Below are 144,179 nucleotides of genomic sequence, written 5' to 3'. Positions count from 1 at the left end.
AGATTCATTTTTATTTCTCTCCCCTTCTCCAACCCCCCAGTTGTCTGCTTTCTGTGTCCATTCGCTGTGTGCTCTTCTGTGTCTGCTTGTATTCTTGTCAGAGGCACCTGGAATCTGTGCCTCTTTTTGTTGCGTCATCTTGCTGCGTCAGCTCTCCGTGTGTGCGGCGCCACTCCTGGGCAGGCTGCACTTTTTTGGCCCTGGGTGGCTCTCCTTACAGGGCACACTCCTTGCATGTGGGGTGCCCCTACATGGGGACAACCCTGCGTGGCATGGCATTCCTTTCACACATCAGCACTGCGCGAGGGCCAGCTCATTACACGGGTCAGGAGGCCCTGGGTTTGAACCTTAGACCGCCCATGTGGTAGGAGGATGCCCTATCCATTGGGCCAAATCCACATCCCCCTATTATTTTTTATATCTGCAAGGTGATAATATTCCCCTTTATTCTTTATTTTATTTATTTGCATTGTATCTCTCTTTTTTGTGTATTATTGATATTTTCAAAGAAGCAATTTTTGTTTTGTTGATTATAGAATTGTTTTCAAGATTAAAAATACTCTAGCTAGCTCCATATTTACTAAAGGTAATGTTCAATGAACATTAGTGACTTTTCTTCCCTTCAATGGCTCTTTCCTCTACAACTTTGTTATGGGTAGGTGGGAAGGACAGAGATTAGGTAAAAGATTACCAAAAGTAAGGATACTGGGAAAAGTAAAATAAGACTTTTTCTTTAGTTGGCTACCAGTTCGTGAAGGTACTTCATTGCATGAGTGACTTGGGGATTTGGCACCTTTTGGGAGTCTTCCCAACTTCTCCCTTATATTAGTAGGGTCTTCCAAACTTGGCTGAGTAAGAGTATATGGGAATAAAGATTCTGTGCCCCACTCCAGATCCCTAGGTAGAAACCTGGAGATCTGTGCTTTAACAAGATCCCCAGGGATACTAGTCAGTGCCCAAGTGTAGAAAACTGATTCTACATCTTCATTTCTTTCCCAGAAAGACTAAAAAACCTCAAAGTTGAACAATAAAAGATAGAATGTAGTTGTCTCGACTCTTGGGGTTGAAATGATGCTAAATAATTTAGTGGGAAATTTACTCAAGAATGTAAAATGGACTGCTAAAGATCTATTGTATTGAGCTGAGCACAGGAAAGGTAAGGACTTGCTTGAGCTATTTTTAGTCAAATACTGTAGATATATGGGAGATGAAACTTCAGATTTCCTAGCCAAGACCAGGTCGTATGGCTGTACCTAATGTTGTTTTAAAGCAAAAGGAAAAATGCAGTAGAATTTCTTAAATTAGTCTTTGTGCCCAGAGTTATATTCAAATTAGTTGCTTAGAACCATATATCTTTTAGGAACTGTAGTAAGGTGTTAAAATGGTTAAGAGACTCTCAGATACTTAGAGAATATTTAAACATTTATTTAACGTAATAGGGAGGGGCTATAGCTCAGCAGTTGAGCACCTGCTTCCCAAGTATGAGGTCCTGGGTTCAGTTCCTGATGCCTCCTAAAAACAAACAAGTAAACAAATGAAAAAAAAACAATTCAGGGGAGCTTGATGTGGTTCAGTGGTTGAGCACCAGCTTCTCACATATGAGGTCCCAGGTTCAATACCTGGCCCTGGTACCTAAAATAATAAAATAATAAAACAAAATAATAAAAGCAGGAGAACAGGTAAAACAAATCTAGCTTAAGTTTTGGGAACTGAGGGTCATGGGGGAAGGAAGGAAGAAGGCACAAAGAGGTGAGAAAAATAACAAAGGGAAAGTGAGTTTTCCCATCTTTCCTGAGTGCTGGGTCTACGATAGAGAACATTTTGAAATTCTGCAGGATGTTTTTGCATTGTTACTGGTCTTTTCTTCATCCCTTTGCTCTGGCCTCTAGTTCCCTCAGAGTACACCACAAGTAGGCGGGCCCCCGCCCAATCAAAGCTCTCCTCTCCTTGGTAAACAAAATCCCTGCTCCTCTAGCACAGTACAAAACTCTCAGCTAGTTTTTGGAAGAAAGCCATCTACTTGATCTCATTTACAGCTTTTACCTTCCCAAAACCTTGTTTTAAGGAGGCCGTCACCCCAAATAGAAACATACAACTTAGGCAAATTAGGCAATAAAAAAGTTAAAGAACAACAACAACAAAAACCAGGCTACAGGCAGACATGTCAGGGCCTCCAACTTTGTCCTGCTTTTCAGGTAACTTGAGGGGTACCAAGGACAACTATTTTTAGGATCTATGGTTATTTGAAATGTGAAATTGTCTGTCAAGTCCTAAATTTTACATACAGTTCCATTCTTTTAATTGGGCATCATTTAAAATTCTCAAGTCAAAAAAAAAGTCTCAGTAATACCCAGTTTTGAGTAATTCACAAGTTAAAGAGAGACTGACCCAGATCGTTTATCTAAAGTAAGTTTTGTCACAGTGTCTTCATTACACCAAGGAAAAACTGGGATCAGAATACAGATCCACAGTGATTTTAATGTTTTGCTCTTTTTATGTTTACATAATTTCAGACCTATAGAAAAGCTGTAAGAGTGGTACAGAAAATTCCCATATACCCTTCACCAACATCCCCCCCAAATTAAATTTTCCCATATTTGGTGTATCTCTCACACAGTTTCCCCCTGAATCCTTTGAGCATAACGTTTGGAAATGATGCCTTTTCACCACTGAATCCTTCAGTGCCCCCCAGTGATCAGGATCCATTCGGCCAGCTGAGTTAGCATCTGCACCCTCAGAGGCACACAGGATAGAGTCATAACACCCCTCTCCTTGGGCTTTCAGAGGAACGTTAGACTCAAGCCTCTATTGGCTGACACATCTGGTCAGGAATGGAGAGCAGCTTCCCTCAGCCCCTGAAACAAGAGAGTAAGTATCGTCCAGGCTGTCAGGGCCTGTGCCTTTGAATTCTTTTTTGACTTCAAGGCTCCTCCAGGATTAAAGAACTACAATTCCCCTCCAGCTTTAGCTGCTGACCTAATTTAGCTGAACACATCCTATTAAATATTTATTAAATATCAATTCGTAGAAGCATTATAGCCAAGGGGTACACAATGGTCATGCCCACTGGGCAGGTTTCCAGTTAATCAGTGAGCACGGTTCTGAACTGGGAGGGTAGCTTATGCTCTGAAATGAACAAGGGCAACATGAGCTTGACTATTTGGAAAAATGATTCTACAGAATAGTATGACATATAAAAAGATGAGCTAAGAAACAGAATCAGAAACATCATAAATGCATTTCTTTTTCCAATGACTTTTCCCTATGTTCATTTTCTTGAACACCACCAGCAGATCAAGGTGTTGTGGAGTCTGAAGCTTATACAATTTGGGGATTTCTTATTAATAAAATAAAACATAAATTATGAATATAAAAACAGTGCAAAGGTAAACACTAACTTAAAATAAGAATATAAAACTCAGCAAATAAAAAATTTGAAAAGTAGACAATTATCACAAATGCAATAAAAATACATAGTAGTTTTATTAAGTAACTGGTATACCTCTATAATGCTTTTTCCTACATTTTTAGCTGTATGCTCTCTTCATATGATGATTTTGTGATACTGTAGTAGAATTTGAGAGAGGTTCAATTATTTGCGTATAGAAGGGCCAGGACTCAGGAATGATTTTGAGAAGGAAAAATGGTTTATTGGCGGCTGGCTGGACTTGGGAGCTTGCTGTTGCAAACCCGAGCCCCAAACAAGATTTTCGAGTTTCTTTTATACAGAGAGGAAAGGTTAAATGGTCCTTTTGTTTCAGTTCTCAATAGGCTTGAATTAGCATATATATCTTCCACATCCTAGGTAAGCTTTTAGCATGGACTTCATAAATTCTAGATAAGCTTTTATCACATTTGGTTTGCATTTCCCCTGAATATTCAAAGTCTGTAGAGTTTGCATTGATAAACTGTTTCCTGGGACTGGAGTCGCTGCCATCGTCACCCAGGGCAGGACTGCAGCCTCTTATCATCCCACACCCACAAGTCACGGACAGCTTAGGTTATCTCTTAAGAGACAAAGAGCCTCCCACCCATAGCCCACATCAATACCATTTTCTACATAGTGAACAAAAGATAATTCCATCTTCTTTCTAGAACAATTGGATAAAATTTATAGCAGGAAAAAACACAAAAATAACTCCTTTATTCCGAATAGAGCCCGCAGGAGAGGTGGGAGGTGGGGCTCTCCTCGTACAATCTCTCCATTTTTGATGTCCAAGTTCTGTGGGTTGTCTATTGAAGAAAAGGAAAATAAATGGGGAAAAAAAGTGCCTCCCCTTTTTCACTTGTGTAACCAGGCGCCCTCCCAGGGTGGGCCGGGATGGGGGAGCATTTTACAGCAGGTGCCCTTGTGGGAGGATTTGGAAGGCCCTTTTTTTTTTTAACAGTTTATGAAACCCCTTTTTAATTTAAAAAAATATTTTAATTAGAGAAATTGTAGGCTACAGAAATATCATGTAAAACAGTGTTCCCATATTACTCCTCCATTATTAATACTTTGCTTTCGTGTACTACCTTTGTTAAAATTGATGAAAGAGTATTGTAATTCCTGTGTTAACATAGTCCACGGTTTACATTACGGTGATTCTTGCCCCACAATATGCCACGCTATTATTTTTTAGCAGTTTTATTGAGATATATTCACGTGCCATGCAATCCATCCAAAGTGTACAATCAATGGCTTTCAGTATAAACACGGTGCTGTGCATTCATCACCATGAAAAATTTTAGAACAATTCTTTAGCAGTCACCTCTCAATCCCTCTATCCTTCCCCAGCCCTATATAACCTCTAATCTAATTCCATCTTTGTAGATTGATTTATATTTACTTTTTATAGAAATTAAAATTTAAAAATTAAAAAAATAAGGAACCAGGTAATAGAATTAGGTGAGGCTCTGCCTTAGAAATCTTTACTGAACATTGACTCAGAAAGCCTTGGGTAACTTTATCTCTTCTAACACCACAAACTAAGTTTGAATGCAAAAGGGCAAGAACATTTTCATTGTCAAAAAAACAAATCTAAAAATAAGTAAAATCATATAAGAATGGGTGATAAACATGCTGACTACCTTGGTGTCAATTTATAGGTTAACTTTGTGAAGATGTAAGAACCAGATGAAGGAGCAAAGGCTATCTTAAAAAATAAAGACTAGAAATACAAATGCCATCAAAATGTAGACTCTTCTCAAACCAAAAAAAAATTCATACCCAAGGCTGTGCCTATTTAGAAGGAAAACACATTCATTTGGCTTTTGTGGTTTGGGGAAATAGCTGCCAGAAAGGTGGTGGAAGCCACCGTGGAACATTCCTGGACAATCCATTGAAGGCGTGGGGAGCTCACCATGCAGGCAGTTCCTACTCCGTAATAATCAAAATAGCAACATGACCACAAATAAGTCAAAGCCTGAAACATTTTTTTTTTCCCACCAATTCAAACACTCCTGCTTCTATCAAATGGCTCCAGGAATCCCGCCTCCTCCACAAAGCCTTTTGCTGTCGAAACAGTGGCAACTTCCTTTGAACTCTTCTCTGCATATACAAACACACAATTCCCACAGTTCCCTTACCACTCCATTAAATGCACTTGCTCTCTGACTGGAACATAATGCAAATCCTTTTAGGGTGCATTTGTTCAACGATTTCTGCTTTGGCTACATAGCCTTAATATCCCACAGGCCCTTCTAACTTAATGTAAGTTCCACATTAATTTACAAAGCATTTTGCTGACCAAGGTCTCATATACAGAAAAACAAATATTTATCATTAATGCGTTATGATGAGAGTAGGGATAATAGGCCGTTTTAGAGAAAATAAGGATAAAATACTAGTAAGCAGAGCAAACCATTTTTGAGTTGTGTATGCCTCCCCTTTATCCCCAGTTACCTCGTCCTCATCCTGACTCTCCTCCCCCTCCTTGTTAGACACCCGAGTTCAGTCACACTCCAAGCCGCCTTCGGTTCTCTCTGTATGAAATATTCCTCTTGTCACCTCACCTCTAGTTTTTTTTTCCCTCTGAATTATGAAATACTTCATACATACATAAGACTACATAAAATATAAATGCTTACTTCTAAAGAAGAATAAAATGAATTAATTGTGCACCCTTCTTGAGAGATAGAATGTAACCTCGGACAGTTACAATCTCGGATGACCTTTCCCAATTATATCCCCATCCTTCCACATTCCCATGTAACCTCTCTCCTGACTTTTGGGTTAATCTTGAATTGTGATATTCTTTAGCCTTTTATTACCTATGATTTATTTCTAAAAATACATAGTTTATAAAAATATATAATTTTTAAAAGCAAAGTAGCAATCTCAAACTTAAAAGTGTAAGAAAAGACCAGTCTTTCCACTGATGGATGACTTTTTCCAGGAGTAAATAAGCTGAAGAGACTCTCCATCATAGTATGATTTCAATTTCCCTGGGAATTTACAAATCTTTTATAGGGAAGTCAGTGCAAATGAGACTGGGAAGGTGGGCCTCCCACAACCAGAGCATCTGACAAGTCTGTGGTTTGTGAACCTAGAGTTGGAAGCCTAGAAGCAATAGGATTAGAAAGAGTGGATAGCTCTGTCTTATCTGCTTCTAAATTCACCAAGCCCACTTCTGACTACCAAGAGTCCATGAAAGGAGATCACTGCCTTTTATCCCACCCAAAGAATAAATTCCAGATTACTGATGAGAAGCTGAAGGACAGTCAACCTGGCTAATTCTTAGTTGTCCTTCAAGTAGAGCTTAGGATAATATTTTCCAGCAAAACTTCTCTGATGTCCACACACCCAATGTGTGTCAAGGGTCATTCCTTTAACACCTTTTGCACCCTGTGCCAGCTGGAATCATCTGTTCAGTTGTTCCATTTCCTCACTGTCTTAGTTTCCTGGAGTTGCTGTGACAAAGAACCACAAATTGGGTGGCTTAAAACAAGAGGAATGTATTGTTTCACAGTTCTGGAGGCTAGAAGACTGAAGTCAAGGTGTCATTTGAACCATGCTGCCTCTAGGTGTGTGGGGAAGAACCTGTCCCGCCTCTCTTCTGTACGCTGGTGGTGGTCAGCAATCCATGGTATTCTCTGCCTCAGTTGTCAGACGGTGTACTTCTCTTTGGCTCTCTCCAGAACTGTGTCCAAAGTTGCTTTTTTTATAAGGACACCAGTCATATTGGATTAAGGACACTTTGTCCACTATGACCTCTTTTTAACTCTCTTTCCATATACAACTACCCTATTCCTGAATAAGGTCACATTCTGTGGTACTAGGGATTAGAATATCAACGTATCTTTTTCAGGGGGACACAATTCACTCTTTAATACTCAGACTATAAGTTGGTTGAGGTAATAGATTATATCTTATTGATTTAATAAATTCTCTGATGTTTGCTTTAATTTAAATATGTGCACAAACTTCATTAAAGTGAAATAACAAGATTTTAAAATCATAAGGCAGAATATGTGGTCTTGTTACCCTAGACTTATTTAGAAATGAGGACTTTTGAGTATTTTTCTGCTAAAGTACTTCTCAGAATTCTCCTTGTATTGTGGCTTCAGACAGATCATATCTCATGCAGATATTTCTATTTTTGTGTCATTTACACAAGTAAGGAGAATTATTTAGTGATGCATATGCAATAAATGTGCTGTAGAAAAATGCAATTTTGGGGGCCTAAAACCAAACCCAAATCATTAAATATGATTTAACCATCTCATTTTCCTTTTCATAACACACCTAGAATTTGTTTTTACCTTTACAATTAGGAGGTTGACTGTGTGAAAAAACTGTCAATTCCTCCCCTCCAACCTTTTAAAAGGAAACTTATACTACATCTAGACTTTCTAGATTTAAAGAGGTTGCTGATGTATAATAAAGTAGAGTTACAAAAATCACTTATCTTGTAACACCCATTGTATTAGTCAGTCAAAGGGGTACTGATATAAAATACCAGAAATTGGTTGGTTTTTATAAAGGGTATTTATTTGGGGTAAAAGCTTATGTTACCAGGCCATACAGCTTAAGTTACTTTCCTCACAAAGTCTGTCGCCACATGTTGGAGCAAGATGGCTGCTGATGTCTGCCAGGGTTCAGGCTTCTGGGTTCCTCTCTACCGGGAGCTCATTTCTCTCTGGGCTCAGCTGCTGTGTTTTCTCCACAAGGTCAGCTGTATACTATGGGACTTTCTAAACTTTGTCTTGCTCTACAAGGCCAGCTGTAGACTATCAGACAACCAGCTCTGTCTCTCTCCCTGGGGCTCGATTCTCTCTGGGCTCAGCTGCTCTGCTCCTCTGTGTGCTTACTTCCTGGGCTCCAGCTCAGAATTCCACTCTCCCTTTTCTGGTGCAGTTTTACTTTGAGTCCCTGCCCACCAAGGGGCCATGGACTCACTGTCCTACTGATACGGCCCAATCAAGGCCTTAATCATTATTTAATCAAGTAAAAGGAAAACCTCTGAATCTAATACCTTCTAATATGCCCACAGGAAAAGACCAGTTTACAAACATAATCCAATATTTATTTTTTGGAATTCATCAATAATATCAAACTGCTACACCTAACTTTTAAAAAATATTTTAAAAAATCATAGAAAAGAAATGTCTGCTGGAAAAGACTTTGAGATGGAATTTAGACTGCCTCTGGAAGCAACACTGGGAGTGATACACATCCACCCTTGTTCTGTGAATTAGAGAGCATGGAGCAGAAAGCTGAGAAGAAGAGAAGAAGATTGTATGACAGACTGGTCATATTCAGAAGATATTTTCATATTATAACCACTGTTCTGTGAGTGTATTTTATTCCTCTCTACTTTCCATATAGTTAACAATACTAATTGCTTTTTTGAAATATCTCCTCTTCCTAGAGATCTGAAGTGACTGACATATGTTAAAAGTAGAGGTAGTAGGGAAGCAGATGTGGCTCAAGTGATTGGCTCCCATCTACCATTTGAGAGGTCCTGGCTTCAATTCCTGGGGCCTCCTGGTGAAGGCAAGCTGGCCTGCCCAGTGAGCTGGTCCATGCAGGAGTGCTAGTCCACTCAGAAGTGCTAGCCCATGGGCAGGCTGGCCTGAGCAGAGAGTTGGCATAGCAAAATGATGTAACAAAAAGAGACACAGAGGAGAGACAATAAGAGACACAGCAGACCAGGGAGCTGAGGTGGCACAAGAGATTGAGTGCCTCTCTCCCACTCTGGAAGGTCCCAGGATCAGTTCCTGGTGCCACTTAAAGAGAAGACAAGCAGACACAGAAGAACACACAGCGGATGGATACAGACAGCAGACAGCAAGTGCAAAAACAATGGGAGGTGGGGGTGGGGGAGGAAATAAACAAATCTTTAAAAAATAAAGTAATGCTTTCATCAAAAAAAAAAAGTAGAGGTAGTAAAAAATACATTTGTACATATCTCTTTGTTAAAATTCATACAAACTAAAGTGGGGTTTTGGGAATGGCCAATCCATTTCTCTGAGCAGTACACATTTTGTGCTCTGGTCTGGGGGAAGAGGGTGAAGGAAGTGTAAAGGTCTTACCCATGGCTAAGACTGGCCGTCGTCCCTACGTTCGTGCACTTGGCTTTACTTGGCTTTGTCCAAACACGTCCTGATTTACAAGGTCTCGTCTTCCAGATAATAAAGAGGTTGCCAGTGTATGACAACAATAGAGTTAGTAAGCTAAAACATTTTTTACATTTTGTGTTAAAATTCCTAGGAAAGGTTGTCTTCTGAAAAATTTAGCGTTATAGTCCCCAGGATGGGGAAGAGGGATAAAAGGAAAGGGTTCTAGACCAGAATGTTCATATTTAGATTTGAATGTGGTTATATGTGGGCAGTTTATTCAAGACTGCTCTGTATATAGTGGACAAACTAAATCTTTATTTGAAATACCTAGTCTGTCTAGATGTTCAGAAATGCCTGATGTTAAAATATTACTTTGTAAATACCATTTTCCTTAAATTCATAGGAAATACTGGTTTTTGGGAACAAGTATTGTTATATCATCTCTGTGAGCAGCATTCTACTGTCTATATACTCATTCAGTGGGTGGCAAGCAGTCACAAAAAGTAATCACTGACAAACTTAAGTCCTTATTTGAGAAAACATACCTAGTCCTTCCAGATGCTTAGAAGTAAACAACATGTTAAAAGCGGAGAGTAAAAATAAACACCTTAAACCTTTGTCTTGTTAATATGTAGGAATGGCTGTTTGGGGAGTGGAATTGTTAAACTGGGGGCCTTGGAGCAGTAGCTGCTGGGGTGGTGGTGGGGCAGGGCAGGAAGTGCAGAAGGAAGGGCTCTTTGCCCAGAGGTGTTAGGCAATTTCAGATTGTCTGAACACTGTTCTACATAGGCACTTTAGTTATTGCTGTGTATTAAAGGACAAGTCCTAATGTCCAAAGTATGTTTAAAATAGAGGTCCTTCTATACAGATCCTTGTATTCGTTTTAGGAAGAACTGTCTTCTGGGAGTGACCTTTCTTCATCCCACCTCTTAGAGCTGGATGTATTGCTGTACTTAGTCATTGAAATGATGGAAGAGGAAGAAGAGCAGGGGAAAAGGGATGGGCTCTTTGCTAGTATTTCTATATCTAGAAGGCAGATTTACATTACAACCATAATTTCATGTGTGCATATTTTTTTGTAAAATATCTGTGCTTATGGCACATAAGATTCTTTATTTCACACCTGAGCATTTTAGATATTTTAAGGTGATGATGTATGATAAAAAGTAGAGCTAATGAACTAAGTTATAAAAAAATTTTTAATTAATAAAACAGAGCATCTTTCCTGTGGTATCACTAAACCCCCTCTGAGCAGTACACACCAGGACTCGTTTCATTAAATTGGCTGCAGAGGGGCAGAAGGACGTGAAGGGGAGGGGGTATATTCAGATGTGCTCATATTTCCATTTCAGTGCTAACCATCGATGTGTGCATCTCTTGACTGTACCACAGGAAAACATTGTTAAATAATTCAATGGAAACATACCTTCTTGCTAATATTTCAATATAGATCTGATAATGAATTCTCTTAAAAGTATTGTACTGGTACTCTATTGCTTTATGTTTCATTTTAAATTGAGCATTAAGGAAATGCAGTATTTGTAACTCTGCCAATATCTATAGAGCCCTGTTGTCAGTTTGTCTTTTATGAATTTTTTGTCCCCAAGAAAGGCAGGAATACAATTCCCTGGGGAATTGGGGTCACAGATAGAATTAAGTTTACTGATCAGCAGACCTTAAAATAGAGAAATTATCTTGGATTCTGATCGTGTTCAGTGTAATCATCATAAGAGCCCTTAAAAGTAGAAGAGGGGGGGCCAAAAAGTTACAAGTGTCAGAAAGAGATTTGAAGATGCTAAGCCAGTAGTTTTGAAGATGGAAGAATAGGGCCACAAGCCAAGGAATGCAAGTGGCCTCTATAAGCCAGTAAAGGCAAGGAAAGGGATTCTCCTCTAGTGCCTCCAGAAGGAATACAGACCTCTGGACACCTGGATTTTAGCCCAGACCTCCAAAACTGCAAGATAATATTTTACTGTTATCTAAGCCACTAAATTTGTATAAATTTGTTAGAGCAGCAAAAGAAAACAGATATTACAAATGTTTTCCCATTTTGTTATGTACAGAACCTTACCAAAGCTATGAAAATTCCCCTTATGATTCCAGCTTTTTAAATGCATTCAACATATTTCTTCTACTTTCAACTTCAGTGAAAGAGAGAAAATTTGCTTAAGAACACAGTTGGTCTATTGGTCTATTTTGCACCTACAACTGTTCTAATAAAACACAAACACACACATATAGTTGGTCTAGTTTGGTTTCAAATAGTTTTTTACTCTGTTTTAGGAAATGTTTTTGAAAAACAGGTATTCCCTCTTCTATTTCATCTTCTTTAACTCCTCTCTTGCCTTCTTATATTTTCCTAACTTTCCCTTAGAAGTAGCTGACTTTGAGGAAGTTGTATAGAGGAGGAAGTGGCATGGCTAGGGGCTGGGGAAGATGGTGGCATGGTCAGGAGCCAAGAAGGCTGATAGCATAGTGAGTCAATTGGTGACATACAAGGGGCTGGGAAATAATATATTGAAGATAATGAACCCAGGTTTCTCACTGCCAGAGAAGGGGTTTATAAGATGGAAATGAAGAAGGCTAAAGTAGTGGTAAAGTAGCAATTGAGATTAGACAGATGATAGATACAGACAGAAATAAAGATGTGTATTTAGAAATATGGATTCTATAGATATATAAACAAATCTTTGTCTATTGTAAAGTATAAAGAGATCTCCAGAAAGCTAAATGATGCTCAACTCTCAAGTTCTGATGAAGGGAAGGCCCAAATTCTGCCCTTCCATTATTTTTATTTATGTCTTGGAGCATTATGCTGATGGGCTGAATCCTATGAAAACTCTAACAAAATTCAGATGCAGCTCAACAACAGATTAGATTGACTCGGTTCCCAACTTGAGTAGTTTGACAGAAGGAGCATGTCTTTTGTTATAGGTAAATGTTAATTATTTCAATATTCAGGATAAAACAAAAATAGCAAATAGACGAAGAAGCAGAGAAATAATATCCATAGCCAATAGAAGCAAACAGATAAAGGGCACAGATGTTGGAAATAACACACAAGAACTTTAAAAAAGCTACAAAAAATATGTGGAAAGGATGGACAACATGAGTGAACTGGGAACTTTAGCAGAAGAAAGGAAACTTTAAAAAGATACAGGATAGTGGATGTGGCTCTAGCAGTTGAGTACCTGCCTCCCACACGGGAGGTTCCAGGTTCAGTTCTGATGCCTCCTAAAGAAGACAAATAAACAACGAGCAAAAACAAACATGCAGAAAGCAGACGTGACTTAAGCAGTTGAGTGCCTGCCTCTACATGGGAGGTCCTGGGTTCAGTTCTCAGTGCCTCCTAAAGGAAAAACTGACAACAAGCAGACAACTAGCAAAAAAGAAGAAACCAATGAGCAGACAACAAGCAAAACCAACAAGTACAAAAAACAAGCAAAGACAAGCAAGGGAGCAGATGAGGCTTAAGCAGTTGAATACCCACCTCCCATATAGGAGGCCCTGGACTTTGTTCCTGGTGCCTCCTAAAGAAGACAAACTTACAGCAAGCATACAAAGAGTAAAAACAATGGGCAGACAATAAGCAAAAACAAACAAGCAGGGAGTGGATGTGGCTCAAGCAGTTCAGTGCCTGCCTCCCACCTGCAAGTTCCTGGGTTTGATTCCTGGTGACTCCTAAAGGAAAAATAAAAATAAAAAAAAAATCCAAATAGAAATGCTAAAAATACAAAATTCAGTATCTAAAATGAATAATTCATTTGACAGACTTAACAGCAGAATGGATACAGGAAAAAAAAGGAGTAAAAAAAAAATCATTGAGGGTGTGGAAGATTTCAACAATATTATCAATCAATTTGACTTAATATTTGTAGAACTCTACATCATTTTCAAGAATACATGGAACATTTACCAAGATTGAGCACAGGTTATGAAATGTAGGGGTTGAAGTCATACAGAATATGGACCTAATCACAAAAGAATTAAACTAGATTTGAATAATAAGATGATATTTAGAATATCTCCGAATATTTAGAAATTAAGCAACACACTTCTAAAGAACCCATGAGTCAAAAAAGAAATCACAAGGGAAATGGGAAAATAATTTGAACTTAGTGATAATGAAAACAACACATTACAATTTGTGGAAAGCATCTACAGTCTACTTAGAAGGAGATTTATATAGATTAAAATACCTAAATTACAAAAATAAAGGTTTATTTAAGCGTCCACCTTAAAAAGCTTAAAAAAGAACACATTAGGGAAGTGAATTTGGCTAACTGATGGAGCATCTGCCTACCATGTGAGAGGCCCAGTGTTCAAAGCCAGGGTCTCCTGACCCGGGTTGTGAGCTGACCCACGCGTAGTGCTGATGCGCGCAAGGAATGCTGTGCCATCCAAGAGTGTCCTCCTTGTAGGGGAGCCCCATGTGCAAGGAGCACGCCCCCTCAAGGAAAGCCACCCTGCGTGAAAAAAGCACAGTCTGCTTGGGAGTGGCGCCTCACATACAGGGAGAGCTGACACAGCAAGATGACACAACAAAATGAGACACAGATTCCTGGAGCTGCTGAAAGGAATGCAAGTGGACACAGAAGAACACACAGTGAATGGACACAGAGAGCAGACAGTGGAAGGAGGGGACAGGGGAGAGAAACATAGGAGAGAAAGAGAGAGAGAATGAACACACTAAAGCCAAAGTAAGTAGAAGAAAGGAAATTATTTTTTAACTGAGTAGAAATCCATGAAATACAAAACACACTCACAATAGAAAAAATAAAGTCAATGTTGTTTCTTTTAAAAAATTAATAAATGGATAAACATTTAGCAACTCTAATTAAATGACAGAAAAACAAAAAAAACAAATGATTAATATCAGGCATATAAGAAGCATATTCCTAACAATTCTACAGACACAAAATGTTTGATAATGGGATATTCTAGATAAATTTATATCAAGATATTTGCAATTTAAATAAAAATCCCTTGAAAATACAATTTATAATATTGATGGAGGAATAATAACTGTGATATTTCACTAGCTCTTAAATAAAACCCTCCCATTTAATTTTAAACTAAAACTAAAACAAAACAAAATAGGTCCAGATAGTTTCACTGTTAAATCCTATCATGCAAGGAAGAAATAATGTTTATGTTTCAAAAAGACTCAGAAAATAGAGGCAGTGGAAACATTTCCCGTATAGTTTTATGAAGTCAGCATAACCCTGAAAACAAAATCTGACAAAGTTATTACAAGGAAATTCCAAACTGATATCCTTTGTGAACCTAAACACAAAAATCCCAAACAAAATAGAGGCAAAATTAAACCCATCAAAATATACAGAGGGTAATACATTATGACCAAGTTTGGTTAATGCAAGTATGCTCGATTAGTTTAACAAATGAAAAGCAATGCAAATCGCCACATGAACAGAATAAAGGGGGGGAAATGATATGCTGAGCTCAACAGATGAAGAAAACATGTTTGACAAAGTTCAACACTCATTCATGATAAATCTCTCATAAAACTAGGAACACCATTGAGAAAATAAGCCAGTAAGCTGCAGACTGGGAGAAAATATTTATGATACACATGTCTAAAAAAGGACTTTTATTCAGATCTTCTACAAATCAATAATTTAAAAAACAAGCTACCCAATACGAATGCACAAAAGACAAACACTTTTCAAAAAAAAAGGACAAAAAAAGTATATATATGACTGCCTAGTAAGCACATGAAAAGATGTACAACATTACTCATCAGAGAAATGAAAATTCAAACCACAATAAGATATTATTTTACACCCACTAGAAGGCTTCAAATGGAAAAAGACTGAAAATGTTGGCAAGGACGAGGAGCCACTGGGAACTCTTCATACATTGCTGGTGGGAATGTAAAATATTAGAACCACCTTAGAAAACTATTTGGCAGTATCATATAAAGTTAGACATACATTAAATCTATGAATCCATTCCTAGGTATCTACCTAAGAGAAGTGAAAACATATATTCACAAAAAGACTTGTGTATGATTATTCATAGCAGCTTTGTTCAAAAGAGCCAAAAACTTAAAATAACTCAAATACCCATCATTTAAATAATGGATAAACCAATTGTGGCATATCCATACATGGACTGTGTTTGTTTTATAGTTTAAAGGAAAAGGTAGGGAGGCAAGAATGCAAATTGTGTTGTCTGCAAATCCTAGAATTTATACTAAAATGGACTCGTTTTCTTTCCTGAATAACATCTAAACTCCTCTCCTCTACTTAGAGAATTTCCTCCCACCATAGAAGCCCCAAAGCCTTGCTTTCCTAGACTCCCTGCTAGACTCCCTTGCCCCCAGGGCAGGGACATATGAATAGGCTCAGTCAATTGCAACCAGTCTTGTTATTGACTTGGGAGCTAGTGAGAAAACAATCAGGCAGTGGAGAATTCATTCTGGCAGCAAAAGTCGTAGTAACTTCGAGGATCCAGTCATAACTATAGCAGGGGGGCAATCCAGTAGCCAATGTCAGCAGTAGGCAATGCCAATGCCCATGGAATGAGAAGTGCAAGCCATTCATCCGGTGTTGGTGGTAGCAGAAATGGTAGCACAACTCAGAGTTCTGCAGCACAATTTTAGCTTCAGAGCTGCCTGCCTCACTTTTATTCAGCCCTTTTGCCAGTGTTACAAATGATTCTGCAAACTATTCTATAGCCTTTCAACAAATTCCTTTTTCCACTTAAATCAGCCAGAGTTAATTTCTTCTGCTGGCAATAAGAATTCTGATAGAAAAAGAAAACAATAACAGAATAACAGAAATAATGCTCCTCCCAGTTAACCAGGTATTTACAAACCAGTAAAAGTTATTTAGTCTTTTTCTTGATTTTTTTCATAAATGTAACTCTTTTAGCACCCCTGAATTCCACCCATGCATTCAAAGAAAAGTATTTTTCAAAATTAATGTCATACTTTAAAAGGGAAGAAATTTTCAAAAGATCCACTGGAAAAAGAATTGGATTTCTCCCATAATAATTTACACAGTGATGACTAAGATTCTAATGGAATACCTTAAAATTAAAGGAATTTTAAAATAAAAACAAATATTCTCATAGCTACCATTCAAGGGAACATTCTGTGATTGATGTACTACCCAAAGATATAGAGAAGATGCTGTCATCTTCTCTGTCACTCCAAAAGCCTAAGGAATGCCTGAACATACTACCTTGCCTTATGAATTGTAAATTGGTCAGTCATCAGTTTTCTAAGCCCCCTTTAAATCTATTCAAAATTCCCACCTGCACAAACTCTATGGGTAATTAATTCTATTGCTACTACTTGCTATATGAATTAGTACTTTTATCTTTGAAGTTTCATTGTTTTAGTATTATAGGGTATAGTTAATAAATCTATGTTCTCTGTAGCATAGCATTTGGGAAAAAAAATGTATAGACTCAAATTTTTCCTATCAAGATTTTTAAAAATCATTTGGACAAGAGAGCAGAGTTAATCATACTCTTCAATTCTTGGACTGCTGTTTTCATCAATCCAATAAAATCCCTTCTTTTTTGGCCATTTTTCTTTTTATCTTCTATTCCTATGCCCATACTCCTTTCCCAGTTGGTATCCATTTAGCATTTAATATAAGCATCCTTAAAAAAACAGTTGTTTTATGAAGATATACTGAATTTAAATAAATTATAATGTGCTATGAATACCATTGTTTCTTACCTGGTGTTTATATAGCTGACATTTTAGTGCAGACAAGAAGACAAGTTCACACATAAAATAAGTGGTAAATATAATAAAGGAAATAAACAAAGTAATCAGACTACTTTATAAAGGGTGGTCTCTTCTGAGAATGTTACTTGAGCTGAGAACAGAAGCACAAAAAAGATTACAGTTATGAAGAACATCTAGACAAAGAAAACATAGGCTCTGAAGCAAGAACAAGTTTGACACACGAGACAAGTAAAAGAGGCAACTACTCTACCTGGAACATATTAAGCCAGAGAAAAGTGGTCCTAGATGAGAGAGAAGTAGGTAGAGACTGGGAGATGTCAGGTCTTGTATGCTATGGCATACAAATCATGTAAGACTTTTTGTAGGGACAACTGTAAGCGATTGGAAGATTACAAGCAGGGGAGCAATGTGTTTTGTTTTTTTTTAAAGATTTATTTATTTATTTATTTCTCTCCCCTTCCCTCCCCACCAGGGTTGTCTGTTCTCTGTGTCTATTTTGCTGCATCTTCTTTGTCCGCTTCTGTTGTTGTCAGTGGCACGGGAATCTGTGTTTCTTTTGGTTGCGCCATCTTGTTGTGTCAGCTCTCCGTGTGTGCAGCACCATTCCTGGGCAGGCTGCACTTTCTTTCATGCTGGGCGGCTCTCCTTATGGGGCACACTCCTTGCGCACAGGGCTCCTCTACGTGGGGGACACCCCTGCGTGGCAGGGCACTCCTTGTGCACATCAGCACTGCGCATGGGCCAGCTCCACACGGGTCAAGGAGGACCGGAGTTTGAACCGCGGACCTCCCATGTGGTAGACGGACGCCCTAACCACTGCGCCAAGTCTGCCACCCAATGTGTTTTTATTTAAAAAGTTAACTCTAGTTCTTGTAAGAAAAACCAACTAGAGGAGTAGAAAAACAAAACAAAACAAATCAGAGAAATTGGTTATGAGACATCTTAGTCCATGTGATAGATGATGATGGTTTGGAGACTTGTAGTGTCACAGAAGCTCAAAGAAGAGAGTTCAAAATGTTTTTAAAAATTAGGCTGTGGTCAACTATTTCAAGTGCTGCTTAGTTTAAATAAATGAGGACAGAAAAATGAGCAGATAGACTGAAGGTCATTGAAGAATAAATGGAGGTTTCTTGTAAAGAATATCAGATTGAACATTCATTTTCTTCTTCTCTCTCCCAAAATTCCATGGAAATAACTGTGAAGAAAATTGGAAAAAAAGCATCATGCACTTACAAAGAGAAAGAGCAGGAGAGGTTCAATGACAAATTTTTGGAGCCTGAAAGCAGATAGACCAGTAGGTAGCATCAACAGAATGCTGGATAATCCAAAACTAGCAGAGTGGAGAAAGCAAAACTGCAATCCATTTTTACTACAAGCCAACCAAAGACTCAGGAACTGGGAGTATCAGCTATTTGTGGAAGTAAAGGAGGAGGTGGAGTTGGAAGAGGAGGATTATGAAAAAATCTATTTAAAAATCAGTTATACTCCAAGACCCTCTCCCACAACCAAACTGAAACCTAGAGGTTTACACACTGGAGAGTGTAAAACAGAGGCCCTCTGAAACAGGGGGCACCAAGCATGTTTGAGAACACGAGTATTATATTAAAAAGAAAGGGTTTAAAAATGATCACATCCCCAGCCCTGTTCTCCCAATGGCAGCCAGGCTCGTACCCTCCAAGAAGGAGACCAGAAGATTCTTCTCTCAGGATCTAACCAGTCCAGCACAATGGCCCCAACGAGGTCAGTGTACACGGAAGACCAAAATCAAAAGCCCTCCCCACAATAGAGAACTTTCCACTGAGCAATTGAGGATACCCTGTTAAATTAAAAATGGTCAGATGTTTGAGGAAAGCATCTATTATGAAATGCAGAGAGTAAAATAAATAGGAAAAATAGGCTATGCAAGAAGAAAACATTTTAAAAACCTTCATTAATATACTTAGAAATAAGAAAGAAGCCATGCATAAAATAATAGGATACTATAAAAGAAGCATCAGAGAACAAAAATGTGCTCTTGGAAATTATAAATGATAAAAATAAAAATATTTCAATATAAGTCTTAGAAAAATGCATCAAAAATATGTCCTAGAAAATAGAATAGGCAAAGACATGGAATATGGGTGGGAAAAGCTGCCCCCCCAATATATTACACAATCAATATACTGGGAATCCCATTTAATATGATTTCCAAAAAGACAATTGAGAATACAAGAGAGAGAAAATCAGGAAATATTTGGACAACTTCTCAGCATTTAAAGGCATGAATACATAGATCAAAAGCAAAACAAAATGTGTAATAATACATCACTGTGAACTATCAGGACATTAAGACAAATGGAAGACCTGTAAGATTTGAGATGAGAAAACCCATAATCACTAACAAAAGACCAAGAATCAAAAAGACATTCAACTTTGTTGTACTGGGGTCTAGAAGAAAATGGAGGAATGTCCATTGAAGTGTTAAAAATACTAAGGAAAAGATTTCCAACCAAGAAATCCATACTTGGCTAATCTATCAATTAAGTATTAGGATATAATTTCAAATATGAAAGTCTCAAAATACATATGCATCTTGAAACTTTTATCATAGTTACTGTATGATGTATTCTCCAAATGAGGAAGTAAACTAAGAAAGAGGAAGACATAAAATCCAGACTTGGCCTAATGGATAGGGCGCCCGTCTACCACATGTGAGGTCCGTGGTTCAAACCCCGGGCCGCCTTGACCCGGGTGGAGCTGGTCCATGCACAGTGCTGATGCGCGCAAGGAGTGCCCTGCCACGCAGGGGTGTCCCCCGTATAGGGGAGTCCCATGCGCAAGGAGTGCGCCCTGTAAGGAGAGCCGCCCAGTGCAAAAGAAAGTGCAGCCTGCCTAAGAATGGCACCGCCCACATGGAGAGCTGACATCAACAAGATGATGCAACAAAAAGAAACACAGCTTCCCGTGCCACTGACAACAGAAGTGGATACAGAAGAAGACGCAGCAAATAGACACAGAGAACAGACAACTGGGGCGGGGGAGGGGGGGGGGGGGAGGGTAGAGAAATAAATAAATAAATCCTTTAAAAAAAACAAGAAACAAGAAACCTAACAAAAGAGAGAGATGTAGAAGAATAGCTACAGAATGAAAGTAGAAGTATTATCCCAGAATGACAACTGCTTGGATGCAGGCATGGAAGATACAAATATTTCAGTTTATCCAGGATTTGGGATTGCCAGATAAGCACAACAGAGAAAACGATAAATGGATGGAGAGTGGAAGAGAACTATTAAACGATAATATTAAAAGCATTCTGGATAAGAGGGAAAAGTGCAGACTAAAGAAGAGGGATAGTGAATAAGCAGTAAGATGAATGGTTTGTAGGTCTCAAACAGGTAGGAAAAGGTTGCAGGGAAGGAGAATTAGTATAAATGAGCTAGAAGGATAGGAGGTGGTGGTCAGAGAGTTTATGAGCCATCCAGGTAGCAGAGAAAAAATGATGACTAGTGATGACAAGGAAGTGTTGGTTGAGGGTAGTAAATCATCATTGGAAATGAGGTTGTCAAGGACTGAAAGCCCAGGTTGTTGGAGTTATCTGAATGGATACTGAAGTCACCTTTGAGGATGACAGAAGAGGTGGAAAGAAAGAAAATAAACCAAGAACTAAAGCATCCAATTGGGGGGAAATACCTGTAGATTCGGTCACAGCAGCAAGAAGGGTAAAGGCTAATACATCCAGATGTCAGGAGGGTCAAATAACCCGGGATATTTCTGAAGAAAGAGCATACCTATTTCAAATCCTAACCTTGAAGCACAAGAGGAATGACAGAAAACAAAAACAAAACAATTGCCTTCACTGAAACAGTAAAGGGTATCCTTAGGAGTTGTCCAATTTCAGTTAAGGCACAACACTGAATAGACTTTCAGAGACAAGGTGGTTCATATGAGGGCATTTTCTTTTCAGAATAGGAACAGAGGCTGGCAGAATAGATAAGTAGGCATGGGGAGTAGATCAAGTTGGGGATATATGGGGGTGTAAGGGCTCAAAGGGGACTGCCATGGCAGTAACGGATGACACAGAAGCATTGACTTCCAGTGGTGCTTGAAATAATCAGGGACGTGAAGCATGATGGAAGTCACTGTGGTGGTCTCAGAGACTCCTGAGCAACTTGTTCAATGAGTGGTCTTTCTCTGAAATAGCAGCCTTGGCATCACCTGAGTGCTTGTAAGAAACACAGACTCTCAGGCTCTTACCTAGACTGAATTAATCAGAATCTGCATTTTAATAAGATCCCCACATGTGAACAATAACATTTGAGAAGATTTCTCCTAGTTACAAGACCTCTAAAATATGAGGACATTGTTCTCGCCTACAGCTCACCAGGAGCTGTTTCATGGGACTGTTTCTCTCCATAATATCATTGTTATGATACCTCATTGATGACCACATTATAAGACTGTAAACTTCTGAACACAGGGGTTATTTTGGGTATCATTAGATTCCTAAAATACAAATGATATTTGCTAAATATTGTTGAAAACTAGAGTGCAATAGTGTCTCTTTATGCATACAGAAAAAAACTCTTCAGTGCAATTGGGCTAATGGTTGATGATTTTGGAAAATGTAGTTAAAGTAAAAAGCCACAAAAAGATATATAACAAATATTCTAAGTTAAAAATATTTTACATTGGAAGTAGATGTGACTCAACCAGTTGGATGCCTGCCTACCACATGAGAGGTCCTGGGTTCGGGTTCCAGTGCCTCCTAAAGAAGACAAGCATCCACCTGCATCCGCAGCAAAGAGCTAGATGTCCGCACCTGCCACAACGCACTAGACGCTGCACCTGCCACGATAAGCAGATGCCTAAAAGAGCAGAAGCCACAAGCCAGCAGACACTGCAGCCCATGGGGAGCAGATGTGGCTCAGGCCATTGAGCACTTGCCTCCCATGTGAAGGTCCCAGATTTAGTTCCCAGTGCCTCCTGGAAAAGGAAACAAGCCGACAGACAAGAGAAACATCTAGGAGAGGAGGGTATAAATTTTTAAAAAATCTTTAAAGAAATATTTTACACAATTTTATATATATAATTCCCTTACAAATATTCCTTTGTAGGGTTAAAGGCTTTTCTTTGAATATGAGCGGGGTAATGAGAGTTCTGTAACATCTTTCCTGCATAAACCATACCAAAAAGTTCATTGTCTTAAGATTAATAGTATTACTTGTTTTAAAACAAATTTTGAAACAATTAAAGTGCAAAATCTTTACAAAGTTTTGCTTTCCCTGTTATAGTTTTCACCCACACAGCTTAGCAGCATTTTTTAAAAATGACTTGATTATTTTCTAGTCTTTCTTAACCATTCAACCTTGTTTTCTCAGAAATAGTAGTTCCCTATCTTTTTGCCCTTACATGATGGTTTACACAATATTTAATTAAATTGTCAGTTAACAGTAAGGCCACCTATCAGGCAATACAGTAGTGACTTAACAAATGCTCATCATCATTGGTTGTAATAGAATATAATTTTAGTGTGTTGCTTTTTTCTTTTTTTTTTTTTTTAAAGACTTATTCATTTATTTTTCCCCCACCCTCATTGTTTTTGCACTCACTGAGTGCTTTCTGTGTCCATTTGCTGTGTGTCCTTCTGTGTCTGCTTGTCTTCTCTTTAGGCAGCACCAGAAACTGATTCTGGCATCTTTGGGAGTGGGAGAGAGGCGCCACCTCAGCTCCCTGGTCTGCTGCGTCTCTTATTCTCTCTCCTCTGTGCCTCTTTTTGTTGTGTCATCTTGCTGCACCAGCTCTCCTGCATGGGCCAGCACTCCTGCACAGGCCAGCACTCCGTGTGGACCAGCTCTTCACTCGGGCCAGTTTGCCTTCACCAGGAGGCCCCGGAAATCAAACCCTGACCTCCTATGTGGTGGACAAGAGCCCAATCACTTGAGCCACATCTGCTTCCCTTATTTTTGTTCTACAGTCAGTTTTGAGGACATCTCAGTCTTCAGGGAGCCTGCCCATCAGGTGGACCACAGCTGGTTTGGTGATGTAGCTTATTAACCTGTAGTTCTTAGGACTTGGTCCTATGGAGTGAAGCCAACATGCTGGTCCTTCTGCATAACTGGACTACTTGCCATGACAGCTCCAAATTGGGCCAAGAGTTCTACAATTTCACACTTGAGTTCATTCAAATCTTTCAGGTAGATAGCAGCCAGCATCCATAAATAAGTCCTTGTTAGCACTGTTCCAAAACTCAGACTTTTAAAGGATACTACCCACCCCCAAAAGCCAATTCTAAATGAAATTAGTATAAGCAACAGCTTGAGGCTCCCAAATCAGGTAAGAGGGACTGTCTTTTTGGACACACTTAGCTATAATAAAATCAACCTCATCTTTGGTAGGATTGTGACATAACAAGGCAGGACAGATACACAGAGGACAAGAGGACACTTGGGTTTTTTTTTGGGTTTTTGTTTGGGTTTTTTGTTGTTGTTCTTTTAACATGTTTTTCATGAGTTCCTTATAAAATATTTTTAAGGAATTGTTGGGGTTTTATAGAGTTAAAATGGCTCTAAGACCAATATTTTTCTCCTCAATGTTCATGTCCAGAGTAACAATTTGAGAAACTGTACATGTAAATGGACACAAGTGATTATTTCACAATGCAAATTAGTATTAGCTACATAATAGAGAAATATCTTATTAAGGAAAAATCAAATATGAATAGTGAGCTGTCGTCTGCATCATAAAATATAACATTGTTATCACATTTATCATGTTATTTCAGAATTATTTGTTTTTCTGTCTTCCTATGATACATAAGCTCAAGGGTAAAGACAAGTCTTATACTGGCCGTCATAACTCCTGGCACAAAGTTATGCACACAATAAATGTTAGGAGAATTGAAGTAAGAGTTAGCATAGTAATCAAGCTTTGCAAGCTTTTTAATGCAAGCTCAAAGTTACAAACAATGAGAAGATGTGGCCATTACTCAAAATATGCTTTCTTTTGTACAATTGAGTCTCTACCAGGTTTAAAATATGAAACCAATAAGATGTTGTAGTATTATGCTAAAATAATATTTCTACTACAGAATAAGAATATAAGAAATCCATATATAAAGTGTTCCAAAAGGAAAAAAGTATTAAATATCCTAAGTAAGCATTACATTAAAAAAAAGTAATGCTTAGTTATCAGATGTCCAAGGCAAGTTACCAGAAACTGGTACACAATCTGCTAAGTATCCATCATAGAATGTTCTCCATTGCCCATTTTTTATGCCATTACTGTCAAACATTTGCGTTTTTCTTAAGAATTAACTGATGGCTCTACAAATAAGAGCCACTTAGATATTCAGTAAATAAAATTCATTTCCCCCACCTATTATCAATTACATATTTTATCCAAAAGAGAAAATAACATAATCAAATGATTAAAATTGTCTTTAGGATTTTTATTGTGTTTTCCACATAGATAGAAATAAGATTGTTGTTGTTTTGTTTTTTTATGAAAAAAAGGCATTACAAAGACAATCAATAAATGAATCAGTAACAAATGAAATTTAGATTTAAATGAGAAAAATATTCTGCACTTGAAATTCAATTTCACAAACATTCAAGATTAGTAAATTATGTGGGTTTTTTTTTAGGGAAAAAACACTAACAGAAAGGAAAAAACTTTTCAACAGATAGTAATTTATAGTTTTTTTTAAAAAACTGCTTTTGGGAAAACACACAGTTTAATTATTTAAGAAAAGCCATTCAAGGAAGACTTAAGTGTTTTAAGTGACATAGGTGTTGGACTAAAAAATATTTCAAATTTGCCAAGAAATTGAAGTGTTAAAAATACTCTTCTTATTCATTAAATTTTACGTTTAAGGAAATACTTGCCAGAGAAGTAAACAAAAGACACAAAAAAAGTTCACCTGCATTTTTAAATAATAAATTTTAGATCTATAAAAATTTCCTGGTTTGTAAACAAAGGTCAATACTTGACCTTCATTGATCCATTTCAATGTAATGTAAAAAATATAGTATCAAATCTTTCTTCTTTTCCCCCAAAAACTAGGGGAAATATTATGAATTGTGTGTGAATATGCATATCCTTAAGTCTATAAAACACACAAACATCACTTTCTTCAGCAAAGTATTTTCATCATACTGTAAACATCTCTTTCCCTACACATGGACATTTCAAAATAGTCTTTGGTATTACTAGTTATTGTGCTTTGAAACAGAAATTTAAAGGATTTCTGTAGAAGTGCTATGTAGACATTTTAAGATATAAATAAGAAAAATGCACTTGGAATAAGTTACAATTAGCTGCATTTGCATAATTTTCAAAAACTACAGTGTATGCCTAGTCACAGTTTTATGAGAAAGAATATCTCCTTTTTTAAATCCTTAATTTTAAGGAACACTTAATCATTTTGGCTAAAAATCCATTTTTGAAGTAGATCTGATGGATTACATGACACTAAGCTTGGATGCTCTCCATTTGCTGAAAGGCACATTTTTAAGAGTGGATTGTATAGAAGTTGATCCTAGAATAAAAGGAAAAACACAACAGACATTAAGTTTTAAGACTCAAAGCTAACAGAAAAACAGAAAAAGTACCCTATGGTTTGATTGAAGTTACAAGGAGACTTGCATACCACACGTACAACATTCTTAACTTTAAATCTTTCTAAGATCAACTATGATAGAAATTTTCAGTGGCTTCTGTTGTAAAGAATACCATTTATGCCACTACAGTTCAGGTAGCACAATGTATTTCATAAATGGAGAGAGCACTGCAGAGTAAACTCTGAATCAGGGTTTCAAACAAACATTCCATGAGTAAGTGATAAACTCTTATAAAATCCTATTTCATAAAAGTCAGTCTAATAGTGTTCTAGCATTGCACAAATGTTCATGCAAGAATCGCTGTTTCAGCTAAGTCTTAAAATGTATTTTTTAAAAAAGAAGAGATCTGCCATTTTATTCTCTCTCAATTTTAGATTCGTGAAAAAGTACCAAAACTTTTTGGGGAAGAAAGATCACTTAGGTGAAAAAAATGATGTTTTTTTCTCTGCCAGGTACAAAACGTTATCATTGTAAGACAAATAAGAAACCCTAAAAAGTAAAAAACGTACAACTACCACTAATAATACATGGAAGTATTGATCTGCATTAACCATGCTTCTGTCAAGCAACTTTACAGTTTTGTTCCTCAGTGTATTTAATTCATAGACGTACATAATAACATACATAATAACAAAGTGAACAAAGGCAAAGGAATTCTGATGGGTAGTACTAATATACTAGTGTTTCACAGATTTTCCCCAATAAGCAATTAGAACTAAACAAAATAATTACATAAAGGAGTGAATTAATGGCACTGAGGTACCTTTCTAATCTCCCAAATCTGCTCTCCAATGGTGACGGTCTTGTGACCTCTGTAGGAACACACCTTCAGCTGAACTGGACCTTGAGCAGCATGAAGACACAGCTCCTTCTGGATGTTATGCCGAATTTCATGCTGCGTAGAGTATTCAAAGTACTATGGAAGAAAGAGTGCTGTTATTGACAAAAGCATACTCTATACTCAGTTGGACAATAATGGTCTGATAAAAAAATAAATCAGCCACTCACTGAATAACCAAGTCAATTCTCCTTCAACAAAATAATGAAAATAGTTACCAGAAACATAAACTGAGCTTTTATGATAGCAGGCACTATGACCTTCCTTCAGTCTTTCACCAACAGGTAGTGACTTAATGAAGAAGGTATTATCTTCCTTCCCATATTAAAAATTGGAAGTTATCAGGTAGTCTGGAGGCTGGGGCAGGCACTTGAGAGAAATGGACCTGGAAAGTTCTAGCAACGCTAATGGTCTCTTCTTTCCAGAGGTGTTCCTCCTTCCTTATCCATCTCAATTAATGACATTTTCATCTAACTAAAAGCAATGGGGTCCTCCGAATGGGGACCTGTAAAACAGGTGTCCTACCCCATAGGATTATGAAGATCAATGAGTTAACATATGTAAAACATTGGCATATGGCAAGCACACAGTAAATTTTAGCTATTATTTTAGCCATTATACTAGCTATTATTACTATTGTTGATGCTTCCTTATACATATCCAATAATTAATCCCTTAGTCCTACTTATTTTTTTGAAATGTTATCACCTGTAGCAGTTTGAAATGGTTATGAATTCCAAAAACAGATATTGGATTATTCTTATAACCTGATCTGTACCTGGGCATGATTGAGTTATGATTAGGGCTTAGATTAGAGTTATAAAAGGCATGGCAAAGAACAGAGTTGAGGGTTTCTGATATTGGAGTTTTGATGTTGGAGTTTGATGCTGAAGACTTAAGCTGGAGCCCTGGGAAGTCAGCATGCAGAGGAACCCCCAGGGAACCCCCAGCTTCCCCAAGGGAACCTTGAACCCAGAGAAAAGCAAGCCCCAGGAACATAGGAACCCAGGAAGCCTGAACCCTCACAGACGTCGGCAGCCATCTTGCTCCAAATAGACTTTGGTGAGGGAAGTAACTTATGCTTTATGGCCTGGTATCTGTAAGGTTCTACCCCGTATAAATACCCTTTATAAAAACCGACCAATTTATGGTATTTTGCATCAGCACCCCTTTGGCTGAGCAATACAGAATTTGGTACCAAGGAGTGGGGAAGTGCTTTTGCCATTATCAAAATGCTGGAATGGTTTTATAAATGGGTAAGGGCTATTTTTTTGGAGGAATTGTGAGATGCTTGATGGAAAAGGCCTAGGATTCTTTGAAGAGGATGTTGATAGCAATATGGATGCTAAAGAGACTTTTTATGATGCCTTAAAAGTAAATGATGAAACTATTATTGGAAACTGGAGGAAAGGCGATCTGTGTTTTAAAGTTGCAGAGAACTTAGCAAGATTAACTCCTGGTGTTTTATAGAAGGCAGAACTTGAAAGTGGTGAGCCTGGGCATTTAGCTGAAGAAATTTCCAAAGTAAATCCAGAGAATGTGGCTTGGCTTCTGCTTGCAACTTATAGCAAAATGCTAGATGAGTGAGATAAGCTGAGAACTGAATTGTTGGACACAAAGAAAACAGAAACTGATTCTGAAAATTCCAACCCTCTGGAAATCAGGGTACCAGATGAAAGTGCCCAACTGGAGGACTTCACTAAACTTGGAACTTGTAAATCAGGAGGGACGATGCAGTTATGTCAGAAAGACTTGTGGAAAGTCTTACTGTTTGATAGCTTGGACCCCTGCTTCCTGCATGCTAAACCAAACAGATTTTTTGAGAGAGCTGCATGGACAAAACCACTGTCAGTCTGGAATAAAAAGGATATGGAAAGGAGAGATTGAAGGAGAAACAGCTTTAAGAGGAAAACCATGGAAGCTGAGATTTGGAATTCGGACATCACATTGGGCCCAGAGAGGAACCCCACCCATATGTACAGAGAAGGTGAGTTTGCCCTAGCACTTGAAGAGGGTGGATGTTCTTTTCCAATGTTCTGGGAGAGTTTTGCTCTCCCAGGGTACAGAGAGGGTGGGGTGCATCTGAGGTCTGAGAGGGGTGGACCTGTCCCCCATGGATTAGGGAAGGCCAGGTGTTCAACTCATTGCTCTGAGAGAGTTGAGCCTGTATGCCAAAGTTAGGAGGAATGTTGTCATCACATCACTGTTCTAGGGGGATTAAGACTAACCCAAATATTGGGTAAGGTGTGGCAATCACTCTTGGAGGGAAAGGTCTGGAGCTTGGATGACACCTAGATGCTTGATGGGGATACAACCAAGAAAATGGCTGTTGGGCAAGCCAGTGGAAAGGGTGGGTCCCCATATGGCCCCAAGGAGAAGAAACTGTCTTCTTAAGAATGACTCTCAGGCTTTGAAATCATGGAGGATGTCTTGCAGGTTTATTGAACTGTAGAGGACCTGTGACTCATGTTTGCCTCCCAATTTCTCCTTATTGTAATGAAAATGTTTATCCTATGTCTGTCCATTTGTATACTGGAAACAGGTAAATTGTTTTGTAAATTTCAGAGGTGTATAGCAGACAGGACTTTGCCCCAAGACAAATTGTATTTCTTTAAATTGATTGTGATATGATTTAATACTTTCATTGTTACTGATTTAGGTTTGTTTGAATATTATACTGTCCTTTTGGAATTCAGAGGGTGGAGTGTAGCAGTTTGATATGGTTATGGATTCCAAAAATAGCTATTGGATTATGTTTGTAATCTGATCTGTACCTGGGCACGACTGAGTTATGATTAGGGCTTGGAGTCCCTACCCCTTGGTGGGTGGGGACTCACAGATAAAAGGCATGGCAAAGAACAGAATTGAGGGTTTCTGATACTGGAGTTTTGATGTTGGAGTTTGATGCTGAAGACTTAAGCTGGAGCCTTGGGAAGTCAGAATGCAGAGGAAAGAGAAGCTAGCCCCAGGAAGGCAACTTTGAACCCAGAGAAAAGCAAGCCCCAGGAACGTAGGAAGCCAGGAAGCCTAAACCCTCACAGACGTTGGCAGCCACCTTGCTCCAAATAGACTTTGGTAAGGGAAGTAACTTATGCTTTATAGCCTGGTATCTGTAAGCTCCTACCTCAAATAAATACCCTTTGTAAAGACAAACCAATCTCTGGTATTTTGTATCAGCACCCCTTTGGCTGACTAATACACCACCCATTCATACTTCTATATTCTCACTTCTCTATTTCAGAGCCTCAGTATCTCTACTGCAGTACCTCTAGCTACTTTCGATTTTTGCTCCTATAATCCATGATCCACCCTGCTGCCAGAGTTAATCTTTTATAACATGATTTGATCCCCTATCTACCAGGCTTAAATGAATCCTGTTGCTAAGATAAAGTCCAATCCTCCTCAATTGGCACAGGAAATCTTCCATTTTCAATTTTCTATCAACCATTGCCTTGAAAATATACTATGCTCCTTCTACACTATTCTACCAACATAGAACACATGCTCTTCTGTGCTCTGCCTATAACACCTCTTCTGACTTTTCTGCCTGGCTAACTTCTTTTGATCCTTCAAGAGCAAGCTCAAATATTACCTTCCTTCGTCAGCTTTGTCTGAGTTTTGGCACTATTAGAACTGTGTGTATAGCTTAGCAGGCTTCCCCAAATCAGCTAGACCAAATCAGGCAGTGTACCTAGTAATAACATTCATTATAAATCAAATATTTCATAATGTTGTCATTCTAAAAACAAAACAAATTACGATAATATATTTTTAATAATTAATTAATTAGTATTAGCACTAATATTTATCGAATCTTTATTATGTACCAGGCAGAGCTTGTGCTGAACTCCTTACATGAATTAGATCTGACACTCCACAAACATAAGCTGAACAGACAGAGCTATGTATCTTAAGTTCCCTTGGTCTTAGTCTCATAATTCAACTCCTCCCACAAATACATAATTAGTCATTTTTATGCCTGGCAGTTCTTTTGATGGAGACATTGAAAGAAAATGGATTTAGATCATGAAAACAGCATTCCATCTACACTGCTCTAGGAAAGATAAAACACAGTATCACAAAAATTATTAGAAAGGCTGACTAGGATTTTACTTCACTCAAAAAAATTATAAAATGGAAATCAGGAATAGAAAATAGTTGAAAAACATAGGTAACAAAGACGAGTATATAATTAAGCTGGCTGAGAAAGCTGGAGAGACTTGTAACTTAGAACCAAGAAAAATACCCTGGAAGAGAAAATGGATGAAGAAAAGCAGCAAGTGTCACAAAACCATAATGACTGCATTGTACCAGTGTATAGGTCAATTTTGTCAAATAATCTTAATATGCATTTTTCCTGCTACAGTGGAGTTTTACATTATAAAATATTTTCTGATCAGAACAGTAGACGGGAACACGAGGAACAGATCAAGTTAGAAAAAGCTCAGCACTTGAAACTACAATTTGCAAGGGAGGTTAAATGCAGCATTTGATTAGGGAAGAAAAGCTGGAGTGATCTTCTGAAAACATAAACCAGACAACATTATTCTGTTCAAAACCCTCCAACAGCTCTCTTGTACTAAGAATTGAATCCAGGTGCCTCAGTAGGGCCTGCAAAGCCCAGGACGACCAGGCCCCGTGCCATTGCCTCTGACCTCATTCCTATCCCTCTGTCTGACTACTCTGCTCCAGCCACACTGGCTTTCTGCTGGCTCCAGGTACCTGCCACTGGGCCTCTACGCTAGCCATTCCCTCCACCACGATGCTCCTCCTGGGCCATGGCTACTCTCCCAAATCATACAAGCCTCTACTCTAAGGTCATATTGGCAGATATTTCTTCCAAAACTTCAGAATATATCCCACCCTCCCAGTGTACACACATACACATGCACAAATATATAGACACATGCATACATAAATATTTATCTCCATCCCACTTCAGAAGTGTGCCTTGACTATCCAAGGGTAGATTCTTTTTGCAGCTCCAGCTTCATAGTTTCCGCACCATCTACCCTGAGTAGATTCATTGGTTTGGGTGAGTAAGGCTTAGAACTAGATTAAGACAGAGCCAAGGACATTGATGTTCATAGCAGCATTATTCACGATTGCCAAAAGGTGTAAACAACCCAGGTACTCATCAAGTGATGAACGGATAAACAAATTGTGGTACATACACACAATGAAATATTATGAAGTGGTAGGAAGAAATGAAGTTGTGAACTTCAGATGAACCTGGAGGACATTATGTTGAGTGAGGCAAGCCAGTCACAAAAGGACAAATGCTGTATGATTGTACTGTTATGAATTAAATATACTGTGTAAACTCAATGGAGTTAATAATTAGAATATAGGTCACCAGAAAATAGGAGGGTAGAGAACAGAAAACTGAGGGCTAATCTGTATAGAATTGGTAAAAAGGTTGTTTGTAAATCTTTGGAAATGAATAGAAATGGTGTTTGTAACTAGCAGTGGTGTTGCATGGGTATGACTGGTTGAAAGGCAAAGTCCTGTATATTACTAGAAGGAAAGCTAAAAACAACATGGAACTCTATAAGATAATAAAACCTCATGTAAAACATGAATATGGAGGATATTGCATACATAAGGCTGTTTTTACAAAATATAAATGCAAATAATCTAGAGAGAGGGAAAAAGAACAGCAGCTATGTATGGCAGGCGAGGCACAGAGAGATTGAGAGGTGATGAGTTTTGTTTACTATTATTATTATTAGAATAATGAAAGTGCTCTGGGAAAGACTAGGGTAATAAATGCACAAATATGTGATTACACCAAATACCATTGATTACATTCTATGGATGTATTTATGCTTTATTAATATGTCACAACAAAATTGATTTGTTAAAAAAGAAAGAGGATAGGACCAATGATGTCCTAAAACTGACATCATCAAAGTTCCATCCTATATTCTGAAAATCCTATTTGGACTCTAGTACACCAAAATACCTGCAGCTCCCAGGAAAGACATACCACACTTCTCTTTAGTACACCTTTCTTCCCACTCTTCTCATTATGTTCTCATTCCCCATCAGTCACCATACAAATTTCTACTTATCTTTTTTTAAAAAACATTTTCAAGTGCCATCTTCTCCAAAAAAGGTATGGTCCCCCAGGTAATGCAGATACCCTCCTCCATACGCCTTAGACACTCTGAATACTTTATCCCAGACCTCATTATACTGACTGTAACTTCTGGTTTTGAAAGATAGATTTCCTGAAAGAGTTAAGACCTAAACTGCTAGAACCCAGGACAATACCCGGCATACATGAGTCACTCACTGAATTTGTTGAATGAACAAAAGAGGAAAAAAGTCTACTCCTTGCATGAGTTCATTTGCAAAAGACAAGGAAAGGAGGTTAAAAACCTAATATTTAATATTTTAATATGTTTTCTACCTATTGTAGGACAAATACAACTTTGGCATTCTAGTCCTAATTGGGAAAATAGTAAAGGGTGATAACAAAGAGGGGAATCTTCAACCAAGGAATATCAAAAACATGCCTCTAGGGGAGTGGATCTAACTCAGAGGTTGAGTGCCTGCTTCCCATGTATGAGGTCCTGGGTTCAATCCCCAGTAGCTGCTTTAAAACACACACACACACACAAAACATGCCTCTAAAACATACTATTGTGACCCACAAAAACAACTTATAATTCTGCTCTTTTGGTATTAACATTTGATATAATTTGCTATTAAATCCAGTTAAATATGGCCTTTATATGTAATCTTGCAAAGTCACCACACCAAGAGTTAGAGAAACATTAAAGAATTGCATAGATGATCTCAAGTTTTATTTCAAATGTCATTATTATTTTCTCATTTGCCTTTTCTACTGAGTGGGCAAGCAACTTCAAATTGTTTTCAGAGTCAGAGTGCAAACCAAAATGCTCTACAGCTTCAATATTAATTATCAAACTTAGCCTATAAACATTTCCACATACAAGTTTACCTGCATATAAAATTAATTAGGATGAAAAATATGCAACAGCTTCCTTGTGTATATAAGTGCTAAAGAGAAAGGAGGATTTTTTAAAACTTTTTTAAAACTGAAGTTTATCATTCATACATGAACATTCATAAAGAGTAAGTGTATAGTAAAAGTTGTGAACTTACAAAGCAAACTTTTCATCGTACAGGGCTGACGTACATTACCCCACCACCAACACCTTGCATTGTTGTGAAACAATTGTTACAAACTACAAAAGAGCATTGTCAAAACGTTACTACTAACTATAGCTAATATCTTACATTTGGTGTATTTTGAAAAGGGAGGATTTTTAATGCAGCCCTTACCTGGTTTCCACCAAGTCCATGACATGTATACATAATCAATGGCTTGCCTCCTTGATTATTTTCTCCAACGTCCAGACATAGATTCTGGCCAAGGCTTTTAATCTAAAGAAAAGTTTTCAAATTGGAAGACATTTTTTAAAGTCTATAAACTTGGTAGTTTTTCAATTAATTTCAGGAAGTAGTGTTAATAATAAGAGCAAAGTAAAATCTCAAAAGCAATAAGGCAGGAAATATTTCAACAATTTCCTCTGGACCAAATAAATTGTGGCAAGGAACTTGCCAAGCAAAAGAGAACAGGAAAATACTCACGTATCCAGATATAACAGGACTAAGGTCTGGCACATATACTTCTGGATAAATAGTGTTCAGATACCATGTAAAATTTTTACATTGAAGGCGGTGCTTGATTTCAAATCTTTTTGAAAGATCACCAAACGATTTCTGAAGAAAAATGAGATGTGAAGGGGATACATAATCAAACATATGCTGGTAAATTACTTCAAATGCTACTCTTTATATTTAATTTAGGTCTTAAAAAAAAAATCTGGACGGAAATGCAAGGTACAATTTAATTGCATTCACCATTCATTCAGCCAATAGTATGCCTGCTTGCTCATTTCTGGCTTCATAAAGAGCCAAGTACCACTACAGAATTGACATGGTGTTATTTTATTCCTTATTTGTGCTGAAAGTTCCCGCATGGGACAAAGATCTCTAGTGAAATGCTATGGCAAAGGAATGGCAGTGGGTGCACAGAAATGTATCTGTAAAGTGAGGTATGAGATAGTAGGTATAGAACATTACATCAAGATTCTGCAGAGCTTTTTATCTATGACAGGTCAATAACAATAACAGTACCATACAGCTGAGAACACCGATCACTTCCTCAGTTCACAGCCATGCTGTGAGATACACAGGGCATGGACTTCATCTCTCCAGAGAAGGAAGGAGAGAGAAGGAATCTGTTGGCATAAACTCCATATTGGGCAACTTGCCAACCACCCTGTGAAGTGGCAGCCCCATTTTACAGTCTCAAAGGAGCTTTGTGTAGGTGAAACCTGCAGTGAGTAGTGGAACCATAACTAAAAAGAAAAAAAAAGACTTGATATTCCTGGTCCCTTCTCACGTCAAACTGTGGCACTCTCTCTGATCCCACGTACAAAAAAACGCTTAGCACCTTGACCTAGGTATTAATCACAAATCCTACAATCAGTAAAAAGCTGTTTCACCTAATCCTATTTTCTCTGTGTAAAATAACAGACCAAGGCAGCTTTGAAAACCAAATAAATATCTTCTATACTAAAAAGGTAACATCAATTAGAATGCCTAAGTTTGTTTAAAGCAATTTAATTTTTCCTTTAAAAAAGAGGGAAAGCTGACATTAATAAGTTATATATGTTTAAAAAAACAGTTAAAATTAGAAACCCTGCTTCAAATTTTTCTGTACTGTACTTGAAGAGACCCAAAATAGGCAAAAGAACAGGGGAAGTTGGTGTGGATTTCTCTGTAATTTGATTATTTAGCTCTAACTTACTTGTTTAACAATTTTTGCTGCATCTGTGTTTCTCCTATAAAATATTTCCTTGTATTCATCCATCCAGACTTCTGCAAGGCGAACTTGGTTGCGAGCAATCACCTGAGTACCTTTTGGGAAGGTATGAGGACTTCTGCTGCGAAAAACATGTCCAACAACAGAGCAAGGCATAATCTCCAACTGCCCACCACATTGCCATACCTGATAATTAATGATATTTGTTTAAATTTACAGTATTTTAGAAAAATCAAAAGGTTGCTTTTAAGTTCACCTTTAAGATTTTAATAAAAACAAGATGTAGAAAAGAGACTAATTACAAATTGTAGTTGTTCCCTGCAAGATCAACTTGGATTCCTAAATATAAAGAACTATTTTATTAAATTGCACAAACACTAGAAACAATGGAAGCACATTTTTAGAAAAGAAGTTAACAAAACAGTAATTTCAGATCTCTTACAAAAATGAATTCTAAAATTGCCATTTTTTTTAATGATTATGCAAGGGCTCTAATGTGAAAGGAAGACCAAAATATTATTCAACTTAGGGTCACTTAACTTGAACAACAGGGTCTTTCTTCTATGGCCTATATTAGCAGTCTGGAGAGACTCAAGTCTACTTACCCTTGCATATTCAATTTTAAAATCAAGAAAGCAATTTCAAATAGGCATTATTACTAAAGTATAATCTAGTAAACTTGTGAAATGGTTGGTCACTATAAAAAATGCCTACCTATTTAGAATTAAGGGTATCAAAAAAGCTTATTTGCATTGACTTTAAATAAAATGGTAAATCATAAAATCAGACCTTTTATTCAAATATCTTGATAATCAGACTTTCCATAAATAATCACTAGGCAAAAAATCTGAACCGGGGACCTCCCATGTGGTAGACGGACGCCCTAACCACTGGGCCAAGTCCGTTTCCCATAACCTCTTTTAAACAAATGAGAAAAGTTGGTATATGCTCACTTTAGAAAAACTGTTTTTGAGATACAATATGTGCTAGGTATTGGAAATATCAAAATGAAAAAAACAAGAGCTTTGCCTTTAAGGAGTTCAAACTTAACTAAGATTATCACTCAAAAGTATACGATGAAATCAGAACCAAAATTGAAATCTTTTAACTCCTAATTCAGTACTTTTTCCTCCATACTCCAGCCTAAGGGATAAAAAATGAAGTATAAAGTCATTGCAGAAAATGAACTCATGGAATCAAATAAATGAGGTACTTGTGGAAACCATCCAAAGTCTTTGCTTTGTTTCTCATATTAGCTTTTAATATTACAGGGGAAAAAAAACAGCTCACTTAATCCAAAGAGTTAAGTCCAATGTCCTGTAAAATTATACATAAATGTTTTTCCATTATGACTTCCTTGATAATCAACTCATTTCCTGATGCAATAGATTTAGTTATATTTATCTTGGCTGGAATTCAGTAGCTACAAGTGCATTAATTGGTGTTACTGCTTGGGAACAGGAGTTTAACTGATTCCTCTTTTTATGTTAGCAATTATAAACAAATACATTAAGTTATATTTTGAACGGAAATACTCTTATTCCAAAATTCTCAGCAATTAAATTCTAGAAAGCACAAAATGTAAAGACTGCTCAGATACATAATAATCTGTATCAACAAATCAGAACACAATACATCCCATTGTTTAAAAATGAGTGCTATATTTAATCTTCATAAACTTACTCTGAAAGACATTTCTATATTTTCACCTCCCCAGATTTCCATTTCTTCATCATAAGTTCCAATATATTCAAAATATTCTTTTGATATGGAAAAAAGACCTCCTGCAAAAGTGGGTGTTCTGAAAAATAATCCATTGTCAAATTTTATTACAAAAAAACTAAGATAAAATGGCATATTTTAAGAGCAATTGAATCAAAGTCACAAACAAGAGACACCACAATTTCAAAGTTTTCTGTAAATCAATAAAATTATGTTTTATTCCTTAAGTTTTGGGGAAAAAATACAAACATACTTTAAGCATCCTCTCTTAACAAAGCATACTTATTAAGAGTCTTGTCTTAAACAAGCTTAAATATTCTTATGTAATGATTATGAGGAAGACATAAGAACTCAGTTCTACTTCTTGCTCAGTCACATCATGTGTAAGTATATAAATAGAGGACTTTTCTATTCCTTACATATAGAATGTGTATGTTCTTGGTTTCTTTAGCATGAATTACCTGAGAGCAAGTGCTGTAAAATCAAAGAGTAAATGCGTCTTTAAATAATCAAACTGTATGGTATAAATTTAAGACTTTGAGAGCAATCATCTTACTTAATTGGGTAGGTTTCATCTTTCCTTCTTTGCTTCTCATGATCAGGAAGTGATTCCCAACCAAATGAAAGGCTCCAGTCAAAGTTTCCACGGTTATGGTTACTTCCATAAGGAGAAGGTTTGTTGAATTCAAAACTATTAAGATCTATTGACGCAATATCTGGACTCACGACAGCAGTGTAGTTCTCAGCTATTCTAGCCAGCAAGGGTTCTAACCAACCATAGAAACATTCACCTAGATGGAACACAAATTTAATCAATGCAAAGAAGAAAACTGAGGGATTTTTCCAATTTGGGGGGAGTGGGAATGTTTACAAAGAAATAATAACAACAAAGTCATCTGTATTTTGAACATTTATATGAGAGAGATTTTTTGTGTGTGTGGGCATGTGTGTGTGACTGATGAGAGTGGAATGAAAGAGGCAAAGCAAGATTCAGTACATATTGGGGAAATTAACCTACAAATGATGATTTAATTCTTTAGGACGTAAACAAAAGCGATATTGCTGTAGGATTCAGATGATGTATTCCTCCTTAAAATGAGCCATAAATCAAAGGTAATTTTGTGCTAGAAAATACCACCATACCCAAAAGGTGTTCCAATTTATTAAACTTGACTCCTTGAGTAAGATACAGTGACTGAAACTTTCATTTTTCTGACATTGTAGGAGAAAATAAGTCAATGAGTCAGAATATTCTGATTTTAGCAGCTGGAGAAGGAGCACTCAAGGTTGTCCAAGCCCAAATGGGAAGGAATGATGACCAAAGAGCCCTGAGGACGGTCTCAACACTGGTCACAGGCCAGGCTGTCCGACATAACACATGAGTTCAGATGATGCCCCATGTGTACTGGAATATAATCTGGGCTCCCTGCTGAGCAGAGTTGGGAAGTCAAGATCCAGAAGGAGCATTAACCATCAGCAGGAGGGAAAGGATGCCCAGTCTGAAATTTTGGAACAGAAGTAGGTATACTGAGGAATGGACAATTTCCCTTTTTAAAAAACAAAAACAAAAAAACTTATTTCAACCTCAAAAAATAAAATAGACAGAAGGCAGCTTAACAAATTAGGGACGCATTACTTTTTAAAAACTTGTCCAGACACATATTTCCCTTTGAAACACATCTCTTGAATTACCTTGAGATTTTTACTTTTTAAATGCCTACTATTAAGACAGTACTTGATGTGAGGACTCTACATTACTCAAGCAAATCCAAAGCCCTTCTATAACATTAGTGTATGTTCAACCCAGCTGTTGGTTAAACATAATCTCCTAATGCTTGGTCAAATGAAAGCTAAACATTCATACAAAGAATAAAACCCACTAAACTAATAGCTCAAGGGACTAAGAAATATTTTACTAGTATCTAACATGTACACTGATCCCTGAGAAAACTTTTTAAAAGGATTAACACTGAAAATACTTTGGAATACAAAAAAAAAAAAAATCCAACAGCATTAAAAACAAACAAAAACAGACAAGGTTTATGAAGATGGCAGAAGTAGCTGGGAGGGAGCACCCTAATTGGCATAAGAGTGAGTCCACACATCTTTGGAAAAAAGAAACATAAAAATTAAAATATCAGTAGTGGGGCTAAAGTTTAATGGTAGACTTGATTACATTTAAACAAACAGAACTTTCATGAGTTTTAAAGTGTAGGAATTAGAATGAGGAATTAGATTTTTTTTTTTTTTTTGACAAAATGACCAACTGTAAAAAAAAAAAAAAGGCAGAGGTAATGTGCTCTGGAAGCTGGTCACTGGAGAACATTAAAGTTGAGGCATCTTAATACAAATGAGGTAAAGCTCTGTTTAAGTGAAAGGAAGTTCAAATGCAGAGGTGTCATCTGCTGGGCTATCATTGCTACAATCAGCAGGTGAAGATGATATGCAAGAAAATGCAATTATTCATTTAAAGAAAATGTTTCTTTACCTTTTAAATTAGAGGGGGAGGGAAAGTGTTACAACCCTGCCTGTGTGTACATACTTACAGTGAGCATCTAAAAACGTGAGCGTTTCGGCAGTTGCTACTGTTGCTCCTAGCAACCGTGCAGTGATCAGCCCTTTTCTTTCTTTTTGTCTGACTATTTTTACTATAGAAAATTGTTTTACATATTCCTCTAGTTTGCCATGTAAGTACTCTGCAAGGAGAAAAAAAAATCAGTATTAACTCTCCCTAAATTTACTTTCATATTTAAGGTATGAAAGGTGATGAAGAGATCACAGGGCAATACTTCCTGTACATTTATAATCTTAACGGTTCCGGAAGTTCTTCCATTAAGGTGAAGATGGTTTATTTAACTCTTTACTGGAAAAACAGGCTATATATGTGACTCTTTTCCTCTAAACCACTGTAACACATAACATGCTTATCCGCTATCCTTCATATCACTGAATATGATGTATTTGGGGGTAAGAGGAGCTTTAAAAGGAGTGGACCCCAGAAGTTAACAAGACTCATTTAGAGGGCTGAGGAGATTGACTAAGGAGGTGAAAGAAACTGAATTTGGCCAAAAGAGTCATCAAATTAAAAAATTTTTGTATTTAAAGCTGTAAATCAGTTTTAAAAAAGTGTCAAAAATCAAAAGGATTCCTGATATTTAGGCTGTGATCAAATAACTTAAGACTAAAATGTTGAGAGAGAAAGGTAGGCAGGATAATCACATTCTGAATGTTTGGAGACTTCTGACGCAGAATTTTCCAGTAAAAGTATAAAAGAAAAAAGGAACATGTAAATCAGGAATGAAGTTAAAATGGTCAGAATTTAGTAATGACTGTGTAATTTAAGAGTCAATATTCCAAGTTGGATGAGATACATAATAAGTAAATATTGAGAGAATAGGTACAAGAAAAACACATTAATCGACTCAATCAAGTGATGTTCATATTTTAAAATAACTCCTCAAACCTGTTTTTTCACCTTCAAATCCTTGCTTCCTTGTTGAATACATAATCCGTATTCTTTGAAATAGTTTTCCTGGGCCCATATCACAACCTCGAAAAGATTTGGGAATACTGAGAATGCCAATAAGTCCCTGGGGTGGAAGTTTGCTTCTGCCAGGTTTCAGAGGCAAATGCAATTAATTTTGTTTTTCTCTGGTTATATAGGCTTTTTCCCTTCTCCAAAGGTACTGATAAGAGAGTTGCTTATTTAAAGCTTAAACATTCACAGAGGTGGTGAGAGTCCAGGAACAACTATTGTGGAAAAATAAATCTCCCTACATCTCTTGTCGCAGAATAATAAACTTTTTTTTTAAACACCTGCAAGTGCCTCAGAAATAATTCTCTGAAATAAAAGCAGGATTGTAATTTTTCTGAAAAATAATAGAATATTTTCTGCTTTAAGAGACTTGTAAAACAGAAACATTTTAAAGGGTTTAATGAGGGTTGGATTTTTTTAAAAAGCGTCACTACAGATTCCTTCAATAAACCCTCCTACTCTTTAAAGTTAGGAAATGTCTTTACCCGCAGCTTTTGAACTTCCTATAATATTAATCTGCCTCTAAATTTAGCCTCCATCCACACCCCTCTGGGAGGTTAAGAGCAGAAAGCTCTGAAATCAGGCCTCCTGAGTTCAATTTACAGTACCATTACTTTTATATGAACCTGGGGCCAGTGATTTTACCTTTTTGTACTATAGTTTCTTTATCTACAGGATAGGGAAAATAAAGTTTATCCTAATGCAGGACTGTGGAAGGATAAATTGAGAGGTGACTATACCAAAGAAGCCTTGAAGACAGGTCTTTGCATATACCTATGCTCAGGGAACACTGGTTATCTTTTATTTTGTAATCATTGGGATTGAACTACCTCACTGTTGTTTGAAGATCCACATTTTTATGCTTCTCCCTAACTAAGCAATGGAAATCAGGGACCAGGGTTTCTACTTCACAGGTTCCCTTACTTCAACTATGGACACATTTTCCACAGTGGGAACTCATTAGATCACTCTTTGACTGATCCAATAAGACAAATTATGCTCCCATGCAAAGAGAGTTCTCACCATGAAAACTGTTCCAGTTCCATTGCTGATTATCACAAAGAATTATTATGAAAATATTCAAACCCTTTCCAAAAGGTCCTACTACCCAAGTATCCAAAGGTATAAGTAAGAAAATAACATAAGCACAAGGATATGCACTGCAGTATCACATACAGAAACACTGCCAACTTAAACACTTAAAAAAAAAAAAAAAGAGACTGTGAGGTGGGACAAAGTGAATGGTTAAGTAAAATGCATCTAGTCCATCACTGTCATTACAAATGAAGATGAAGATACGAAGGTAAAAGAAATGACCTAATAACAATGCTATATGTGAAAAGGACAAGATTTCAAAGCTGGATTTCTGACATGGATATACTTAAACAAACATTACATATTTATTTAGACAGTGATTAGGAGAGAAAATAGAAATGTTAAAATTGAAACAGGAAGATTATGGATGGATATTACTTTTCATTCTGAGTTTCTGGAATCTTATAATTTCATTTGTATAACTAAATAATAGAAGTTACCTTCAACTGAAGGCTTATTAGAAGTAGCCTTACCATGCCATGAGAGAAAAGTTTCAAGAAATCAAAGAGGAAGAGATTTTTAAGAAAAGTTGTGGGTTTTTTTTAAGCACATAAAAGGCATGGAGAATTTACTCAGATGTCACTTAAAACTCCATGAACTGTGGTCCAAATAGAGAGAGATGAAAAAATCCATAGCAGAGTCAAGCAGTAAATAAATCAGTTGTTACAATGATGTGGTGAAGTAACCTGGGTAAGAGTCAAATCTGAGATCTGTAGTGTGTGCCTGGAACCCAGGTAGCTTCTACAGTAAAGCCTCCCCATTTGGACGAGACATTTCACATCCAGGTCAAAAACCTCTAGTGATAAGCAAACTTATTCAACCTAGATGTTCATTTAACTTAAGACTATAACCTCAATTCTCTCAGGATGTTTTAATTTAGAACCATGAGAGTGTTTATAATTGTATGTAGAGATGATGAAATTAACCATATTAATAGTAATATGATTTATTCACTTATTGTTTTTTGAAATATGGATACAACCTATAAAATGGAAATGCATAAAATAATTTGACTAATGGCATACAATATTGGAATATTCAAAAGAACCAAAATAAAATGGAATATGGTGAGGTGACTCTTTAGAGATTTAAAGTACTCATTTATATCATTTACATTAATTCATTTAATCTTCTGAATAACTCTAGGATTTATGTACTATTTTTGTATTTCCTCAAATCTAAGATGTGCAACTGAATCCTTATACTCAATTGTTCAGTTGGCTGTCATTTTCTTTTTCTTTCTAGTGGTTTCTAAACTAATGATATATCTTTTAATAGATTTGATGAGATGTAGCTTTATCCCTATTTTACAGATAAAGAAACTGAGACAGAGAGGTTAAGTACCTTTCCCAAGTTATACAGCTAGTTGGGACAAGAACTGGGATGCAAACCATGATAGCCTGGGTCAAGGCTCAAACCTGTGCTCTTAAATAATCTGCTGTACAACAGAAGTCTCACACTGAGAATCATAAAGTTATGAATAATAGCTTTATATACATTTTGTACCCCCAAAATATTTGAATATGGACATGCCTGAAACACCAACCATAGCAACCAGCGAAGCTGTTACATACAGTCTCTGAGATGGCATGCAGAGAGCAATTGAACCAAACAGACTTTGGAAAACACCACACGGATTTACTCAGGAAACAATCTAAGTTGCATGTGCTTCTTACCATCTACACTAGCATCATCCACTAAAATGATTTCCTTCAGCAGTATGGCCGGTGAAGAATAGAGCACACTGTGGACAGTTCTAAGCAGCGTAGACCATGCTTCATTATGAAACACTATTATGACACTGGTGGTAGGCAGGGAAGGGCAGCGCTTAAATTTTTGTTCAATACATCTAGAGGAAGTCAAAGAATTAGAGGAACAATTATGAATTTTATTATTTTCTCAGCTATACCATTAGTAAAATTATCATTATTTAACTTTTATCGCCTTGGGGATGATAGTGGATAATTCCTTTGTATGTGAGAGATCTTAGCATGATATAAATGTAAATAGATTAAAGTCAATATTTTAAAAGCAGACCACTCATGCAAAAATCATGTCCATTTATATGAGTGACATGTCATTATAAAATGCTATTGTGTAAGTGTTCTCAATAATATAATTTTAAATATAAATAACACTTTAAATAAATAAAAATATCCTATAAGTGAGACATATAAAAATGACAAATACTTATAATTTCCCAAACTAAAAAAACAAGTTTTTCTCCCTGCAGAAATCGTCCATTTTTCTTATTCCAGCCTTAAAAGTTTTGCAAATTTATTAAATTAATATTCATCTTTGTACAGATTATAAATTATATATTTTCTTAAGTATATGTAATGTTTTCCAGGTTTATTTAACCTATTTAATCTATACATAAAACAAAAGGAGAAAAAACAGTTTACCATAAAATTTATTTTCTTAAGATTTTCATTCATTCAGCAAATACTTAATAAGTACTTACCATTTGCCCAGTGCTCTATTAAAGATTTTTGCCAAAATAATACAATATACTGTTTAATTATATATGACCTTGCATTTAAAATTCTCCTTTAAAAAAACATATTTAGCAATTTAAATAAAATATCTAAATCCATGTCAACTTTCACAAATAAGCATTTTGAAAGTCATAGAATGAAAAAGCAATAAACTAAAACAAGTTAAATTCTCTGTTCCTGTCTGCTGACGATGCAAAATAACCAAAATTGTAAGCTACTGTCAGTATGTGAAATGTTGATGGGCACAGGGAGAGATCCTAAGTAGTTCTTGACTGACTACAATTATTATCTGTTAGCTAAAAACTTTATACACATCTTGATCTTCAACTCATTTGTATAAAAATGTCTTCCTCAATGAAAATAACCTTCATCTTAACCATTAGGATATGGATGGGTCTTTGAGACCAGAGATGACCACAGCTCCTAACCCCCTCAATTGTTGTGAGGAACAAATGCTATAACATCTAGAACACTCAAGTCACACAGAGGGAACGTGGGTCAAATAAAATACATGTGTTCAATGGAAATGATAAACAAAGGAAGCAACTCTGTCTTCAAGTTCACTTGAAAGCCATTAACGGTTGTACACGTTTAGATAACGGACTATGAAATCCTCCCACACAGTCAACAGGCACTATAAATAGAGTGTGTGTGAATGATCAAACAGTGCTGCTCAAACCCAAAGATAAGGAAGTGAATCATTCACTCACGGAGCTAAGCACCCAGCACACTTCAGTTGCAGAACCAGGGCTAGTGGGGAAACCATCTCACCCCATGTGAGAATAAGGGCCAGGGAAAGCCACCCTAAAAAAGATAGACTACAAACTCTCTAATTACTTTTATGACAATATCTCATAGGAATGGGTTTCAGATCCTTTCTAGAAGGTCTTTAGTGTGGAATATTTGGAGTGATAAAAATAGAATAGAGAGATTGAGAGGTGAAGAATTTTCTTGTTTTTTATTATTACTGAAATAATGAAAATGCTCTAATTATGATTGAAGTGATGAATGCACAACTATGTGATTATAACAAATATCATTGACTGTGGTATTTTGGATGAACTGTATGCTTTATTAATATGTATCAATAAAACTGACTTGTTACAAAATTTTTAAAAAAGAGATAATTATTGCTGTATGGGTATTGGAAGGTGTGAACAGCCTTGAGTAGCAAAGGAGAGGGTGATTGTAAATGAAAGCATGTTTGCTCGCTAGTGTCGTCATGATTTCAAAGTGTGATATAAATACATGGTCAGAAGCAAATCACATTCTTCCTCACTAGTAGAGTAAAGCAAATTATTTATATTAAATTGAATTTAGGATAAACTACCAATTAAAAATAAAGTCCAAACACAAACTATTTATATATACACTTGACTCGTAATTACAAAGGAACAAATAACTAAATATACGCTTGCATTTTTTAGACATAAAGGTTTATAAACCAACATAATTACAAGTAAAAACTATGAAAAAGCACAATAATTTTTTTAAGGAAAAAATAAAGGAACCTTATAATTTGTTGTTTCACAATGTAAGCATTTTGGGCATGGAGTGGAATTTGGGGATTAAAAAAATATTTTTTTGGCTACATTTATTTGCTGTGCAATTAATTACAATATTAAACAAGAAGTACAAAAAAGTTTTGAAGATTTAAAGTACAAAACTTCACACTAATACAGTGTTATCACCCTTATCTTACCAGGCTTTCCCTCAATTTAAGGTAGGGTTTATTTGCTTAACTGATAACTACTATTATCAGATAAAAGTGTCACAAATATCATTAATGCAAAAGTTAATAAAATTCCACATATTATTTGGTAAACCCCATTTGTTTTGAGACAATTAACATGTTAAACTTACGCTTTAAAATTGTTTCACATGTTTTTTAAAAATAGTGCAATTAAATAACTTTATGAAGTATTATCATATTTCTCATTAAACCTTTTGAACACATTGGCATACAGAAACAAGTTTAAATGATCAGTCTCATTACCATCTGGCTTTTGGAGAAACTAGATCTATATTTCTAGCAGGCATAGAAAAGATAAATTCTTCAGAAAACTTATTATTTGCAGATATTGGTTAAATTCAATGTAAAAAACAAAACCTATTAAATCTTTAACTCTACAAAGTTCTAAGTCACACAGTTCTATCCAAAAAAATGTTCTTAATGTGCTTAGTTGTTTTTCAGTTAGTTAACAATTAATATTATTGAAAATTATTGTAGCTTCTCAGTGCTATATGGGAAAAGAAGTCCATCTTGATCTGATACTGTCATGCCAAAGAATAAAAATCATGATTCTTGGGGAGTCAGTGTAGCTCAGTGGTTGAGGGCCTGCTTTACACATATGAGGTCCTAGGTTCAATCACCAGAACCTCCTAAAACAATTAAAATTAAAATAAAAAATATTTTTAAAAAATAAAAATTTTTAAAAATCATGCTTCTTGATTTGTGATATTGATTGCTTTCCATCAAGACTTCTCCCCAAATTAGTAAAGTGCAATACTGCATTTAATCTATTAGCATAAAAGAGGAATTACACTGTCGCCTGATATAAGAACTAGAATATTTTACATTCATTTGTTTCTTTTCATTCATCTAAAAAGGATGAGCAACTTAACCTTGGATCACACAGATTAGAATAAAGAGACATCTAACCTACAAAACTTCAATACTGAAGGACCCATTTTGTTGCAGCAGGTATTCATGATTATAAATCTAACCAACAATAACAAAACCTGAGGGAAGCAGTAGACCTGAATTACAAAAGTCCTCTCTTCCGGTTCCCTGTCAAATGCAATTCTGTTATAACTAGAAAGCAAAATACGCAGGCTTTGTTTGCTTATAATTTCCCTATAATAGAACCTAAAAAGTCCATAGATGATTTGAAACTGTTAAATTCATTTTAGCCATTTCAGTTCAAATAGATCAATGGAACATCACCTCACAGATAACAAAATGGTTAACTAAGAACAAAGAGCACAACAGAATCTGTGGAGAAATAATCAAAATACTGCATACTTGAAACAAATACGTAAACAAAGTGACTCTTAACAAAAAGGAATGCTGGCCTCCCAATAGCTAATGAGATCTTAAATTTCAACAAAACTCTAGAGAAAGAATAATAGTTGAAATAGTAATTATAGCTGTTTTCTCCTCTGAAAGTAAGTTTGCAAAACATAGCATTCTAACATAATTATAGCACTGAAAGTAGCCATAAAGTCTGTGACTTAGTTGATAAACCCAAAAAAATATTGTTTTCTAATTGTTCCAAAATCTTGACACTTACCTTAGCATTTCTATTCTATAGCAATACAAACAGCAACAACTCCTCCACCTCCTACAATTCTCAGAACTGCCCAATATTTCCTCCTTAATAGAAAATAAAACTAAACCATTCAAAAATAAACTATTTCCTTGTGGTTATATAGAGGTCAGATTAGAATCCAGTTTTCTAATTTCAAAGAAAATAATTTCCCACATCTGCACTGCCTCACCAAGAAGAGATATAGATAAACAGCCTCAAAAGTCATAAACAAAAAATTAATTAATTAAAGAGGTATGTGCTGAGTTTTCTCAACAGGGTGGCTGAAGAACAAGCAACTTCCTTAGCTAATGCCTCTCCCCTGAAAAACCTGGTGATTCAGTAAAACATCAATATTCTTCCACATACTCAGGAGGTCGAGTGTCTGGTCCAAGATCTCGGTGTAAAGAAATCCTGTCACTGGCGAAAGCATTAAAACAGTGTTTTGCTTCCCCGCGTTCTTTTTCCTTTTGCTCTTCAGCACTTAAATTGGTTGGATTGAACGCTCTACCAGAAGCACCAGGTGCATTGGCATCCTGAGGTGGGCGGTCAAGAATGGGTTTCAGTTCTGCTGCTGTGTAATATCCTTGTAAACAGGGTCTCTCACCAGCATCAATGTTTTGCCTGACAGGTGCTCCTATCTGCATTTTTGGCATTGCATCTTTAATATTGTTTACCGCTTCGAGCATTAAATCCAACATATTGTTTTTATTTTTCATGTTTCTTTCCATCCTTGATTCCTCTTTGGAATATTGAAGACTTACTTCTCTTTGCATTAAAATCAAAAATATTATAAAGAAAAAAATCACTGCACCAAGTTTCCAGAACTTTTTATGATAGTGTCTTTTAAGATGCAATTTTACTAGTCGCCTTAGGTGAGCCATTCTGACATTAAAAATTTGTTACTGGAGAAATAGTAGTTGCGGTTTCCTCTGTTGCTTATATTTTTTACCATAGATTTGCTGGCAAGAAGGTTTCTTTAATTGGTAATACCTATAAACAGAGATGACAGATTACATTAATAACTATTCATTCAACAAACAACTGAACAGAAGCTATACACAAGAAAACAATGATGTCTTGCCCTCAAGGAAATTACACTTTTGAAAGAACACAACTGCTATAATTAACTACAATCTGTTGAGGTTGTAAAACATTAGGGGTTTCTCCCCAATAACAAAAACAAAATAAATGCTTTGTTAGTTCTGGCTAATATCTGCTATATGAAATGCATAAAATTATTTTTTGTAAATATACTTTGAATTTTCAGGAAAAAAAGGTTACCTTAAATTGTGATAGCAAAGGGGCCAAAGGACTTCATTAAACCAATTAAAAAGAAAGAGGGTATCCATAAGATACCAAGAGCATACTGAAAGCACTACTGTACTGCATTAATCTAAAATAGTCGCCTCCATTATCTGTAGTTTGCCCTCAACCTATTAACAGCTAATCTGACAAACCAATTAAGAATTATAAAGAAACTTCACCAACATGTAAACAAGGCATTCTCCCAGAAACCGAGCTGAAGCTATGCCTTACCTAATAGTATTTGCAAATCCTGACAGAGCCCATAAAGGCAAGGAACCCATGAGCGGCTGATGTGTTATATAATGGCTATTTTCATATCACAAAAATAAAAATTTGATAGCAAAAAGAAAATGGCATTAAGCTTTACTTGAAGTATCTGTAAGATAGAGATCATTGAGCTATAAAAGCAGTATTTGGTTTGATGAAGTACTGCTTGCCGTTGACCTTAAAAACAGATCAGAGGGAAGTGGATGTGGCTAAAGTGATTGGGCTTCTGCCTACCATGTGGGAGGGCCTAGGCTCAATCCCTGGAGCTTCCTGGTTAAAAAGAAAAGTGTGCCCGCGCTGTAAGTCAAGTTACCACACAGGTGAGTCATGCAGCAAGATGATGACGCAACAAAAGAGAGATGAAGGGGACAGTCGAGGACAGGCACAACAGAAACCTGGAACTGAGGTGGTGCAAGTGACAGGGAGCCTCTCTCTACATCAGAGTTCCCCAGGATTGAATCCCGGCTGAATCTTAGAGGAGAAAAATGAGGAGAGAAGACAAAAAGAGAAATTGATACGGAAGATCACACAGCAAATGGACATAGACAGCAAAAACAGCAGGGTGGGGGAGAGGAGGAAGAGGAAAAAAAACAGAATGGAGTGGACAAAGTTCAAATGGTTGAGTGCCTGCTTCCCATGTATGAGGTCCCAAGTTCAATATCCAGTACCTCCTTTAAAAAAACAGCAAAAAGCTTACTAAACCCTATTTTGGGTCACTAGAGCAAAAGAAATAAAAAGAGGACATTGATACAGCCTGAATTACATTGAAGGTTGATTTTCTTCATGATGCCTTTTGAAAAAAGATAATATGAAGGAGTTTCAGAACACAATTACATATCATCTACTTTTATAGGCAGTCAAGTAATTTGCAGGATAAAGGGGAGGGGAAAAAAAGCCTAAAAGGAAAATGTCATTTATAGAAGCAAAAATTAATTTTGATACTTTGACCCTCCCCCAAGGACTGACCAGAGGCTGTAGCAGCATGATTTACAGGATGAGATCCTCAGCTTTGCCCATGCCCCCAGTGATGGATGTTAATGTGTTTGAGGACCAGTGATATAATAATCCTACATGCTCATCAGCAGAAATATGAGGCTGTCATGCTGAAGGAACACACCTGCCACAACCTCAAGTCTGCCTACTATTTTGTGACCACAGTGCACAAGGTGACCTACTGCTTGGTGGCACCTTCTTGAAAAGGGTTGTTTCAGGTAAAGTAGTTATTAGAAATCCTATGTTATGATGTGTCCTCTGATAACCAGTGTCTGATCATGGGTTCCAAGACCAGTGCCTGAGTTCATGGCACATTTCTGACAGTGAAACCCAAAAGGCCAGTCATGCCCTGTACTCCCTAGCCTCCACATTGACTTATTTGCTGAATTCAGCTACCTCTACCACGCCCATTCTACTCATCTCTCTAGATTACTTTTAATAGTCTCCTAATTGTCTCCAGCCTCCATCTGGTTTCCTCACTTCCCCCAAAAAAATCCATATTCTGCACAGTTTTAAGAATAATAATTCCAAATCTCAGTTCTGATTAGGTCATCACCCTGCTTAAAATTCTAAGCTACATGAACAAATAAAAGCAGAACTCTAATATTTAGTCCTCTATTCTATTTCTAATTGGATGCTCCATTTTCTTTTCAGTATGAAACGAACACTTTGGCTCCAAAAGATACCTCAATCATGATATATACTACCTACGAAAGTGACAGTTTCCAGGATTTCTGACCTTTTGTTGCTTTATGAATTACATGTAAAGATTAAAATGATCTATTAACATTTTTTTCTTTGTCTGATGGCTTACTATGAAGCACTGCAGAACCACAAAATTTTGTGTAGTTTTTTGCATTTCATGTCTTGCACTGGGCAGCAGCTACAAAAATGAAAGACAACCCTTACTTTCAAGGAGCAGAGACAAGTATGAGATCAGACAAGTCAACAGGAAACCACAAAGCAGTGTGGTACGTACTATTGCAGGAGATTATGAAAACAATATGGACGGTAAGAAGAAAAATCAGGGAAAATTTCCCAGGTAATTTAAAGATAAGTAATTTTTAGGCAAGTGGACAAGAGGGAGACAAAAGAGAGAATGGCACAGGCCAAGGTATAAAGCAGAATATGGCAGAAGTAGAAAGCATAGGTGTGGAATGGCAGGAGAGTAGGCTAGAAGGTCAGTTGAAGCCCAGTTCACAACAGACCCTATACATCTTCCAGGGATTTGAGAATTTATTAATTTTATCCTAAATGCACGAAATGGAAAGAAATGAATGATTCTAAAGAAGAAAGGCTCATAATCAAATTTGTACTTTAGAAAGATCACAGGTTCCTCCACACCAGTAAAGATGATGGTTACTAAAGAAACGAGGGGAGCTGGAAGGATGGAGAAGACTGATTCAAAAGAGTCCAGAAAGTGAAATCAAACAATGGGGTGGGGCTTTATGAGAAAAAGGGAGGAATTTGAAATGGAAAGGTAAAGTGATGACATTAATAAAGGCAGGGAACACAGGAAAAGCACAGATTTGGGACAGAAATTGGGGAGATCATTTGGTTAATTTTGGACAAAACAAATTTGAGATGCTGGTGGGACTTCAAAGACAAATTCCAATGGGCAAAAAGATAATGGAACTGAAACTCAGAAAAGTTCTCTGCTAGAGATGAAACTTGGGAGCAGTTTTGGGGTACAGAAGATTTCCTACACAGGGTATAATTTGAAGAGGCCAGAGAAATACCTACATTTAAGGGGTAGGAGGGGAAAGGAGAGACTGGAAAGACCAGGGGAATAAGAAAACATGACAAAGGAGAAAGAAAGGAAAAGAGAGTCAAAGAAAAGTATCCATGTCAGGTTCAGAAGAGAACAGGGTCCCCTGGACTGTAGTTAGAAGTTTCTTGATGACTTTTATAAGAGCAATGCTGTTGATAAAATATGGGTGAAAGTCAGATTATTATGGATTGAGAAGTAAATCAGAGGTAAGAAAAGGGAGATGTTACTGGAGACCAAGGGTTTCCCCAACCATTTTCTACTGTCAAATAAATTATGGAAATGGTAGAATAAACAAAGTTAACCAGGTTTCTTTACTGCAGGACCTCTTGTTAACAACCATTTTCAATCTTGATGAGCATCAAATAACCCATGATTACCAAAATTATTTTACCACAGAAACATGTGTCCACATCTTTGTGTATGCGCACGTGATATGTGTATATATAATCCATTGATATCTTCAAAGTGGAGAAAAATTTTGGAAATGCTACACAGACTAATCTTTTAAGAAGCTTGGCTATATATAATGGAGAAAGTGAGGGCTGTAGAAAGACACAGGGTTAAAGGAGAACATTTTCTTAAATTATATGAACATATTTATATATTGTGATAGACTAAACATGGCCACAAATTCTCTTCCCTGCTGAGGAGTGGGGGCATCTATTTTCCCTCCCCTTGAAACTTGGCCAGCCTATGACTGCACTGACCAATAAAGCTCAGTAGAAATGATGCTGTGCCATGTCTTCACTTGGTTCTTAAGGGATGGGCAGTTTCTGCCCTGATCTCTGAGAGTCCTGAGCTGCCATGGACAAGTTTGCACATGGTAGCTTCTATTTTCTCTGAAGCAGGCTTTACAATCGGAATTTTATCCTTGACAGTTGGCTGGCTTTAGAAGTAATAAGACTCACTGAACTTGACCCGGTGGCTTTAGTGCAAAACCAGTAGTGACATTTGGTAGGGCTGTAGTCAGACCCCCAAGATCCAAGAGTTTAGGATCCAGGGCAATTTCAGACCAATGAAACAACCACCTGATCTAAGAGATTCCAGAACATGATAATGAGCAACATGCTGGGGTCTCAGAGGACAGTGGTCACCAACCTATGAATTAAGACGCTTGCCACAGTGTAACAATAAATAGCTCTAAATCCACCTGTGTTCACTCTCCCTTCTGCCCTTGAGAGAGTCACCAAATAATTCCCCCTCTTCAATGCTATCTAGTAATACTAGATTCTTCAAGAGCCAGGCATATGCAAGATTAGGTATTTGAGAAGGATTAAGCTATTAATAATACCTAAGTCTCCTTAAGATATTTTAACAGAACATAGAACAAGAAAGTACCCAGAGTAAGTCCAGAGTAGGAGGGAGATGATGCAACAGGATTCTTCTGCATTACTGGGGATCTTCTCAAAATATTTGTCATAAAAAATATTTTTAGGCAGGGTGGGAATGGGAAAGAAGGATACAATAATGAAGCAGGGGCAAGAGTGGGGTTTTTTTGTTTTGTTTTGTTTTGTTTTGCAGGAATAAGTTATATATAAGAGGGTTCTTCATCAATAGGGCAGTAATCTTATCATTGTGTGTATTTATCTAAGGGGTCACTCAATACATAGGTTTACTTTAGGATGCCTCCAATCAGGGAACCTCATGAAGGCCATGCATAACATCTCCTTTATTCATGATTAGTTTTCTAACACCACAATTATGGTGACATAATGGGACCCTAATAAATGTTTATTGACTTGAAAATTGGGAGAGAGAGGTCCAAGATTTCATTTATTGTTTGAAATAACAATAAAGAAAATAGTTAACTTTTTTGTTAAATGTTGATTAGGTCCCTGGTACTATAACACAAATTCTTACTTAGCATTCCAAAAACCTTGAGAAGTACTATATTCTTTCCATTTTACTGACAAAGACATTGACAGTTAAATTGATTAAGTGGCTTGTCTACAGTCCTTCATCTTAGGGGCAGATTCACGTCTGATATAAAAATTCTGTGCTTTTAACTGAAAGTATCTGAAATAAGGTCTTTAAGAGTCAAAAATTCATACCCTAAATGTAAGGGGATCAGAAAAACAGCCTGGGTTGTCTCTGGGTCCCAATTCCTTCTTCAAAACTGTTGGGGCCAGAAGTGTTGTGGAATTAGGATTTTTTTTTTTTTTTTGACTTGTAGGAAGGTATATAACATGATGCCTCCAGGATAGAGACCTCATAATCAAATCCATTAAATTTCTACAGTGAAGAAATGAATATACAGATCCAGTAGGATTAGGAAACAAAAAACTACAAAGAGCCTCACATCACTTCAGGGAATTCTGTAGACAAATGAGTTGTGTTTTTAAAACTGTTTACATAACATTTTCCTTGGAAATAAAAAGATTGAAGATGATATTGTGGATCCTAACGATAGAATAACAGATTTAGAACTTTTAGTGGCAGAGTCTAGAGGCAGGAAGATGATGCTTGCTCTTCCTAGACTACTTCTAAAGAGAGAAGTCTTCTGTTCACTTGAAGATCCCAACATTATATGCCCAGGGTGTTTCATAAGACTTTTCTGTCCTTTTAAGCTAATGTGTGATATCAGTCTTCCATAACTGCTAAGTGACACCTGGAATTAAGCATCTCCATCAGTGGTCCTCAAGTTCAGATACACATTAGCGGAGTACTCTTAAAAAACATAGTGCCTTAAACTCCCACCTCTAGAGAGAGAAATTAAATTGGTCTAGGGGTCGAGGCCCAAGCACTGTTTTTGTTTCTGCTGTTTTAAGCCCTCCAGATAATGCTAATGGGCAGCCAGCATTAATAACAACTGTTCTAGATGAGAAGACTTCAGGCAAATCAAAATGAATTCCTGATAAGGAAAGGGCTGTGTTATCTAAGAACCAACCACATTATTAATTGCTAACACCTAAAAGGTGGATTTTTCCAAATAGATTCTTGCTATCAATTGAGCAGAAGTTACATGAACCCAGAGAGATAAATAAAAATACAAATCAAGAATGACCCGAAGTTCCCTGAAAAGACTGAGAAATTAAAGATGCTATTATCATGGTTGCCCCATCCAGGTGGAAAAGTGCCTCTGCAGAAATGTTAGCTGTTTGTTTAACTTACATATTCAACTGAAGCAATTTTCTAAAGTACTGAAAAAAAGAACTTTGTAACTGCAAGTGAAAGTAGCATTTAATAAAAGCAGGGTGGTTCTTCCATTTCCTGTTTCTATATTTGCAACAATGAACCTCTCTACATTACATAGATTTAAGGTCTGGTGTCAGCTGAATTTAACTGGCACAAAGCCTAATTGGTATCTGAGACTTATTTGTAAGTGAGTTAAATGTAACTACACTAAGCAAGGAAGTACACAATTACATCCCCAAATCCTAGTACATGTTGTAAATTAAGAAGAGTACACTATTGTGAATTAATATTCATTGGATCTTTTCCATGGACTATCATCTGGACTTCTTAATTGAATTTTTAAAACCTTGCCCTGGAAACAAACCCTTAAGGACTTTGGCAGAAAATTTTTAAGTGGCCCTCATCTGCTGATGAAAGTGTTAAGAGACTGGAGGAGTGGTGGGAAGTAATTTCTGTTTACATTTTTTGAAGGAATCTAATTTCACGGTAATTTGCTGCTATAGTTTGTTAGTTCTGATTATGTTTAAGTCCATGTTCATTTCCATGCCAGCAATTCCTCTGTGCAGGAAGCGATTTGAGGATGCATGACAAAGATATGCAAACATATATGCAAAGCAAACTGCATTGCATCAATCATGTGCAGAGGAGACAGTAGCAGACATACCTCAAAGAGCCAAGCTAAAGGCAAGGTAAAGTTGCTCTAGGCAGCTAGAAAATACCACTGGTGGAAAACTAACTCATGCCAACTGTCATAAAGCAGAATGGCCTTTGAACAAAATGAGACAAACAGCCAAGACTGACAGATTTGACCAACACCAACTGCGCGTCACAGGTTTCAACAAGGAGACGTCTGCAGTGCTCAGACATACAACTTCTCCCTTACAGCCGGTCAGATAAACATCTGCCAACATTATCTTTGATGTATGAAAGGCTGTAGACAGGATCTTGATTTGTGGGCTGGCCAACTCTATTACAGTCTGGAGCAAACAAGTAGTTATGGAGCTGCATTACATCAGGGGATCACAAACTAAGGGGCTCACTTATGTGCTCCTGCTATTCTGCATCTGTGAAGAAATTTCACATCGCATGTGAAAGACACACAGCAAATATTTATGGTACACTAAAGAGTAGAGGAATTTTGAGGAGCGATTCATGTGTTTCCACAGACTACTCACTTAACTGATATTTCTCCCAAGCAGAGGCACGGCATTTTAAAAGATTTATCCATTTAACTATTTACCTGGTAAACAGTTACTGGATTTTGCATTAGTCAGAAGACAGAAACCAAATACTGATTTGAACAAGGAAAATGTAATATAAATAATTATTAAGAGGGAATTAGAAACAGGCAATTGGCTAGTGAGTGTTAAAGAGAATTCTAAAGAATACAGCAGCACCAGATAGAAGAAGCAACCACTATTCCTAGAGCTAAGCTCCCAAGAATGAGCCCTTCCTTTCTCCTCACCAGGGCTGAGATCCAGATCTTGCTGGACAGGGCATAACCTGGCTCCTGGGTGGTGGAGATCACTGGGTGCTCACTTGCTGGAGCGGTTGTTCACAGGGAGGTATTGAGTTGCTAGGTACTAGGTGCTGATGGAACCTGGCGCTGGAGAGGCAGTTCTCTGCAAGTCTACTCCACTTTCATGTGTGGTTCAGGCCAAGAAGGCTCTGGGCTGGCTGCCAGTTCTGTGGGGCTCTTAGTTTGCATGCGTGTGGGGCTCAGGAGACTATGGGGAGCAGTGACCTCAGCTAGTGTGAAGGTCCATGCTGCTGTCCATGGCTTCCACATATGTGACAAGATGGAAAATGTGCAGGAGGTAGGAGAAGGGGGGGGTGCCAACTCTCTGGAAAAAGCTGTGCCCTGAAGGAACCTAGCACTGATCAAAGAGAGAACAGTTATCTGCCGAAGAAGGCACAGATATCCTTCAAAATAGAGGTCTATGTTGTGACTCTCCTATTGGGGCTGGCCAGAGGCTCCATACAGCATCCCTATAAACCATGACCCTTGGAGAATAATTGGATTTATCATTAAAATCAGGATGCCAATCTTAAAAGTCTACAAAGGAGAACAACTAAAGGTATTCTCAAGGATGCAGGGCATCCCCTCACTAAAGTATATATACATATTTTTAGGAGGTACCAGGGATTGAACCCAGGACCTCAGACACTGGAAGCAGGTGCTCAACCACTGAGCGACACCCGCTCCCACTCACTGAAGTATTTTTAATTCCTTAGTGAAAGGAGTGTCTTATGAAACTTCTCATGGAATACAGCTGGAGGGTGGGCATGCAAGTTGCACACAATAAGTGCAGTCAAACATTTCTTCATTGAAGGATTCCAAAGTCTCAAAATTTCTGTTGCAATTTTATTCATTCTCCCTTTAGACCACAGAATATTGTGGAATGAGTGGAGGGGAGAAGAGGAGAGGGAGCTAAGATTGTTTCTCAATTCCTAATATTTTGCATTTAAGTTTCTACTGCTGTATTCGTAACTCATTTAGCAGTATTAATACTCCTCCTCCAGCTCTCAACTTCCATTACTCTCTAGAAAAAGTGTCAGCAAACTTTCTATAAAGGGTCAGATGGTACAGATTTTTAGGTTTGTGGCTCACGTAGTTTCTATTGCAACTATGCAACTCTGATATAGGACAAACACAAAGCCACAGACAATACAGAAATGGATGGGCATAGCTTTGTTCCAATAAAACTTTATTTAAAAAAGGAAGTAGTAGACCAAATTTGACCCAAGGGATGTAGTTTGACAAATCCTGATCTGGAAATCTACAGGGACTTCAATCTCAACATTTAAAAATCTCCCCTACTTGCACTGTCTCTATTACCTGTCACCTCCCCAAATTAAAAAAAAAAAAAATCCCTGCATTACCCACTCCTTTGGATTAAGGTATGAAAAGCTCCCTTTAATATTCAAGTTTCAGCTGGAAATAAACCAGTGTCAGCCTAAACTTTAATTCTTTGAACAGCTGCCCTAAACTAGGGCAATCTTCCTCAGTTCCATACTTAGACAATTACTTTACAGTGAGGCTTTGCAGCATATGTTGAAAGCTAAACTACACATAGGAAAGGGAAGGGTACCTTAATTCTGTGAGATTTATACTAAATTGTTTAGGCAAAGGGGAGAGGCCCTGAAGAATTTTAAGCAGATGATGACCTATCAGAACTAAAATTTGGAAAGATTATTCTTGAAGTTGTGCCGAATATGGATTTTGGGGGGGAGTGAGGAAACCAGATAGGAAGCTGGAAGCAGTGAGAATACTATTAAAAATAATCCATATAGATGAGTAGAAAGGATGTGGAGTTTTGGAAAGAGATTTAGGAGTCAGAGGTAGCTGAAGTCAGCAAACAAACCAATGTGGAGGCTGGGGAGTTGGCTAAGTTTTGATTGGCATTAAGGACAGGTTTAGATTTGTTGAGAAGGACAAGCCAAAGGATTGCTCTCTCTGTTCTGGAACTAAAAGGATGGGGCAGTAGGCCAGTGAATACTAAAGAGGGTGATAACAGATGGGAAAGTATATAAGAGGGAGGCTAAAGTAACAATGGAAATAAGCCATACCCAGTTCAAAAAATGGGTCTACCTGAAAAAACAAAGGCTATCATAACAAAGAACCCAAATAAAACAAGGAAAACAATAAATAATTTGCATTAGAAATTCTGTTTGCATTACTACTTGTCTGAAAATGGACCCAGTTTTACTTGCTCTGCCCTCAGGTATTTATTGCCAAGTTTTCTCCACTTTCACCTTTATCCCATTTGACTTAGAATCATCAAACTTGAAAGGTCTCACACTATTATATTCTCTTTCAACAGATCAGTCAGATGTGATAACAACTTTCAGGAATTAATTCCACCTATCTATTAGTACACAAGTGAAACAACATAAAATATTGTTTTAATATTAAGGGTTTAAATCAACATACTGCTCTAGCACTAGGGAACTAGTTAAATAGATTATGATACCATCATGTAATGCAGAATAAAAAACAAAGAAGCTACTTGAGATGCTGAAATGAAATGAATTCCAAAATGTAGTTAATGAAAAAAAAGACCAAGATTTACTTGCATTTTAAAAACTGGGAAAATATATACATATTTCTTTTACTTAAGTAAATGGTAGCAGTGGATTCCTCCACAGAAGAAATTGGTGTCAGAAGCAATGGTGAAAGGTAAATATGATTTACCATATTACTTTTTAAAAATTTTAACATGTGAATAAATACAAAAAATAATAATATAATAAGAAAGGAAATAAAATGTAAAGATAGAATAACGATTTTCAGACATGTAATAACAGAAATTTCTTAATTTCATGCACTACTTCTCAAGTAGCAACTGGAAGACATGGTTTAGTCAAATAAAGAATTAAATAAGAAAAAGTAATACTATCTAAGAATAGGGACTCTATCTGAGATTGATCAGTAAATAAAATACTTCCAAAAATGAAAACCCCAGGACCTGATGGCTTCAGAGGGGAATTTTACCAAACATTCCAAGAAGAATTAACACCAATCCTGCTCAAACACTTTGAAAAATTAAAAAAGAGTAAACAATCTCTAAGTCATTCTATAGGGCCATCATCACCCTTTTCCCAAAGTCAGATAAAGATACTACAAGAAAAGAAAATTACAAGTCAATTTCTCCTATGAATATAGATGCAAAAACCCTCAACAAAATACTAACAAACTGAACCCAACAGTATATTAAAAGAATTATATACCATGAACAAGTGTGATTTATCCCATGTATACAAGGGTGGTTCAACATAAGAAAATCAATTAATACAATCCACCACATTAACAGAATGATGGAAAAAACCACATGCTTATCTCAATTGATGCAGAAAAGGTGAGTGACAAAATCTAGCACCCCTTCATGACAAAAACACTTGAAACACTAGGAATATGAAAAAAATTTCCCCAACATGATAAAGGCACATATGAAAAACCCACTGCTAATATCATGCTCAGGAGTGAAAAACAGAACACTTTCCCTTTAAGGTCAGGAAAAAGACAGGGATGTCCACTGTCACCACTGTTATTAAACATTATCCTAGAGGTTCTTGGCAGAGTAATTAGGCAAGAAAAAAATAAAAAGGCATCCCAACTGGAAAGGAAGAAGTAAAATTTTCCCTATCCTGGGGGGGAAAAAAACCACAACAAAGCTCCTAGAACTAATAAATGAATCCAGCAAAGTAGCAGGGTACAAAGTCAACACCCCAATATCAGGAGTGTTTCTACACACTAGTAATGAACAACCAGAAGAAATCAATTAAAAAATGTACAATAGCAACTAAAAGAATCAAATATCTAAGAAAAGATCTAACCAAGGTTATGAAGGATTTGGCTAAAAGAAAACAGAGAAGACCTAAATAAATGGAAAGACATTCCATGTTCACAAACCGGAAAATTAAACAACAATAAGTTGTCAATACTACCCAAAGAGATTTACAGGTTCAACATAATCCCAATCAAAATTCCAACAAATTTTTTTGCAAAAATGGAAAAGCCAATCATCAAATTTATATGCAGGACTTTCAGAAAGATGGTGGACTAGAGAGACACTCTCTTTTCCTCCAGGACAGGCTGAAACAGCCTAAAAAGCTATCTTCTAAGGTTTAGGACAGTAGGCGAAGGCTGGATACTGCCCAGAGGAGGGACAAAAGATGGAAATCATGACAACAGAAGTATGAGTTGAAACCATCCTCCACACTAAAGGCACTTCAGAATTCTCAGGTCTCTGGGCCTGCCACTACAGACAAAGGGGGCTCCAGGGATCTACCACCCATGAAAGGGGAGAGAGAGGGACACAACAAAAGGGTGACTCAGCTTCTGTGTGACTCAGCATAAATTTGATCTGCTGGATCCTACCAGCTCTTTCAGGCCGAGTGGGACCACACAGTGGTTTGCCTGGAAGCCTGCAAAGGACTGGAAAAATCCAACCTTGGCAATCTCCCTCTCTTCTAGCCAGGAATGATTGTTGAGGACACCCCAAGAAAGGGGAGAAAGAGGGACACAGCATGAGGTTGACTCAGCATTTGACTCACAAATTTGGTCTATTGTGTGCCAGGAACCCTTCCAGATCCGGTGGGACCTTGGGAGACAGCAAGGGGCTAAAGATTTATGACCCTCCCGATCTCCTACTTTACGAACCTGGACTGATTGTTGAGGACTCAAAAGGTAGTGAATATATTTCCTAGTCAGGAAAAGGGAGGGAGCTGCCAGAGAAGGCTGGAGAACTGTCTCAGAGAAAGTCTGAATTACAAGGCTCCTAGTTTCCAGACAGGAAGTTCTATCACATTGATCCAGTCTGTGTTGCAATTAATACACTCCAACCAGGCATTGAACTAAGAGCTGCCAAAGAGCACCATCTGCTGGCAGATCAAGGAAGTGCATTCAAAAAAATTAAAAGAAAGAAAGGTGTTTTCTGGCCTCAAACAGACTCCCTCCCTAGTCTCTACTGAAATCCTGAATAGAAAAGTAACAGTTCATGGGAATGAAAGACACAATAGATGAGATCAAAAACACATTAGAGGTATACAACAGAAGACTCGAAATGATAGAAGACTAAGAGATACTGACGACAGAACAGTTAACTGAAGATAGAAAAGAACAGAGACAGAAAAGAATGGAAAAAACTGAGCAGGGGCTCAGAGAGTCGAATGACAACAAAAAAGCAACAACATATGTGTCATGGGAGTTCCATAAGGAGAAGAGAAGGGAAAAAGGCAGAAAGAGTATTTGAGGAAATAACAGTGGAAAATTTCCTAACTCTCATAAAAGAAATGAACTTATGTGTCCAAGAGACACACCAATCAGAATAAAGCTGAATAGGCCTACTCCGAGAAACATACTATTCAGAATATCAAATGTCAAAGATAAAAGAGAAAATTCTCGGTATAGCAAACCATCATGTACAAGGGATATCCAAGAGGATTTGGCACAGATTTCTCTTCAAAAAGCATGGAGATGAGAAGACAGTGGTATGATACAATTAAGATACTGAAAGAGAAAAACTGCCAGCCAAGAATTCTTTACCGAGCAAAATGTCCTTCAAATATGAAGGTGAGTATTAAATATTCACAAACAAACAGAAACTAAGAAAGTTTGCAAAAAAAAAAAAAAAATACACCTTTGCAGGAAATACTAAAGGAAGCCTTAGAACCTGAAAGAAAAAGACAGGAGAGAGAGGTTGGGAGGAGCATATAGAAGAAAGAATAGCAGAAACACTAAGCAAAAGAGAAAAAGACAGACAAAAATATGATATGATATATGAAAACCAAAGAATAAAATGGTAGAAGTAAATAGTGCATTTACAGTAATATCAATGAATGTGAATGGATTGAACTCCCCAATCAAAACACAGGCTATCAGAATGGATAAAAAAACATGAACCATCCATATGCTGCTTACAAGAAATTCACCTTAGACCCAAAGATACAAAATGGCTGAAAATGAAAGGTTGTAAAAAGATACTCCATGCAAATAGTAACCAAAAAAGAGCAGGGGTAACTATACTAATATCAGACAAAACAGACTTTAAATGCAAAAAAGTTATGAGATACAGAAGGCCATTATATAACAATCCACCAGGATGATATAACAATCATAAATATCTATACACCTACCAGATTGCCCCAAAATACAGGAGACAAACCCTTGGAAAACTGAAAGGAGAAATAGATATCTCCATAATAATAATTGGAGACTTCAACACCCCACTCAAATCATTACATAGAACAACTAGGCAGAAGATTAACAAGGAAACAGAGAACTTGAACAATATGATACATAAATTAGATCTAACAGACATACACAGAATACTCCATCCAAATTCAGCAGGTTATACATTCTTCTCAAGTGCCTATGGATCTTTCTCCAGGATAGATCACATGTTAGGGCACAATGCAGCTCTCAATAAATATAAGGGAAGTGGATGTGAGTCAAGTGAAAGAGCTTCTACCATATGGGAAGACCTGGGTTCGATCCCTGGGGCCTCCTTTTGAAAAAGAAGAGAAAGCATGCCCACGCAGCAAGCCAGTGTCCACGTGGTGAACACGAGTGTCCATGTGGTGATCCAGTGCCCACAAAAGTACCTGCGAGGTGAGCCAGTGCCTGCACAAGTGAGCACACAGCAAGATGATGATGCAACAAAAAGAGAGACAAGGGGAGAGTCAAGGGAAACACAGCAGAAACCAGGAACTGAGGTGGCACAATTGACAAGGAACCTCTCTACACATCAGGAACCTCCAGGATCGTATCCTGGCGAATCCTAGAGGAGAGAAAATGAGAAGACAACATAGACAGCAGAAACAGCAGGATGGGAGGAGGGGAAGGGGGAAAATAAATAAATCTTTAAAAAATAAAAATAAATATAAAAAGACTGAATTTATACAAAGCACGTTCTCATATCATAACGGAATGAAACGGGAAACCAATAACAGACAGGGAAAAAGTAAATTCACAATGTGTAGAGGCTGAACAACACGCTCCTAAATAATCAATGACTCAAAGAAGAAATTGCAAGTGAAATCAGTAAATACATTGAGACAAATGAAAATGAGACCACAACTTATCAAAACTTATGGGATACAGTGAAGGCAGTCTCGATTAAATGTCTATATTAAAAAAGAAGAGCTAAACTCCAAGATTTAACTGAACAACTAGAGAAACTTGACAAACAGCAGCAAACCAATCCCAAAGCAAGTAGAAGGAAAGAAATAATAAAGATTTGAGCAGAAATAAATGAAATTGAGGAAAAAAAAAAACAATAGGGAAAATCAACAAAATCAAAAGCTGATTCTTTGAGAAGATCAATAAAATTGACAAACCTCTAGCAAAACTAACAAAGAAAAAAAGAGAGAAGATGCAAATAAATACCATCAGAAATGAAAGGGGGGAAGTTACAACTGCCCCCACTAAAATAAAAAGGAAACGTAAGAGGGTATTATGAGAAACTGTATGCCAACAAACTACACAACCTAGATGAAATGGAAAAATTCCTAGAAATGCACTACCAACCTACATTGACGCTACAAGAAATGTAAGAACTTAATAAACCAATCACATTTAAAGAGACTGAATCATCATCAAAAATCTCCCAGCAAAGAAAAGTCCAGGACCAGATAACTTCACAGGTGAATTCTACCAAGCATTTCAAAAATAATTAACACCAATTCTGTTTAAACCTTCCAAAAAATTGAAGAGGGAAAATCACCCAACACATTTTATGAAGCCAACATCACCCTAATACCAAAGCCAGATAAAGACCCTACAAGAAAAGAAAATTACAGATCAATCTCTCTAATGAACATAGATACAAAAATTCTCAACAAAATACTTGCAAATTAAATCTAACAGCATATGAAAAAACTTATACATCATGACCAAGTAGAATTTATTCCCGGTACGCAAGGCTGGGTTAGCATAAGAAAATCAATCAACCTAATACACCACATTAACAAATTGAAGGAAAAAAAACACATGATAATCTCAATCAACACAGAAAAGGCATTTGACAAACTCCAGCATCCTTTTTTTGGTAAAAAACACTTCAAAAGATAGGAATAGAAGAAAAATTCCTCAATATGATAAATGGCATATATGAAAAACCCACAGCCAACAACACACTCAATGGGGAAAAGTTGAAAGATTTCCCTCTAAGATCAGGAACAAGACAAGGATGCCCACTGTCACCAGTCATTCAGTATTATACTAGAAGTTCTAGGTAGGGCAATTACACAAGAAAAAAAAAAATTAAAGACATCCAAAGAAGAAGTAAAACTCTCAGTGTTTGCAGATATGATGTGATCCTGTACTCAGAAAATTCTGAAGTATCCATGACAAACCTACTTGAGCTAATAATAATAATAATAAATGAGTTCAGCAAAGTGGCAGGATACAAGATCAACACACAAAAATCAGTAATGTTTTCGTACACTAGTACTGAACACTCTGAGGAAGAAATCGGGGGAAATTCCATTTACAATAGCAACAAAAAGACTCAAATACCCAGGAATTAATTTAATCAAAAAAGTATAAGACCTATATGCAGAAAACTATAAAACAATGCTGAAAGAAATTTTAAAAGACCTAAACAAATGGAAAGACATTCTCTGTTCATGGATTGGAAGAATAAATGTCATGAAGATGTCAATCTTACCCAAACTGACTCATAGGTCCCAACAGCTTAAAGAATCAGAAAAGGTAATTACCAAAATTATTTAGAAGGGAAAGTGCACCTGAATAGCCAAAACCATTCTAAAAAAGAAGAGGGAGTGTGAGGAATTTCACTGCCTGACCTTGAAACATATTATAAAGCTACAATGGTCAAAATAGCATGGTACTGGCATAAAGACAGGCATATTGATCAATGGAATAGAACTGAGAATCCAGAAATAAACCTTCACCTATACAGTCAACTGGTTTTTGACAAACCTACTAAGGTAATGTTAAGGGAACAGAACAGTCTCTTCAACAAATGGGACAATTGGAGATCTAAAACCAATAGAATGAAAGAGGACCCTCTCTCACTCCCTATGCAAGAATGAACTCAAAATGGATCAAAGGCCTAAATATAAAAGCCAGGACCATGAAACTACTAGAAGGAAATGTAAGGACACATCTTTAAGACCTTGTAATAGGTGATGGTTTCTTGGACCTTACACCCAACGTATGTGCAAGAAAAGAAATAGATAAATGATCTCAAAATTAAGCACCTTTGTACCTCCCAGGACTTTGTCAAAAGGGTAAAAAGGCAGCCAACTCTATAGGAGTAAATATTTGGGAATCACATATCTGATAAGGGCTTAATATCCAGGATATATAAAGAGATGTTACAACTCGATAATAAAAAGACAAATGACCCAATTAAAAAATGGGCAAAAGACTTAAAAGAGACATTTGTCCAAAGAAGAAATACAAATGGCAAAAAAAACACATGAAGAAATGCTCAACATCACTAAAGGCTAGGGAAATGGAAATCAAAAACTACAATGAGATATCTTTTCATACCTATCAGAATGGCCACTATTAAAAAGACAGAGAACTACAAGTGTTGGAGATGATGTGGAGAGATAGGAACACTTACTCACTTTTGGTGGGAATGCAGAAAGGTATAGCCACTGTGGAGGACCGTGTGGCAGTTCCTAAAGAAGTTGAATGTAGACTTGCCAAGTGATCCTGCAAGACCACTACTGGGTATAAGCCCAGAAGAACTGAGAGCAGGGACCCAAACAGACATCTGCACACCAATGTTCACAGTGGCATTATTCACGATTGCCAAAATTTGGAAACAAACAAGTATCCATCAATGGTTAATGGATAACCAAACTGGATCAAAGACCAATATATAAAAGCCAGAACTATCAAACTCCTAGAAGAAAACATAGGGAACCATCTTCAGGATCTTGTGTTAGTCAATAGTTTCTTAGACTTTACACCCAAAGCACAAACAACAAAAGAAAAAAAATTGATAAATGGGACCTTATCAAAATTAAATCCTTTTTTGCCTCAAAAGAACTTTATCATGAAAGTAAAATAATAATCTACAAAATGGGAGAAAATATTTGGGAACCACATATCTAATAAGGACTTAATAACCAGAATCTATTAAAATTCTACAATTCAATAAAGTAAACAATCCAGTTAAAAAATGGGCAAATGACTTTAATAGACAGTTCTCCAAAGATGATATACAGGGAAGTAGATGTGGCTCAAGCATTTGGGCTCCCATCTACCGTATAGGAGGTCCAGGGTTCAATTCCCAGGGCCTCCTGGTGAAGGCAAGCTGGCCCACACATTAGTGCTGGCCCCCACTGGAGTACTGGCCTGCATGGAGTGCTGGCCCATGCAGAGATCTGGTGCAGCAAGATGACACAACAAAGAGAGACAAAAGTAGAGACAATAAGAGACACAACAGACCAGGGAGCTGAAGTGCCACAAGAAATTGGGCATCTTTCTCCCCCTATGGAAGTTCCCAGGGCAGCCTACAGAGAAGACAAGCAGACACAGAAGAACACACAGTGAATGGACAAAGAAAGCAGACACAGCACAAAACAGAAATGGGGGTGGGGTGACAAATCTTTTTTTTTTAAAAAAGAGGATAAACAAATAGCCAGAAAGCACTTACAAAGATACTCAAAATCACTAGGCATCATGGAAATGCAAATCAAAACACCATTTAGAATGGCTACTAGTAAAAAACAAAACAAAAACGAAAGGAAAACAAAATCACAAGTGTTGGAGAGGACGTGGAGAAATAGGAACACTCATTTATTGCTGGTGAGAATGTAAAATGGTGCAGTCACTGTAGAAGACAGTTTGGCAGTTCATCAGAAAATTAAGTATATAATTACCATATGACCTAGCAATCCCACTTCTGGTACATATCCAAAAGAACTAAAAGCAGGGACTTGAACAGATACACACAGGGATGTTCATAGTGGCATTATTAACAAATGCCAAAAGACAGAAGCAACCCAAGTGTCCACCAATCAATGAATAGATAAACAAAATGTGATATATACAAACAATGGAATGTCATTCGGCATTAAAAAAGGAATGAAATTCTGGTACATGCAAAAACATGGATGAAATCTGAAGACATGTTGTGTGAAACAAGCCAGACACAAAAGGACATATATTGTATGATCTCACTGATATGAAATAATTAGAAAAGCTAACTCAGGGTCAGAATCTGTAATGTAGGTTACCAGGTAAGGGTAGAGAATATGGAGCTAAGGCTGAAAATGTACAGAGTTTCTCTTTGGAGCAATGGAAAAGTTTTGGTAGAGGATGGTGTTTGTAGCACAACACTGTGGATATAATTAAGAGTACTGAATTATATATTTGAATGTGGTTAAAAGGGGAAATTTTTGTTTACATATGTTACTAAAATGAATTTTTTAAAATTCCATGGACTATAAACTAAGCCATGGACTACAGTTAATAGCATAATTACTAAAAGCTTTCTTCAACTATAACGAATGTATCACACCAATGCAAAGTATCAATGATAGGCTAGTTTATGGGAATCCTGTATTTTACACATGATTGTGCTGTAAAGTCACAACTTTTCTAGTAAAAATAATAAAGGTAGTCTCAAACAATTGCTACTGGAACAGGCCTAGAAAGAAACAGTCTAAATTGGAGCAAGAAGACAGGTAATTCCAGGAAAGGACAGATAACTATGATATGCATGTCTATACATAAAATTATACTGAGAAGGTGGAGTACAGAGAAGTAGAAATTGATACATGGGGCAAAGTAAGCACTTTTTTCCTTAAATGGGTTAATTAGTAATTCCAGGATAAACAAAACATTCCACAAGTAAGGACTCACACTCATAGTACACCTGCTTGGCTCAGTAGTGAACAATATTTACATATCTTAATAAATAAATACTAAATAAATGCTGAAATGCACAATAAAGAATGTGAGATTATACTGGGAGTTTGAGAAAGGGAGAAGGGGGTACATGTATGGAAGAGCTAAATCTTCATCTACTATAAAGAGAAATGAGCAGATAAAGGCAAGAATTGATACTTTAAGAAATAGTGGTATGTTATTTTAAAAGGTAAATAAAGGAAAAATAAGTAATAGAAGTGAAGGTGGTTGTTTTCAGGCAGCAAGACTAGGGCAGTTGGGGGAGAGGAGCAGGGCTGACTGGATTTTTTATTACTGCTGTTGAAAGCCTTTTCGTAGTGCTATTTAATTTTATTTATGGGAACTAGGTTAAGAGCACAGGATTTGGAATCAGGCAGCTTGAAAATGAATCTTGGATTAGACATTTCACTAGGTTCATAGACAGAGGCAGTTACTTAATCTCTCAGCTTTCCTATATCTAAAATAGGGATAAAAAATACCTCATAGGATTGTCTTAAGGAATAGATAAGCTAATTCATGTAAATTGCTTAAATTATGTCTGGCCCTAAAGTGCTCAATAGTGAAATAACAAACACTAACATATATGACAATAAATATAAACTTCTAATATTTAGCAAAATATAAAGGCACTAATAACTATATAAAATCTAATTTTTAAGTATGTAAAATACTACATACCTAAAATGTTTATACTAGTTATGGGGTTGGGGGAAGACAGATGATGCCTAGAAATCTTTTGCCTTGTTTTTGACTTATCAAATTAAATTATATTCTTAAAGTTTAAGTAAAAGCTGCCTCTCATAGCTGCTCATAAATTGTATTATACTCGGTTAAGGAATACTTATAAACAGAAGCTGCAAGGCATTTCAAGCACAAAGTTAATTTTCACTTGCAAATGGTAAAACCAAGAACTTGGAACAAAACCAAAAGGCACAAAAATAACATGGAATTGAAAGGAGTGAGATGGAAATAACAGCAATCCAAATGAAATAGACTTATTAAGTACAGTGAAACAATTTTCCTACTCCCTAGTTTCTGAGGTTGCTTCTGATAAAAAGCAGATTTACTTATAGTGCCTACCCAAAGCCTCTCCCCTTCCTGGGCCAGAAGATCCCAAGAACTGATGTGTCTTTAAATTACTACTGTTACGTATTTTACAGGCAGCATTGGCTGTGCCTGCTATGTAATCCTCATGGATACATGGGGGATAATCAACTATGCTAAAAAAAAAATTCTTGAAATTCATCAGTTATATGATTTCATTTTGTAACTCCCCACATAGGTCATCGCATAGGATTATTAGAATGCATGAAACGTCCACCTAGTTTATAGTCACAGGAATTGATATTTCTCACCAAACTAAATCTAAACTGAATCTAAAGAAAATGAGAGAAACAATAGATGAACACAAACAGAATATCCAAAGAGAAGTAGAAATTATGAAAAGGAGCAAAACCGAGTTGAAGACCACAGAAACAAAAATTTAAAATTCCCTCATGGATTTCAATAGCATACTGGAGCTGGCAGAAGAAATAACTAGGGAAACTGAATATAAGACAAATTAAATAATCCAGACTGGGGAGCAACAAGAGAAAAGAAAGAAGAAAAAATGAATAGAGCCTGAGGAAGCTGTGGGATACCACCAAACATACCAATATATGTGGAAGGCCCAGAAGGTAAAGAGAGAAAGGGACAGAGAGAATATCCAAAGAAATAATAGCTGAAAACTTCCCAAATTTAAGGAAAGGCATGATTATTCACATCTAAGATGTTCAATGAACTTCACACAGAATAAACCCAAATAGATCCAGGCCATGCCATGTTATAATCAAATTGTCGAATGTCAAAAGATGAGAGGGAACGGATGTGACTCAGGCAGTTGGGTACTCACCTCCCATATGGGAGGTCCTGGTTTTTGTTCCCGGTGCCTGATAGAGAAGATGAGCAGACAGATGAGTCACTGGGGGGGGGGGGGTGTTATTAAAAAATAATACATACAAACATACATACATACATAAAAGGTAAGGAGAGTATTCTGAAAGCCCCAAGAGAGAAGCAATGTGTCATATATGAGGGAGCCTCAATAAGATTAAATGCCGGTGCCTCATCAGAAACCACAGACGGCAGGAGGCAGTAGGGTGACTTATTTTAAATGCTGAAAGCAAGTATCTTCCAACCAAGAATTCTGCATCTGGCAAAGCTGTCTTTCAAAAATGAGGGAGGTTTTAAGACATTCTCAGATAAACAAAAGCTTGAGAAACTTCAATGCCAGTAACCTGGCCCTACAAGAAATGCAAGAAGAGGGTTCTACAGATTGAAAGGAAACAACAATAGACAACTGACTAAAACCACATGAAAAAATAAAGATTTCTAGTGAAGATAATGGCATGGACAAAAATGCAAACATACATACTATTTTATTTTTATAACGCTACTTCTTATTTTCTACAGGATCTAAAAGACAAAGGAATAAAATGTAATGATAAATCAACAGTTTCAGACTTATAATGTGTAAATAAGTAATTAGTGACAAGAATTGCATAAAGGTGTGGGGACAGAAGGCGATAGGACCATAGTTTGTGATTACTATTGAAGTTAAGTAGATAGCAAAGCAAACTAGATTTTTATAGATTTAGGATGTTAAACTCCATGGTTACTATAAAGAAAATACTGAAGAATATGCACACTCATAGAGACAGAAATTAGAGTACAGGTTGTCAGGGGGAATGGGAAGTTAATGCACAATGGGTGCAAAGTTTCTTTCAGGGAGATGAGAAGGTTATAGCAGTAGAAGGTGGTGAGGGTACTTTAATATTTTGAATGTGATTAATTCCATTGAATGAGTGGTTGAGATGGGAGGGTTTATGTTTTACATATGTTCCCACAATTTAAAAAAAATAAAAGAGTGAGCAAGATAATGACAATTAAACAATAAATGATCCTGGATGGGATCTAGCAAGGACAAGAAAAGGCTCAAAGGGACATTGGGACATATGAGAAAATTGGATATAGACTATAAACTTTGTATCAGTGTTAAATTTCTTAGGATATTTACAAGGCAGCATTAAGTGTTCAAGGAGCATGATGTATACAACACACACTCAAGCGTTCAGAAAATTGACAGACAGACACACAGACAAAAAGATGGATAGAATGATATGGCAAATGTAGCAAAAGTTAAAATTTGTGGACCTGGGTATCAGGGACAGAGGGTAGGGATATGTTGGAATTCTTTGTACGAAGTTTGTGTTATTTTTGTAACTGTCCCGTAAACTGAAATTATTTCAAAACCAAAAAGTTTAAAAAGAAGATAAGAGTAAGGTATCTCAGCAGTGGGCGAGTACAATTTTTTTTAAAGAGGCACATAGGAAAAAAACAATGAAGTCTTTGCTGGAATATAAAATTCTGGTTTATGGCGTATAACCCAGAGTTAAGTAAGGGTTAGATCCTGTGGAACCATTTTAAGGGTTGTGGCGTTTATCCTACAAGCTAGGAAATAAAAGGATTTTAAGAGTAGTTCAGGTTTACATTTTAAAAGTGCCCATTGCCTCAGGGGATTGGCTGAATATGGATTTGAGGATGAGAAGAACTTCAGCTAGGATATGAAGGTAGGAGGCAGCTGCAGCATCCCAGGCAAAAGCCGATGAGACCCTTGACTAAGGCTACAGAAATGGGAGAAGAATTTGAAAAGAAAAAAAAAATAGGTGTAAAATAGTAAGAGGACTCAGTGACCTGATAATCCTGGAGGCTAAGAAAAGAGTAAAAAAATGACTTCTGGATTTCTGCATGACACCTGGATAGTGTTACAGTTCCAATAATATCTTTTCCACAACTCCGGGGGTCCAGGTATGTTTCAAAATTCAGAACCGTTTGGATTTTCAAAAGGTGACATGGTTCACATACCCTATATTGCAAGCACCTCCAGCAGGGCCTGAGGCAATATCATATAATCAAGCACATGACTCTTTCTGTGAGGTGACACATCAATAATCCCAACAAAGGTAAGAGACAGTAGCTCCCTGACAGTTCACTTAGGTTGTTGGGGATTGAATCATGTCCCCCACAAAAGGCATGCTCAGGTCTCTACCCTGGTCCTGTGTGTGTGAACCCATTTGTAGATAGGACCTTTGAAGATGTGATTAGTTAATGTGCACCCAAATTGAATGAGGGTGGTCTTAATCCATCATGACTGGTCTTTATAAGCAAAGGAAATTATACACAGAAAGAGAAGCCACAAGCAGCAGCCAGAAGGCGGAGTCACGCTCCCAGAAGAGAAAGGAGAAAACACAGCTATGTGCTTTGCCATAAGAGGGAGAAGCCAAACAATGACAAAGACTGTCAGCCAGCCAGAAGATACGAGCCCCAGGAGGAGGCAAGCCCCTAGTCTCAAAAACATTGAACCAATAAAGTCATCTTGCTAAGCCAAGCCCTTGTGTGGCATTTGTTTCAGCAGCTGAGAAACTAAAACAGTTATTGGTACTGGAAAGTGGGATGCTGCTATTGCAAATACCTAAAAATGGAGAAGTGGCTTTGGAAATGCGTAATGGTAGAGGCTAGAAGACCTGCAAAGGCTCAAGAATGAGAGCCTAGAGGAAGTCTGTATTGTCTTAGAGAATACATAATTCATCACAAACAGAAGGTAGGTAGAAATATGGATTTTACAGGTACTTCCCATGAAGCCTTAAAGGAAATGATGAATGTGTCATTGGAATTGGAAGAAAGGTGGTCCTTGTTATAAAGTGGTAGAGAACTTGGTGAAACTGAGTTCTGATGTTGGATAGAAGACAGACTTACAAGCATGAACTTGGATATTTAGCTGATGAGATTTCCAAGCTAAGCAAGGAAGGTCCAGCCTGGTTTCACCCTGCAGCTTATACTGAAATGACAGTGGAAAGAGACCAATTGAGGATTGGACTGCTAAGTACAAGAAAACCAGCATGTAACAATTTGGAAATTTCCTGGCCCATCCATATGGCGTGCTCTGAGACTAGGGCCAGAAGTGGCTCTATTACAGGGCCCCCTGAGCTTCTGGGAAGTGAGTCCCCACAGAATAGGCCCCATGTGAGGGTTAACTAACCAATCTTTTGCTAAAGAGAGTATGGCTAAACATGATCCAGTCAGCCACTTCAGGGGAAGTCAGGATTGGAAAATGCAGTTATCCAAGAAGGATCTGTGGAAAGTTCTACTGTCTGATGGTTTGGATCCACTCAAACTGCACGCAAAGCCAACAAGGTTCTTGCAGAGATTATATGAGCAGAACCACTGCCAGCCTGAACTGGAAGAGATGGAGAAAGTACAAATTAAAGGAAGAATGACTTCAAGGGCAACTCCACCAGGCCTGGAGGACAAACTATCCCAGCTGCAGATGACTCTTGAACTTGAAATCTAATGATGTTTACCCTGCTGTTTTCCTTCTGATTTCTCTCTTCTAAAATGGAAATGTTTACCCTATGCCTGTCCAAACATTGTATACTGGAATCAAAAAAAAAAAAAAAAAAAGTTGATTTCTAGGATTTACAGGCCCACCAGACAGAAGAATTTTGCCCTAGGTTGGACAACACCTATAAGACCTGGTACTTAGCATTTTACTGAAATGTCTTAAGGCTTTTAGGATGGCGTGATGGAATGAACACATTTTGCATGAGGGAAGAACATGTCTTTTGGGGGCCCAGAGGGAGTCTAGAGGATTCAACTATCTCCCACAAAAGACATGTTCAGGTTCCAACCCCTGGTCCTATGTATAAACTTATTTGTAAATAGGTGCTTTGAAGATATTATTAGTTAAGGTGTACCCAAACTGAATGAGGGCAGGTCTTCATCCAATCTGGCTGAAGTCCTTATAAGCAAAGGAAATTGCATACACAAAGAGAAGCATATGGAGCAGCCAGGATCTGGAAGTCAATGGAATCTGGAAAAGAAAGAAGATACCACCATTTCCGTTGCCATGTGACAGAAAAGCCAAGGAACCCCAAAGATTGCCAGCCAGCCATAAGTCAGCAACCCCAGAAGGAAGCAAGCCTTCTATCCTCTGAAACTGTGAAACAATAAATTCCTATTGTTAAGTCAACCCACTGCATGATATTTGCTTTAGCAGCAAAGAAAATAAAGTACAGGTGTTCCTTCAAATGAGTTTAAGTCAAGTTTTGTTAACAAACGAGTTACCAAAAGTTTGATTTTCAGAAGTTTTTGGACTTTGGAATTGTGAATAAGAAATGGGGAAGCTATACTAATATCTGATGATAGAACACAAGAAGTGAAGCAAATTTTTTGAGTTTTTGTTGTTTGCTTGTTTTTTGTTTTTTTTTAACATGATGAAGGTTCTGGTTTAAACAGCATAATCTCAGGAGTTAATCATATTGTAAAATGCCCTGCAAGTAATGGAATAGTTGAACAAACTAGTTGGGACCATTTGAAATGGAAACAATTATAGGAAAAATGTACACTGGTGCAAATAATTTCTATTTAGTGCCAAAAAATAAGCCCAACTCAGAGAATAACTTGAAGAGGTTTCATCTAGTTGTCAACAGCCAAATTCAGAGTGCCAACTGCTTTTCCTTTGCCATGAATTAATGTATGTTGGTGTCTTGCCATTGCTGAAGCTGACTTGAATTAAACATTGCCATTGACAGTACATGAATTGTCTTTAAATTGCCCAAATTACATAAAACTCATTATTGTGATATTAACAAGATGAATAATTGGACTGGTAATTGAAAATTCTTCTCAATCAGCTTTTTACATCCACAAAAGATCTGTCATTCCTAATGTATTATTTTTTTTTGCAATTTATGGACCAGAGAAGTGAATGGGTCGGAAAATGATTCAGGTATTTATCATTTTCCAAAAAATTAATAGAGTAATATTGTCTTTAGGAGAAAAAACTCTTTCCACCAGGAATGTGAGGGCAAGTTAAAACTGAAAGGCTTAATCGTCCAATCAGAGCTCTAAGACTGCATTCCTACAGGTTTGCTTCCAGGTCTGACACAAATGTGTAAGTGCTCCGGCTTTGGGTGAGGAATGAGCACTAAAACCCTTCTTGAGGAAGGCTTCTGACAGGCCAGAAGCCCTGTCGAGTGTGAACAGGATTATGCCTCTCCCAGGATATTGGCACCAGCCCACAAAGGTGGTTTCTCAGTTTTCTCAGTTGTTCTCAAGGTCTCTGTCAAAAAGTTCCAGACTATCAGAGACCATTCTATCTCTGATGTTTCTACCACCAGAGAAGCACCAAGAGAAACCACACATTTTACTCTGCGCTTTCTCTGGAAGATCTGAAAGGGCTGTATTAATCACTTTGGGTTTGGGGAAGTCAAACTACAGATGTTTCCTAATAATTTTCACATTTTCCCTACTTTTTCAGCAAAAAAGGAAGAAAAATATATACTTTTGAAAATAATGTTATGGCAACTATTTACGACATAGCTTATTTTGATATTCTGAAAGTTTATGTGTGAATTCATATCTCCTGAATTATAAAGAATTAAATTACTGGCTATTATTATTCTTTTGCAATGCAAGTCTTTAAGAAGTACTCAACGTTCATTATTGGCATTGACTGAATCTTTCAATCTGGTCTTTTTTGGAGAGATGGGGCATGATTCTTACAACTCCTCTTTTATACCTATTTCATAATAAGGAAGAAAAATGTAAAATGTTAACAGAATACAAATCAAATAATAAATTGGGCTATATTTTCTTTAATGATCTTTTTTTCAGATTTCCCCTAGCACTATAACTCAGACATAAAACTTACAGCTCAGAGCTAAACTGGACAAAATTCTTTTTATCTCTCAACCTTGCACTTGATAATTGTTTTCATCAAAATCCTCTCAAGACAACCTTACTAGTTTTTTCCTGACCCTAAACACACTACACCAGGGGTTCCTAACTAGGGGTCCATGGACCCCCAAGGGGTCTGTGGAAAGATTTCAGGGGGTTCATGAGCAAGAACTGAAAAAATTCAACTTATAATCTTTATTTTCTCTGACCTCTGAAATCTAGCATTTCCTTCCCTAACGTATGCAATAAATTACAGTAGCATTCATTTCATTACACATTACAGTTGTTGCATATCTTGAAAAATCGCTTAGGCTCATCCATACTTCAAAGTTACGGTAGTTGTTAGACCCAACGCTTCTTAAGTGTCATAAAACCACCTGCCGCTACATTCTGAGAAGCGGTACATGGTTTTCACCTGACTGGCAAAGGTGGTCCGTGGAACAAAAAATGTTAAGAACCCCTGCACTACAGCATGCCGAGAACCCATTCAAAGTACACTAAAGTACAAGAAGGTTGCATGCAGTTTCTAATATTTGAGAAATTTAATCTAGCACCAAGGCCCTAGAGTCTCATGCTCTCCAACAAATGTTTAATTTAGTTTGCAATATGATTTTATGAAAAAAGAACAGTTTGTACGTGGTTGTGTGTGTGCACACCACAGTAAGTTGATAGAAAAGTCAGTCTTAAAAAAAAAAAAAGTAAATCCAATAGACCTATTTTTGAATGATAGAACCCAGTCCATTAGTGGTCAAAAAATCAATCTGGTGTGCTATACCAATTTTAAAAAATAAAATAAAGAACATTCATGTACCAAGGTTAAGTACTGGTTTATGAAAATTGCTTCATTTACACACACTAGAGTACACTGACTTGAGGCAGAGAATGAATTTCTTACTGAGGAATGTAGTAAAAAAAAAAAAAAGGCCTAAAAACTTTGGTGTTGAAGAAGTAAGATATGCTTGCCAACCAACAAATGGATGGATGACCCTGGGATTATGCTTCATAAAATATACTTTAAACCATTACAATAAAAGATCAGAAGACTAAATTACATTATCTATGTTGATTTAAAAAATTAACTATGCCTCTGAAAGTTAGAAAGGATTAAAATTATCAATCCATGTGGCATCTTCAATGTACATGTGATCCACAGTGGATCATTGACATCTGGACCAGCAAAAATCAGGGTAAATCAAAGCTGCACAAATAGTTCACTATTCTGCAACTGGACGGGCCTTACAATCCATATAAAAGAAAAAAAGACAAACCTATTATGAGAGAATGTAGGTGGCGAAAGGTAAAGAGAGCCGTGATACAAGGCACTGCAATAATAAAGCCTCCCTACCACTAAATTCTGGGTGAACTGAAGTTAAAATCCCTCCCTCAATTTCAGTTTATCACGAACTGCATAAGTCAATTGGGTCTGCTAGGTGAGAAGGAATACTCAGAATGCAAGCGCTACAGAAGATTCCTAAAATTTTTTTTGCCTTCATTACCTTAATCTAGGGAAGTATTAATTTTCCTGTTTTACAGAAAGATTGAGGTACATTGCTACACTAGATAATGAGAACACATTACATTTCTCACTAAAGGTAAGATAGTCTAATAACATCTAGCCCAATAATCAATAAAGATTAAATTAATATCCGAACTCAGAGCAACACCTACATCTAAGTTTAAAATAGTGTTTAGCACATTTAGTTCTCTATTTGGATTCAGGATTAAGAGGATAATCAAGGCTCTGTTGAAAAAAGCAGGAAGGCACTGGTTGAAAATATCTTTTTTAATTACGTCCTATAATTTTATGGTGGATTTTTAAAAAATTATTGCACCTCTTAAACTAAATATGTTGCCTGGAGCATTTTAAACTAAATGTGCAACTTAAAACATTAAAAAATAGCAAAGAGAATTAAACCAATCTAGGGAATGGGACTGCCATTTAGTATTAGAAATTCCTATGCAAAAGTGCTGGTTAATGAAATATAAAAAGATGCTAGGCACAAACAAACGTCTCTGAATGTTTAAACTAACCTGTATGCTAGACTTAAGATATTACAAGTAAAAAGTTAAAAAAAAATCTAATCGTGGAATATGACTCCTGTTATTTTAGCCACAAACTTAAAGAAAAAAGTATACAGTAAAGGGAAGAAACAGATTTTCCCACAATAGATATTGTCAAATTAAAAGGCAAAATATTTCTGATTTTTAAGTATAATTTATGTTTAAATGAATGTCTTCATTATGTAATATAACTACTATACCAAGTTATGTTAGTTTAATAACGTTTTCTTAAAATAGAAAAATTGGTGTCTAGATGGGGTTGTAAATACAGAAATAGTTCTTTGAAGAATTAGAGAGAAGGAAATAAAAGACTAAGTCAAGCACCAGTTTCACCCTTGATGCTTAGGCTTAGACAAGCCTAATTAGTCAGGGAAAAGAATTTGGGCCTGGCACACCCAGGTTCAGACGTGGCAAGATCCTGAAACAAAGTTTGTTTTTTTTTTTTTTTCCCGAGCCTTTGAGTCATATGCCACAAGCTAACCGGAGCCATCATATACAGGTCTTTAAGTCAACAGGTCCTTTCAACGAAATGGAGTGCGGTTGGTGCGTGACAGTTGGATTTTCTTCTGTCATGAAGAAAATAACTCCTCGGGTCAAACCGGAAAGTGGGCGCAGCTCTGGCTTGGGGAGTGCACCCGGAAAAGTGTAGGGCAGAGAGAGGGATGTCCGCGTCCCGACCACAGGGCGCTTTCCAAACCACTCGGAAACCATTGAAATGGCTCGAGCGGCCGCGGTTTCCAGCCTCGGACCGTCTGGGGTACGGCTGGGAAAGTTGCCTGGCGGCGCCTGCCCTGCCCTGCCGCGGTTTGGCTCCGCGGCCGCGGGCTGGGAGGCGACCGGCAACCTGCTGGCCGCCGGGGCAACGCGGCCGCCCCCTCTGCGACCCGCGCAGACCCCGGCCCGCGCCGTCCGCACTGGGCCGGGTCGGGATCTTCGGGCACCTCCCTGCAGGGACCGCCCGGGACCGCCGTGGGCAAGAGGGGAGCCGAGGCTCCCCGAGGGGCGCCACTCTCCCAGGACCCTGGACGCCCCTCCCGGCGTCCCCCGAGGGGCAACTGGGACGCAGCCCCCGAGACGTCCCAACCGGCGCCGGGACCCCAGCCCTCTCGCCCACACGTGGCCTGCGCGGCCGTCCCACCTGCCGCCCCGCTGCCGCCCGCGGGCCCGGCCCGGCGCCCGTCCGCCGGCTTACCTGGAGCCCCCGGGAGCAGGGCGGCCAGCGGGACGCGCGGGCGCTGCGCTCGGCCCCGCGCCAGGTGCGGCGGCGGCGGCGGCTCGGCTTGCTGTCGCTACAGTTGCCGCTCGGCCGAGAGCCTCCTCCGCCTCTGCCTCCCGCCGGCCCGCGGGGCCTCCCGCGTTGCCAGGCGAGGCCGAACCCGGGCTCCGCTTCCTCCCGGAGTCTCCCAGGTGAGCTCCAGCCTGCGACGTCGGCAGGGGCGAGGCCCCCGCCCCGCGCCTGCGCGCCGGCCTCCTGACGCGCCCAAGCCCTACCTGAGCGCCCCAGGTGAGCGCCGAGGACCGCGCGAGCCCGCCGGGCAGGCGCAGCCGCCGCGGGGCTGCTCCTCCTGCGCAGCGCCCGAGGCCGGCTCACCGCCCGAGCCGAGCCTCCCGGCGGGGCTACGATTAGGGAATCCTGCGCTGACCTGGTGACAGCGGTCACCCTGTAACCAGGGCGCACAGGTCAGGGTCCTTGGAGTGCCTGAAACGCTGGAAGTCCCCCCCCACACTTCTTCCCTTGCCCTTCAGTTCTCAAAAATGAAGGGGCGCGCTGGCCCGAGACCCGCGAGCTCAGTGCCTCGGAAGACCCTTCATAACGGCAGCAAGTGTAGGCTCCTGTGGTTTCCTTGGGCAGGGTTCAGCGGTTTGTCACAGTTAGGTTCGTGAGCTGGGGGTGAGCTTCCTTCCCGTGTCTTGATTTCATCACTCGACTCACTTCAGCGCTGCTAGTGGTTTCCGTTTCTGCACGCGGGGGCTCTGGTAGGAGTGCCTCACGTCCAAAGGAGGAGCCTCCTTCTTCCGAAGAGCTTCTGGTATTTGGCAGAGCCGCGACAATTTGAGGTGCACCTCCCCTTCCTGGGTTGCTATCGAAAGGCAAATCGGTTCCCAGATGAGATGGAAAGCGCCTCTCTGATAATAGAGAGGAACCCCCTGTCCTTGTTCAGAAAGAGATTTTGGTTTCCTGGGGGAGGGTTAGCTTCTGTGTAGGTTTGTTTAAACGCTCATCATCTATTCTGGAAGGTGAGAACACAGACACTAGGAAAGTGATGGGTTTTGCTGTGGTTTTTAAAAAGACAAATATGTTTTTAAACAGTTTTTTTTTCCTTTTGTGATATCTACAGCTTTTTGTTTCAGCCTTCCTTCTTCTGCTTTGACAAACACTGATACACCTGAAATTAGCACTTAAAATGGCCTTTATATCTCCCAATGAACTCCTCCTCTCTTTGGTTCTACCTGGAATGAGCAATGGAATATAAATAGAAAAATAGATGAAAACCTTTCACTTGTGTGTTTACTTACATGATGGTAGAATTTTCTATAAAATTTAGTAGTGATTTCTCCTGCGTTTTGACACTCTCATGGTACTTATTTCTTAGGGTCGGTGAATTCTCTTTACTGCAGTACCACACCACCTATGAATTGGGTCTGAAACTTTGTTAGTTGTTTGTGTGTTTATTTTTGTATATTGTGGTTACTTTGCAAGCATCAAAGAACTTTTAAGTGTATGTGTCATTTTGTTATCATTAACTTCAAGGAATTTTTAAGCTCCCCTTCTTGCTCCAGAAGTTCTGGATATCCATATGGACATTATCATGCTAACTTAGTAATGTGTGTCCTTAGGTTCAGAGTTGAAAACACTAACTCCCTAAACTCCCTTTTCTTGGAGCTTCTGCAACTTTCTTTGCTGTTTTGCCTCTAAAAGTTTAGAGTGTTAATCTGGGGAATTTGGAAGAAATCCTAGATGTATAACTGAGAAGTCTGTATCCCTTTTCTTGTATTACCTGTTTCTGAATGAGGCAGTAGCCAAAAATTGTTAGAGTTTTGGTGTTCCACCAGTTGAAGAGCAACAAATTTCATTGACAATCAGGACAGAGCAAATGGATACAGAAGAGCAATCTGCAATCCAAGGACTGAGGTGCATTGACAGGAAGACTGGTAAGTTAAATAGGACTGAAAAGAGAAGCTAGGGGAAGAGATATAAAAGCAGAGAGTGAGCAAATAGGACAAAAATGCTGTATGCAGAGCAAGTAAGGGACAGAGAAAATATAAAAATGATCAAGAGTTCCTAAATATTGACTGTTGGTCTTCAGTAGAGTCAGATCATTTGAACAACGAAAGCACTATTGCTGAGTTTCACATACCTACCGTTCTGAAAGCAAAGTCTTAAAATTAATGACAGCTTTTTGACTGTACGACATAATTAAATGCTGCAGGCCCAGAAAAAAATATTAAAATACTGAAATATTTAACGTCCTAAATCTAATCACCTGGAGGGTTTTATACAAGTACCATCCTATTTAAAGTTATGAAATAAAAAATTTTCTTTACTGAGTGAAAATTAGTATTTCTTCTAAAACCCAGGAAACTTAGTGTGCGCTTGTTTCTCAGAAACAAACCTATTTTAATAGCACATGTTCAGCATATGTGGCAGTTAAGATAGAAAACTGAACAGCAGATTTTACAAAAGAAGAGAGATAAACATTTCTCTCTCTCTCTCTCTTTCTCTCTCTCTCCCCCTCCATATATACTGCAGATGAATGGGCATAAAATGCTCAGTGATATAGATTTGAAATGATGGTCACTTTTATAATTTCTGTTAATATATAAATAAATGCCAAAAACAGTACCTGGCACTTAGTTGGTACCTAATAAATATTTGTTAAATATATGAATTGCTCGATCAAATGTTATTTAATAATTAATACGCATAGTATCTTGAGGAAATTACAAGTCCAAAGAATGGTTTAATCAAACAGTATGGAAAACTACTTGGGACAAATAAGAGTAATGAAGAGTGAATCTAAAGGACAGGGTTCTAATAACAATAGCTACCACTTATCTCATACCTTTGTTTCATAAGGTACTATACAAAGCACATTACACTTCAATGTTACTTTACCTTTCTGAGCGTAAATTTTCTCTTCCACAAAATAAACTAGTGGCACAAGTTGATCTTCAACTTCCTTTACACTCTAAATCATGTAAACTCCATGCCAAAGGAATTGCCATGCAAAACAAACAAACAAAACTCTTCTAGAAATAGTAATAATGGGAAACAAAGAAGAAGAAATTTAAATTACTTAAATGAAATCACATTTGTAATTCATAAAAATATAAATAATGCATAATGCATCAAGTGAAATTGTTTACATTCACTAAGCCCAATTTTAAACATTTTTAGTTTTTTTGTTGTTTAATTGTTGGCTACTCAGGGCCTACTAACCTTAGTTTAAACATACTGCCTGATTTACCTTGTAAAAACAATTTTGCCTTATATGAGAACTGGAATCTTGAGGCAGGATCTCAAAGTTAAACTGAGAGATTTGGCTCAAAGACTAAACAGATTGAAACAATTTCTACCAAAAGAAGTAAAAAAAAAAAATTGAAAGGCTATTGATTCAAAAGGAAAAAAGTGCTGGTGTCATCTTGAACAACCACAAATATGTGACTATTTTTATATGATGTAGCCTAATCCTGCGTTGTTTTTAAAATTATTACAAGAGTTAAAGCAGTGAAAACATTGATAGATTATTTTAGCATGAATTTCTTTGGGAAATTGTCTTGTATGTGAATTGCTTATGAGTTTTTCCCCTGCAGAATATCATTAGAACAACCATCTGGGATTTTCAAAGAGGTATGAATTTCTGTGAAGGCACTTATTGACTACATTTCAACTAAGTTCATTTAAGAACTTAGTCTTGTTAATTTTCTGTCTTTAATGCTTGGCACATAGTAGGTGCTCAATAAATATTTGATGAAATGGATTGAGTAGAGTGCTGAGTTTCAAGCTTTTAAGCATTAGCATAAAAGCAAAAAGAGATGCCATGCTGAGTCAGACTAATATTCGATCGAGCTAGCTTGAAATTCTGGCAGAGGCATCAAAGGGTATTTTTTGCGGGAAAATATGATGATAGTCATGCTCAGTGTTGACCTCAGAAATGTGCTCCAGGTATCCTGACTTTTTTCTTGAATTGATCTCTCTTTTTCAGTAAAATTATTTTTTTTCTTCTTACAAAGCATTTACAACAAAATCAGAAAATACAGACAAGCTAAAAAAGAAACAATTTTATTAAGATACCCATAATTCCCCAGATTGGAATGAATCAGTGCTAACTACCATACCCTTTTGTCTATTGCATACATTTTCAGACTTTTTTTATTTAAAAAGTTGGAGGAGTGGGAGAGGAGATGAGAAAAGACACACACATATATGTTTCAAAAAATAAAAATTATATCATTTCTATGACTTGTTATGTAACCAATGTTTCCACTTAATACATCTTTCCATGTCAGTTTATCTCATTTTTACAGTATTATTTAAGATGGCTACATGGTATCATTTTTATGACTGTATTTAATCAGTCACTTATTGTTGGACAATGAAGACTCCTTCCAAATTTTGCTATTATGAACAATGCTTCGATGATCAGAATCTACCTTCATCTCTTGGAACATTTATAGAAATTTGTTTGCTTTCTTTATTAGAGATGTTATGGGTTTAAAGAATAATCATGCATAAAATACTGGATTCCCATATACCACCCTATTATTAACAACTTGCATTGGAACGTTTGCTACAATTGAGGATAACAATTTTTGTGATTGTACTGTTAACTATAGTCCATGGCTTAACTTAGGGTTCACTGTGTAGTGTGGTTCCATGGATTTTTAAAAATTTTTTATTCTATTATCATATACACAACCTAACAGTTCTCCATATATATATGTTTCCTTATTGTTAGTTACATTCACAACGTTGTGCTACCATCACCACCATCCATTACTAAAACATTTCCATCATTCCAAATACAAACCCTGTACTTTTTATTTTTATTTTTTTGAGCTATCAGGGACTAGAAATTGAACCTAGGACCTTGTCTGTGGGAAGCTGGCACTCAACCACTGAGACACATTGGTTTCCCTGAGTTGGTTTTATCATTTGTTTTACTTGTTTGATTTTTTTTTTGTCAGGGAGCACCAGGAACCGATTCCAGGACCTCCCATGTGTGAAGCAGGTGCTCAACTGCTTGAGCCACATCTGTTCCCACGAACCCTGTACATTAAAGCCTTAACTACCCATTCCCTGTCTCCACCCCAGCTCCTTGTAACCTATATTCCAGATTCTCACTCAATGAGTTTGCTTATTCTAATTATTTCAAATCAGTGAAATTATACAATATTTGTCTTTTTGTGTCTGTCTTACTTCACTTAACATGGTGTCTTCCAGTTTCATCCATGTTGTCACATGTATCAGGACTTTATTTTTTTTGTAGCTGAATAATATCCCATTAAATGTATAAATCACATTTTTTTTTCTTTCATTCATTGGTTAATGGACAATTGTGTTGCTTCCATCTTTGGCAATTGTGAAAGATGCCCCTTGAACATCAGTGTGCTTATCTGTTCAAGTTCCTTCTTTCAGTTCTTTGGGGTATAAACCTAGTAGTGGGATTGCTGAATCATATAGTAGTTCTATATTTAGCTTTCTGATGAACTGCCAAATTGTCTTCTACAGTGGTCACACCATTTTACCTTGCCACCACCAATGAACAAGCGTTCCTATTTCTCCACATCCTCCCCAACACCTGTTATTTTCTGTTTCTTTAATAACAGCCATTCTAATAGCTGTGAAATGTATCTCATTGTTCATTTTCACCCAGGAAGTAAATGCAGACCATCTCAAAAGTGCCCTTGGGAGTGGATCAGGAAAATGCACCAAGAGCATCTTCCATGGCTCCTCAAAGCTCAACTTTCTTGGCTTAGCAAATGCAGCCCTTCAACTAAGTATCCCCTACAGTCCCAAGGAAGCATAGCATCTTTAAGTCTCTTCCTCTGCATCCTTTGTCTGGGGTCAGTTGAAATAATGGCCACTCCCAGTGCCGTGCCTCCAGTGACTCACAGTGCTAATTAAAGCTGCGATCAGTGCTCTGCTGTGCCCACCCCTGGTCTTCGGGAAGAGGATTTTTATGACCCTGTCACAAGCGAACTAGGCAGGGGCTAGACCCCATGGCTGCCTGCCACAAGAGTGGGGGATGGGCACTAGTAGCTACCATACAGAAAGAGCAATTTGCTGTTCTTTACTGTAATTTATCAGCCTCTTCCTCCCACTCTTCCCTGGATGTTGTACACTGTTCTTCTGGCCTGCAGCATTTCAAAATAGTGTTTTCAGGCAGTTCCTGTCTGTTTAATAGTTGTTATAGTGAGCAGACTGATTCCTGGAGCTGTCTGTTCCACCATCTCCCAACAATACAATCCTCCCTCTCCTGACTTTTTTTTTCATTCATTTAAAAAAAAATTATTGAAGTATATCATTCACACATGGACATAAATAATAAGTGTATAGTAAAAGTTGTGAATTTACTAAGCAAACATGTATAACATCATACAAGGCTCCCATACATCACCCCACCACCAATATCTAACTGGCTTTTAATAAGCACCATATCAGTCCTTCAAGATCCTAAGACATGTCCATATCATGAGGCATCATATCATAGAGACAAATAGAAAACACTTTAAAAAGTTATTTTCTATTAATAAGACTATTAATTATAGTTACCAGAGTTTAATGTAAAAGATGCTCATTATCAAAATCATATAACTTAGAAATATGCAAGTGTAATGCCCAAATATTGTAGAAATGCCAGATCCCTTACTTTGCCCTAATCATCCCACGCTCATCTGACATGATCTCCTTTACCTGTCAAAACCCTGTCCAGCCCTAATCCCATGTGGGATGTCCTCTGAAGGTCTAGGTAGAGTCTCCAGGGATGCATCTTCCCCAAGGCCCAGGCAATGTGCCTTCACTCCAAGCAGGGTATAAGAAGCAGAAGAACTAAACTAGGACAATGTACACTTCATTCCCACTGCTGACTCCACACAGCTTTGAAATAACTACTTAAATTTTGTAGTGAAGACTGTAGCTTTCCTCAAATTTCAGTGTGTATTTGCTTCACAGAAAGATGATATCCATCAGGGCCTCTAATAGCCTAAACAGTGCTTTGTGTGAATTAGAAAATATGGCCACTGGGCAGAGCCAGTCCCACGAGCACTCAGCTTGGCAAGTAGATGATTCCTTACTCACAGTAGCTGCAGATCCACTCCAGGGCATTCAGTGGGCTGAATGGAACATAGGCTGATCTCAGCCCACTTGCCCTTTGGTAGGAATCCTTCACACAGGGCACAATCTAGTGTCCAGTCAGGTATCACCCCATCTTTTGTAGGCTAGCCGTGATGAGATTTATTTTGCTTCCGATTACCACCAAGATGAAAAAATGAAAACATTGCCCTTCCCTACAATTTTTCTCTTGGACATAGTGGTGGATGATAAAACATGGCTACGAACTCCATTCACCGCAGTCAGTGTCCCCTTTTGCAAAGTGACTTAGCTTTTCCATCAAGAAGTGCAGTCTGTTTCTTCACTCTTTGAATCTGGAGAGGCTGTGCAACTTCCTTTAACCAAAAGAATATGTTGGAAGTGATGTTATGTAACTTCCAAGGCTAAGCCTCAAGAGGGTTTTCACCTCTGCTTTCATTCTCTTGGGAATCTGCCCCAGGACCACCCTGCCATGAAGTCTGGCATGAAAGACCTGATGTAGGGAGAGGCCCAGCTGTCCCAGATGTTCCTCCTGAGTTCAGATACTGGCCAACCTTATGAGTGAGTCCAGGCAATACCAGCAGAAAAACCATCTGGTCAACCCAGAGAATGATGAGAAATATTCATTTGTTGTTTTAAGCCACTAAATTTTGGGGGAGATTTTTATGCTGCAAGAGGTAACTAATTTAAAAGTTTAACTATTTCATCTAAATTTGATCTCTCAACAAGAACATAAGCACTTTTACCTTTGTGCACCATTTGTACACCCCCTATTCACACAGGGAAATACTTTTTTGACATGTAAAAGCTTGGCTTTATCGAATTTCAAAAGTCTAAACCTTAAAGGACTCTGTAAAAAATATATGCCATAAACTATACATTTTAAAGAATATGTGATTGATCTGAGCCAGTTTCTACTCCTGTCCCAAATCTGTATAAAATTTATCCAGACTAAAGAAAGAGAAGCGAGTATGAAGGAGTGGAAAACACTGGCAGTATGTCTGAGAAGAAGCTCTATACTTCTCACTATCCAGGGTGGCCATATTGCACAAGTAAATGGGCCACTATTCCATAGAATAAGACTCATAGCACTGTGACCTTACCTTGTCTTCTTACAAATGTGCCTCACTCTAGGGTGAGGAGAGTGAGAGCAATTTTAAAAACCTCACTGAAAGGGGAATCTATGAGCAAAAGAGGAATTGAGGTCATAGATCTTACCCTAGAGAGCATTAAGACCTTGGGGTGGGAAGCAGATGTGGCTCAAGCAATTGAGCTCCTGCCTATCACATGGAAAGTTCTGGATTCAATTCCCCAGTGCCTCCTGGAGAAGATGAGCAAGACATTGAACTGGCACGATGGGCAGGCACAGCAAGCTGACACAAGAAGATGAGACACAAAGAAGAAAGACAACAAGAGACATAATAAAGCAGGGAGTTGAGGTGGCTCAAGCAATTGAGTGCCTCTCTCCCACGTGGGAGGTCCCAGATTCGGTTTCCTGTGCCTCCCAAAGAGAAGAGAAGCAGACACAGAGAGTACACAGTGAATGCGCACAGAGAACAGACAGCACAAAACAACGAAGGGCAGGGAGAATAAATAAATAAAATAAATCTTAAAAAAAAAAAACACTTCAGGGGTTTCCTTGCCCAATTAGGAACAGAAATCACTTATAAATGAAAGTCTTAAGGTATACAGACCTTGGACTCTCCCACAGCACCCTCATGTCCCTCAGGGAGACTCAGACAGCAAAAAAAAAAAAGTTTTCCAATGAAGATGGAAATGCTTTATATCCACATATTTTTGTAAGTTAAGTTCTATTGGAAGAGACACACCCATTTGCTAACCTGCTGTCTATGGGTGCTTTGTTGCTACAATGGCAGAGTTGAGTAGTTATGAAAGAGAGGCCCTTAACCGAAAAAAATGTTTGCTAATACTTATTTTACACAAAGCACAGAGAACTGAGAAAATGTAAACCTTGTGTAGATAACACAAAACAACAATAGACAGCATAAGCCATGATGAAAAGGAAAGGTGAGGGAACAAATATGACTCAAGCAATTGAGCACCCACCTCCCACATGGGAGGTCCTGGGTTTGGTTTCCAGTGCCTCCTAAAGAAGACAAAAAATGAGCAGACATCAAGCAAAAAATAAGCGGACAAGAAACAAAAACAAACGAGCAGGGAGTGGATGTGGATCAAGCAAATAAGTCTCCCCGCCCCCTACCCCATACCTTGGCACTAGGGAGGCCCTATGGAATGTAGAAGCATCTCTAGTGAAGTAGAGGAAGTCTCTGGCTTTACTGAGATTTCGTGTCTACCACCTGGAGGAATAAGCATCTGTAAGAGAAACTAACCTTAGATGTATAGATGTTGAAAAATAGTTTTACATTAAATTTCCGCAGTGATAAGACAAAATAGGCACAAAAGAAATGTATATTGAATGTTCAGCTTCAGTGGGTTTTTCTTTGTCCTCTGAACTTACAAAACTGGATGACAGCATTGCCGTCTCATATAGGAAGCATGCTACTCACAACCAAGAATTATTCATACTTTAGTTCATTTAGTCTCCACAAAACTCCTGTGCAATCTTTCAGTTGAGGAACTGAGCCTCAGAGAAGCTTTATGACAAGCTCAATGTACACAGCTAGTAAGCAGTAGGTGAAAGTAGAAGGTGAAAGTTGGTCTCTCAGACCACAAAGTCATGCTCTGTAAACCACATTATAGATCTTATAAAATAATTTTTCCTCTAATCCAAGAATGAGTGATTTATCATCTTTAGCTTGATTACATACATTCATTGACAATTTCTACTTCCCTAGTCTCTATTCCATTCATACAGTGATAACATATGGAAAAGATGAGCAACAGAAGGTTTTGTTTTCACATTTAATTTTACGATATCTTCAAATATAAAACCAAAAATCTTAATTTTGTTTCATATAGCAATTCTTTTAAGTAAAAGATGCTATGGAACAGGATGTCATTCCAAAAAGCAAACACACTGATTTCTATACTCAAAACAGTGAGGATCACAAGAGTTCTCTACATTACTTGGGGGTGGGGAGAAGGAGACACAAAACTACAAAACTATCTCAATGCAGTGCTCCATTTAACAATAGTAACATAGTTTGTTCATTTGGCTGCTTTTAAGTATAACTTTAATGAAGATTCCAAATAATGGATTATTGCAATTTTGGCATAATTGTACAGGAACTGGGTATGTGATATTTAAAAGCATAAAACAAAATGTCCCAAAGTAATGTTTTATAATGTTTAATAGTATAACTAGAAATTATACACTTAAATTATAACTAGAAAAATATAAATAAAATGCCTGCAAATAGATATTTTGATATAAAATCAGGATTTCTTATTTTTAAGTAACATAAACTTTAGTTGAGAGTAAAATATACTTGCAAAGACTTTTGACAAATGATTCTTAAGTAAATAAATTTCTTGATAGAAACAAAAATGTGAATTGTGAAGGCACAATAATGCTCATTAATATAAAAAATGGAATTGTGAGTTTGTCACTTTTATGGCATTGTAGCACATATAAACACACTAAATTTATGGAAATGCGAAGCTGGATTGTACTTACAGAAGCATTAATATATAATACTATTCAGTGAAAGGTTAGACAAATATAAGAAAAGCATCCTCATATGTAAATATATTTAAAAATACCTCAGTGAGAGAGTTTTCAAAATAGCTTTTCACTTCCAAAGATCGTTAAACACAAAAGACCTGGGACAGACTGTCACGTTTTTTGCAATGGAATTTGACCTTTTGAAGCATCACAGGCTTAGTGAACTGGACTGACCAGTTCTGCCTTCTTATCATTGCTTTTTCCAAACAGCCAATGAAGCACTGCCATAATCTCATAGAATTCAGGAAATAAAGTCCCGGACCACATATAACCGGTCCACATATAAGTGAATGACTTATGAAGGATTAAATGACTGTATTACTTTTGAAATATTGTACTTAAATAAATTAATGGGAAGTGGATGTGGCTCAAGTTGAGCGCCTGCTTCCCACATGGGAGGTCCCTGGTTTGTTCCCTGGTGCTTCCTAAAAAAAAATAACACACAAGCACAACAACAAGCAAACAAATAGAAAAACCAACTCAGGGCAGTCAATGTGGCTTAGTGGTTGAGTGCTGGCTTCCCACATATGAGATCCCAGTTTCAATCCCTGGTCCAGGTAACTAAAAAAAATAAAACAAGTAATAATGGCAATGGAGTATGTTGTACCCTTTGTTTTTTATTGCTTTTCTCTCTCTTTTTTTTTTTTTTTGCCAAGCATTGATTTTTTTTTTGCCAACAAATGATTCAAAAGAATACTTTTTAAATACATGCAAAGTATACATAATCATGATGCAATAAACAGATGTGTACCTACCACCTACTTCAAGAAAAAGAACAGTACCTTTGAAATCCCTGTGAGACCTCCCTTTCCTCCTGTTTCCGAATTTTGTGTTTACCATTCCCTGGCTTTTCGTTAGAATTTTCCCACGTTCATTTTCTTGTATACCTAAACAAAATACTAGTACATTATGTACATGAGATTTACCCATGTTGTTGCATGTTACTGTAATTAATTACTTTTCATGATGTATTATGTTTATTCATTGTGCTCTTGATGAACGTTTGAAAAAATCTTCAGATATGTGTTCCTGTTAAAGAGAGATTACAGCATTGCTACTAAGAACATGCCTACTGGTATATGTGAAAGAGCTGCTCTTGGATAAATACATAGGAGTGAAATTGTTGTGGTATAACCAATTTACCAGATAGTGTCCAGCTGGTTTTCAAAGTGGTTATATAATACATCGTTACGGCTTTAATGGCATGCTCCTTTTACTAAACTATTATATATAAAATATATATACATATATTTTTACTCCTTGTCTGAATATAATTTTCCATACTAGAAATCTAAATAACAGTATTATTCCTGCTTTTTCAAAGAACCAAGAATTATGAAAGATGTGGTAAATTGAGAATTTTTGCCATGTGTTGCCAGGAAACAGAATATTAAGGAAAAAATGGGAAGAATGTTTTAGTTGTGTCTTGACACATGGAAGAACAAATGTATTTATCTTCCACTTGCCTTCTACCTTGTTGATGTCTTCATTTCTAGAACTGAAATAAGCATTCACTCCATTCTCGATCTTGGTTTTTGGTCTTGTAAAGAAGGCCTAGGGCTGCTTATTGACCTTCAAAATAATGTATTATGCAAGGAACCAATTTCAGGGATGGGGACAAAGTCAAACTTCTTCAGCTATAACTCCAAAACTCATCAGAATGGGAACATTGGAAAAGATTTCAGTGTTTTTTTTCCTTCAAAAATTTCGTATGCATTTTTTTTCTTGTAACAATTCTCCATTTTAAGTTGAAGAGAGTTTGTTAACTGCCCACCTGGATATATTTCAAATGCTCTGAAATTTTAGAATTCACCTTACTAAAATCCTCCAGGTACAATACAACCAGAATCACATACTTCTCATTTATACCTAAGGTTTCTTTCATCAGTGCAGGCCCATAAAAGTGTGTGGTTCTTTAAAAGGAACATTTTGTAAAATGCCAAAAATGGGTTTTTTTTGCCCCTTTATATTAATATCCTCCTTTTCAAAGCTTCCCAGTATCATACACACTCCAAATTATTTAAATTAGAATTAGAATCAATATGCTTTATAAATAATAAATGGGGCGGCGGACTTGGCCCAGTGGTTAGGGCATCCGTCTACCACATGGGAGGTCTGCGGTTCAAACCCCGGGCCTCCTTGATCCATGTGGAGCTGGCCCATGCGCAGTGCTGATGCAGGCAAGAATGCCCTTCCACGCAGGGGTGTCCCCATGTAGGGGAGCCCCATGAGCAAGGAGTGCTCCCCGTAAGGAGAGCCACCCAGTGCGAAACAAAGTGCAGCCTGCCCAGGAATGGTGCCGCACACACTGACACACACACACTGACACAACAAGATGATGCAACAAAAAGAGACACAGATTCCCGTGCTGCTGACAACAACAGAAGGGGACAAAGAAGACGCAGCAAATAGACAGAGAGAACAGACAACCCTGGAGGCGGGGGGGGGGGGGGGGGGGAGCGGGGGGGCGGAAGAGGAACCAGAGGAATTTATAGGCAAATATTGTCATTGGTCTAAAGAGGAATATATAGGACATTAAATACTATGATAAGGACCATAGGACATTAAATACTATGATAAGGACCAAATCACAGGTCTCTATTGACAAATTTAAACTGATAATTGCAGGAATTTTCTGAGAGTTCCAAGCAAAGAAGCTCTGAGCACTATACTATTTGACTATTGCTAATAGCTTCCCCCTTTCTTTTACTGATGAAATGATATTTTCTGTGATCCAATATTGTAGGTTATCATAGCAAGAACATCAACCATAAAAATACAAACACTTAAACTGAAATAGCAATGATAATGATACTAATAGTGAATACCAATGAATGCTTATTGTATGCTAAGCATTTGACCTCTCATTTAATTTGCAGGAAACCCCTCTGAGGTAGGTATTATGTTATGATCATGTTACAGATAAGGAAACAGAGGCTTAGAAGATAATGTAAATTACCCAAAGTGTTCTGGATTAAGTAGGATTTTGTTGTTGTTATTTCTTTATTAGAGAAGTTGTGGGTTTACAGAACAATTATGTATAAAATACAGAGTTCCCATATACCAGCCCTCCACCAAAACCTTGCATTGGTATAGAACATTTTTTACAATTGATGAGACACATTTTTATAATTGTACTATTAATCCATGGATTTTTTAGAAGACTGTGTTCTGTTACTATATAGAAAATCTAATATTTTCCTCTTTTTTAAAAAAGATTTATTTTATTTTATTCCCACCACCCATCTTGCTGCTAGTGTTTGCTCTCTTTGTCCATTTGCTGCACGTTCTTCTGTGTCTGCTTGTATTTTCTTCTTGTCTTCTCTTTAGGAGTCACTGGGAACTGACCCTGGGAACTTCCAGCATGGTAGAGGGTCACTCAATCACTTGAGCCACCTCAGCTCCCTGGTTTTTTGTGTCTCTCATTGTCTTTCCTCTGTGTCTCTTTTTTGTTGCATCATCTTGCTGCATCAGTTCTCCATGGACCAGCTCTCTGCACAGGCCAGCTCACCTTTCACCAGAAGACCCTGAGAACTGAACCCAGGACCTCCCATATGGTAGATGGGAGGCCAATAGCTTGAGCCACATCCACTTCCCTAACATTTCCTCTTAATCATACTCAGATATATATTTCGGTGCTATTAATTGCATTCACAATGTTGTGCTAATATCTCTGTCATCTACTACCAAAATATTTCCTTCATTCCACATAGGAACCCTACACATTTTAAGCCTTGTCTTCCATTCCCTATCAGCTCTGCAGCCCCTGGGAACCTATATTCTAGATTCTCACTCTAAGAGTTTGCTTATTCTACTTGTTTCAAATCAGAGAAATCATACACAGCTTGTCCTTTTGTGTCTCATTTTATTCAACAAGATGTCTTCCAGATTCATCTATGTTGTCTCATGTATCAGGATTTTATCCTTTTTTACAGCTGAATAATACCCCACTGGAAATATAAACCATATTTTATTCATCCATTCTTTGGTTGAGGTACACTTGTATTGCTTCTTTCTTTAGGCAATTGTGAATAATGCCCCTATGAACATCGATGTGCACATCTATTCAAGTTCCTGCTTTCAATTCTTTGAGCTATATACCAGTAGTAGGATTGCTGAATCTTATGATAGTTCTATATTTGGCTTTCTGAGGAACTGTCAAACTGTCTTCCACAGCAGCTGCACCATTTTACATTGTCACCTGCAATGAACGAGTGTTCCTATTCCTCCAAATCCTCTCCAACACCTGTTATTTTCTGTTTTTTTTTTTTAATAGCAGCCATTACAATGGCTGTGAAATGTATCTAATAATAGTTTTGATTTGCATTTCCCTGATGGCTGATGATGTTGAACATCTTTTAATGTGCTTTTTGGCCACTTGGATATCTTCTTTGGAGAGATGTCTATTCAAGACTTTTGTCCATTTTTTAATTGGGTTGTTTGGGTTTTGTTGTTAAGTTGAAAGATTTCTTTATATATTCTGGATATTAATCCATTATCAGATATGTGGTTTTCAAATCTTTTCTCTCATTTTTTAGGTTGTCATTTTAATTTTATGATAAAACTATTTAAGGAACAAAAGTTTTTAATTATGATGAGGTTCCATTTATCTGTTTTGTTTTTTTTTCTTTTGTTGCTTGTGCATTGATTGTAAAGTCTAAGTAACCACTGCCTAACACAAAGTCCTGAAGATGCTTCCTTATATTTTCTTCTAGGAGTTTGATAGTTCTAGCTCTTACATTTAGATCTTTGATCCATTTAGAGTTGATTTTTGTTTATGGTATGATGTAGAGTTCCTCCTTCATTTGTGTGTGTGCAAATGGAGATCCAGTTTTACCAGCACCATTTGTTGAAGAGACTATGCTTTCCCAATTGAGTGGCCTTTGCTCCCATGTAAAAAATCAGTTGGCCATAAATGTGAAAGTTGATTTCTGAGCTCTCAATTCTATCTTATTGATCAATATGTCTATCCTGTGCCTGCCTGTACCATGCTGTTTTGATTACTGTGGCTTTGTAGTAAGTGTTAAGATCAGGAACAGTGAGTCCTCTAACTTAATTTTTCTTTTTCAAGATGATTTTAGCTATTTGGGGTTCCTTATCCTTCCATGTAAATATGATGGATTGACTTTCCCAATTCTGCAAAGAAAGTTGTTGAAATTTTGATTGGGATTGCATTGATTCTATAAATTGGCATGTTAGTGATATTTAGCATTCCAATCCATGAAAACAGAATGTCCTCCCATTTATTTTGGTCTTCTTTAATTTCTTTTTTTTTAATGTGTGCAAGTCCTTTACATCCTTGGTTAGATTTATTTCTAGGTATTTGATTATTTTAGTTGCTATTGTGAGCAGAACTTTTCTCTTGATTTCTTCTTCTCATTGTTCACTGGGTATGGAACACTATTCATATTTAGGTGTTAATCTTGTACCCCACCACTTTGCTGAATTCATTTACTAGATCTAGGAACTTTGTTGTGGATTTTTCTGCATTTTCTATATATAGAATCATATGATCTGCAAATAGGAATACTTTTACTTCTTTTCCAATTTGTTTGCCTTTTATTTCTTTTTCTTGCCAAATTGCTCTGGAAAGAACTTCCAGTACAATGTTGAATAAGAGTGGTGACAGTGGGCATCACTGTCTTTTTCCTGATCTTACAGGGAAAGCTTTCAGTTGTTTACCATTAAGTCGGATCTTAGTTGTGAGCTTTTCATATATGTCCTTTATCATGTTGAAAAAGTTTCCTGATATTCCTAGTGTTGTAATTGCTTTTATAAGAAAGGGTGCTGTATTTTGTCAAATGCATTTCCACATTGCTTGAGATGATCATACGGGGTTTTTTCCTCCATTCTGTTAATGTGGTATATTACATTAATTGGTTTTCTTATGTTGAACTAACCTTGCATACTGGAGATAAATTCCACTTGATCATGGTGTATTATCCTTTTAATATGATGTTGGATTTGGTTTGGTAGTATTTTGTTGAGAATTTTTGTATCTATATTCATAAGAGATATTGGTCTGTAGGTTTCTTTTCTTATGGTGTCTGTATCTGTTTTTTGTATGAGGGTGATATTGGTCTCATAGAATGAGTTAAGGAGTTTTCCTTCCTTTTCAATTTTTTGAAAGATTTTGAGCAGAATTGGAGTGGTCATCTTGGAATGCTTTTTAGAATTCCCCTGTGAAACCATATTGCCCTGGGCTTTTCTTTGTTAGGAGGTTTTTATTATTGATTTAATTTTTTTACTAGTAATTTGTTGAGAATGCCTATTTCTTCTTGAGTCAATACAGGTAGCTTCTGTATTTCTAAGAATTTGTCCATTTCATTAGTTTCTCTAATCTACTGACATACAGTATTTATAGTATCCTCTTTTAGTCATTTTATTTCTGTGTGGTCGGCAATAATGTCTCTCTTTTCTTTCTTTTTTGGCTATTTATATCCACTCTTTTTTCCTTCTTTGTCAGTCTAGTGAAAGGTTTGTCAATTTTATTTTATTTTATTTTTAAAAATTTTTCCTCCCCCACCCTGCTGTTTTTGCTGTCTGTGTCTATTTGCTGTGTGATCTTCTATGTATATTTCTCTTTTTGTCTTCTCTTCTCATTTCATCCTCTAGGATTCACCGAGATTCGATCCTGAGGACCTCCAGTGTGGAGAGAGGTTCCCTGTCACTTGTGCCACCTCAGTTCCTGGTTTCTGTTGCGTCTCACTTTGACTCTCCCCTTCGACTCTCTTTTGTTGTGTCATCATTTTGCTGTGTGGCTCGCTGCATGGGCACACTGTGTGGGCCCCAGGGATTGAAACGGTGTCCTCCCATATGATAGATGGAAGCCCAATCACTTGAGCCACATCCACTTCCCAGTCAATTTTACTAATATTTTCAAAGAGCAAACTTATTTTGCTGATTCTCTCTACTATATTTTTTTCTATTTCTTTTATATCCACTCTTAATATTTGTTATTTCCTTCCTTCTGCTGTCTTTGGGTTTAGTTTGCTCCTCCTTTCTAATTCTTCTAGTTTTGAAGTTGATTCTCTGATTTGAAGTCTTTCTTCTTTTTTAATGCAAACATTTATAGCTAAAAAAATCTCCCTCAAGCACTGCCTTCACTGCATCCCATAAGTTTTGATATGTTGTCTTTTCATTTTTCACCTCAAGATATTTCCTAATTTTGATTCTGATTTCCTCTTTAACCTATTATTTAATTTACACATATTTTTAAATTTTCCATTTTCCCTCTGTTATTGGTCTGTAGCTTTATTCTATTGTGGTTTGAGAATATATATTGATAGGATTTCAATGTTTTTTAGTTTATTGAGACTTACTGTGTCACCCATCATATGGTTTATGCCAGAGAATGACCTATGTGCACTCGAGAAGAATGTGTATTCCTTTTTTGTTGGGTACTATGTAATATATATGTCTGTTAGGTCCGGTTGGTTTAGTGCATCATTCAATCCTGTACTTCCTTCTTGATCTTATGAATAGATCTTAAGAATAGATCTTATGGAGACTGCTGGATTAAAGTCTCCCACTAATAAGGTAGAACCATCAATTTCTCCCTTCAAATCTGTCAGTTCTTTCTTCATATATTTTGGGCCCCTGCTGTTAGGTTCAAATATATTTATGTTGTTACATCTTCCTGTGAAATTGTCCCCTTTTTCATGTATAATGACTATCTTTGCCCTCATATTTATTTTTCAGTTTGACTTAAAGTCTATTTTATCCAATATTAGTATAGCCACCCCAGTTCTCTTTTGGTTATTACTTGCATGGTATATATTTTTTCCATCCTTTAACCCTCAACCTACTTGTGCCTTTGACTTTAAGGCAAGTCTCTGGCAGATAGCATATAAATCGGTCTTGCTTTTTTATCCATTTGCCGATCTCTAACTTTTGACTGGAGAGTTTAATGCATTTGCATTTAAAGTCACTACCGATATACAGGACTTTCTTCTGCCATTTTGTTATTTAGCCTTTGTAAGTCTTATACGTTTTTTGTCCCTCAATTCTTCTGTTAATGACTACTTTTATATTTATTTGCTTTTTTGGGTTGTACCATATTGAGCGTCTTCTTATTTCTATCTGATATATTTTTGTCCATTTTCCTTGTGGTTAAATTTAACATCCTAAATATAAAAAATATAAAAATCATATTTGGTTTGCTACCAACTTAACTTCAATAGCATGAACATATAATTTTCTGTCATCCCCATCATCTTTTTGTGCTTGTTACAACCTATATCTTTGTATATTATATTCCTAAAACATAGAATTATCATTACATTTTATGCATTTGTATTGTAGGACCTGTAGGAAGTATCATACAATATACTATGCCATACAATATACTATAATAATACTCAAAAATACTGGACACGTCACAAATTTGCATGTCATCCTTGTGCAGAGGCCATGCTAATCTTCTCTGGAACATTTCTGTTTTATTAATAGTATATGTGATGGCTGACAGGGAGCTGTACAGAACATATGTCCAGGGTGCATGGTAATGTTTGGATATACTCATAGTGGCAACAATTAAAAACCACAGCAGGGGGGGTACTGGGTTCCTGGCCAATGGTGCTCTGTCGTGGTCCCTAGGGGAGCAGCGACAGTCTCCCAGGTACAGCGGCGGGGACCGGGAGGGAGTGAGGGTTCAACAGTGAGCCCCTGATGCTAATGACTTATGCTTGTGAGCTGATAAGCCTAAAATAAGAACAAGGCCTAGAGCAACATTGTGCCTGGGAATTTCCTCCTGTCAGCCTTCATGTTACTCAAATGTGGCCAGTCTCGAAGCCAAACTCAGCATGTAAATGCAATGCCTTCCCCCCAGCGTGGGACATGACACCCGGGGATGAGCCTCCCTGGCACCGAGGGACCACTATCAACTACCAACTGATGATGCAACTGGAAAATGACCTTAAACGGAAGGTTCAATGCGGATCAGCAGAATATCCCTGTCTACATAAAATAACATGACTTTAAAATGCTGTTTGACCTAAAGTAAGGGGGAAATGGAAAGGAGAAATGAGTTTATATGGCTACGAGTTTCTAAAAAAGAGTCTGGAGGCTGACAGAAGGATTGCCCTCATGCACAACTGAGCAGAGTCAGAGAGACAGATAAAGCAGATGCAACCCCCAGATATTGGTTCCTTTGAGGGCTAAAGAGACCCATGGGAGTTATGGTCATGGCTGATGGGGTTAACTACCAGGTCAGATGGCCCCTCTTTGGAAATGGTGTTTATGTGTGATGGATCTGGACTCAGATGGGATCTTCCTTCATAAGACTTTCATGCGAATGTGCTGGAGGTGCAGTTAATGTTGGGATTTAAGATATATTTAGGGGATTTGAATCTCTGGACTGACAATGTGATAGCCAGGTCCTGAACCTCAGCAGACTCCAGCACCTACAATCTGATTTATTGGACTTACCACACTCAGCTAAGATGGAGTTGAAGAAGGACAACCACCACACCATGGAGCCTAGAGTGATTACAACTGAAAGTGGGAGGATTGCATCCAGCATCCATGTGGAATCTGAGCCTCCTCTTGACATAGAGGTGCAATGGACACAACCAATCCAATGTCCACATAGAAGAGGTGGCATTGGATTGGGAAAAGTGGACATGGTGGCTGATGGGTATGGGGAAAGGCAGGAAGAGATGAGAGGTGGAGGCGTCTTTGGGACATGGAGCTGCCCTGGATGGTGCTTCAGAGGCAATCACCGGACATTGTAAATCCTCACAGGGCCCACTGGATGGAATGGAGGAGAGTATGGGCCATGATGTGGACCATTGACTATGAGGTGCAGAGGTGCCCAAAGATATACTTACCAAATCCAACGGATGTGTCATGATGATGGGAATGAGTGTTGCTGGGGGGGGGGGGAGAGGTGGGGTGGGGGGGTGGGGTTGAATGGGACCTCACATATATATTTTTAATGTAATATTATTACAAAGTCAATAAAAAAAAAAAAAGAAAATGAGAAAAAAAAAATAAGTCAATATCGCTAGCTATTGGCAAATGCAAATCAATACTACAATGAGCTATCATGTATCAAGGGCATCATGGAAAGCCAGTATGAAAAATAAAAGCAAACAAGTATTGGAGAAGAAAAAAAAAAAAATAGTATATGTGTTGCCAAAGTGAGCACTTTAAGTAAGGTTTTAAATTTGGGTTCAAGTAGAAGTCAGGTAAGACACAAATGGGGAGCCAGAAGCAATACCAGAAATAGGTTGACTTTTATAACAGGGATTTATTAAGGTAAAAGTTTACAGATCTGCGGCTGTGAAAATGTCCAAATCAAGGCATCATCAGAGATGCTGTCTCACCAAGTTTGGCTGCAGGTGATCCCAACTTCTGCCATATGGCAAGGCAAAACGGTGCTTCTCCTCTAGGCTCACTTTCTCCCCAAGTTAGGCTGTGGGCAATTAGTCGCAATGGCATGTCCCCCTCTTCTCCTCACACCAGGCTGCTCCACTGATTCCAGCCTTAGTCTCTCTCTCAGCCCCTCAGGGTTTCTCTGTCTTTCTGCAGCTGTAGGTGATCTTGGAGTTCTCTTTCTCACGTGGCAGGGTCAAAATGGAAGCTGTCTTTCTCTGTGTGTTCCCGCTTTCAGTTCTCAGTTTATGTAAGACTGCAGCTAGAGGGCAGAGACATAATGAGTCATGCCTCACTGATACAGTTCAATCAATGGCCTGAAAATGATCTAATGACAAGTGATCTAATAAAAAGTTCCCTTAACTGAATCTAATGCATCAAAGGGTCCCACACGCAAAGTAATGAATTAGTTCAAAGAAGCTGATCTTTTCTGGAACTCACAAAACTTCAAGCTGTCATAATCTCTTTTTCCCCAAAGCTCTGCTTGTACATTGCACATTCAACACTGCCCTTTTTTTCTGTTAGCTTCTCATTGGTAATTTTGGTAAATGGGTAGGTGAAAACAAGATCAGTTTATTGAGGAAGGGAGATGACGAGTAGGAGGTGAATGAAAGGGGTGGGTAGAAGAAGAGAAGAAAAGAAAAGCTGGAGATCAATACGGGAGAAAACAGGAAAGGGGAGAGAGAAGAATGGAATGAATACTGACTGGGTAATTGTCTGGGCACTGTGGATTCAATGGAATGGTAGTAATCCACTCTGTGCCCCTGCCTTCTCTGATCTCTGGCCCAGTGTGTGGGTTGGCACTGCACATCTAACAGTCAAGAAGGCTCTGGCGAAAGGCTCGTGGTAGTCACTGAATTATACTTTCTCTAGCTATTCTTGTGTTCTAATCCTCCCCTGAAGGTCTTCTATGGTTAATCTGAAACCATATAAATATTTAACTCTCTTTTTAGTTACATTCCAGAAGCCTGTTCCCAAACAAGCATAAGTGAATACTCAAAGTTTCAATAACCACAAAAGAAGATTAATCTCTCCTAATGTCATTGTGTTCCTCCCCCTTAAGTGAGTGTATAGCATGGAAGTGCAAATTTGACCTTACTCATTTTCTACTTACTTTTGCCTCATTATTAACATAGTATAGAATCTCAAGTACAGAAAGTAGCTTCAGGTCCTAACCACTCAGCCAATATTTCCATCTGCCCCATTTCCCTCCCCCCTTCCCCCACTCCCACCCCCACGTATCCTCCCTTGTGGTCTTTTAGCTATGTTTGAATACGTCTGATTCAGAGAACTTACCACTTCTGTAAGTAGTCCATTCTATCTTTAGACAAGTCTGACTTTACAGAGTGCTTTCTTAGTTTATCAGTAAGGATAGCTAAAGATTCTACAGTAACCAATGACTCTACAATATCAGGCTGATAACCACAGAGGCTTACTTCTTACTTCTGTTGTTTCTGCAGGCCACATGGTTCTGCCCCACACTGGTTTCCCCCTGGGACCCAGTCTGATGGGGTCTGAGGGGGCGGCACCTCTCTGGGACATTGCAAGTTTCAAGGCAGAGGAAAAAAGATATTGTGGCCAGTGCAAGTCACATGAAATCCTCCCACAAGGAGAGATGAGACAAAGGGTGGGACAACCCAGAGACAGGCAGCTAATATTTTGATTGGTGTGTTGTTTTCTAAGGGCTGCTGTAACAAAGTACCAAAAATTGAGTGGCCTAAACAACAGACATTTATTCTCTCACATTTAAAGAGACCAGAAGTCTGAAACAAAAGTTTTGGTAGCACCACACTACCTCTGAAGTCTCTAAGGAAGAATCCTTCCTTGCCTCTTCCTAACTTCTGGTGGTTGCCCACAATTCTTGGCCTTCCTGGATTTACTCACATCTGTTTCTGCCATCACGTGACATTCTTCCCTGTGCTAATGTGTGAATGTGAGTCTGTATTCAAATCTCCCTCTCCTTCTAAAAACACCAAAAACTGGATTTATTTATTTATTTTTAAATTTTTTTATTCTTCTCCCCTCCCCCTCCCCCGCCCCAGCTGTCTGTTCCTGTGTCCATTCTGTGTGTTTTCTATGTCTGCTTGTATTCTAGTCAGCGGCACCAGGAATCTGTGTCTCTTTTTTGTTGTGTCATCTTGCTGCGTCAGCTCTCCGTGTGTGCAGTACCACTCCTAGGCAGGCTGCACTTTTTTTGCACAGGGCGACTCTCCTTATGGGGCATACTCCTTGCACATGGGGCTCCCCTAAGCGGGGGATACCCCTGCGTGGCACAGTACTCCTTGCACACATCAGCACTGCACGTGGGCCAGTTCACCACATGTGTCAGGAGGCCCTGGGTTTGAACCCTGGACCTCCCATGTGGTAGGTGGACGCTCTATCAGTTGAACCAAATCTGCTTCCCATCAGTCCTTGGATTTAGGGCCTACCTAACTCATCTTAAATTGGTTACATTTGCAAAAATGCTCTTCCCAAGTAAGATCACATTCACAGGTACTTGGGGTTAGGACTTTGTATTATTTAGGGTTCTCTAGGGAAAGAGAATCAACAAGAAATATCTGTCAATAGTATGTGATTTTATAAGGGTCTCTCACGTGACTGTGGGGATGCACAAGCCCAGGCTCTGCAGGCAGGCTGCAAACAGGGGCTTCAGTGGAAGTCCAGTGAAGGTCCTTGATGAGTTCTGGGAGACACTGGCTGTCCAAGGACAAACTGGGAAATTCTCACTCAATGCTGGAATCGTTTCCCCTTTTAAGGCATCCAGCTGATTGGATAAAGCGTCACTCACTGCTGATGGCAATCTCCCTGACTGATGTAATTGTAATCAGCTATCTATGATTTACCACTGCAGTAAAGTCAATGGTGACCAAAGTCCTTAAATGCCTTTGTATTACAGTTAGCCCAGTGCTTGTTTGACCAAACAGCTGGGCACAATTACCTGGCTGAGTTGACACAGTAGCCTAACCATCACAGACTTCCACATATCTTTTTGGGGGACACAATATAACCCATAACACATAGCAGAACAATCTACCATATGTCTATTGAGTCAAAATTCTTTTCCAACTAACATTCAACCCATGGCCCTTAATCACTGTCTTTTTTTTTTCTGCCAGCTCTACAAATGTTAGAAAACAGCAACCATGTTTTCTCTGAACTGGCTCCTTTATAGTCTGATCAAGTCCAATTCCTCCACTGACCTGTTCCCTATATTTAATGGTTTGCCCTAATACCCTCCGAAGAGTCTATTATTCAGCTGTCTTAGATCACCTGGTTAGAGAATTGTTAGTCTGTTCTCCAAAGCAAAGTATCCCCTGACGTACTCCTCTTCAAGAAGGCTGGTGTTGGGAAGGGCTGAGTCTTTCAGGCAGGAAAGATTTTCTTAATACCCTATCTAACAGTTCTCCAAATTTTTAATCAGCTCAGATCCCTGAGATTTTTCCAAAAGTAGTTGTATTGGCAAAAATGCTCAAATCCCTTATTGTTGCATAGAAGTGGTTCAGAGTGTGGTCTTTGGAAACAATTTGTCTTGGATCAAATCCTGGCTTCCCTAATTATGACATATGTGACCTTGGGCAATTACTTAACCCCGATCTTTTATTTCCTCATTTAATGAGCTGGAGATAATAATAGTTATCTTCCTTGTGTGGTTGTTAAGAAGACTAAATGACACAATGATGAAACTCAATCAGTATCTTATTACCACCCTGTGGTCCCAGTGCTCAGAAATCTCTCTACTGTCACTACTGCTGGCCATGTTACCATACTTCCACCCATTTCCCTAAGGAGTCTTCCTGAAATATTTCATTCCCAAGTTGCCATCATCCAAGCTTAGGCATCTTAACCAGAATTTCTCAAAGCATTATCTAAGAACAAACTGCATTAGAATCACCCGGAGAATCACTTGGCCCTATTTCAGACTTACAGAATTAAAATATAGGTCTGGTAAATCTGCATTTTAACAGATGCCCTGGTAGGGTTGCCAGGTAGAATATGGGACATTCAGTTAAAGTTGAATTTCTGATAAACAATGAATATTTAAAATATAAGTCCCATGTAATTTTTGGAACATACTTATATTAAAAAATATTTATTGTTTATATGAAGTTTAAATTTATCTGTGTGTCCTTTATTTTCCTAGGGTTATAGTATGGGTTTAATGAAATGATAAATGTCTTAATGACCATAGCACATTGTAAATACTCAGGAAATATTAGCCATTGTTAAAAATATCCCGTGGGCTGCTCTTCACGCCCAGTTCTCCTTAGTATGAAATTTAGACCAAAACCAACAAAAGGAGAAGTATTGTGGCTGTGTAAGCAGGTGATGGAGATATATACTCAATTTTCTCTTGGTAAGCACTTCCTCTTTCTTATCACCACCCTCCCTGAATGCTTCAACCCCATAAATTTGTGCCCATGTACAATGAAAAAGATAAACATTGCAAGCTAGACCTGGCAGTCCAGGGAGAAGCTGATTGAACTACTAGGGTCTATAGTTTAAAACAGAGACCTGAGTGTGGTACCAAGAACAGCAATTTGTTTGCATCGTGTCTAACTTCCCCATACAACCTTGCCTCCTTCATCCTTCTTTTTTTCCATGGTAATTATGGTATACAAATTCCAACTATTTGGGGCCTTGATATTACCACTTTAACCATCTTCTTTTCCCATTAGGATCATTTTGTGTTAATAAGTGTGAGATCCCCAAGGGAAAAAATAGAGTGTACAGCATGCCCTAGATTTAGGTGGACACTTTTATGGGGTTGCATTTTGTAGGACTCTTTTCTCCTGAAAACACTCAGGGAAATGCTGCTGTAGGATATAGGAAATAAATTATCGTTTTGCACAAGAAAAATGCATGTTAACCTGTTGAATGAGAAACAGGGAAGCTATACAGACCATAAAGTCACAAGTTAGAGTCACTGTGGGGTTACCAGAAGAGATACAAGCAAATGAGTTCTCTTTTTAGGACTGTGTCAGTACATGCCTTTCCTCTAAGGGATGGCAAAGACCATCCAATACAAAAACCAAGGACATGCTTCGTGCACAGCAGAGCAGTTCCTCCAAACATTTTATTTGAAGAAATTTTACATTTGATATATATTTTTTAAAAGCCTGAAGTTCATCATTAGTGGAAAAAATGGATTTTTGCTGGGCCCTTTTATACTTATTTTTGGTTTAGATTTTCAATTTCTTTTTTGAATTATACTTTTGGAAGGCCTTTTTAAAAGATTTCTTTCTTTCTCTCGCCCCCCCCCCCCCCTTCTGCTCTCTGTGTCCATTCGTTGTGTGTTCTTCTGTGTCCACTTGTATTCTCATTAGGCTGCTTTGGAATGGGGCCTTCAGAAGTGGGAGAGAGGCACTCCTCTTGTGCCACCTCAGCAACCTGGTCAGCTGCATCTCTTATTGTCTCTCCTCTGTGTCTCTTTTTGTTGCATCATCTTGCTATGCCAGCTGTCTGTATGGGCCAGCACTCCAAGCAGGCCAGCTAGCCTTCACCAGGAGGCCCCAGGTATCAAACCCTGGACCTCCTCTGTGGTAGACTGGAGCCCAATCACTTGAGCTACATCTATATCCTGACATCGTAATCTTTTATATTGTTTAGAAACTCTAAAGTCAACCCAAGATTAGCCCAATACTGCATAGGGATTTCTTGCCTTTTGTTACTGAGCTGGATATCCTAATTTCTTTACTCCTCTGTCTGGAGAATGTTGATTTCTTTTTTCCATTCTAAGATGTGGAATCACTCCTTTTATGACTTAACAGGTTGGATTATGCTCAAGTAGTCTATATGAGCCCTAGCATGAAAATGCCTCAAAAACTTTCAGTGGCTCAAAATGCTCTCTTTGTTTTTTATTTTAACTTTAAAATAATAGTAGCTAAGTTTTACTGAATATTTACAATGTGCCAGATATTGTTTACAAAGCACTTTACATGTATTATATCATGTAATCCTCATAACAATCCTATTAGGCAGGTAATATTATTTCTATTTTACAAATGAAACAAACTAACTTGCCCAGTGTCAAATAGCTAGTAAATGGTTGATTCAACCCAGGTACTGTATATATCTGAATTTAAGATTAAATCTTCCCCCTTCCAAATATAACTTCCAGAAAAGGAATCAGCTTAGAGTGTTTATGAAGATTTTCTTATCAGGAGATGCTCTCTCAATTGTTTTATTTTGAACAAGTACTTTTGAGGAAAGATACTTTGACCTCAGGCAATGCTAGCTAGTTGGGTCGCTCAACAGAAAGGGTGAAAAAAAAAAGGCAAAGACTTTTTAACATAGATTTAGTAGTTATTCCTGGATGCAAGACCTTACAATTGTGAATGTTGGATATCACTGTAAATATGTCTTTTCAAGATCTCTTTAAAAAGCAGTACATTAAATGACTGTGACAAATGATAAAACAACTATCTCAGTGTTACCCATGTGTATACTTGTCATTTGTGATACAAATTTCTATTAACAGTTTCAATTTTGTACTCAAAATTGTATTTCAGACAACTTGAAGTGAAGATGCTCTGGTCTAGGAAACTGTTGAAGAACCTGGTTAAAGATTTAAGTGAAAAGTCGGAATGAAAATTATTTTTGTGAAACGTGGAAGTGGGATAAAAACAATATTTCAAAATAAATATTCTATTTATTAAAATATGCATAACCAAATTAGTATGTGTAACCAAATTAAATATCATAACTAGGATCAGTCTATTTCATCTACATCCTCAAAATTTTTTTGATCTTGAGTCATTTATGTTTGGTTAGCAATTAGTCCAAAGTGTTATCTGAGGCTCGAGCTTCCAAGTGACCCTAAAGCTAAACTGCTTGGGTTGAAGTCTAGTGCCAGCAATACTTAGTTATTAACCTTGGAAAAGTTACTGAACTTTTCCATGCCTCAATTTTTCCTCATTGGAAAATGGGAATGATAATAATAGTAAACCTGCCTCCAGTGGTGTTGTGAGAATTATATAAGCTAATTAAATAAAGTGCTTACAAGAGTGCCTGCACTTGGTATGTCCTATAAGCATTTATTTATACTATTATCATGGAGTAATTAAAGATGCAGTATATCTGATTGACTTAGCATACTGCCTGGATAGCAGATTGTCAGGACATTTTAAAAATTGTGCTAAATAGTATGAGAGATCAAAACCTGAATAATCAATGAAACTATAACTTGGTCATAAGATAATATTCACAAGTAACCATAATACTGTACATAATAAATATTGCAAAAAAGAACACATATGTGCTATTGTTAGTTCAAAGGAACAAGAGTTCAAGAAGAATAAGAAGAAAATCTCTGCGATATGCTCCAAGGCAGAGGAGCCTACAGAAAGGAAGGGGAGTATCACCCTAGGTGCGGGGAGTAGTGATGACCCTTGGGTTAGCAATGCAAGATGGGTGGGCTTTTGCACAGTGGACTAATACAGGAAAGACATTCCTGGCAGAAGCAGTATTGTGTACACAGCTATTGAGGGCTATAAGAGCAAATCATTCAAAGTAGGTAGAACCGTAGGTGTGAATTTGGGACCATCCCAAATTCTGATGGGGATACAAAGATGAATAAGCTATTTTAAAAAGTCTTTTTGAGGACGCCAATGTAGCTCAAGTGGTTGAGTGCCTGCTTCCCATGTATGAGGTCCTGGGTTCAATCCCTGGTACCTCGTAAAGAAAATATAATAATAATAATAATAAAATGTGTTTGGATAATGCATGCTGGAGTTTATATTTATTTTTCTTGTCCTTTCTTCCTTCCTTTTCTTCTATCCTTCCTTTCTCCTTTTTTCCTTCAAAAATATTTGTTGGAAGCAAATTTGGCTCAATGGATAGAGCATCCGCCTACCACATGGGAGGTCCGCAGTTCAAACCCAGGGCCTCCTGACCGGTGCAGTGAAGCTGGTCCACATTCAGTGCTGATGTGCACAAGGAGTGCTGTGCCATACAGGGGTTTCCCCAGCATAGGGGAGCCCCACATGCAAGGAGTGCACCCCATAAGGAGAGCCGCTCAGTGTGAAAAAGTGCAACCTGCCCAGGGTGGCGCCGCACACACAGGGAGCTGACGCAGCAAGAGGATGCAACCAAAAGAGACACAGATTCCTGGTGCCACTGACAAGAATAAGAGACACAGAAGAACACAACGAATGGACACAGAAAGCAGACAACCGGGGTGGGGGGAAGGGGAGATAAAAAATAAATCTTAAAAAAAAAAAAAAACTGTTTGTTGAAACCTGTAATGTGCTATAAAAATAAGACATAGGCTCTCCCCTTATATTACTTCTTGCATGGCATAACTATGTTACATGATATAATAGAAATCCCCCTCTATCACTTCTCACGTAACATAACTTTGTCATGACATCATAAAGATTGTCCAAGTTACAATGAGGCCTCAAATAGGGTTCTTTCATTAACTGCCTTGTTTGTGCCGCCCCCCCCCCCCCCCACCGCCATGTCCCTGGAGGGCATGGACAGTCTAAAAGTCTTCTTTTATGGTCTTGGGAAGGAGTAGGCAGGCAGGCAGTAAATAGTTGCAGAATTGATTTGAATTGCTTTAGAAGCTCTAGAAAGTATCCTCTTCGCAGCTTGGTAGCAAATTCTTTGAGGAACTGTGAGTTGGATGTTTTTTAAAGGGAGCATGAGCTTGTGGAAATCCTTTCTCTGGTTTAATAGCATCTTCATGCTAATATTTTAGGCATTCAACACTCAAATCACCAAATCATAGTCTACTGACTTTATACTTTAAACAGTAAATGCCTTGATTTTTTTCATATTTTCATTATGAAATTACTCAATGCAAAAACACAATTTTGCCAATCTACTAACCAAGGAGCTTTTAAAATAAGGTAAAGACTTTGATCTAGCAATTTCACTTCTAGAATTTTATCCTACAGCCTAAACATACGTGCAAAAACATTTATCTGAATGTTTATGAAGAGTTAAAAAAAAACTCCACTATCCTTCACTAGAGAACTGATTAATATGGTATGCCTATAAAATGAAATATGATGCAGACACTAGAAACAATGATGTAGATCTATATGGCTTATTTGAAATGATCTCAGGGATATGTTTTTAAATTTAAAAAAAAAAGAAATAACTACAGAACAGAGTATAAGGGAAAAATTCCCATTTGTGAGATAAATAAACATGTATCTCTGTGTGCAATATATTCATTTATTATATATGAATGCTGTGTATGCATAGAAAATTTCTGAAAAGATAAACAAGAAAGAATAAATGGTGATTCCTTCTGGAGATTGGGAATCTGGTCTAGGCAGTAGGCAGAGTTTTCATTGCACATCCTTTGTATTCTACTTTTTTTTTAAACCATGCTAATATATTTTTAAAATTTATTTAGTTAAAGAAAGAAAACTAACAGAGTAATTGTTTGTGGCCAGTTTCATAGTGGATAGTTGGAAACCAAGTAATATGCAATCTTTTTGTGTATGTGTGATGACAAAGTTCATTTGTACAGTTGATTTAACAAGAGCAGCAGTAAGTAGAAATGCAGATATTTTCTTTATTCTCAAGACAGTGGTTACAAAAGAGAAGTAATAAGTATTACATTAGGAATAACGTTTTTAAATGCAGCATCCCCCTGGTATTTGAGCAATCCCAAGAGCTCACAATATATAGAAATTTGTGGTGTGGTTAAGAACATCTTCATCTCACTACCTTGGAACCGTTGTTGGCAATGGCTAGATGATGAGGATCATCATGAATTTTGGGAGTTTGGAAGGTCCCTGTAGTCTAGTGTAGTATAATTTGCTTCAGTCAGAGTTGAACAGGATTACTACTCAGTAACAGTACTTTCAATTATCCTCTCATTCTTACAGTGAAGTAGCACGGTGTGGAAAAAAGGCTGAAATGGAAAAACAGAAGAAATGAAGAAGGTGGACTCCGGGGGAATGTTAAGAAGAAAGGAGGAAGGTGGATGGGAAGGAATGGAACTCCCATCTTTTTCCATTTTCTTCCCATCTAAGGAACAGACCACTTTCTTGTCGAGAGCGCATAGGTAGAGGTCCACCTTGGATTCCCCTAAACTCCAGCGGCACCAAAGAAGAGAAGGTGCCAGAACAAGGAAACAAATCAAGCCGAGAATGAGGACCGGAAAACGTGGATGGGAATCAAAGGAGAGAGATGCAGAGAAGAATACCTGAGAATATGGGCAAGATTAAAATCACAGCCCTCCAGGAACCACGAAAGAAGTATCTGTACAAACTAACACCACACAGCGCTCTTTGAGGAGGAATGGTGAAAGACCAAGGGAAAGCAGGTGCCAAGAAGAGGTAAGTGAGTTCTGACGATTTGAGAACAGAGGAATGAAGGCAGAAGAGAGGCGAGCAGAGACACTTGGGCCAACTCAGGACCCCACCGGGTCCTTGCACCCCAGTGAGTATGTCTAAAGACTGTGCACTGGACAGTTGAGTATGAGAGCGAGGGGCTGGCCAGGGTGAGGTGGCACGGCCTTCTCTCCCGGGGGCGTGGGTGAGGCCCAGCCGTGCACCAAGTCAGGTGGGTAGGCCTGGCTGCACACTGCAAGCCGCCTGGAGTAAGTCTGCCCGGCAGTGCCCCCACTGCTCTTCCTCGCGCTTCCGCTCATCTTGCTTGGCTTTTAACTCAGCTTCAAATTTACTGGCAGACGACGAGGCATGCACCTTGGCTTCAAAGAAGTTCTTGGCTCCTTGAATGCCCTCAAGGGAGACATCGACCTTGGAGAGCTTGGCCAGCGCCACTTGCCAGCTGTCCTCTCATAGCTCCCCCTGCGCGGCCTTGTGGAAAATGAGCAGGAACTCCGGGAAGGTGAGCTGGCCATTTACGTCCTGTCCACCTCCTGGATCGTGCCCTTCGGGCCCAGGTGGGTCTGGCGGCGCCCTCGCCTCTCCGTCGTGGGGTGCGCTGCACCGGGTCAATGGAACAGTGCCGTTCCGCGTCGTACAGTTTGAACTCATGGTCCTCGATGAGGGCGGCTGAACCCCAGGAAGTCTGTGTAGGGCTTGAAGGCCGTGGGTCGGCGGGGCTGCCCGCACCCTGCGTGTTCCCGCGCCGGCTCAGCGCGCTCAGCTCCGCGTCGACGCCGGTCACCGGCGCCTGGGTGGACCGTAGGGGCTGGGACCACCCGGGCCACCCTCTTCTGCCTTCTCACGCCGCAGCCCGAGCGGCAGCTTGAGCGCCAATCCCTCGCTGCCCATAGCGGCGGATCAGGGGACGGAGCCTGGGTGCGGGCCTGGGCGGTGGGCCCACTCCTCTCGGGCTCGCCCACCCTGGCAACTCCAGTAATACGCAATCTTGACGTTAAGGTTCACATTAATAAACAATGTTTCCCAGCCCTGGTTATATTACAAGGCCGTTTCTGAATAGCTCAAGAATGTGTGAAATTGTTTTAAAGATCTGATAACAAAAATAGATTCATTTTATTTTATTTTTTAATCATTTTTATAAAATTTTATTGCTGATTGTAGTAATTATTTTATATTCTGATTACAATTAACTTATCAGATATATTATTTCTACGTATAGAAATGTCTATATGCATATATATAAATGTTATAATCCTTGCATATATTTCTCTCACTTCTATGATTCTTATTCTATAATTTTTTTAATTTCTTTTTTTAATGCTTAAAATTTTTGTTTTTAAATTCAATGGAGGGAAGTGGATGTGGATCAACTGATAGAGCATCCGCCTACCATATAGGAGGTCCAGGGTTCAAACCCAGGGCCTCCTGGCCTGTGTAGTGAGCTGGCCCACGTGCAGTGCTGATGTGTGCAAGGAGTGCCCTGCCACCCAGGGATGTCCCCCGTGTAGGAGAGCCCCATGCACAAGGCGTGCATCCCCCAAGGAGAGACACTTGGAGCCACAGGGTGAGGAGCACGGCCTGCCCAGGAGTGGGGCCGGGCACACACAGAAAGTGGATGCAGCAAGTTGATGCAAAATTCCCAGTGCCACTGACAAGAATTCAAGCGGACATAGAAGAACACACAGTGAATGGACGCAGAGCAGACAGTGGGGGGAAGGGGAGAGAAATTTTAAAATATATAAATAAATAAATTCTATGGACAAAAGATTACTATATCAAATTGCTTTTAAAGTTTCTAAGCATTTACTTTCCTTTTTTTCCTATATTTTAAAAGAAGCTTTAATTGCATCATTTTATTTTTAAAAGGAAACGTTTCATATACATTGGGAAAGAAAGGTGCTGCTTTCAAAAAGGGAGCCATATCCTAATGAGCACTCATTTGCATTCTTGTGCATCTTCAAGCTAAGTAAAAACTAAGAGAAATTGTGTTTGCAAGTACACTATAAAATTACTTTAATTTTCCCATATGCAAAGATCAAAAAGAGCAGAGCCGATTTTTCTAAACTTCAGCTCATTTGAGAAATATTTCTCTTTGCTCTGGAACACAGTTAGCTCTTGGGGAAAGAGGCCAACTTTTCAATTTCTGCTTTTCATTGTTTCTGTCTTCCCCTTGCTTCAGGGCAGGTCAACCACACAGATAAGCATTATGCCCAGAATAAAACTGGCTTTGTTAATCTGGACTAATAATGAATGGAACCAGTTATTTTCATTGGCTGAGTCTGGAAGGAAACCAAACTGATTTCTACAGACCTTAAATTGGACCTAAAACCAAGCTACCTGTCCTCATTAGTAATATGAGCAATAATACTGAACTCAAGTATAAAAATCAAAATTATTTATGAAGGTAATACATATTTACTGCCAGGAAAAGAAATTTGGCTAAATCTAGGAAAATACATTGAGAACTTTCAAAGCTCTGAGTTTTAATTCATTTCTGCTTCAATGGGTTTGAGGAGTACAGATTAATGGAAACTTTATGTTCTAGATGCTCCAGTTTCTTTGAAGTTATCATATTTAATAATTAAGTTAAGCCGACTTAACACTGATAAGCAGAATATGTTTGTGCAATACAGTCAAAATGTTTGCACAGTCCTCTCTACTTTAGAAAGCCTTAAATTCACATTTGTATTTCCAAGATTCCTGACAAGATGGTACACTTCATAATTTGTTAGTGGAACAGTGAGATTTTGACTTCCGTTATGCATAGTATAATAAAATGTTCTCATCAGTGATCGTCACTGAGTTTATGAAGCAAATTACTGCCTCTGCCCAAAGGGTACTGCTGTCCCCATTTAAGATTTATGGTTGGCTTTTTAATTATACTTGCAACACTGCCCCTACATATATTCCCATGGAAAATTTATAAAAGTATTTAACTTAATTATTATTTTACTCAAAGATAGGGGCAATTTCTTAGAGTTGCTTCTGGGACTATTGTTTTATGATTCAAAAGTTGTTTCACTATTTTCCCCAATAGGTAATATAGATATATTGAGAATGTAATAGACTCTACTGGAAGGATTTATAATTGTTTAAATCAGGTGGTAATTTCCCACAGTGTGTACTTTTAAAATAATATGGGTTATTATTTATTTCTGATAAAAAATAGTGGCTCCTTGTAAAACAAAACCAGACACTCATTAAAATGTAGAAAAAAGGTGAAAAATCACCCATATTCCTAGTACCCAAAAGAAAACCACTATGAATATTTTCATGTACATCCTTCCACACATTTATAGGGATAGCATTAGACATATGCACAAATCCTTTAATAAAAAATGGGATCATACCATACCTTCATTTCTTAACAATATAACTTGGTCACTTAAAAATAGGTATTTAGATAAAAATAGATACATCAATCTCCACCTCAATGCTTATAATACTGCAATACTACCACAATTCTATTGTATATATTTAATCAATCCCCTACTGATGGGCATAAAAGTAGTTTCAATTCAACTTTATATAACATTATGACAACTATTCATATTATAATTCTAAAATTCACTATGGACATTTAAAATATTTGAAATATACTCTTAAACTGCCATCCAAAAATGTTGAAACCAAAGTGTGGTTTCAGTATCCTTAAAAGGTAGAAAAGTTCTTAGAAAAGTTCTTTGGGTGGAAAGAGTCTTTGGGTAGAAGTGGTGAAGAGAGATGTGAGATAAGAGATGAAGATGATAATAGATAAGTTTCTTTAGGAAAAATATCAATTGTGAAAAGGTGGGGAAAAATGAATACAGTGTGGAGAGTTAAAATAATAATAATAATAATAATAATAATAAAGTGTGTTACATGAAGTCAGACACCATTAAAGGAATTGTTGAGAACATGTACCTGTGAACCAACCAATTACCTAAAAGAGAGAAACCAAAGTTTTAGCACAAACAAGTTGGAATGTTACTGTTTTGCTCAGAAGGTTGTACAAGATAGCAAGAGGTCTTGCCCAAATCCACTGAATCAATGGGCTGTGAAAGCAAGCCCTCATGTTTAACAATGCATTGTCTGTTTTCCCCTCACACAACTTTAGTTTGAACTAGAACCTGCTGGGTTAGAACTGACTAACAAAATCTCTCCAGGAGAAAAATAGATTTAGAAATAGAAAGTTACTTTGAATTTTTTTTCCAAAATGAATTGAGGTAATTCTTACACTTCAAGAAATATTTAAATCCAGGTATGTTTGTTAAATGGCTAAAACCACAGAGATTATTAGTTTTGCAAGACAAGCCCACAGCAAACCTGTGAAATAGAAAGATTTGAACTATTACCTCTTCGGGATACTCTTGTGCAGCCTTTCACACCCTTTCCTGGGGGCCCAAGCCCTCAAAGTGAAACTGCTTCACCCGCGTAGGCCTTTCCGCTCCAGACCAGTTTTGTCTCTTCAAGATAGCACTATAAGGTGCGGCCTCCAGGACTAGATTTTCCTCTCTCTCTACACCCGGCTGAACCCAGCAAGCTTTGATTTCATTTCCTTGGGGCACCCTGAAAGCACCCTTGCTTATCTGATCAACTGTTACAGAAAGGAATGGCCAATGACCTATGGAAGTTCAAGGCATTCCTACTCCCCGTAATAAGAGCAATTTAAAAGTGACCTTTAATGCCACAGTGGAAAGAAGTATGTTATATAAAGGAAATTCACGCTTCTCACAAAGGTGTGTTTTCAGGTAAACCCACAATCCGAACCAAGTGGGGCGACATCTCTTGGTTTCTAGGCGCAATCATGTATACTGGCATAGAGACATTGAAAAATATTATCAGCAGAGTTTTAATATAAATAATAATGGAATATGAATTTTATTTAATTTTATCTAACTTTAAATTTTAACAAAGAAATACCTATATGTACTTTATAAAAGAAAATTGCGCTTATCGCAGTAATACATATAGTTAATTTTAAAAAGTAAAACAGTACCTTAGGATTTTAATAAAATAGTTTGCCCCTGCTCCATTGCCTCACCCAGGAGCAGGAATTTCAACACCTGAATTTGTTTATAATACATATCCACATCTGTCTAGATTACTTGCTCACCCTATTTATTAACTTTTCAATTTTAGACATAATTATAATTGATTTCTTTTATGGGAAGTGAAGATTAAGTTGTCTGATGTACCCCTCCCACCACACACCACAAATACATGCCCCTCCCCCCATCTTCCCTCTATATTTATGGCATACTTTGGGGTTAAATCAATACTTAATATTTATTATAACTGGGTGCCTATCATTCGTGGCTCAACCACGCTATGTTTTGTAATTTTACATTTCTCTTCTTGTATTAATTTTTGTTGTTCCTGGACTTTAAAATAGCCCTGCGCTGTTTTGTTTCCTTATTTTCCTTTGTACTCATGACTGACACACCCTCAAACTTTCTAACATTGCCCTGAAACTTTCAGTAAAATGAGACACGTTTAGGTCAACAAGCAATATGATTTTTTTTTCACAGAGACAATCCTCCTGGGGCCTTTGTCCTTTGCTTTCCAGGCCTGCTGCACCGCTGGGATCCTGGACACTTTCTCTACCATTTTCCTGAGTACTGCCAATTTTCTCATTTGTCATCCATCCCCTCTTGGCTTGGATTTCATGCCTTCCTCTTTCTATTTACTTCTTCATTTTGAAAAAACAGATGATTCAGTAGCCTCTTGAGACAAGGGACTTGAGAAGTAAATGTGGTGTTGGTGTATTTCATGTCAGAATATATCTTTATTCTGTCCTTATGAAGCAGACTAGTGAGATAGGGAATCAATAGACAGATCTGAAACCTGGCAGAGAGTCATCAATAACCCCCAATACAGCTGCTGGAAGACCCCCACCCCCAAGAGTCTCCTATTCAGAACAAAGACTTCTTCTGGAAACTAGGAAAAGCCTTGGATATTCCCTAGGGACTTTATCATTGGACCCTCACAGGGAATTGGTGGGTGGGGTAATCAATTAAAACAGCAAACAGCTGGAACCGCTCCCCTGCCATTAGCAAAGGGGTGAAATAATTGACAGTTCAAAAAGCCAAGCAGGACCTGAATGAGCACTCTCGTTCCACTCTCCTGCCTCTGGACCCGTTCCTGCCCTCTGCACTCCACCCTAGCCATTTTTCCTCTGCCATGTGACCACACAAGTAAACCTGGGCGTTTATAACCTATAACAGGGAATTGAAGTCTGTAAATCAGTCCTCTTTATCCCTTTTCACCCCCTTCCTCTCTACCTGGAACGCTGATCTGTTATTTTCTCCCATTTCTCTTCCCTCCTTACCTGAATAAATTACTGGCCTAACTCACCCAGTGTGCTCTCAAAATTCATTTCTGCAGCATAGCCAAGAATCTAAATAAAATCCAGTAACATATTTGGCGAGCCAGCCAGGTGTTTATTGGTGAGTGAAACTATGGCCTACGGCCTGTTTAATGCCTTCCTTTGGTTCTCTATTTTAAAACAGGTTTGCCTATGAGCCCTCCAAGGTCATTATCCCAGAAGGGAAGAGGCAGGGGCAGGAATTCTCCACCTCCACGACACATGCCCAGGCTTATGAAATCTGACCCCAGCCAGGATGGCTGGGTCATAGGGCAGTGGCTTAAATCATGGCCCTACCAAGACAGAGGATCCCCAGGAAAGCACCAGGCCCTGCGGAGCTTCTTTTTCAAGCCATTTTAACAGTCAGTCTTTGTCCTCAGGCTTGCCTGCCATTGCCTTCTCCCCCCCCTCCCCTAAGGGGTGCATAGCAATGGTGGAGAGCAGAGGGCTTGCCCCTCCCACTGGGTCCACACCTTTGCAAACAGCATTCCTATCTGACCACACCCAGCTACCTGGGGAATGAAGTGGGTAAGCTGCAGGCAGAACCAAGATGGATGCTGTGGGAGTTCCCTTCCCCAAGGTGGTCACAGGCCATGATACCCTTGCATAAGTTATCTTTACCCATGTTTTACCTTTTTACTTCTTGCTACTGAATTTCTCTTTGTGTTAAATGCGTTTGGTGTTAAAATGCATTAGAATGTTTTAAAAACAGTAAAACTGGGAAAATGCCTTTGTCTAGCAAGGAGGCTATTGCCTCAGAACCCCAATTGCTAGAGCAATTGATCAGGGCCTTTTTTTTTTTTTTTCTTAATGGTCTTTTGATGGCCCATTTAACTGGGAAACTATCAGAGAGTAAAGTCATACAACTAAATCTGCATCTAAGACTTCTGTAAGGATAGGAGGAAGTAGCACTATTCAGCTCGGCAGCTTCAGGTTGAAATCTATTCAGCCTGTCTCCCAAGTCCAGGACTGCCCCAGAAATGCCCGGCAGCAAGGGCTCTATGATTCCCTGGGGTGACAGGAATCAGAGAGCAGCCAAACGTTTCCTGAGATTTAACCTAGGAACTTCTGTTTGGGCCAGTCGGTCTTGGACCCTGGAAAGTAGGGGTGCCAAGACCCAAGCAAGAAACTGAATGGCCCCCATTTCTTGGGCCCATCCATTCAGAGAGCAGCCAACTATCCCCTGGGACAGACATCTCAGGTGCTTTGATTTGGGACCACTGCTCAGGCCTCCCACCAATTTGGCTTAGGCTCATTGATCTGATATCCAGGATCAGATTACCCCAAGACCTACCCCAAAGGACACTTGTGGGGCAGTTAAGCTCTGAAAATTAAATTTCTCAGGATGCTGAGACAGGGCTTCAACTCCAAATTATGTGGAGTGGTGAATTTTAGCCAGACTAGGACTCTGGGGTGCCAGAATGGTCGACTAAAAGTGCTTCTTCATTTTCCCTAGAATAATGGGCACAGTCTCTAGCACACCAGCAAACTTCCCATAGGAGTCTCTTAGGAATCAGGAAATTCTGCCTAATGCTGGTCCACATGGCCGCAATATAGATAAGATCAGCCTCAGTATAGGACCCTAAATTTCAGTTAAACCAGTGTAAAAAGAGAGGCCCAGAAACCTCATGTCATGTCTCCTTAAAGAAATGAGGAAATAAACCTCAAACTTCTCAGTTTAAACTCTGTCATGCCTATAAAAGGTGTGGATAATGATCAAAATAGAGAAACCATGTGTACCATCTATTAAGGTCAAAGAGTTCCTAGAAATGCTAAAGGTATAAAATTCTCTCTTCTGTTTTAATCTGTCCTTAACTTTGTGTTCAACTTTGAAATCTGTGTTTTAACTTTGCCAGTTTGCTTGTGTGTAGGAAGTTAGATTTGGGGTTCACCTGTTACAAATTGAAAAATGGTGAAAGGTAACCTAAAAATGAGTCTTTGAATATCAAAACTGTCCTGTGAGCAGATTTAATGCACAAATCACAAGTGAAATTTATTTAACTGCTAGAAAAAGGGAGAAATTTCACAAAGTTGTTCAAGAGATAGACTTCAGTATTGTCAGATTCTCTTGTGTATTCAAACCAAGCCTTCAATACATTGCAGTTTGCCTCTCCATTTGAGTTATTGGCTAGGTTGGTCACTGACCTCTAAAACAATAGAAGTATCTACTACATCTCTGGTTGTGTTCCTGAAGTCAATGAAAACTACATTGTAGTTTCAAACTCCTGCAGCAGCCAACAATGGCTTGGTACAGCCAAATGTACAATGGATAGTGCCTCCAGCCTGGCACTGTTTCATAGTGCGAAAGAGTGCTATGCACCAAGCTGGTGGAATACTGGAACCTACTTTCCTAGCTTCTCTCTAGGGTCAACTGTGCTACAGGCTTCTGTAAAGAACATACCAAGTGGAACAATGATCACCAGAATACTGTGAGTAGAACTTAAATGCAATTGGCATTATAGCCTGCTGCCATGGAGTGATAACATGTAAGGTATTGCAAACCTGAAACTTAAATCTATTAATTACAGCTCAAAGAGAAACGTATGCTTGGTTAGTAATAAGTGCTGTACCTATATTCTATTCTAGATATATGCATGATGATTGTGGTGATATCTTTTCTATTCTAGATCATATGCAAAGGAACATTGAACATGTTAAAAGTCCTGGTAGGGAAATTGACTTGGCCCAGTGGTTAGGGCATCCATCTACCACGTAGGAGATCCACGTTCAAACCCCAGGCCTCCTTGACCTGTTTGCAGCTGGCCCATGTGCAGTGCTGACACGCAAGGAATGCCCTGCCACGCAGGGGTGTCCCCGCATAGGGGAGCCCCACGCACAAGGAGTGCACCCCGTAAGGAGAGCTGCCCAGTGCATAAGAAAGTGCAGCCTGCCCAAAAATGGCGCCGCCCACACGGAGAGCTGACACAACAAGATTACACAACAAAAAGAAACACAGATTCCCGTGCCGCTGACAACAGAAGCAGACAAAGAACATGCAGCAAATAGACACAGAGAACAGACAACTGGGGCAGGGGGGAGAAAAGGAGAGAAATAAATAAATAAATAAATCTTTTTTTTAGAAGTCTTGGTAAACTTCATTTTCTAAGTAATTAATGAATATGCTTAGCCCATGACTCCCTCCTAGCCCTTATTAAAGTTAAAGGAATTTCCAACTTGGTGCACTAATCCTGAGTCAAGCCAGCTGCCCAAGAAAGTGCCAGTTCACCAAATGCACCTGACGGGATACGTGAATGCCAGTCCTTGGATGGCCTGAAATACCTCTTCAAGAAATAGAGCTAAGTAGTGTCTGTGTCAAAGACAGCTGTTCCCTCTAACTCCAGCCCAAATGCCTATTGCTAGGGGGAGAACAAACCAGACTTCCTTTAAAAAACCTTGTCTGTTTTAATCTCCTTTAACTTAACTAAAAAGGGCAATGCTTCTTCCCATTCTACTGAAGAAAGAATACTTTTTCCCATCAACTTTGGGAAAATATGGCCTTTGCAGGTGCCTGGCTTTTTCTACTTCTGTGAGCCTGTGTCCTCTTAAAGGGACCATATATTCTCAAAATTCTAACTAGGCTTATTCCTTCCAGAATCAGCACCTTGTTAGCCATATGAGAACTTCATCCAGATCCGTCTTCCTCTGAGCTAGAATAGCAGGGTTTTACACCTTCGTCAGGTAGGGTCTACTGCTCCTAATCAGCAAGAAGTAGCTACAAAAGAAAGATCATCTCCCTTCAACACCCCTTTAAGATTAAAGGTGTAAACTCTCTGAGGGGGGAATGAAGCAGTCTAGTGAGATAGAGAATCTAGATGGATCTGAAACCTGGCAGGGAGTCCATGTGGACATCAATAACCCTCAAAATGGCTGCTGGAAAACCCCTACCCCAAGATTCTGCTATTCAGAACAAAGACTTCTTCTGGAAGCTAGGAAAAACCTGGTAACACTTAAACTTGATTGAGGTTTAGCATGGTACTGAATATAAGGTTGGAAATACTTTTTTCCCTCACAATGTTGAAGGAAGTGCTCTAAATGGAAAGCGGCCAATGTTACTTTTTTTTTATTTTAATTTTTCCTTTGCTAGAGAAGTTGCCAGTTCATAGAAAATTCAAGCAGGAAATACAGAACTCCATTTATCCCCCTCACATATACACCATCCCATCACCAACACTTTGCACTAGTGTGACACCCCATGAAAACTGATAAAACAACATCACTATAGCTACCATTAACCACGGTCCATAGCTTGCATTACGATTCACTGTGTTGTACATTTAAATGCGTTATTTTCTTTATTTTCTTAATCTAATATAATTTTTATTTTTATTTTAGTAATATATATACAACTTAAAAATTTTCCTTTTAACTACATTCAGATATATAATAATGCTGTTAATTACATTCATAATGTTGTGCAACTATCACTATCATCCATTATCACAATGCTTCCATCACCCCCAACAGAACTTCTGTACCAATTTAGGTTTAAGGCCCCCTCTCTTAGCCCTCCCCAGTCCCTGGTAACCTGCATTCTAGTTTCTGACTCTAAGGATTTGCTTACTTTAAGTTTCATATCTGTGAGATCATACAAAATTTGTCCTTTTATGTTTGGCTTTTTTCATGCAACTTGAGATCTTCAAGAATCATCCGTCTGGTCACATGCATCAGAACTTTGCTCCTTTTCGTGGGTGCATAAAGTTCCATCATATGTATATAATCACACTCTGCTTATTCTTTCATTTGTTAATAGGCACTTGGGCTGCTTCCATCTTTTGACAATTGTGAATAATGCTGCAAATATCTGTTCAACTCCCTGCTTTAAATTCTCTTGAGTATATGCCCAGAAGTGGGATTGCCAGCTCATATGGTAATTCTATACTTAACTTTCTGAAAAACTGCCAGACTCTTTGACACAGTGACTGTACCATTTTACATTCCCACCCACAATAAATGAGTGTTCCTGTTTTTCCACATCCTCTCTGACACTTGTGATTTTTCATTTTTTAATATAACCATTCTAATGGGTAAAAAGTGGTATCTCACTATGGTATTGATTTACATTTCCCTTATAACTAATGATGTTGAACATCTTTTCCTGAAAAAAATCCACAAGAAATTACTAGAGCTAATAAATTCAGCAATGTTGCACAGGTACAAGATTAATGTGGAAAATTCAGTAGTGTTTTTTCACATTAGTAATAAATAATCTGAAAAGGAAATTGGGGGAGGGGGAGTGGAAATCCATTTAAAATAGCAATTACAGAACAAAAATATCTAGGAAGAAATCTAACCAAGGATGTAAAGGACTTATACATGGAAAACTACAAAACATTGCTCAAAGAAATAAAAGAAGACCTAAATAAATGGAAGGATATTTTGTGTTCATGGATTAGAAGATGAAATATTGTCAAGATGTCAGTTCTACTCAAAACAATCTACAGATTCAATGCAAGCCCAGGCAAAATTCCAGCAGCCCTCTTTGCAGAAATAGAAAAACCTATCATCAGATTTATTTGGAAGTATAAAGGGCCCCAAGTGGCCAAACCGTCTTACCACAGAAGAGTGAAGTTGGAGGATTCACGCTTTCAGACTTTAAAACTTACTATAAAGCTGCGGTTGTCAAAACAGCATTGTACTGGCACAAGGATAGATTTATAGACCAATCAAATTGAGCATTCTACGCATGGCCAGTTGATTTTTTTTTTAAAGAAGACTGATTTACTTATTTCTCCCCCCATTGTCTGCTCTTTGTGTCCATTCACTCTGTGTTCTTCTGTGTCCTCTAGTATTCTCATCATGCGGCACTGGAGATCTGTGTCTCTTTTTGTTGAGGCATCTTACTGCATCAGCTCTCTCTGTGTGTGGCACCACTCCTGGGTGGGCTGCAATTTTGTGCAGGGTGGCTCTCCTTATGCAGGGGCCACTCCCTGCGTGAGGGGCACCCTTATGCAGGGGCATCCTTGTGTGGGCCAGCGCTCTTTGCACACTGCAGCACTGCACGTAGGCCAGCTCACCACATGAGCCAGGAGGCCCTGGGTATCAAACCCTTGGACCTCATATAATGGTAGGTGTACTCTCTATCTGTTGAGCTACCTCTGCTTCCCTGACTGGTTGATTTTTGACAAAAAGCATCAGGTCCATTCCATAGGAAAAGAATAGTCTCTTCCACAAATGGTGTTGGGAAACTGGATATCCAGATAGAAAAAAATAAATAAATGAACCTGCATTTTGCTAAATAATTAAAATGTATTATCTTATTTAATATGAAACACTGTAATATAGGTACATCCAAATTCATTTTAACAGAAAACGAGGCTCCAATAGTTGAAGTTTCTACAGCTAAACAGTAGCAAAACTAGTGTAAGAACCCCTGGTATGTTTGAAACTAAAACCTTACTCTGAATTACATTCTGGTAAGAAACACGATTTTAACAATTAGATGTTAGCTCACACAACTCAAATCAATAAAAAACAAAGTTTGATAGGCCAAGTGTTATATCAAGTACTTAGTGTGATTATATTCCTCATTAGCCACAAGCAAAAGACAAAAAGTATAGTCTTACTGCTCACCTTGCTGCCCACAGGTGTTTGGTAAACTAAGGTTTTCCTTGATTTCAGACTGCCTATTATTGCCCTATCTACCACCAATACCACTGTCATGAAGTATTTAGCACCTACACAATCTTTGCATTTTTCCATTATCAAAGGCTATTCTCAGGAATGGCTAAAATGACATGGTTATACCAGTAATCTATATATCACTAGAAGATAATATTTTATCAAAGGAATATATGTCTCTGATAGTGGAATTTTAAACACTGACATCTGTCCTTAGGAGAGCTTTTGTGTTTTCCTATTTTTCAGAGAGGGAAAGAGGAATAGGAATATAATGGCAAAATGTATGGTAGAAAGTAATCTGGGGGAAGGAAATCCTCACTTGCCATGGGGGAAGGAAATCCTCACTTGCCATAGGTTCCTCCCTGTATTTGCAGTGACTTTACCTCTGGATGATGGGTATTGTGGAAAAATTGTTAATGAGTGTATATTGTCATAAGTGATAAAGTTGAAAATTAATCTTAGTCTCTCTTTCTTTGCATGTATGTGTGCATGTGTTATAAATTTACATTGTAAGCTTAAGATAATGGTAAAGAGGGAAGAGCTAAAAACATTAAGTATAAATGAGGACAATTATCTGTATCACTAGGTAAGAGTTATCTGTCAAGACCAGGGGCCTAGAGTGCAGGGAAGTGGAGTGGGGTGGTCTCACTGGCACACCAGAAGGAAGAACTACCATGGTTAATGGAGGGCCCAAAGCTGGATCACTTCCTATGTAACAACTAAACTCAGATGAGAAGGTAAAGGGTTAAAGCATGCCACCTGAGATTCAGCAGCTTCAAAGACACTTCCACTTAGAATGACAAGTGATGACGAGCTAAGTAGCTGATCCAACTCAAATGAGATGCCTTCTTTCCCAACCTGTAGAGAGCCATCTGAGAGTGAGCCACGCATTCTTGCTACTTTTTCCTTTCTCTTATGTTTCCTGGTCAAAAGCAGTGGGAAAACCCAGGAGCACAAATGATAATTTGTTTTCTCCTAGTCTGGGGATAAAATTATCTGCTATGGAGAAAAGGAAGGAAACATTAAAGGACCTTTAGCATGAAGCCCAAGATGTGAAGTCTTTTTATTACCCCTATATCACACCAGATGGCTGTTCTTCCTTGATGAAGGTAAGGAAGATTTATTTTGCAAAGGCCACAGAATGAATTCCTGAATCATTTCAATCTCTTGAAGAAAGTGAACAGTGCCATGGGCCATTGTGGTTGTCTGGGAGGTCAGGCATAAGGGACTATGCTTTTTAGTCTGTAAATCTGAAAATTACTATATAAATGGTCATAATTATCATCATCATCATTAAATTTTTACAAGGAATTAGCTAATTGCCAATGTAATCTACTTAGATCAATCTATTTAGGTCAATGAAAAAACAGATTCACACTTCTTTACTTTTTTTAAGGTTTACTTAGCTTTAGTCAATTATGAATGTTTATAGGTTTGTGATTATATTGATGCTTTATGCTTAGGTATTCATTTGGGTACTACAAAAAAAAAAAAAGCACAGAACCTGACTGGATTAGAACATCCTTTATTTATTCACTTTTATCTTATAAATTCTCCATTATAAAAATCAGTGTACTGGGAGAGCAGTGTAATGGCTCAAGCAATTGGGTGCCCACTTCCCATATGGGAGGTCCTGGGTTTCCCTATTGCCTCCTAAAGAAGACAAGCAGACGCTGCAATAAGCAGATGGTACAAATGCCGCAACAGGCAGATGCCACAATGAGCAGATGCCACAATGAGCAGATAACACAACCAGCAGACAATGCAACCAGCAGGGAGCAAGAATTGTTCAAGTGGTTGGACACTCCCCTTCCACATGGGAGGTCTGGAGTTTGGATACCTATGCCTCCTAAAGAAGGCAAGCAGACAACAGGCAGACAAGGGTGCCATCTTGGGGGTTAGAAGAATTAAAAAAAGAATCTATGAAAAAAATATCAATGTACTGTTTGTAATTAAAATAAATCACGATAATAAACACTTGAATAAAGTAAAAGGTAAAAATTTACCTTTTCACTTTCTCCCATATCCCATTTTAGAATTAACTATATTAACATTTTAACATGTTTCCTTCCTTGTGTGTAAATATCTATTTTTTATACAATGATGAAGACATACCTTTTCTCCTTACAAAAAAAAAAGGAATGATTTTTGCAGAAAATTCAAAATTGCAGAAAAGAAACTCTTTTGCAACAGCATTTTGGTTTTGTTTTGTTTTCCAATTTAAAATGTCTCTTGAACATCTTTCCATGTCACTACATATTCACTAACTAATTTTTAACATCTTTCAGGCAGGTATTTAAATATTTTAATAATTATTCTGACACTGATAAAGTAAAATAAAGAAGATAGCTCTTAAAACAAAATAATAGGAAGTTCTGACTTCTTAGCATTGTTATGAATATTTCATCAGTGTAAGAAAATGCTTAGCAAAAAGTCTGGTATATAGTGAATGATTAATAGCTGGATGTCTACAGTTATATTGATAATGGTGATTAAAGTTGACCATCTCTTTAAGCTCAGTCTCAAAAGACTGCTGAGGTCAGAGGATTGGTGCCTTATCCCCACTGAAAATAATATTAGCCATCTTATTCTTTCCTTTCATAGAGCCCGCTTGGGCTATGTTGTTTGGTGGCGGTGAAAGCCATTATTCTGGGAGGACTGTCATACACAGGCTGCTTCCCCTTAGGATCTTATCAGTCCTTGACTGCCCTGCCGGGTGCCAGAACAGAACAACAACAACAGAAAATACCCCATCATCTGCCAGCTGGAGAGCCAGCAAAGAAGACATTTTAACTTCTGGGACACCTGGGAACCTAAATGAACCCTACCGGAAGGAGAAATGCCTGCCGGGTGCGGCTCACCTCCTCTAAGCCTTAGAGCACTGCCCGGATTTAAACAGGGGCAGTGGTTTTCCAGGCACCCAGTGAGGTGGCCTGAATCAGTGGGCGGAACAGCAAGTCCCCGGGAGGAACCAAGGTCCTAGGAAGGCTGAAAGCTCTGAGGTGGAGAAGGGCCTGTGACAGGGGCCTCACCCGGAAGCGTGATTGTTAAATCTACTTTAATAGTAGCCTTCATCTTGTATACAGCATCTGATAATTTTGCTATCCCCAAAACATCTTAAATATAATTAATTATACCAGAACCTGAAAAAAGACTTCGTGAGAGAGAGATTGAAATGGATTGTATGTGTGTGAGCATGCAGACACAATTCTGCCTTCAAATATGTTTTGGATCTAGGTAAATAGTATTTAAAAAAAAAATCCAACACTTCTTCCTGAATTCACTGTATGTGAGATGGGTAGTAACAGTGGACAATCGCTGCATAATCCTCTTCCAGAAAATTTCTGATTTATGAATCTGGAGCCTTGAGCAGTCAAAACAGGGGCCATCTGGGAACCTGAAATCCACCCTTCGCTCTTTGGAAAAGCTCTTTGCCTTGAAGGGACGCCTTTCTGTAATGTGTCCACCAGGAGGGGCACCTTTTGTTATATCACACAAAGCCCTTGGTAGGCAAGGTCTTGCCTATACTGGTTTGCACCTCAGTTTATTTCACATCCAGCACCAACTTTCAAAGTTAACATAACGCCATCCTCAGCCACTGTGGACTCAAAGAATCAGGGCATATAGAACCAGTAAAATACCTTAGAAATTACCTATTATAACTCCAAATTTTGTAGATGAGAGAACCCAGGCTTAGAGAAATAGTTTTGCCAAAGTTAAATAGCTAATTATAATTGTTATAAAACAATATAATATTTTATGAGGCTGCTCAAAGACCCATTTTTACTAATACATTACTAAAATTTTCTCTATCGGGTACTTATTGAGGTTTAAACTATAATTTCAAGCAGGCGTGTGAAATACAGATAATTCTGCTAGATATTTAGATCATAAAAAATGTTTGGCCCACATGTAATGTGCAGACATTCACATTCCACCACTTTACTGCTCTGCTAGGTTTTTAAATAAAATGTTGTGATCACTTCCTCTGAGAAACCTTTCCTTTCCCTCTCAGAGTGGGTAAGCTCTGCCTCCCATGTGCCTGCCCATCATTTTGGAATTTCTTTCTGATACCATTTGTGACATTATGTTGTAATTTTCTATATAATTTCCTGTTTCTTAATGACCTGTATGAGCTCTACAAAGATGAAGACTGGGTATTTCTTTTTACCACTGTATCCCCAACCCCTGAAATAGTGTTTGGAACTATAAAAGGGGGCTAAATAAGCAGAAGATGGAAGAAGGAAGCAAGTGGAAAAGGAGGAGGAACTCATACAGAAATGGGGATAAAAAGCAGAATAGGAAACATGTTAAGAAATAGTGCTAGACATAGAAATAAATATAAACAATTAAATAGTAACCTAATTTGCATGAATTGCCTGGCTTTGCTTTTACTTGTCTATTTACAGGTGGTGGTGTTTGAAGTGAGTAGCAGACAGTCTCAGGTGCCCCTTCCCCCGTGACTCCTGCTTTCTGGTGTTCACACCTTGTATAATCCCCTTACCTGAATGTGGGCAGGATCTGTGACTTGCTTCTAACCAAAGAATACGGCAAAGGCAATGCGGTGTCACTCCGGTGATTGCATTACAGTATATAAGACACTGTTTTGTTAGGGACACACTCTAGACACCCTGCTTACTGGTTTGATGAAGTAAGCAGCCATGTTCAGAAAGCCTGTGTGGCAAGGAGCACAGGTGGCTTCTGGGAGCTGAGGGTACCTTCCAGCCGATAGAATAATTAGAAATAGATGTTTATGGAGCACCTAAAATTAGTCACTACTTTTCTAGCATACTTTATATAAGCCATCTTACTTAATTCTTACAAAAAGCCTCAAATATTATATATATTTCCCTCCATTTTACCTACACAACACATACACAGTCACACACACACACACAAAGAGATAGAGCAAAAGTAACTATCTCCATCTTACCCAGAAATTAGGTTGCAGAACAGAGATTCAAACCCATATTTAGCTGTCCTCAACCATCTGGGAATTCACCTAGATAATCTAATTTCTAACTTTCATGCCGTATTTTAGACACAGGGATGCTAGATAGTTTCCATCCTGATTCATTTTGATCATTTTAGGTAAAAACAGTGAATATGCTTTGGAGTAAAACAAATTTTAAAACTGGGAAAAGATGTGAAAAGGCAATTCACAAAAGGGAACTCCAAAAGGCTAATCAATATATGGTAGAATGGCTACTCTCCCGAGAAATCAGAGAAATACCAATATTTAAAATGAGATATAACTGTGTACATACCAGGTTGGTAAAAACTAGAACCTTCAATGATATCAAGGGCTTTTAGCAGCTGGGTACCCTCAAACAAGGCTAGTGGGTATTATAACTGAGAGGTCAGTTTGCAATATTTGCAGAAATTTAGTATGGGTATAACTTTATAATCTAGACCCAGCTATAGGGACTATTATCTCTTGCATGAGCAGAGAGCTGGCGGCGAACTCAATCTATTATTAGGGGAATAGACAAGTCAATAGCAAGCAACAGTTAAGAAGCAATGGATTAGAGATACGTGTATTAACATCTGAATATTTAGTGATAACTGAATAAAAAACATGACAGAGAATAAGATCTATTGCACAATTCCACTTCTGTAAATTAAAATTAGCATGCATGCATATGACAAATTTACATATTTTAACAATATTTATATATTAAATGTCATATATCAAGCCCCTTAGAACGGCTGTCTGTGGGGAAGGTGACAATGGAAGTATGGTCAGGAATGAATTGAAAGAAAAAACTATGAAGGAAAGCAAGAGAGGATCTTGCCCAGACTGATGATAAATTGTACATTATAAACTAAAGGATATGATTAACTCACCTTTTGGCATTTAAGTTTCCCTGAAAGACAATTTAAAATGCTGTAGAATGAAGCTCTACTGCTATTCACTAAAGAGTTTATGCTGATTTTGGATATTTGAATTTTAGAATGTGGGTACACAATTTTTAAAAAATATATTTATTTTTATTTCTCCCCACCCCACCCCCCTTGTTGTTTGCACTTACTGTGTCTGTTCATTTTCCTTGTTTCTTATTAGGAGGCACCAGGAGCCGAACCCAGGACTGTGCCTAATCACATGAGCCACCTCCACTGCTTGCTTTGTTGTATCTCTCATGTTTTTCCTCCCTGCATCTCTTGTTGCATTATCTTGTCATGTCAGCTAGTTGGCACCTGCCCATCACATCAGCTCACTGTCTTCTTTAGGAGGCACTGGGAGCCTCTGATTCCCATTTTTATTGTTGTCCTTATGTTTTTTTCTTCTTGGGTCTCTTGTTGTGTCAGTTTGCCATGCCTGGCTGTCATGCCAGCTCACTGTCTTCCTTAGGAGACACCGGGAATTGAACCAGCCACCTTCCATGTGGTAGGCAGGAGCTCAATTGCCTGAGTCACATCCTGCTTCCCGACAATTTTTTATTGGAAAGATAAGCCACATCAGGAAAATGCACTCACAGTGGTAAGGGAATGGAGGGAAATGTTTTTCTAAAAATAAAATGGTTAAGTTGGATTTGTGCTTCAAAAAAAACGCAATGATAAATATTTTGGCAAGGTATTATGATTTGTGCATTAGTCTTGTCTTATTGGAAGAGAGTGTGACGAAATCATTCCATTCGAGCTGTGCAATCTTGTGGTAGGTCACTACTCTAGGTACAAACAGCTGGAAGAGTCTTTCCTCTCATACATTGCCCAGCCAAGGGTTGTGGGACCTGCACACATGGGTCCATATGGACATCTAGCTTAACAAAGCAAACACTCCAGTGGAACTGTTTCATATCTTGGTCAATCTGATTTCACAAGGAAGACATTGCTAGGAATAGCTGATCTATTCACTTTCCAAACAACCATGCACATTTTACGTTGTTTAAACATGGGTCCAGAATATAATTTTAGAACTCACTTAGGAATAAATTATATATGAATGAATGGATGAATAAACAAATAAAATAAACAAACAAAACAAAATATACAATATGTGTCCTTGCCCTAACTACAGTTATTTTCCTTGGCTATGAATTCACACCACAATAAATGTTATGATTTGGCTGAAAATATTTTTGCTGTTTTTCTCTATTTTGATAAGTATAAGTTAGATGAAAGGAGAAGAAAAAATAAGGTGAATAAAAATTACATTATCTATATTTTGGGGGAATAAATGAAGTTTTTATATAATGAATTCATCACTTAACCTAATGACTACCTCATTTTCATTTCCCCAATTTTTAATCTAACTACTTTCAGTAGAATTTTCTAATCTGTACAGTGAACAGAAATTTAAACCTCTAGGCATAGAATTTCTGAATTTCAACTAAATATTTACTCTAACATAAAACAGTAATGCTTGTAAAGGCCATTGGAGTGTGAAGGCTTGGCATCGTAGAAATAGTCCTGAAATCCACAGCCCATCTGCCCTTTACTGGTGTCCTGCCTCTCTGTCTTTTCTCACTTTTTTCTGCTATGATTTTTAAAATTTGTTCTACCCTTCCTTGGCCATCGTCATGCCTACCATACATCTTCTCCTATTAAAAAAAGTGCATGGGCTTTGTAACAACCAGGTTGAGAAGTTATTCTCTCCTCACTTCAGAGTTTGTGCACCAACTCAAATATGCCAGGGAAATTCTAAAATCGTAGTGGTTGCCCAGAGTTGGGGATCCTTTCTCTTCAAAATTATTTAAAATCAAACTCCCAAAGTGTTCATAAGGATTTTCCCATCTTCTTTTAGATACACCAGTCCCATATGAAGGTCTTAATTTATTTCACTATACTGGTGATAACTATTTAGTAATAAATATTTCATTTTAAAACTCCTGAATTTTATTAATGAGTTCAAAGTCATTTTTTTCTTATCTCTCTTCTTTTAACTCCAAAACTTTCAGAGGCTAACAAAATCTGAATCTGATTTAGTTTTAGTTAGGTGACAGCAAAATTTAGCATCAGAAGGTATAAGCATTACCATATCCAAGGAGGTATGAATAAAACTTCCCAGGCTTTTTTTTTCTCTCTATTTTTTCAAAAATGTTACATTAGAAAAAATGTATAAATAAGAGGTCCCCATATACCCCCAGCCCCCTCATCACACTCCTCCCACATCGACAACCTCTTTCATCATCATGGGACACTCATTGCATTTGGTGAATGCACTTTGAAACACTGCTGCTCCACATGGGTAATGATTTACATTGTAGCTTATACTCTCCCCCAGCCCACCCAGTGGGCCATGACAGGACATACAATGCCCAGCATCTGTATCCCTGCAGTACCATCAAGGACAACACCAAGTCTTGAAAATGCCCCCACATCATATCTCTTCTTTCCTCTCCCTACCCTCAACAGCTACCATGACCACTTTCTTCACATCATTGCTACAGTTTCTTCCATTACTAATCACAATAGTTCCATAATAGAGTATCAGTAAGTTCACTCTAATTCATACTCTATTCTTCCATTCTGTGCACCCTGGGATGGTTATGTTCACTCCACCTCTATATTGAGAGGGGCTTAGATTCCACATGGATGATGGATGCAATTCTCCTGTTTGCAGTTGTATGCACTCTTGGCTCCCTGGTGTGGTGGTTGACCTTCTTCACCTCCCTGTTGGCTGGCTGGGGTAAATCCAATGAACCAGAAGGTAGGAGTTGCGAGTCTGCTAAGGCTAACATTCCCCAATGGAACAGCAACATTCCCCCAAGTGCAATGGCAAAGACCAACAAAGAAGGATGGTCCAATAGTGAGCCCTTGATACAGATGACTATGCTTATGAGCATGTGCACCTGAAATATGAACTAGGCCTAGAGCTGCAGGGTGCCTAAGAGTTACCTCCTGAGACCCTCAATGCTGCTCAAATGTGGCCACTCTCTAAGCCAAACTCAGCATTTAAATGCATTACCTTCCCCCTAGTGCAAGAAATGTCTCCCAGGGATGAGCCTCTCTGGAACCACGGGATTACTACCGAGCACCAGCTGGTGATGTAACAAGTAAAAGACCTTGAATAAAAAGGTCAACTCAGACCAGCAGAATATCTCAGCCTATGTGTAGGATCAGGTGTTTAAAACTGCTTTTTTACCTTGAATAAAAGGGGGAAATGGAAAGGACAAATGAGTTTATATGGCTGTGAGGCTCCAAAAAAGAATCAGAAGGTCATCAGAGGGTCATACTTATGCACGCCTCAGCAGGGTCCCAGAGACAGCCAAAGTCGATACAACCCCAAGAACTGGCTCTCCTGGGGCTACAGAGACACACAGATTCTATGGTCATGGCAGATGGCTATGGATTTGAGTGCCATGTCAGTTGGCCCTACTTTGGAGTTTGTGTTCCCTGAGTGTGACTGAGTTGGACTCAGATGTGACCTTCCTATACATGTCTCTTCTGTCACTTTTACTGAACCTGTGGTTGGTGTTGGGGTTGGTGTTCACTCAGGAGAACTGAATCTCTGGACTGCCCAGGCTTTTTTTTACATTAGAATACTACTCCAGGTACATGAATGAGGCTATGTTACATGCTCAGCAGAGGTATTATAATAAAACTATGACAACCAGCTTTTCATGGGAAAAGTCCCCTACCATTGGGCTATTAGCATTACCAACACTCTCTAAACTGCAACCTGCAAACATAAGCCTTTCAAACACCAAGTACATCGCCCCATGCACAGTCAGTACTCTAAACAGCATGGCACCATTTCTCTTCTCTTAATCCTTACAATATCCATGACTGCTAAACACTTTTTTCCCCTTATTTTAAATAACAAAATAATATTAATCACTTGATCATACTTGGTTACTACGAAATCATATATATCTGACTATCCAGCCTGGTAACACAAGCTCTGTGGCAAAACCCTTTCTGAATTGGTTTAAATTGCCCAAACTTAGAATCTCCCTTAAGCATCAGCCACCATCCCTCTTTGCAGAAGTGTAATTGTTAGAGTTCAAAGAGGGTTGTTCAGCACGGCTCTGTGCCATGTGATGCTCTGCCAATTCAATCCAATGATCAGTAGAACAATGAGAGAACAACTGATTGCCAACGTGAATTACTTTCTTATATACAAGCACAGTCAGAGGGTTCATATTTAAAGAGTCTAAAAAGCATCCTAAAGTATGGACCACATTGTGTAAGCACAGATGTCACCTTGTTTGAAAGCTATTGTTTCGGAATCTGTACATCAGTTTCAGTAAATATGATATGAATAAGTTAAAAGATTATCGCTGTGGAAGGGAAAAGGTTTTATGGTGGATCTGTGGGAGTACTGTATATTGCATATATGAATTATTGTGATCTAAGACTCTTGTGAAGAGAAGCTCAATAATTAGAAAAAAAAAGAAAAGAAAAAGATAGGATGTAGAAATTTTTCTAAATCAATATGTACTCTAGAGCTAACCTTTAAACTCATTGTTATATTCCATTTTACTAGTAAGGGAAACTGACATTATGTTGGGATTCACTTTACAGGAAATTTTGGATCACAGAGTGGTTCAACAATGGTGGCGGAGGAATACTGATATAGGATGCTATTAACGGGCTATATATGGTTGACAGGGAGTTATACAGGGCATATGTCCAGGGTATATGGTAATGTTTAGATATACTCATAGTGGAAACAATTAAAAACAACAGCTGGGGGGGTACTGGGTTCCTGGCCAGGGGGTCTCTGTCGTGGTCCCTGGGGAAGCAGCGGCAGTCCCCCAGGTGCAACGGTAAGAACCAGGAAGGAATGAGGGCCCAACAGTGGGCTCCTGATACTAATGGCTATGCTTGTGAGCCTATACACCTGCAATAAGAACAAGGCCTAGAGTAGCATTGTGCCTGGGAGTTTCCTCCTGACAGCCTTCATGTTACTCAAACGTGGCCACTCTCGAAGCCAAACTCAGCATGTAGATGCAGTGCATTCCCCCCAGCATGGGACATGACACCTGGGGATGAGCCTCCCTGGCACCGAGGGATCACTACCACATACCAGCTGAAGATGCAACTAGAAAATGACCTTGAATTAAAGGTTCAATGCGGATCAGCAGAATATCCCTGTCTACATATAATAACATGACTTCAAAATGCTGTTTGACCTAATGTAAGGGGGAAATGGAAAGGAGAAATGAGTTTATATGGCTACGAGTCTCTAAAAAAGAGTCTGGAGGTTGTCAGAAGAAATGCCGTTATGTACAACTGAGCAGAGTCTAAGAGACAGATAAAGTAGATACAACCCCAGGTATTGGTTCTTTTGAGGGATAAAGAGACCCACGGGTTCTATGGTCATGGCAGATGGGGTTCACTGCCATGTCAGATGGCCCTTCTTTGGAGCTGGTGTTTCTGCGTGATGGAACTGGACTCAGAGGGGATCTCTTTTCACAAGACTTGCATGCTACTTTACTGGAATTGTAGTTGGTGCTCGGGTTTAAGATATATTTAGGGGATTTGAATCTCTGGACTGACAATATGATACCCAGGCCCAGAGCCTCAACAGACTTCAGCTCCTACACTCTGATTTATTGGACTTACCCCACTCAGCTAACATGGAGTTGAAGAAGGTCAACCACCACACCATGGAGCCTAGAGTGTCTACAACTGAAAGCAGGAGGAGTGCATCCAGTATCTAAGCCCCCACTTGACACAGATGTGCAATGGACACAACCAATCCAATGTCCACAGAGAAAATGTGGCATTGGTGTGGGAAGGGTGGCCATGGTGGCTGCTGGGTGGGGGGAATGGGAGGAAGAGATGAGATGGGGAGGCATTTTCGGGACATGGAGTTGTCCTGGGTGGTGCTTCACGGACAATTACGGGACATTGTGGATCCCCCCAGGCCCACTGGATGGAGCGTGGGAGAGTGTGGGCTATGATGTGGACCGTTGACTATGGGGTGCAGTGATGCTCAGAGATGTGCTTGCCAGGTACAGTGGATGTGTCGTGATGGTGGGAGAGAGTGTTGCTGTGGGGGCAGTGGGGGGTGGGGGCAGTGGGGTTGAATGGGACCTCATATTTTTTTAATGTAATATTTTTTAAAAAATAAAAAAAATAAAAATAAAAAATAAAAAAAAAAAGCATGGGCCGGGAAGTGGACTTGGTCCAATGGATAGGGCATCCCCCTACCACACAGGAGGTCTGCGTTTCAAACCCCGGACCTCCTTCACTCATGTGGAACTGGCCCATGCGCAGTGCTGATGCGTGCAAGGAGTGCCGCGCAGGGGTGTCTCCCGCATAGGGGAGCCCCATGCTCAAGGAGTGCGTCCCGTAAGGAGAGCCACCCAGCACGAAAGAAAGTGCAGCCTGCCCAAGAATGGCGCTGTACACATAGAGAGCTGACACAACAAGATAATGCAACAAAAAGAAACACAGATTCCCGGTGCCACTGATAAGGAAAGAAGCAGTCACAGAAGAACACACAGCGAATGGACACAGAGAGCAGACAACTGGAGGGGTGGGGTAGGGAAGGGGAGAGAAAGACATAAGAAATAAATCTTAAAAAAAAAAAAGACATATAAGAATGGAAAGAGAAAGAGAGAGAGAAAGAGAGAGAGAGAGAGAGAAGCATGGGCAATGATATGTTAGCTAGGTTCCTACAGCACACACCAATTCAGTAACATCTTAAACCAGTAATCATGGAGAATCCTTTCAGAGATTTACAGGTTATCTTCCTTAAAGGAATGAAAAGTTTAGAAAATTTAGCCCCTAATTCTTACTTTCATTTCTTTAACATTAGTAAATAATGCTATGCAGTCAGCACTGAAGTCAAACTGAGACAATATTTCTGTGTAAACCTAGTATCTTCATTATATTCCTCAAGCCATAAATATGATTGTATCACAAATCTATACATAACGGATCACCAAAGAAAGACCCACATTCCTTAAAACATGACAAAGTGCTTAGCAATATTCCTGAGCATGATCACACAGACCAAGATCACCAACAACTGACAGGGACAATTTCCAATGAAAAAACAATTATTGAAAATAAGCAAATCAGTTTTCTGTTAGTGGCAGAAGTAAAGGAATCCATTCTTGATGTATTCTGTGATACCATAAAAACTTTTCTTTTTAATAATGGCAACTCTAAAAAGGAATATATATACAATTTTCTTCTGGCATATATACACATATAAATTAGAAGAAATAACAGCAAATACAAATTTTATGTAATTTTCAATCTAACAATTTGATTAAAACATAACACAACAATAATTAAAACATCTACAATATATGAATTTTAACAACATCCCATTACACTCTCTATCTGAAAGGTCAACAATTAATCCATGTTACAACAATTTATTTGTAATTTATCTCTGAATTAATAGTAGACTTGCAAGATTCACTTACCTGCACCTTCCCTTTAATATTCTAGGACTAAAAAGTAGATTCTTCTTAGCTTTATGAAAATATTGATATTTTCTCCTGCTTGATATATAGGAAGAGTTGCTTTTTAAAAAAATAACATGTGAAAAAAATACATGTGAGTGGGCATTGAGTTATTCACTACCTTTGTTTAAATCTAGGAGGGAAAGGAGAAAATACAAAAAAGATAACAGTCAGTCAGACTCTTCAGTTGATCTATTTTATATTTTCTTTTTTCCCTCTTAATAACAGAGAGGAAAAGAAATCTTTGGCATTCTAAATAAGTTACTCTGAAGTGTCAGGTCCATCAGGCCGTCTAAATGCACAGCTATCCAGCAGCTTTGTAATAAAGCAGTAAATAAGGTGTTCAACGCAGCAGCCGAAATATCCGAGGTTTCTTCAGCAGCCACGACTGAGGCTCTTCATGATTTGGGCATAGCAGCTGAAACCTTGAAGACTTATGCACTGAGAAACAATGAAGATACTGTATAATCAACTAGGATTACAGAGAGAAGAAAAAAAACACAAAAAACAAAGTCCTTTCAGATGGTGCAAGAAATGATTATCACGAGGAAAGAGAAGTGACTTGCATTTAAAAGGCAATCAGAGAAAAAAATGAAAATAAAATGTCACCACCCTACCATAGAAGATATTAACATTACAAAGAAAAATTTCCAAGGGAAATGTGATAAGCTCACAGATGAAAAATTATTTTCATTTTAGAAATCATTTTAGAGCATGCACTTTGCTAAATGATCTGCTAAATTAGAAAAAGAAACTGTTTCTTTGTTGAGGTATATTAACTAAATAATACACAGTGTCAAGGAATTCTGTTGCTTTTTCATGGGGATCCATGTCGGATTTGCATTAGTAAGAATCCTGTAGTTATTTTAAAAAAGAAGAAAAAGAAAGCTAGAGAACTGGTATCAAGCCAAGAAGCAAAAGGGAGTATCAACAGTGTTCAATTCCCAATGTGGAGAGGGTTTATTGAAATATAATAAAGTACCATCTTTTCCCTTTAGCTAGTATATGAAAGTTAAAACTCTCCAATGATCCTGCAAAAAGGTAGTTTCTACAAATGATGCACTCTTTAAATACCATTCAATTGGTGTTATTGAAATTTGGCTCATGAAAAACCTGCTATTCTATTTTTCATGAGGCAAAACGTCACTGTGTGTGTCAGTTAAGTGTGCATTGCCTTGCCACTGTTTTGTTTCATGTGCATTTGTGTCAGCAATTTCATCTTATAAAAGTAGTTCTTGCCCTTTTATATCTCAATACACCTGATGTAAATTTTATTCTCCCCTCAGTAACAGTGACTCACTAAATCAACCATGAAATCTTTTGTAGCGGATGACGTTAAACTGTTACTTGTTAGAATCTCTCTCCAGTGGTAGGACAAAAATTTCTCCGCTTGTGATTTTGAGGCTAGGAGAAGTCCAAAACTGAGGCATCAGCAAGAGAATGCTTTCTCTCCAAAGACTGTAGCATTCTGGGGCTTGCTACTGGTGATCCTTGGTCCTTGACTTTTCTGTTACATGGCATGTATATTTTCTCTTCCTGGTTTCATTGACTTCCAGCTCCTGGCTGCTCCCTTGACTTTTCTCTGACCTTCACTCTGTTTATAAAGGACTCCAGTAATTGGATTAAAGCCCAACCTGATTTAGTTGGGTCACACATTAACTGAAATAACAACTTGATGAGATCTTATTTACGATGGGTCCACAACCACCAAAATGCAGACCAACACCAAGAACACGTCTAAACTAGATTACACAATTCAATCCACATCAGGTTGCAAACCCCTTCTCCTTTTGAGAATTGCTGGTCTTGCTATGGGTTGTAAACACCCTCCCTTTTGAGAATCACTGATCTTTGAATGAAAACAAAGAACTTGTAATTTTTTTCTTAACCCCAGTTTAACAAGCGTCTAGAACATGGTGCTTATAAGCTAGGTGCATCCAGGGCATTCACTAACCCACATTTGGTAGAGGGCTTGCACTTTGATTTTTTTTTTTTTTTTTTTCTGTAGCAAATGAAATATTTATGCCATTCTACCAACTTGGTTATGATCGAGGGCATGAGAAGGCTGTCTGGGGTTTAGGGTCTAGAGAGGTCATGGGATAGAATGAAGCTTCACTTTGACTTATTCACTTGGCTCTTATAACCAAACTTAACAAGCCATAGACCAAAGCATAGCTCTTTTCTTGCAATAGTAACTGAAGAGGACTAGAGTTGCCTTGACCCCTGCTAAGGCAGCCACAGCAACGGTTGTTTTAAAAGCTGCGTCTTCAGCAGTCCCGGGGCCTTTAGAGTCCTCAAGTCCTCTGAATGTGGAGTTATCTGACAAGAAGATGGTTCTGAGCAGGCTTTCCTCTTGTTTCCCCCTCTTCAGAGGTCCTGTGGCTCACCGTGTCCTAGATGACACATGGTAAGTCCCAGAACATAGTGAGGAGTCAGGAGTGAGTCACTTGCAGATTAAGATGCTGCAGTGGAAGTAGACCAGGTCAGAGAGCACTTGGGACCCTGAGACAAGGACAAAGGTCTTACTTCAAACTATTGATAGTGATCAAGATGGGTCAGAGGTGTCAACCAGATAGTGGTCCAGGTGATATTCACAACCAGCCATTCACAACAATATTCCACTGGCGGAGAGAGGATGGATCCATTTGTAGCTGATGCCCAACAATCACCTAAGACCAGCTTGATGTTGGGATCATTCCTGATTAAAACTCTCACTTCCAAGTAAATTGGCTGGGGGAGGGATTTCACCACAGGGTAATCTTTGATGCCAAAAGGCTGTAGGTAGGAGGCTTCTGAGTAAGTTTGCAAAGGCAAGGCAAGTGGGCCAGGCTGAAGTCACTGGAGGAGGAAGACTTCCCACATTGGTATTTATTAACATGTCATCACTGCTATAATAGCACTTCACTGTCGTTCTGAATTCACTATCTATGGAAATTTTGCTTACAGGCAGGTCTACCCAGAGTGCATGTATTTCATTTTCATAGATGGCCGTCTCAGGTCTGAGTTAATTGTCTGGGCCTTTTGCTCAGATGTTTTGGCTGTCAGAAAGATAAAAGGAAGAATTCAAGACTAGGCTTGGCTGTGACTACATTCACTAACACCTGATAATTAGCTTTAGACTCTAAGTGCTTCTTGATGATCTTTCCATCCCAATGAGTGAATAATTAGATGAGAAAATAATTTCATTATAGGTAAGTATCATTCTCCTCAGAGGTTGGTACAGTAGGTCCCTATCCCCCTAGTCAAGAACAAGGCACTCATTCCCCCAGATGCTAGGAGTGTAGGCTACTGATGGCTCACAGCTGAGCTCCTTTTTAGGCCCAAGGTTATATATCCCCTCATGTGGAAGTCAGTCAGCCTGCACTGATTGTAGGGCAGAGATTAGGATGATGGACGTGATGAGTGGGACCTGCATGCAAACTTCAGGTGGGCACCAAAAAAAAAAAAAAAAGTGATCATGGTAAATAGCATTTTAACACAGTGTTTTTAAAAAGAAAAAAAAAAATTCCATGATGATCAAAATGCCAACATTTTAATTAAAAAAAGGATCAGGATGACTGATTTTCCCTTTTGCCTAAGGCTCCAATATGGTTCCGCACAGCACTTAATACTGACGGTCTTTATTTAGAATTTTCAATATTTTGTTCATCAGGATTTTTGCATCAATTTTGATTTTTAAAAGATTGCATTAAAATATTATTCATCTTGATTACTAAATATTTTAATGTCTCATAGAATTTTCTCCTTAAGGTAAATGCTCCAGAATTCCCCGAAGCTTTTATTGTGATCTCTTCCCAGTCCAATCTTGCTTCCCTCACCCTGATACCAATTTTACCCCTAACAGCACTTGTGTATGCAAGTTTCTGTTTCAGTTTGTTTAAGACAACTCTATATAAGACAGACTAAACCTAAGGCTCAGAGAGGTTGAGAAATTTGCCCAAGGTCTCAGGGCTCTTTAATGGCAGAGAAGACAATGCAGGTTAGTCAGTTCTCTTCATCATAATACTCTGTAGTTCAGGGTCAGAATTGGGTGCGACAGTCAAATAATCCCAAGGTCAAACCCAGATACCAGCTGTCCTGATTGGATTTCCTAACTATGGACTGTGTTCTGGGCTCTCTGATATCCAGGCACTAGGCTCTGGCAATATCATACCCTGTAGTAGGCAAAATAATGGCCCCCCAAAGACCTCTACATTCTAATCCCCCGAAATTGTGAATATGCTACCTTAGATGGCAAACGGAGCTTTCCAGATGTGATAAAGTTAAGGATCTTGAGATGGAGGGATTATCCTAGATGATCTCAGTGGGCCCAACGTAATCGCAATGATCTTTATAAGGGAAAGAGGGAGACAGGTGATTCAGGGAAGGAGATGTGATGATGACAGAGAGGGAATGCAGGCAGCCTCTAAACTCAGGAAAAGGCAAGGAACAATCTCCCCTAGAGCTTCCAGAAGAAAAGCAGCTTTGCTGATACCTTAATTTTTAGCCATTAAGACCCATTTTGGACTTCTGACCTCCAGAACACTAAAGATTTAAGATAGTAAATGTGTGTTGTTGTTGCTTTAATTTGTTACAGCAGCCATAGGAAACTGATACAGACCCCTAAGGCAGCACTTTCACCCTGGCATCATGGAAGCTTGCTCTGAGTTGTAATGGATCCTTAATGGAAATCAGACAGAACCACCCAAGGAATTTAATGAAGACTCCTCTGTTGTATTATATTTTTTAAAAATTTTCAAAAGAACTTGTATGTGGAAGGATGAGAATCTGTATTGACTCCAGATGGTCATATTCTCATGATAACAGATGGAAGTCCAGGATGGGCTGGGCCCATGTACATGAAAGAAGGAGAGAAATGATTGATGCAGGGAAGCCAGCATAATTTAGGAATTCTTTGTCAAGCACAATTTTTACTTTTCTGATTCTTTAGTAATATTCTTTGATTTGTGACAGGAGATGAACATTCCTGTTATTTTAATATGGACCCAGCTGTTGTTTTTCTTCTCTTACCTTGCTAAACTGGAAAGGTTTGGAGTTTAAGTTCTACCTTACTTTGAATAAAAAAAAGGCTTTTTTTTTTGTTCTTTTTGCATAGACATTTGGGTTGTTTTTTTAAAAGATTTATTTTATTTATTTCTCCCCATACCCTTGTTTTTTTCACTTGCTGAGTCTGTTCATATTCTTTGTTTCTTTAGGAGGCACAGGGAGCCAAACCCAGGACCTCTAATTACTTGAGCCACCTCTGCTCCCTGCTTTGTCTCTCCTTATGTTTTTCCTCCCTTCATCATCTTGCTGCATCAGCTCGCCACACCTGCCCATCACACCAGCTCACTTTCTTCTTTAGGAGGCACCGGGATCCAAACCAGTGGCCTCCCATGTGGTAGGTGGGAGCCCAGTTGCCTGAGCTACATCTGCTTCCCTAGACATTTGGTTGTGATGAACATCATGGTTTATTATTATTTTTTAAAAAGCTGAACCTAGAAGGTTTTTATTGTTGTTGTTTGTTTGTTTGTTGTTGTTTTTTTTTTTAGATTGAGTCTAAGAAAGAGAACAAAATGCTTTGGCTAAAAGCCAGGGAAGGAGAATTTGGAGAATCAACAAAATATCTTAAATAGAAACAAAGGAAAGCAAGGCTTGACTCCAGGCCAGGGAGAGATTGTCCACTGGGGACAGCCAAGGAGAGAGAAGGAACCTCATGTGCATATGAGTAGGGGATAAGGAGAAGGGAGCAGAGGGCAGTAGTTGTCTCTAAGCAGACGGAACCATGAACAACCTTGAAATTATATTCTTGCCCCTAGTGTGTGTCAGCAAGATATGGCTCTGCTAGTGACCTCATCGGAAAAGAGTCAACACTGGGAAGTCTTAGCTTTTATCCAAATGAGCATGCCTTGCCCCTGGGAGATTAGTTAGCTGTAACTGCCTTCCGCTTCTCCTGAACATTTTATTCCACCACTAGCATCTTGTTTGGTACATTCCCTGAAAGAATGATGCCTATCAATTTCTCTACATTTTCCTTGGTTCCTGTATGACTTACTCTCAGTTGACAATGCCCTAGGATAAATGTGAGCCCAAAAATAGAGAGGTGGAGTCCTAAACACTTAATGAAGTGGCAAAACAGGGAATCCTCAGGGGTAAATTGAGCTGGCCCAATTTGTTCCCCTCCCAGCATCTCCCTGTCTTTCACATGAGCTGCGATAATAGTCAGTGGCTCCCCTTTACATTGTGATAAAATAATGTGTAAATATAAAGGCCGTTTAGTACATAAGAAGAAATAAAGGTCAAAGGTTATAAAGCACCTTATTCATTGAAAATAGCTTACTAATTAATAAAGGTCCTTATGGCCGCTTCTTCACTGATTTGGAAAAGTGTAGGCCTGGACCCCTGTCAGGTCCTTGAGATGCCCCTGAAATAGGGCAGTCATTGATATTCTCCTCCTCTGGATTTTTTAGACATCTGGTAGATGATGAACAATTAACTTATCATGTTGCAAACCACTATATCAATGAAAATGGAGTACTTTTCTACATTATATAATGGGATTTTGTACTTTCACGGAGTCAACTATTCTAGTGCCTGAATGTCATCCCCACTTTTAAAATTAAGTACGTGGAGGGAGGGGTTCAAAATACCAGCAGGCATGATGCAGGTGGAGGCTTCGGGGCTGTCCACTCAGCTCCTTATTCATAGAAGTGGGTCCAGCTCACCGGTTTCACTGGTGGCCTCTGCCCCCTGTCTACTCATAGACGATTGACACAGACAGTATCAA

At 38.3% G+C, this 144,179-nt stretch overlaps 1 protein-coding gene, 1 non-coding gene and 1 pseudogene across 8 annotated transcripts; all 3 read right to left on the bottom strand.

Annotated features, from left to right (window-relative positions):
• Positions 1 to 24,674: 24,674 nt before the first annotated feature.
• GALNT3 (polypeptide N-acetylgalactosaminyltransferase 3) lies at positions 24,675 to 137,967 on the bottom strand. 7 transcript variants are annotated; one of them, XM_058300712.2, is made up of 14 exons: positions 137,375 to 137,820; positions 100,721 to 101,031; positions 90,873 to 90,953; positions 82,550 to 82,636; positions 48,095 to 48,718; positions 43,596 to 43,768; positions 39,836 to 39,985; positions 37,846 to 38,080; positions 37,251 to 37,368; positions 35,553 to 35,753; positions 34,328 to 34,459; positions 34,019 to 34,120; positions 26,630 to 26,782; positions 24,675 to 25,784 (listed from the first exon to the last, which is right to left on the bottom strand). In XM_058300712.2, exons 5-14 carry the CDS (start codon positions 48,607 to 48,609, stop codon positions 25,662 to 25,664), a joined length of 1,902 nt encoding a protein of 633 aa, XP_058156695.1. In that variant the 5' UTR covers positions 48,610 to 48,718; positions 82,550 to 82,636; positions 90,873 to 90,953; positions 100,721 to 101,031; positions 137,375 to 137,820; the 3' UTR covers positions 24,675 to 25,661. The 7 variants fall into 7 exon arrangements, with proteins under 7 accessions (XP_058156695.1, XP_058156696.1, XP_058156700.1 ...); XM_058300713.2 differs by lacking the exon at positions 100,721 to 101,031 and having other exon boundaries at positions 137,375 to 137,967; XM_058300717.2 differs by lacking the exon at positions 90,873 to 90,953 and having other exon boundaries at positions 137,375 to 137,858.
• On the bottom strand, positions 98,755 to 98,860 carry LOC111765577 (U6 spliceosomal RNA). The gene has a single exon (XR_002797878.1). It is a non-coding gene; the product is annotated as a U6 spliceosomal RNA (small nuclear RNA).
• LOC131279262 (EF-hand domain-containing protein D1 pseudogene) lies at positions 111,289 to 112,056 on the bottom strand (annotated as a pseudogene).
• Positions 137,968 to 144,179: the final 6,212 nt, after the last annotated feature.

The sequence above is a fragment of the Dasypus novemcinctus genome, chromosome 7, assembly GCF_030445035.2.
Source record: "Dasypus novemcinctus isolate mDasNov1 chromosome 7, mDasNov1.1.hap2, whole genome shotgun sequence".
NCBI classification, from domain to species: Eukaryota; Metazoa; Chordata; class Mammalia; order Cingulata; family Dasypodidae; genus Dasypus; species Dasypus novemcinctus.
The sequence above is the reverse complement of the archived record's forward strand: the minus strand, read 5'-3'. Positions and strand labels throughout refer to the sequence as shown.

Excerpts from the sequence above, each read along its gene's own strand:
- GALNT3 (XM_058300713.2), bottom strand. The coding sequence starts at position 48,609 with ATGGCTCACCTAAGGCGACTAGTAAAATTGCATCTTAAAAGACACTAT. Across the intron at positions 38,081-39,835 it reads CACGTTTTTAGATGCTCACT|GTGAATGTTTCTATGGTTGG; the intron begins GTAAGTATGTAC and ends TGTTCCATCTAG. Across the intron at positions 26,783-34,018 it reads ATGGACTTGGTGGAAACCAG|TACTTTGAATACTCTACGCA; the intron begins GTAAGGGCTGCA and ends TTTCTTCCATAG.